The sequence below is a fragment of the Camellia sinensis genome, unplaced genomic scaffold (assembly GCF_055761805.1).
Source record: "Camellia sinensis isolate YWXY unplaced genomic scaffold, ASM5576180v1 Unanchor1, whole genome shotgun sequence".
NCBI lineage: Eukaryota > Viridiplantae > Streptophyta > Magnoliopsida > Ericales > Theaceae > Camellia > Camellia sinensis.
The window spans coordinates 27,571,919-27,716,097 of record NW_028128987.1 but is presented as its reverse complement, the minus strand read 5'-3'; the positions used below and the strand labels follow the sequence as shown (position 1 = coordinate 27,716,097).

The window sequence follows — 144,179 nt, the reverse complement described above, 5'->3', positions numbered from 1 at the left end:
AATGTGAAAAGAAGGTAGAGAAGACTAGAATGAAGCACAACAAAACAGGTACATTAGCAGCTAAAAAAAGCCAAGAAACCAAAAGGCACAAGCTAAAACAGATACGAATCTTTGAAGGTAAAAGGGTTTTGAAAACCCTAAAAAAGTACCGATTCAAGCTTGGATGAGCTGTGAAGGACCAAGGGTGAAGAAAAAGAAAAAGAGTTCGATCTAGGAATTACAAAATGATGAGAGCTCAGTACTTGAAGTACCAGAAAGCAAGAACACGAATGAATAGAGTCCTAATCCTAAATGGAGTGAATATGTGTATGGAAGAGAGAGAGACGGGGGGGAATCTGAACATACCTGAGATTTTTTCCAGACCGAAGAGAAGAGAAGAAGCAGTCTCGTCGTCAAACCGTTGATCCATCGAACCAGTTTCGAATCGTCGAGTATTGCTGTTGTCGAACCAATCTCGCTGAACCGTTGATCACGCCACCATCGATCGTTCCCCTTCGAAATCTCATGCCGCTGGAACACCAGTCTCCCTTTCGAACCCCCCTTCTCCCTTCTCTTCTAGGCTATTCGATTTTCAACTTTCTATCTTCTTTTTACAACCCAAATAGAAGCCAAACAGTTTGTATATATTCTGATTAAAAAAAAAATTCTAATATATTTTTGGTCATCGGCGCCACATCCTACTAGTCGATTGGTTCAATAACCCTAGCAACCAAAGAGAAGAGAAGAGAAGGGAAGAGATGAGATGATCACCCTAGCAATTGATTTGGCCTTCATCATCATCAGATAGAGAGAGATTGAAAGCCTTGTGATATTCCATTCTGAAGGCAAAATAGTTATTTTGGGAAAAAATATTGGTGCCCCAAATTTCATTTTGGCACTTTTTTTTTTTTTTTATTTATCATACAATTCACGACATGCATTGTGCGTCATGAAAAAATAATACTTTTAGTAACAGGCGATGTGTGCATCATAAAAAGTGTAATACTTTTAACGGTGGGCGTTGTGTGCATCGTGAAAAGTATTCACTTTTTACGGCTAGCATATGTGCATCATGTATAATTAATGTATTAATGGCACGACATATGCACGTTGTAGAAAGTTTTATTATTTACGGCGTACATTGCAAGCCGTAAAAAAATCATCGTTATTACCATTCACGGCCTACGCAATAGACATGCTATGGTTGGAAAAGTATTTACGATGTGCAAAAAAAGCAAGTTGTAAAAGTGAGAAACTACGGCGTGCATTTATTGTATGTCGTTGATGTGGTACCATAAAAAGTCAATTTTCTTGTAGTGCTTTATGGAGCTCATGAATCGAGTGTTCAAACACTATCTTGACGAGTTCGTCATTGTCTTCATTAACGACATTCTCATATACTCCAAGTCACCAAAGGACCATGAGCACCACTTGCAAGCAATTCTATAGACACTATGTGATCACAAATTTTATGCCAAGTTGAAGAAATGCGAATTTTGGATCACTAGGGTACACTTCCTCAGTCACGTCATTAATAAGCCCCAAAAAGTTGCAATGATCGTGGAATGGCTACAACCTACTACCGTGTCTGAGATTCGAAGCTTCTTGGATCTAGCAGACTAGTACCGATGCTACGTGCAAGATTTCTCAAAGATAGCATCACCCTTGACCCAGCTAACTCAGAATAATGCACCCTTTAAATGGACTAACAAATAGGAATATTGCTTCCAAGAGTTAAAAAATAGACTGGTGTCAGCTCCTATACTAGCACTCCCTACGGGAGTAGATGGGTTTGTAATTTATAGTGATGCCTCATACAATGGTTTGGGTTGCATTCTTATGAAAAACAAAAAAGTCATTGCATATGCCTCACATCAACTAAAGACTCACGAGAAGAACCACTCGACCCACGACCTAGAATTAGCCGCAGTAATCTTTGCCCTCAAAATTTGGCATCACTATCTCTATGGAGTAACCTGCAAGATTTACACTGATCACAAGAGTCTTAAATATCTATTTACACAGAAAAAACTAAATATGAGGCAACGACGATGGCTAGAATTTATGAAAGACTACGATATAAAGACCCATCACCATCTAGGCAAAGCTAACGTGGTAGCAGATGCGTTAAGTTGAAAGACTATCAGAAGTTTGGCATGTACCCTCGTCTCCCGCAAGATCAATGGACTGCTCACCAACATAATCGTGGAACCTACATTGATTGAAGAAATTAGAGCACGCCAATGTGAAGATAAACTTAAGAAGAAAAAATATAAGAAGCAAAGAAGTTTGCCCGATCCTGATTTCACTATAAGTAATGGGATGCTAAAATTTCAAAATCAAATTTGCGTGCCCTAATATTCCATAACTCATAACTCGAGGTTTACGGCTCACCTTGCAATACGCAGATGTATCACGATTTAAAGGAACACTACTGGTGCACAGGAATTAAAAGAGACATAGCAACCCACATCTCCAAGTGCATGCATTGTCAACATGTTAAAGCAGAGCATCAGAGACCAACAGAAACGTTGCAACCACTCTTTATTCCTGAATGGAAATGAGAGCACATTACTATGGACTTCGTGGTTGGGCTACTACAGCTAGTCTTGCAAAATGATGCAATATGGGTTATAGTAGACTGATTGACAAAGTCAGCGCATTTTCTACCAATCAATATCGCGTACTCCCTCAAGAAGTTTGCTACTTTGTACATCAAGTAAATCATTCGATTGCATGGTATCCTAGTTTCAATCATGTCTGACCGCGATCCCCGCTTCATATCTCACTTCTGGAACAAATTGCAGGAAGCTTTGGGAACAACACTAAAGCTTAGTACTGCTTATCAGCCGCAAACTGATGGACAATCTGAAAGAACAATCTAGACTTTGGAAGATATGTTACATGTCTGCGCGCTAGACCTCAAGGGTACTTGGGATGAGCACCTACCATTGGTGGAATTTGCCTATAACAACAGTTACCAAGCAAGCATTGGAATGTCACCATACAAAGCACTAGATGGAAGGAGGTGTCGATCACCTCTGTTTTGGATAGAAGTTGGAAATAGAAAGTTATTACGCCCTGAAATCGTACAAATAACAAGTGATAAAATTCAACTCATCCAACAGCGAATTCGCACTACCTAGAGTCGCCAAAAAAGCTATGTAGATACACAAAGGCAGGAATTGGAATTCCGAATAAAAGATCATGTTTTCCTCAAGATCTCACCAACAAGAGGGGTTATTTGATTTGGAAAATGAGAAAAGTTAAACCCACGTTATATCAGGCCATTCGAGATACTGGAAAGGATTGGTCATGTGGCATATCTCCTTACACTGCCACCTGAACTGTCTAATGTCCATAATGTGTTTCACATTTCGATGCTTCGACAATATGTTCGAGATCTAGAGCGTGTTATCGATTATAAGAACCTAGAAGTTCAAGAAGATCTTTCTTATGAAAAACAACCAATGCAGATTCTCGGTCGTCGTGATCAAGTTCTCCAAAATAAGACTATACCTCTTGTAAAAGTCTTATGGAGAAATCATCGAGTCGAAGAAGCTACGTGGGAAACGGAAAGTCAAATGCGGACCAAATATCCACAACTCTTCGAAAACTAAGGTACGTCAAGTTTGAGGACAAACTTCTATTTAGGAGGGGAGAAATGTGACACCCCAAATATTTAATTAACAACACGTTACTACAAAAAATTAATTAAAAAAAAATACTAACTAAGAATAATAATATAAAATATAAATAATTACGTAGCTGTACATGCTAAGGTGTAATCTAATTCAGCATTGATTTATTAAAAGTGCGATTAATATATTATTTGGGGCGAAAAGAATACAACAACGAAATTATGATAAAAGTTGGGGCCAAAAAGGAAATATGGTGAAAGGTGTGCAATTCGATGGTAACCTAAAGAAAAAGCCACCTGTTAAGCCTATTATGTAGAGGAGTGAATCAGCCAAGAGGATAATAATTAAGGGGTGAGTCACCGTGTAAAGCTCAAGTATATAAGGGAATAATCGAAGGCCAACAAAACAAAATAAAACAAAAAAAAAACAAAAAAAAAACAAAAATTCACAAGAAGAAGGATTAAGGAAAAAGGGCCTTGAAAAGCTAGCGTAAATAGAAAGAAAATAGTAAGAATCAAAATTAAAGTGAGTTATATTATATCTTGAGTTACCATAATATATTTTACATATGTTTTGAGTTACCATAATTTATTTTATATAAGTTTTGTTCTATAACTTATATTTAGATTTCAAGTATGTTAATTATTTTTCTGAACTCCATTTGCTTAAATGACAACCCATGGATATGATTATTTAAATTTTAGAAATTATTTGACAATGATTATATAAATATTTATTTTTGGTAAGTACCACCATGGAAGTCCCATGCTTTGGGGAACTTAAATAACCATTAACCTCTGAGTGGCCATTTTGTGGCCTTCTGTTTATCATGGATCCATTAACCTCTATTCTAATTGTCACTCAAGTGACCTCTGTTCAGTTATATTCTATACCATGGTTATGGTTATTTACCTACATAATTTCTGGATTTTAGTCTTTGTCACTTACATAATTTGTTTATTTAAATTAAGTTATGTTTAATGTTTTAGTTAAATAACTATCCATAATTATTTTACGCCCCTATGCCCTTAGCATAATATCTCTCACTCTGCTATGTGCTTATATCTATTACCCCTTTCAGGTGATGAAATATAAGGAAGGATTATGACCTCGTGTAGTGAACCAGCACCGAACTTGTTGCTGACATCTTTATTTTATTTTTCCTTTTCTTACCTTTTCTTCGTTTTATTGTCTGTCACCGAATAATAAAATAATAAAAGCCAATGGATGAATTTCCTTTTTATTTAAATAGTAGGGTAGTTAATGAAGTTAATTATCTATTTAATTATTTTCTTACTTTTATTTCACTTCCACTTGCGTCACTTAATTGGTTCAATTAGAATTAATAAATAGAGATTCCAGCCTTAAGCATCCGGTGGTTGGGTCATAACAGGTATCCCCGTGCTAATTTTTTTTTTTTAATTAAAATCAATGTATTAGGATTCTTTTGGGTTGTAATTATTTATTTATTTTTTGGATGTATTTTTCCATAGCCATGTAAGAGGAAGTTGTCACCAATACATTTCAAGGCTACCTTAACATGTTGCACCATATTACCAACAAGGCTTCAAGTGGAGCCTACGCACAAAATTGTATGGCTCATTTTTGGACTCACATATATTATGCATGATTTGATGATATGGAAACAGGAGATGGTTTTTCCTCTTACACGATTTTATTCAAAATTAATTGGGTGCCATATTTTAGCTCACATAGGAGGAGATGATTATGAGCTTAGCGAAATTTGCGATCTCTCTATGTAAGTAGAAATATTGTATACCAACTGTGTTTTTTTGGGAACAAAATTTTAAAAGTGTGCTAATGTCAAACCTTGTGCAATCAATGTAGTGAAATGGCCTTTAAGAATGTTGTTACTAACCTCACCAAAGATGAAATCTAATATTTGCTTAATGAATAGGAAGTCATAGAAAAATTGACCAATCTTAAGATCTGATCTGAAGGAAGGACTAATGCCCGACATCATTGTGAGATGGAGACCCATCAAAATTGGGTCAAGGTAGCTCGATGCAAGCTCTATACTATGTTTAACAGCATGCATAATGATCTCACGGGGAAGTTTGAGACAAACTCCATTGCTCATGACATATGGAATCAACTGAATATTACCTATGGAACCACACCTGCAACTGAGTTGCATGCTCTTATTTTGAAATTTGAGCAATTTGGGCTTGAAGCAGAGCTTCTGGGGTTGCACTGCAGCACTATTCTGGTCACCCAAGCAGGGCAGCATCAGGCATTCAGGCCTAAGTGCAATGGACAAGGAAAATATGGTGTTATAACCGGTAACCTTGGTCCTAAGAGAGGTAATGTAAGAAAGCACTGTTGAGGCAAGCACGTTGGAAATAAAAACAAGACCAAAGTCAAGTGCTATAATTGTGGGAAGGGAGGTTACTTTGCTCAGGAATGCCTTGATGCAAAAAAGGTAGGCCTTCTACTTAACTCTTTAAATACTTGTGTTTTTTCACATGTATGTGTTGTTAATTCGCTCTATTGTTGGATTGTAGAACTCAGAAGCAACCTACCACATAGTCAAAGAAAGAGTTGAGTTCGTGGATTACAAAAAGATACATGTAGGCAAGCAGTACGTTACTTTGGGTAATGGAACTTGAGGGGATGTCCTTGGAGTTAGTTCTTATCAGCTCAAGACGCGTTCAGGGCGCACTTTACTCCTCCATGATGTGCTTTATGCATTGTGTCTAATGTAATTTTTTTATCAATTATTACTTTGCTAGGTTTTGGTTTTAGTGGTAGCCAGCTGGATTCCTACTTGAATAAGGGCTTGTCTGGCAAAGGTTTTCTTTCCAATGGTTTATTTATGCTAGATTTGGATTTTTTTTTCTCGTATTCTTATGTGTCTTGTGATAAAGATACATTAAAATTTTGTTAATTGGCATGCTAGACTTGGTCACATAGGAATAGATAGAATGACTAGACTAGCTAAAGAAAGTCTATTAGGGTATCTTGCTAATGTAAGTCTTCTGTGTGTGAGCCTTGTTTGGCAAGAAAGGCCTGTAGGAAACCTTTTGGAAAGGCATCTAGGACTTTATATCCTCTAGAGTTAGTCCACTCTGACATTTGCTAACCTATAAATGTAAAGGCACACTATGGCATTTCTTATTTTCATACATTTGTTGATGACTATTCACAGTTTAATTATGTCTATTTGATCTCACATCTCTTTGAGACATTGGATTGCTTTGAGCACTTTATTGTACTGGTTGAGAATTAGATAGATAGGAAATTGAGCATCCTTCAAACAGATTGAGGGCGTGAATATTTATCACATCAGTTTCAGGGACTTGTGAGGAAAAAGGGATACGCAAGCAGTTAACGATTCCAGGCACTTTGCAATAAAATGCTGTAGTGGAGAGACAAAATTGCATTTCACTTGAAATGGTTAGATCGATAATGGCGCAAGTCAACCTCCCTATATCTTTTTGAGGGGATGCTCTTATAGTTACTGCCTACGTCCTTAACCGTGTGCATTCAAAGTCAATTCCAACGACTCCATATGAATTATGGAAAGGCGCAAAACCTGATTTGGAGCATTTGTGGCCTTGGAGTTGTGCGGGTTTTGTTCATAGTACTTCTCATACGCATGGGAAGTTAGGCCTTAAAGCAAATAAACAAGTGTTTGTTAGACACTCAGAATGCTCAAAGGGTTATGTAAAAGTATAGTGAACATTCTTATAATGGAATGACTGAAAGTGTGTCACGAAATATCAATTTAATCAATAGTGAATTTCCTAGTATTGGTGAAGTAAAGAAAGATCTTACACTATTCGAGTTGCAGGATTCTGAGGAAATCACACCATCTCGAGACTCATCCTGAAATTGCCAAAGATAGTGGAAGTGATTTACTTTCTAGTGGAAGTGTTTCACTAGAAAATGACTCAATAAGGATCTCAGTTACGTAGAGGTATACATGGAATCATTCCTCATTATCTTATGAGATTGAGGAGAAATATTTCATGTATGCTCCATTGGATCTTGATGAGCCTGTTTCCTACAAGGAAGCATTAGTTTCACCGAATGCTAGTGAGTGGATGGCTGCTATGAAGGATTAAATAAGTTCTATGGCTTGGAACCAAAGTTAGGAGTTGATTGACTTTCCACCTGGACGCAAGACCATTAGCAACAAGTGGGTCTTAAAAAGTTAAGCGCTAGGCTAATGGGCCAAAAGTCCGTCTCATGGCGAAGGGCTATACCCAAAGAGAGGGTATAGACATTCTCTCCGGTGGTGAGATTTGTCGTCATTCTCCTAAATTCTACCTATTGTCGCACATTTAGATTTGGAACTTTTCCAAATGGATGTTATAACTGCATTTCTCAATGGAGAACTGGACAAAGAGATCTATAGGGATCAACTAGTAGGCTTTGAGGTCAATGGACAAGAGCACAAAGCATGCCGTCTCAAATGCTCCATTTATGGCTTAAAGTAATCATCTAGATAATGGTATTTTAGATTCTGTACGGGGAGGAGATATCCGTCGCTGTCCGTACTCCTTTCGTCCAAGCTCTAAGTCTATCCGATCAACTTGAAAACACAACGGTAGTGAGCTACCCGACAGTGTGTCGCCGGAAAACCCCTCCAACGGTCTAGTTAGCACACACTCAGAGAGAGGGAGAGAGAGGGGTTGAATGAATGTTTAGGTTTCTCTCACCAAATGATGTTCCATCCAGAGCATGGGGGGCGCAATCATGATTATATACTTTCTGCGCTCACCTCTGCATCTATTCGCTTATTGACACATGGAGCTGCTCTCCTATCTATCAGCGCAGATTCAGCTAAACACCACCTAATCAAACCGCCAGTCGGCATTGGCGGGAATGGGCAGCCCGGCGGAATTATCTCGGCCTCCTTCGACCAAGCTACTTAACAAGCCCAACAGTGCCACTCGCCGAGCTCCATCACAACCGAGCTCAGTAGCATTCCAGTACGGCCGAGCTCCAGACAGGTTAGGCCGGTCCGAGGGAGACCGATCTCAACGAGCAAACAACGCGAACCAGGTTAGCAAAGAAGTTATCCCGGCCAAATCGCACCTAGGCTTTAATCGAGCGCACTGCATGCACCTGGATTATCCCAGCCTAGTTCGGCCCAAACATGCTCGGACCAATTTTAGCCCGGTCATTACCACGGCCCAAAGCCAGATTATGAAATCTCCCTCACAATTGCCCCTTAATTTTGTCTGTATTTGCGTGACCGGAATTATATTACAAGGCCAGGCTAGATTTTTTGCTCGGTGGTTTACTTTGCTCGGTCTAGAAACCTCAAAGTTGGCAAACAAAGTCAGCTCGTCAACTCGCTTCTTGCCAAGTAAAATCAGCTCAGCAACTTCTTGAGCGAGCAAAATCAACTTGGCAAGGACCTTCAAAGTTAGCGAGGAAAGCCAGCTCAGCAACTTGATTCTTGGCGAGCAAGATCAGCTCGGCAAAGAACACCAGGTCAGCGAGATGACTTTCTTCTTGACGAGCAAGATTAGCTCGGCAAGGAACTCCAAGGTCGGCGAGCAAGGTCAGCTCGGCGACTTTCTTCTTGGCGAGCAAGATTAGCTCGGCAAGAAACTCCAAGGTCGGCGAGTAAGTTCCGCTCCGCGACTTACTTCTAGGCGAGCAAGATCAGCTCGCCAAGGAACTCCAAGGTCGGCAGGTAAGGTCTGTTCCGCGACTTGCTTCTTGGCGAGCAAGATCAGCTCGGCAATGAACTCCAAGGTCGGCGCCCAAGGTCTACTCTGCGACTTGCTTCTTGGCGAGCGAGATCTGGTTGGCAAGGAACTCCATGGTCGAGGAGCAAGGTCCGCTCAGCGTCTTACTTCTTAGCGAGCAAAATCAGCTCGGCAAGGAACTCAAAGGTCGGCGAGCAAGGTCAGCTCGGTGACTTGCTTCTTGGAGAACAAGATCAACTCAGCAAGGAACTCAAAGGTCGGCGAGCAAGGTCAGCTCGGCGACTTTCTTCTTGGCGAGCAAGATCTGCTCGACAAGGAACTCCACGGTTGCGAGCAAGGTCCGCTCGGCGACTTGCTTCTTGGCGAGCAAGATCAGCTCAGCAAGGAACTCCATGGTCCACGAGCAAGGTCAGCTCGACGACTTTCTTCTTGGCGAGCAAGATCAGCTCGGCAAGGAACTTCAAGGTCATGAACAAGGTCTGCTCGGCGACTTGCTTCTTGGTGAGCAAGATAAGCTCGGCAAGGAACTCTAAGGTTGGCGAGCAAGGTCAGCTCGGCGACCAAGATCAGCTTGGCAATGAGCTCCAAGGTCAATGAGCAAGGTCAGCTCGGTGACTTACTTCTTGGCGAGCAAGATAAGCTCGGCAAGGAACTCTAAGGTTGGCGAGCAAGGTCAGCTCGGCGACCAAGATCAGCTTGGTAAGGAACTCCAAGGTCAATGAGCAAGGTCAGCTCGGTGACTTACTTCTTGGTGAGCAAGATCAGCTCGGCAAGGAACTTAAAGGTCGGCGGGCAAGGTCCGCTCCGCGACTTGCTTCTTGGCAAACAAGATCAGCTCGACAAGGAACTCCATGGTCAACGAGCAAGGTCCGCTCAGCGACTTACTTCTTCGCGAGCAAGATCAACTCGGCAAAGAACTCTAAGGTCGGCAAGCAAGGTCAGCTTGGTGACTTTCTTCTTGGCGAGCAAGATCAACTCGGCAAGGAGCTCCAAAGTTAGCGAGCAAGGTCAGCTCGGCGACTTGCTTCTTGGTGAGCAAGATCAACTCGGCAAGGAACTCTAAGGTCGGCGAGGAAGGTCCACTCCGCAACTTGCTTCTAGGCAAGCAAGATCAGCTCGGCAAGGAACTCCAAGGTTGGCGGGCAAGGTTCGCTCCGCGACTTGCTTCTTGGCGAGCAAGATTAGCTTAGCAAGGAACTCCATGGTCGACGAGCACGGTCCACTCAGAGACTTGCTTCTTGGCGAGCAATATCATCTTGGCAAGGAACTCCAAGGTTGGCGAGCAAGGTCCGCTCCCCGACTTACTTCTTGCCGAGCAAGATTAGCTCAGCAAGGAACTCCAAGGTCGGCAAGCAAGGTCAGCTCAGTGACTTTCTTCTTGGCGAGCAAGATCAACTCGACAAGGAACTCCAAGGTTGGTAAGCAAGGTCCGCTCCCCAACTTACTTCTTGGCAAGCAAGATTAGCTCGGCAAGGAATTCTAAAGTTGATTAAAACCATTAACAAATCTCTTGCCGAGCAAAATCCACCCTGCAAGGAATTTTGATCTTTCCGTCAAAATGATTGTTAGTTGCCCCTTGGACAGCACTAAATCTGCTTGGCGAGGCAAAAATACAACAATAAGACAGTGGTCTACTTGTTTCATTATGCCAATGGCAAAAAAGGTTACAAAAATAGAACTAAAAACAAGACTTTAGATTGGCAGAGTTCGATGTTCTAAAAATGGATCGGCCATTTACATTCCACGAGTTTTATGCCACTTTTCCTCGGCCTTCTTATAAACGTCTTCCAAAAACCAAACTCTCTATATCTCTTCCATGGTGGTTTGCATTGCCATCATCTTGTCCGACTGCATGAACCTTTCGCACTACTCTCTTATTCTCTACTACCAGACTTGTCATCACAGCTGCAGCTACATCGTTTTCGACTCGGATGTGCTTATTAATGTGTTGCATGAGCAATTCCATGGTTGACGGTTGATTCATTGTGAGCAAGTCTCTCAGTCGATGCCCAACTGAAAGACCGCGCTTATACTAAGTGATTGCAAGGTTGGTCAGGCAATCAAGGATCTCGTTGAAAGTCTCCCAATACTTAGTGTTATACGCCTTCAAAGAGTCGCCTAGCTCCATCTTTACTCTCAAGATATGGTCAATTTCCTTGGGCATTTTAGCATTTGTCTTAAATCTGGTGACAAATGCCTCTGCCAACTGTTGTCACCCCTCAATGCTCTCCTCCAACAGCCTCTTAAACCATTTTAGGACCAACTCGCCCAAACTCCATGGAAAAACAAGGCACATGAGCGCATCATTTCGTCTGCGCCCAGCCATAACCTGCCAAAAGTGGCTTACATGCATATATGGATCAGTTTTTCAGTCGTGAAGCATGAACTTTGGTTGACGGAACCCGAGGGGGAAGCGATGTGTTCTCGATCTCAACGGAAAAAGGGGTGGCACTCAACCTTGCCAACTCTCTGTCTAGTGGCCCGCGTGCCGCCAAGCGTGGTTGTGGCACGGCGATCTTTTCATTGGCTCACCCTCTAAGGACTAGTTGCTGCAGTGCAAGCACCCTCTGAGCCTCCTGTCGGCAAGCGCGCTCCTCCAACACATCCCTTAAGTCTTTCGAATGGTCGGAGCGAGAATACCTCAACGCCATCGTCGGGCGTGAGAGATGGTAACTGCTATCCTGCGTGCGAGATATCGTCATCAGTGCTACGTAGTCTCCAACTCTAAAGTATCTCATGACGGAGAGTGAAGGGGTGCGATGTCTATTAAGACTACCGGAATGACGAGAATGGGCGTGCTTACTGTGGTTTCCCACTCTAGCAATGCCCTTTCCCTTCATCTGGCGTCTCATGGCCTCCATCTCCATCGCCATTTTCTTGATGATGGTATCTTGGTCTCTCAGTTTGTCTTCCAAGTGTTGAGTGTGTGAATCTCACCGTCGGCGACGTTCTTTTGGAATGACAGAGCGCCCAAAACTCCTTGCGCGCTTGTCTCGCGTATCCCTGGGAAGTCCTTGTGCGGAGGTCTCCAAATCAGCCATCGTCGGAATGGCGGATAGGCCATCTCTGAGACAAATGGACTCTGGCGTGATGCCGTCGATGGTGAGTAACGGAATGTTGTTGTGGTTCGCCATAAAAAATGACCGGAGAAGCTTGGAGGACAAGGTTTTGTCTGTCGATTTCCCACAGACGGCGCCAATTGTACAGGGAGGAGATATTCATCGCTGTCCGTACTCCTTTCGTCCAAGCTTCGAGTTTATCCGATCAACTTGAAAACACAACGGCGGTGAGGTACCCGGCAGTGTGTCGCCGGAAAACCCCTCCGATGGTGTAGTTAGCACACACTCAGAAAGAGAGAGAGAGAGGGGTTGAATGAATGTTTAGGTTTCTCTCACCAAATGATGTTCCATCAAGAGCATGGGGGGCGCAGACATGCTTATATACTTTTTGCGCTCACCTCTGCATCCATTCGCTTATTGATACGTGGAGCTGCTCTCCTATCTGTCAGCGCAAATTCAACTAAACACCACCTAATCAAACCGCCAGTTGGCATTGGCGGGAATGGGTAGCCCGGCGGAATTATCTCGGCCTCCTTCGACCGAGCTACTTAACGAGCCCAACAGTGCCACTCGCCGAGCTCCATCACAACCGAGCTCAGTAGCATTCCAGTACGGCCGAGCTCCAGACAAGTTAGGCCAGTCCGAGGGAGACCGATCTCAACGAGCAAACAATGCGAACCAGGCTAGCAGAGAAGTTATCCCGGCCAAATCGAACCTGGGCTTTAACCGAGCACACTGCACCTGGATTGTCCCAGCCTAGCTCAGCCCAAACATGCTCGGACCAATTTTAGCCCGGTCATTACCACGGCCCAAAGCCAGATTATGAAATCTCTCTCACAGATTCCATAAAAACTATCGTTTTGACTGGGTTTGAGATGATGGAGGAAGACCATTGTATCGTTGTATGTTGACCACATATTATTAGCTGGAAATGACATAGAGATGATTATCGTCATTCAAAAGTGGTTGTCCTCTACTCTTGAAATGAAGGACATGGTAGAGGCAAAATTATGTGCTCGAAGTTAAGATCCTAAAAGATCGCTCTAAAAGACTTCTTTGTTTGTCTCAAGAGACTTACATTAAGAGGATCTTAGAATGGTTTCGGATGCACTATTCCAAACCCATTGACAATCCAATTAAGAAGAGGCGTAATTTGAGCATTGACTCTTACCTTAAGAATAGATGAGGAAAAGAAACAAATGGCAAAGGTTCCCTATAAGAGTGCAGTTGGTAGTCTAATGTACGCTATGATGTGTACTTGACCAAACATATGCTTTGCAATAGGAGTGGTCAGTCGTTACTAGAGTAACTCAGGACATGTTCACTGACAAGCAGTGAAGAGGATTTTTTTGCCATCTCTGTCCACGATGAAGTAAGAGTACGTTGCTTCTTTAGCAATCGTACTAGAGGCTGTTTGGTCAAGGAGATTCCTATAACGCCTTCAAATCACGATTGTTGCAGATGAAGCCATTATGATCCATATTGGTAGTATGAAAGCTTTGTCATATTCTAGGAATTCAAAGTGTCCTCGTAAGACCAAGCACATCAACATTCATTTCACTTTATTCGAGGTGTGATTGCACGAGGGGAGGTAATTGTATAACATATCTCTACTAGTAGAATGGTGGTTGATCTACTACTAGAGACACTTTCCAAACTCATATTAGGATTTTAGGACTTCTTAGGATTTGATATATCTTGGATACCTCATTGACTTTATTAGATATTTTTATGAGTATCTTATGCATAATTATTTCTTCATGGGGTTTTATAGCGTAATTGATACTATTAGCACACATTGTATATGACGTCACCAGGCTTAGATCCGCCTTCTCACACTGGTGATCACCCTAGAGCTTGTAGAGCAAGCGAGATGAGACATTAATTATCTTGGCGCTTAGAGAGCGAGCGAGGTAAATTTTTTGTAACTTGAGAAGCGAACAAAACTGATTTATTATTAGATGTCGCCTTAGCGTTGGCTAAGATGATACTTTAAAAAGTCGAACATGAACTTATCCACAGCTTTATGAAGCCTGAATATAGTCAAATGTGAGATCTTAAATAGACTCATGATGAGCGAATATGCTAATAGAAACTCAGTTAGGCACTTGTATAGCGACTAGACTAAGATTCATATGGCATTAGAGAGTGACAGACCCAATTTAGTCAGAGCTTCGCTGTAGCATACATATCATACTATATGTGCTGCCGTCAACCACTTATGGAAGTAGCTAGATGGATCCGTACTCTAGCAGTATGTAAGCCCTATTAGGCCAATAATAGGCCTAGTCTATATCCTTGAACCGGGAATTATGTCATGAAGTGATGACTTGATGATGATACTTTAGAATGTCATCCAAGGGTCGTGATAAATACAATCCAAAGGACCATGTCCAGGAAAACGGTCAAGTTTGAGTGAATTGACATGAGTGGCTAGGGAAGATTGTTAGAAATCATACCCTTGTATTGTAGTTCATTGCCAAGGCGATTGTGTTGGATTCGAGATCACGATATAATCATGAGTATAGATACAGTGTTAAGGTCAAGCCTGTTTATGAGTTATGATTCGCAAGGGGTTTTAAAATGTTTGAACTGGTGTGATTCAATAAATCTGCGGTGTAGACAAGATATTTCGAGTAATGTGTTATGTTAGTTTATGGTGGCTTAATATAGCACTCCTACATTTATACCTTTTCATCAGGTCGTACGGTCTATGTTTTCGAATTAAGAGTGGACTGAATGAGAGATTGAGAAATGACGGTTGTAAATGTAACCAATGATGTGGATGAGTAGGAGAAATATTAGAAATTGGGTCGGATTTGACCTGATCCATTACCCATGGAGCGTCCACATAGGTTGTGGATAATTCACATGATTTAATAAATAAAATAATTAGAAAATTATCTTTTGGAGGTAGTTAAGTTGTTGTAGAAGACTACAGCACGACTCCTATCTATAGTGATTTATCATATATATCAAATATTTGGGATACGTATTCTGATATGTAAGTTTACCTGAAAATCTCCAGCAGAAAAAACTCTATCTGTTTTTTCCTCCTAGGTCACCATTCTAGAATCTAGGGATTTGGGTTGTGGATATAATATTAAGAAACTCTGGTTGCTTCTTAATAACAAAGGGTTTTCCATATGAGGCTCATAATTTAAACATTCGATCCAAACCATTTTCGCTTCAGGTAATATGATTACTCGTATATTTTCCTTCAATATCTAATTATCAAATCCATGAATTCTCTTGAAAATGCCATTAGTATTATGGTATATACAATCAATACTAATCTCCAGGACCTGAGTAGACAATCATGCACACAACAAATCTAGGACAAAGAAGTAAAAGAATAGAAAATCAAACTCACCAAAACAACATGAGATTTATGTGGTTCACCCAAATCACAATCTACACCATGAAATCACTACAGATTTACTAAGATTAATATGAAATATGTTACAAGAGTCTCTTACACTCAATCTTACAAACTCTCTCTCTCTCTCTCTCTCTCTCTCTCTATGTGTGTGTGTGCAATTGTAACACCTCCAAATCATCAAACCCAACATAATAAATATATTTCATAATCATTCTCCAATTTCAATCTTTTATAATATTAACATGCGGAAGCGATACTTTATCTCAATCATGTCAATAGTCATTATCATAGTAAATCTCCACTTTCAATTGTATTTCATACTAATGTTCCATTGTGAGATTACAAAACATGAATTACATGCAAGTACACATTCACAATCCTTGAGACTTGAATCTATTGCACATAATGAAACAACTATAACTGATATCATATACATATGTGCCCTAAAGGTTTACAATTCTTTCAAGGGCCTTGCCCTATTACAATAAGAAAAGATTTCAAATCTGAATACATTTAAGCCCTTGGTTGTACAAAAAGGAAACCAAAATGAGATCTATGCTCCAAAATCCTTCATGCCCTCATATTAGCAGAGGCATGCCGTCAACTACTGAAAATGGTTTCCACATAAGGATGAGCATAAAGCCCAACAAAGGTAATCTTAATGAAGTGCATTAGTCTTAATAATATTATGATTATGAAATGCAATGACGTGCTATGCTCAAAATATAGGTTTTCTTTCCAAACATCTTGCCTTGCACTTTTCAGAAATCATAAGCCAATCAATGAGTTTTCAATCCAATAAAAACATAGGGTAATAAATATGAATCTGTAAATCCCTAGGTACGTGTCTGCAAGTAGGTTTTAAAACACTACCAAAACCACTTTATCGGCTCCTAACCGAAAGGAAATTGGGACCTGCTCCATACATGTTTTAGGACTTTCACCATAGATCTCAAGCTAAATTAATTCTCAAAACAAACTACACCCCCTAATCGGATTTACCATGATATTTACCCATTTTCTCAACATTTTTTAATTATTCTCAATATTCTCAAAAGTTCTCAAAGAACCAAATCACAATACATTTCTAAATATGCATACGTTTGCAAATGTTTTAATTTTCCTAATCCTCATACAATTTCTACAACAAGTTAATGCAATTCTCCGCTGATTGCCAAAACAATTATCTCTATCTCAATATTCCACTATAGGCAATATATAGAGTATAATTCAACATTTCCAAAATAGAACATGATTTTCCAAAAATCTCATCATTTCTAAAATATAATCAATATACATAATTCTCTAAGAATTTAATGAATTTTATCAACACAATTACATTCTTAATCTCTACACTTCCTAGGGTTTTAGAAAAATTGGGGATTTTCTTCTCAAAACACAGCTTTTTGAATTTCATAGTCATAGTTCAATTACAAGGAAAAAAAATTTAAAAGTTTGATAAAAATTTGAGAGTTTCCCCTAATTTGTGCATTAATACTAATATAATCATAAACCCTAATTTCCAAACACTTCCAACTATCCAAAATAGCACATAATAAAGCTAATTACATATACAATGTCAAGAAAACCCCTACCTCAAGATTTAGAAAGAAAATGAGGAAAAACCCCAAATGTCAAACTTGTCAAAATTTCGATCGCTCCGACCAACTCGATGCCCTCAACATGCTCGTCAATTCGGTCCAACGAGTCAAAATATTAACGGATTTGATTAGATGATGAGATTTGTTAGTGTTGGTGGAAGTTTTGGAGAGAAGAAAAAGAAAATGGAGAGTTTAGTGAGAGAAAGAGAGAGAGAGAGAGAGAGAGAGAGTCAAGAGACGAGAAAAATTAAGGAAAGATCAACCAAAAGGGAAAGAAGCACGAAAATAAAGGCAGAAACACGAAAGGTCACACGTGCAGAGCCTCTAGTCACACGTGTAGAGGTCCCTTGCTGCATGTGCAATACTCTCCCATCACATGTACGGTTTATTGTAGTGTGTTCCAAGATGAAACTCTACTGTCAGTACACGTGTAGCCCCCAAACCCAAAAAGTCACTTTGGGCCTGCACCAAACCACACGTGCAGTCCCACTTGCTGCACGTACAGGATTGCCCTGGTGGTCAAGATTTATTCCTAGGCATTCCCACACTCTCTTGCTCCGTCCTTAAGCCAGAAACTCAAAAAATTCTAGCTCGAAAACGTTAGAGACTGTTAGGTATGGTCAGAATCACTATCTCTACAACATTACATGACACTCAAGACTTCAAAAGCAAAATGACAAGTCCAAACACACAAGTTCAAGTCGAGTCAACGACCAAGGACATCACAACGCCATAAGAAATTTCGTTCCGAAATTGAAATAATGCAAAAAATAGTATAATGAAAGTAATGATGAGTAAACAAAATCAAGTGTGTGAAAATAAACCATGTTCCTCCGAATAAGTTTGGTGTTTGGACTGGACTTTGGCCTCCTGTTCCCCAGTGGCCTCCTCTATCCCGTGGTGCCTCCATAACAACTTCACCAAAGGGATAGTTTTGCCTCTCAATACTTGTTCCTAAGTGTCCAAAATCTGAACCAGCCACTCCTCATATGAAGCATCTCCATCTACCTCTAAATCAGACCAATCTAGCACATATGAATGATCGGGCTCATCCTTACAAAGTAGAGATATGTGAAATACCTCATGAACCCCGAAAAGTTAAGGTATTAAGGCCAAACGGTAAACTACCTCTCCAATTTGCTCTATGATTAGGGGTGTGCATAATACCGCCGAAACCGCCGAAACCGCCAAAACCGCACCGAACCGCACCGCCAAGGCAAATTCGTTATTATTTGTCAATCGAACCGCCGGTTTTTGGTAAGAAAAATGGCAAATTTTAGTGACACTTTTATCAATCCGCCGGTTTCTATTTTTCTTCCAAACCGCACCGACCCGCACCGCTATTAAATCATGTTTTATAGGATTCTAAAAATTCTTTTTTATTTAAGTTTGCTTATTGTTCTATACCTTAGAATATAGTATTACATTACTGCTCGAGGGGAATTTTATGTATTGTATTTGATCATTGTAGCTTCCACAGATGCTTGTAATGAACTGATGGCATAGTCGTTGATATTATCATGTTGTTGCTACACTTGCTGCATCAGAAGAAAGCTTCGCAAGATACTTAACATCACGATATCTCTCGTCTTTTTTTTACTCTTTGATTTAAGTTTTGTAATTTGAATTATATTTTTTATAAACCGCCAATCCGCCCGAACCGCCAAGGCAAATCCGCCATTATTTGCCAACCGAACCGCCGGTTTTTTATAAGAAAAATGGCAAATTCTAGTGACACTTTTATCAATCCGCCACCCGCCATACGGTTTCTATTTTTCTCTCAAACCGCACCGACCCGCACCGCGCACACCCCTATCTATGATATCAAAAGGACCAATAAATCTTGGAGAAAGCTTTCCACTCCGTCCAAACCTCATCAAACCCTGCCTCAGTGAGATAATAAGAAACACATGATCACCGACCTCAAAAGATAGAGGTATCCTCCTTTGGTCGGCATAGCTCTTTTGAAGACTTTACGTTGTAGCCAATTTCTGTCAAATAAGTGCAACCTTCTTGGTCGTCTCTCGAACCAACACTAGACCCAATATAGACATATCCCCTACTTCGGCCCAACATACTGGTGATCTACAAGGTCAGCCATACAAGACCTCAAAAGGAACCCAATGCTAGCTTAAAAGCTATTATTGTAAGCAAACTCGACTAATGGTAGATGTCTCTCCCACGAACCCATGAAATCAAGGACACATGCCTATAACATGTCCTCTGGGATTTGAATAGTACACTCAGATTGTCTGTCGGTTTGAGGGTGATATAAGTGGTGCTAAAAGTCAACTTTGTTCCCAAACTTTCTTGTAGGCTCTGCCACAACTGAGCCGTGAAATGCAGATCTATAACGCCCTGTATTTTAGAACCCGATTAACATTACCATATCCATCATTATTATCCATTTTCATGAAGAAATCTACGAAAGCTGCAATCATTAATTTGAATAAATAGTAAAAGCCTACTTTCGATACATATTACATGAAAAAAATAGGTGAACCCTCAATACAAACAATGGTATTCCACCTACAATTAAAATGGCCTCGTGGCCGAAAGTAAGGGAGCTTCCTAACTCAAAGAAATTCTCCATAAAAAGATTTAACAACGTGGGATAAACATATAGTCCAATAGAGATCCCAATAATTCTAATTAATATGGTCCTACACATGCATATGATCATGAATGCTCCACATAATACGTATATCGATAAATGTTCTCTTTCTCGTCATCCAAAATATGGATATACATAAGTATATTTTTCCTCAAAAGCCATTCATTTACATTTTAAAAGGTTCAAATCTCAAAACTCCAATTTCATCCTTAATAACTTAAAAGATTTCATCAGTTTCGAATGTTTGAAAACCATCTCAATAATTATTCTCAAAATCTACTAAAGTAGGTCAACTAAACAGCTGAACAACCATACTACCATTCGATAACTACGATGCCACGTAATTTACCAATGACTCCCAATAGACAAATCAAAACAGATAACCCACTAAAATCTCAACGACTATTACCAATTCATAATACTCTTAAAGACATCCCCTACATTTTCTAGCCATAAACACAAGGGTAATTGGGCACCCATTACAACACATACATAAATTTAAACAAGACATGAGATTCACATAATACAATTCAGCTTTGTCAAGCCACTACCATCCACTTTAACTGACGCTAGCTAGAAGGAACTTGGAACCCATCATTAAAAATGCAAACCACTTTACTAGGCGCTAGCTGGAGGGAACTTGGGACCCATCATTTGAAGCACAAGCCACTTTACCAAGCGCTAGCTAGTGGAAACTTGGGACCTGTTATTAGAAGCGCAATCTACTTTACCAGGTGCTAACCAAAAGGAACTTGGAACCTCTATATAGCACTTTCATCTCATAACACAACATGAACCATACCATTTCCACTTTACTTATCAATCAACAAAGCACATAACACATAAAGTTTCAATTCACCTAATTCCATAGTCATTTTACAAAAAGCAATGCAATCTTCCACCGATTGTCAAAACAGATATCTCTAATAATACATTTAGGTATAAACGATTTAAAATGGTAGAAAACTCTACCGACAACACATTACTCATATTGCTCCCACATCAACTATAATTCTTATAACTTTTAAGATATCCAAGCTTCACAATTTCATCTTTATATTCTCATTTTCATTCCCATTAATATGATCCAACACTAAACCTATTTTATTCTACCAACAACAATTATCTTTATTAAAGTAATCAAATTCATTTGCCTAAATCATTGACATTTCATTAGATTACAACTTTTAATTCAAATTTTTCCAAAGACATACCATTTCTTTTATTTCACAAAATTCATGTTTAATGTCTAATGATTTCGAGAGTTTTAGTACATTTAACTTCAATTACATGCATGTAGATTCAATTTTCCAACTTTATCAACCAATCTCTAATTTTCTCAAAATCACGTAATTAGAATATTATTAGGGGTTTTTTTATGTATAATTAGGAATTTTACGTATTAAGATTCCCATATACTCTAATATCTTGCAAAATCACTACACATGCTGAAATACTTAAGAAATACCAATCACAACACAATTCTTAACTTCTACAACTCATGTTTTGAAAATCTCTACCAAATCTCCAAAAAATTATATAATGAAATAACCACATATTTGTTTGTAAGAAGTAAATTAAGAAAAATTAAACAAATCCCTACCTCTTGAAGAGAATAGGAGAACCAAGAATAAAACCCCCAAATTTGGACTCACCATAAATTGATCTTTACCAGTCAAGACGTAGTCCTCAACATGTTTGTCATTTTGGCCTTAAGAACTAGTATCAAAATCTTTGTTGATCTTGGTGCACTGAAGAAAATGCAAAGTTTGGGGTATGTTTTAGAGAGAAAGGGGAGAGAAATGAGTTTAGAGAGAGAGAGTAGAGAAAAGTGAGAAAAATGAAGAAGGAGATCAGATTTGAGGGAGCTATGCACAAAATTTGAGGCAAAAACATGCCTTCCTGCACGTGTAGAGCCTCTAGCCGCATGTACGGCACCCCTCCCCACACGTGCAGTCCACCCCAGTGAAAAACTTCAGATGCCGCTTTCCCTTACCGCACATGCGGCCCCAACTTGCCACACGTGTAGTCCCTATCCTAGATACCTCCAAAATACACTGCCTCAATCCACACGTGCAGGTCCTTTTGACAACACGTACAGGACTGCCCTGCTTCTCCAAGGTTCGCCGTGACATTCCCGCACTTCCCCATTTCGTCTTTATTCCCGAAAATTGAAAACTCTGACTTGGTAATATGTAAAGGAGGTTAAGCAAGTTCAATCTCACATATGCTAACATGTTACCCAACACTCAAGTCTCTAAAAGCAACACAAATAGTTCGAGTAAACTAGATCAAGTCGCATGGGTGTAAGACCTGGGACATCACAGGATCCTTATCTGAAACAATGGTCACTGGAACCCCGTGGAGTTGAACTATGTCTCTAATGTACAACTCAGCTAAATAATTAAGGCACCTGTGTGCATAGGAATGGAGTGTGTAGATTTGGTTAAACGAATCGACAACTACCCAAATGGTATCATTACCCTGTTGAGTTCTAGGAAGCCCCACAACGAAGTCCATAGTGACATGTTCCCATATCCACTCAGCTATAGGCAACGGTTGCAACAATCCCGCCGGCTTTTGGTGTTCAACCTTCACTTGTTGACAAGTTAGGCACCTCGACATAAACAACGCTACATTCCTCTTCATACCCTTCCACCAAAACTGACAGCTAAGGTAGTGATATATCTTTGTGCCTCTTGAATACACCGCAAGGCAAGAATGGTGAAACTCCTAGAGTACTTCCTCTCTACAAGACTCCAGCACAAACAAACGGTTTAGATACCTCATACTGAGATCGAAATGGATGCTTAAACCCTTATCCTCTTTCCAATTGAAGATTCTCTTTTGGATGGTCTTCACTTCTTGGTTATGTTGGTGTGCTTCTAAGACTTTGCTAATCAATATTGGTTGTTTGATTACGATGAACAGAATGGAACACTCACTAGACTCGCCAAGATGTAAGTCAAACTTGCCGATATCCTCCAACATTTCCCATTCTCGAACGACAATATTCGTGACACTGCTTACAAACTTCTTACTCAAGGCATCGGCCACTACATTGGCCTTTCCCAGGTAGTAATGTAATTCGAAATCTTAATCCTCCATAAACTCCATCTACCTTGTGAAAATAAGCATTTCAAACTCTTCTGATCAAAGAACACAAGATGTCTCACTGTACAAATAATATCTTCGAATCTTGAGTGCAAAAAAAATGCCACAAACTCTAAGTCATGGGTGGGCTATTATTTCTTGTGAGTTTTCAATTGACGCAAGCCATAAGCCACAACATTCCCTTCTTGCATTAACACATAACCTAACCCATCCTGAAGCGTATCACAATACATGTTATAGCACAAGCCTCTCACCAGAATAATCAAAACTGGTGCAATGGTCAACCTCGTCTTAAGCTCTTGAAGGGATCTCTCACAAGTCTCACCCCATACAAATTTAATCCACTCCCTTGTCAATCTAGTCAATGACAAAGCTAGCCTAGAGAAATCTTTCACAAAATGTTGATAATACTTGACTAACCCCAAGAAACTTCAAATCTCAAATGCATTCTTAGGTTGTTCCCAATCTTGCACGACATCTATTTTAAAGGAATCAACTGTTACTCATTTTCCCGACACAACATTTCGAAAGACAAAACTCACACTTCTCATACTTGGCATATAATTAAGCAATTCAAGCACTATCTGTAAGTGTTCCCCGTGTTCTAATTCAAAATGTGAGTAGATCAAAATGTTGTCCATGAAGACGACTACAAACCGATCTAAGAATACTCAAAAGACTTGATTCATCAGATCCATGAAAGAAACCAATGTGTTGGTCAACCCAAATGGCATGACTAGAAACTCATAATGACTATAACGAGTGCGAAAGGCCATTTTCTGTACTTCCTCTTCCTTCACTTGCAATTATTGATACCCCAATCTCAAGTATATCTTCAAAAAGCAACAAGATCCCTTAAGTTGATCAAACAAATCATCTATCATGGGCAACAGGTATTTATTCTTAACAGTGACTCGATTCGACTTATGGTAGTCAATGCACAATCGCAATGAACCATCCTTCTTCTTTGCAAAGAAAGTCGGTGCTCCCCAAGGCAATCTGCTAGGGTGAATTAAACCCTTATCTAGCAACTCCTGAAGTTATACCTTCAACTCACACAACTCGACAAGCGCAAATCTATACAGTGCCATGGAAACTGGTGTCGTGTCTGGCACTAAATCAATACAAAACTTGATCTCTCGATGTGGTGGTAACTTAGTAAGGTCTTTCAAAAAGACGTCTAGATACTCACAAACTACTCTCAACAAAGCACTTTGAACCATGTTACTCTTGTCAACTAAGGAAATGGAAAAAAGAAAGCTAAGCTCTCATCAACCCTTAAGGTCATATAATGAAGGAATAGAAGTATCACCTTGGTCACACAGAAAGTCAAAACAATCCCCGGTTGGAGTACATACTGACACCCTCCTACAATGGCAATCTATCATCGTCTAATAATTAGTCAACCAATCCATACCTAAGATGACATCGAAGCTACTCATGTCTAAAATGATGAAATCAAAGAAGAGTCGACGATCCATGACCTCAATCTCGCATGAGTGGCATACTTGCCCTAATACTACTCTACCTCCGATCGGTAATTCAACCAACAACGGAGACTCTAACTAAGTAACCTCCAACCCCAAAGCAGATGCAGATGATATAAAAGAATGTGATGCACCCATGTCAATCAATACACTGGCCAAAGAATTGAATACAAGGAAGTTGCCTCTCACAACTGAAGGCCCTGGCAACTGATCTGGCATGATAACAGCGTACACATGCCCATGTGGCATCTGGTCAACCTACTCACCCCTCAGAGCGTAGGCCTACTGTACATAATGTGCTAAAGTGGCCCCTTGATGGCCCTTGAGGCCTAGACAGAATGGGTTGGTTGATAGCTCTGAGTTTGCCTCGAGCCAGATGTGCTAGATGCATCCCCTAATTATGGGGAAAAACCTCCTCATATACCCCAACTACCCATACTGAAAACATATAGGTGTCTATCCCTTACTCTATGACTGACTCTGAGAATGAGTCGGTGGTGGTGGTGGTGGTGGTGGCGGTTGCCCTCCCCTCTGTGGGCAAACTGCAAACTTGTGGCCCCGGTGACCACACTAAAAACACGTCATCCCACTCTGAATGTTCCTCCTTGAACTCGTACTCGATAGTGGAAAAGTGGATATAGTCTGATATAGTTGGGATTGATACGAGGTGGAGCCCCTCTGCCTCTTACTACCCTGGGAATTACCCTGCAACCCTTATCCCCCTCTACTTAGAGCCCTTCAAATGCTCCTCTTCCTCCTGAAGAGAGATCTCAACATATGTAGCAGCCTCAACAAAGCGATTGTAGTTCCAAATCATGTTGCCAATCACTTTCGTCCTAATCCTCGTTCTGAGCCTCATTTAGAAAATCTAAAAGTTAATGTTAATATTCACATTTTTCAAAAAAAAAAAAAAATATTCATATTTTCAAACATGCATATTTTGCTTATTCATTAAAAGTGTGAATATTCACACTTCAAAAAAAAAAAAAAATCATATTAGAATTTAAATATTCACATATTTCATTCTATAAAATTACAAAAATATTCAATAAAAAAATTTTGAACTTGCAATTTTTACATTTCGAAGATGCAAAAATCACTTACAAAAAAAATCTTTAAAAAATAATGAGAGAAGAAATAACTATTTTAAGAATTTAAATTTACTATGAATTTTTTTTTTTTTTTTTACATTTCAAATATGTGAAATTTCGCATTACTAGAAATTTAAATTTAAAAAATTTTCAATTCAAAAACTATGTGAAATTTTAAAAATATGTCTAAAAATGTGAAATTGTAAAAGTTACATTTTCAAATTCAAAATAATGTGAAGTTTTTATATCTATTTTTCATTTTTAATAATTTTATTTTCAATTAAGACCTCATTTGACAGATCTCGTCAACTAATTTTCAAAAATATAAATTTTATCAAAAACATGTGTACATTGAAAGTTATAGAATTTTAAAATTTGAAACATAAAAAATAATAGTTACCATATAAGTATATTGACTATTTGTCTAGAGTTGTGCTTCAACATAAATAAAGGTAAAAATGTCTACACTTTTGAAAAATGAACTTAATCTTACAAACAACTTGGGAGGTTCTAAATGCACCCCAAAAGTTTGATTGGGCACTCCATTTCTTTCAACACCCCAACCCCTAGTTTTGAATTTTGACATTTTTATGTTAAACACCCACAAACACTTTAATTGATTTCAATTTTACCCCCAAACCCACCTGATGTGATCACCGTCATCGGCAAAGCCTTCTTTGCCACCGGATGAAACTACCCCCATCAGTTGTCTGGCGACCCTTTCCTTCGTCTAACGTAGTCCGTTGGCCCCCCCATCTTCTCCTCTTCTTCTTCTTCTTATTTTGAAACCCTAGATCTGAAAATCTGGGGTTTCGGAAGGATAAAAAGAAGAAGAATGGAGTGAGAGAGGAGGTTCGCAACGAGAAAAGGTTGTGGCAAGGGAGGAGGTAGCAGAAAAGCAACTAAGGAGGCGTAGCAGCAATGGTGATGGTGATGGTGCTGGTGATGGTAATGGCGATGGCGGTAGCGGTAGCGGTGACGAGTAAGGTGAATGAGAAGAAAAGAATGGGCTGAAAGGCGAAGAGGTCGTGGCAAGGAAGGAGGTCGCAGAGAAAAAAAGGAGACAGTGCGGCAACGATAATTGTAGCGGCGATGGGTAGGGTGTGAAGAAGAAGAAGAAGAAGACAAATGAGCGAGTTGTAGGAGTCGCTGTTGGTGATGATAGGGAAGGTCTGGTAGTATTGCCAGAGGACAAGAAAAGACTAGGGCATGGTGGTAGAGGCGGCCGGAGCTTGGTGGTTGGTCGGAGTTAGTGTCTGGCAAGAGGTATGATTTTGGTTATTTTGGTCATTTTGTTAAGGGACAAAATTGTATTAAAATTATTTTGCAAAAATGGGTTGTCCAACCAAACTCTTGGGGTGCATTTAGAGCCTCCCAAACAACTTATATGATATGGCTTTATTGATTAAGAGAAAAAAAATTAGGGTAATTCTATTTCCACACACTAATTCCTCTCAATACACACACTTAATAAATACCTTCTTTAGTACGCATATCAAACCCTAAAGCTATGTTTGGTTTCAATTTTTGAATCAGTTTTTAAAATAAAAAAATTTAAAAATATTTTTAAAATTTTGGCCCCCACAAAGATAAAACTATATGAAAATAATGAGCTTTTTTATTAATTATTATTGTCTTTATTAAATTTTTTTTTTTTTTTTTTTTTTTTTTTGGAAAACATGTTCTAAAACCAAACTAATCAAAAAAAAAAAAAAAAAAAAAGTCTAATGTTTCTTCCATTCACCCACTCTTCATTTGTTGTTGTTGCCACCACTTTCAACTCTCCATCGCCGCCGCCGCCGCCACCACTCCCAGCTCACCTCTTGCCATTCTAGACCTCTACAGTAAACCTTGAAAGTAGGTGATTCGTAGCGAAGGCTTGTGTGAGTGTATGGCTCATAGAGGGAAAAAAGTGGCGAGAGGGGGATGGAAGAGAAGAGAGGTGGCACTAGTGATGAAGAATGGTTGTGGACTACAACAAAAAGTACATTTTATAGCATTCATTTATAGCATTTTTAAAAAAAATGTTATAAAATAAAAGGCATTAATAGCATTTAGTAATAAGGGTCATGCTACGTCGCTCGAAACCGAGCGACCCCTAATCCCCTGAAATTTTTTTTTTTTTCAGAAGCAGGGGAAGGAGGAGGAGGAGGAGGTGGAACTGGAGGGGGCCATCAAAATGGAAGGAGGCGGAGGCGGGGCTGGGCAGAGGCTGCGACGGCGGGGCGGCTGGGCAGACGATCGGGGCTGGGCAGACGACCGGGGTTGGGCAGATGACCAACGGCGGCGACAGGCTGGGCTCTCTTCTCTCTCTCTCTCTCTCTTCCCCTCTTCTTCTCTCTTTCTCTCTCTCTCCCTCCTGCGTTTAAGAGTCGAAATGGAAGAAGAAGAAGAAGAAAAGAAAAAAAAAAAATGGCCAAAACGACGTCGTTTTGGCCATTAGGGGGATTCGGGGGGAAGAATTTCGGGGGACAAATCATTATCCTAGTAATAAAATGGTGTAAACAATTATCTGATCGTACCATTTTATTTTTTATAACTTTTTTTTTAATTATTTTTATACTTTTGATAGCAATTAAAAACCAATGTAATATATAAATTAATTTGGAAGCATATTGTAGATTTTATGGCGTAAAATAAATGCTAAGAAAGCCTTCTAAAAAAATTTACTTTAAATGTGCCCGCCTTTTTTTTGGGTCCGATTTTCAGCCTCATGATTTCCCTCTCCTTGTTTCTTTGCCCTATGCTTCTTCGTTCCTCTGTATTGTTTAAGGTTTCTGCTATAGGGTTTGTTAAGAGCAATTCCTCAATCAAGATAATTATTGTTCAAAAAAAGTCAAGGTAATTCTCTTCCGCTGCCTCTTTGTTCAGATTTGTAAAACACTAACCTGTTTTGTGTAATAGATTAAAATTTTTGGATCAACATGGGTATGGTTTTTATATATCTAACACAAAAGGATACAAACAAACTAAATTGTATAGATCTTACGAAATAGATACAAACAGATCACCTACTCTTGATCGGTTATTTTTTTTACTCTTTGTATTTATTAATCATTGTCTTTTCTTCCTATGTTATTATTTGGGTTTTGTGATTTTGATTTTGAAGTTTTCTTTTTGCTGAATATTTTAATGGATAGATTAGTACTGGATGGGATATTGATTGCTTGGGAGAAAAAAATCTTGAAAGTGTTTTGGGTCCCAACACGAACGATGGGAAAGTTGCCTTGCATAATTACTTTAATACACAATCAATAGCCTTCATCTTGAAATTTTTTTTGGCGGTCTTGCAACAATTTTATATGGTGCTTTAACTTAATTTTTTGAATAAATTGTCAATTAGTGGGAAGTGAGATAAATATTTACGGGGAATCTTTGTAGGGTGTTTTTATTTAATTATTATACAGAAAGAGTTGCATCTTCATATAGTTGTAAATATTTTTATTAATTAAAATAGTGAAATCCATCACTTTTGTGTTATTTTTTGAAGAAGACAAGAAAAATATTATGAGATGAATGATATGAAATATTGTTTCAAGATTGCCAAATAACCTCTTATTTTTATTTTTTGCCTTTTATTTTGTTGTGACATGTGTCTTGTTTGTTGACCATCATGGTTTTTACACTTCTGGCCTATTTTCAATACCTATCTTGTAAATTGTGATTTCTAGTTCTATGGCATCTTAGTCTTATTTTTTTAATCAGGAGCTAAATTAATTCTATATTCAGCCCACTTCAATTAATTATATTAGCTGATTTTTGTATATATTTTGCAATCTATTTGTGTGGTCTTCTCAAGTGATGTACATCTCGGCGGACACGCAAATATATATAAGAAATGATGGCATGTCGTCATGAAAAATGCCCCATAGGAGTAATTACATATGTAAGATTGAATGTTTTGCTCATGATATTTTTATTGGTTTACAATTGCAAGGGGTTGCCTGCAAGTTTTTTAATTTTGACTCCTTTTGTTGCTTTTTTCTTTTTTTTTTTCTCCAGTTACCTTGTTGTCATGGAAAGAAACATTTATCAGAACAAATTCTTGCAGATAATCCAAGGTATATACATGCTTCTAAAATTAGTTTGTCCTACTAATAATAACAATAGTTTTTTTTTTCCTTGTAATTTTTCATTTGGTTTGTTATTGTCATGTTGTACGATGTTGATTGTATTATATGGTGAGTCCACCTAGAAGTTTGATGTGTCTTTACCTTGAATGTGATCTTGAAACTTATTTCTCTAAATATATTGTTTAAATTTGTTTATTGACTAGGAATTTTATTTTCATTTTGCAGTTATTGCCTTTGGAAAGTACAGGGACTAAACTCATCACAAAAGCAAGCTTGAAGGATAGGAAATTTGTAATTAAAGAAGTGGATATTTGAATAACTAGTTTATTTTTATTTGTACATGGCTATGTTTTGTCCATTAGCATCCTTTGGTAACTTAATTTTTGTGTTTTATTAAGTCAACATATGACAAGTTTGTGTAATTATTTCAATCCTTTTAATGAATTTTGTGTAATTATTTTCAACATTGATGTTGAATGAAAATATGAAATTTTATTTTATAAAAAAAAATTACAATGATAGCGAGTAAAAAACTATTGCATGATGGTATTAACATCATGTATGACAACATCCGCAAATTATGAAAGAATTTGTAGCATGATAAAACTACTATTGTTATAATTCAATAGCATTATTAGAATGCTACGGTATTCTTTTGATAGCGTTCACATATAGCACTTAATAAATGCTATTGAAAATTATGGACTTTTAATAACATGGGCTAATATAGCATTCCAACAAATGCTATTATTTACTTTTGATAGTATTTTTTGCACGCTATAAAAAGTGATATTTGTTGTGTTTTAAAATTAGGGTCTGTGTAGAAGAAGATAAGGGCATAGTATTGTTATTAGGACAATTTTTTTATAAGCAAAACAACACACACAGATATTGGGATAACCCTGTTCTGTGTTATACTGATAATCCATAATTATGTTTGTGATTATGTGCTTAATGTGAAATTGAATGCTAATTATGTGATTATGTGTAGTTTTGAATTCACATCTATCCACCATAGGAAAATTTGTTCTGTATTCTAGCATAAATTGAAATTAAAGGTTGTGGAGGCGACAAAAACCAAAATTGATCATACCATTGCGATTAGCACAATTTTTAGAGCCTACGGTAAAATTTGATTAAAATTTGATTCGGATCAAAATAATTAGATTAAACTAATTAAATTAAGCCTAATCAATTAGCACTAAACCTTAATTAGCAATTTTGATTAGGCCAACATATAAATATGTTCTAATGTGCTTAAGCTCATGAGGTGAGCTCAAAAATTTTGAAATATACACTCTAAAGAGAGTAAACTCAACACTTAGAGAAAGAGAGAGAGAGGAAAGAGAATTGTGAAGGAATTGAACGAGATTTGAAAAATTGAACTAGAATACACTTGAATTCAAGCCTTAGGTATGATTTTCAACCTTAATCCTTGTAAATAAAACATGTAGAAGTTGAATTCATCTAGTTCTTGAGTTCATTTGCATGTAATTGTACAATGGAAGCATGAATCACTTTGAATTAGAAGAATTGAGTTGAATTATGTACATGCATGCATGAATCACCAATTTGAGATTGAATTTCATGGAGTTTTTCACATGCATGAAGCTACATTTGACATTTTTGAAGATGTTTCATAGTTTCACCACTTTTCATCTCATGCATGAGGGTTTTGAAAAGATTTAAAAAGAAAATAGTGCAATTCAAATCATGCATTGTTTCAACCTCATGATTTAAGCTTGATTTTGGAATTTGGTCCATGATTTCAAGTAGTTGGTTTCAAATTGAAAGTGTTTTCATGTTATACAACTTTTTTCCATGTTTTTGGTATCAACTTGAAAGCTTTGAGCCTTTGGAAACATGTTTTGAATTTCAAACACAGTTCTAGAAATTCTAGAATTCGACTAGTTTGCTCAAGCGCAAGAAGTGACGCTCGAGCATAAAAATTTAGCTCCCAAAAGTTTTACAAACAATTGCATGAAGGCTCGAGCGGGAAAAGTTACGCTTGAGCGAACCTTGTTTTGAACTGCTCTTGGCTCGAGTGACCAGTTCTTGCGCTTGAGCCTAAAATTCAAGCAACTAGTACTTTTGCAGACCACTCGAGTCACCAAAGTTGTGCTCGAGCAGAGTGCCCTGTTTTAGGAACTTTTAAAAAGTTATTTTATGTTCCAATTGTCATTCTCTTTCATTTCTGAGCATTCTTAGGCACACATTAGAGCATCCTGAATGAATTAAGGATACAAAAGAAGCCTAAGAGAATTAAGCAAATGAAAAAATGGATTGAATTGTATTATGACTCAATGTGTTGTGAATTATGTGGGGTCAAGTGCAAGGATGAATCAAGCACCGGAACACTATGAGTAATATCTTAGTAAAGATATTTTTGTGTATGCATTATTTTCTAACTGTTACCTATGTGGTAAGTTTCTAAACTTCTGAATTGGTACTATGAATGAGTATTTCATCTGTTTGATTCGTAATGAAATATGCAAAGTGATTGATGTATGAATATGAAATGAGCCCAAGGTCGTTCGATTTATTGACAAGGATACGGATTGGGCCTGAGGCCGTTTTGTATGACTGTTAAATGGACCAAAGGTTGTTTTGAATAAGAGATTGATTGGACCTAAGGTCGTTTTGAATACGAATAGGAATATGAACATGATCATGGATCCGAATGTGCGCACGATTGTGAATATGAAATGTTGGACCTAAGGTCGTTTTGCATATAATGGACCCAAGGTTGTTTTGCACGTAATGGACCCAAGGTTGTTTTGTACATATGAATTGGACCCAAGGTCATTTTGAATATAAGGTCATTTTGTATATAGATATGATACATAGATTTTGATTTAATGAATCTCATTCATGAACTACTTTACTATGATATTATTCACTGGGCGTTAGCTCGTTCTTTATTTATATGTATGTAGGTGAGCAAAGGAATGTCCCGCCCCAGCCTTAGTGAAAGTATGTAAGAGTATCCAATTTTTCGAAGTCAACTAAGGTCGCCTTATGCAAGAGGCCTTACTTTTGTTTTGTTTTTCCTTTTGTTCTTTTATGGTCATATGTGACCAAGTTTGTGTATAACCTTGGTTTTTGTTAAGACTGGGTTTAGAATGATCCTGGATATATGTATTTACATACTCTGAATGTTGTATGGTGTGAATTATAGCATAAATGAGAAAAGTTTTTGCTATGCCATGTATGCATAGCTCATTGGACAATCTTTACAAGTTCTGTTTCCGCATGTTTGGCCCCTTATTATTAACTATGACTTGATTTCTGTCTGTGGCAGTAGGTAATCTCACGATTACCGACCGGTTATGATCCTAATCCATAGGGGCGGGTTCAGGTCATGACAGATATATATTGATCAATAACAATCATAGTTGTTTACATTCTAAGCTAGTTTATGCGCGGGATAAATTACAAATCGATCAAATTTATATATAATAAGTAACCTAAAATATTTAGTCATGTTAGAATAGTATAGAGAGAGAAAATAATATGTATTGTATATGATCAATCAATCAATACAATAAGAGAAGCCTGTATATATAGGCCAAGAAAACCTAGGTGTACAAGAAACCTAGATGTATAAGAATGCAAGAATCCTAAGTATAATAGGAATAGATAACAGCTAACACCCCCTCAAGCTCAAGGTGGTAAGGAAGATATCAACTTAAGCTTGGCGAGGAGAAAAAAGAAGCATCCTGGAAAATGAGCTTTGGTGAAGAGGTCGGATGTCTGACCAGCAGAGGTAACAAAGAGAAGACGAACAGTACCCCTAGTAACATGCTAGCGTATGAAGTGGCAATCTATCTCAATATACTTGATGCGATCATGGAAGACATCGTTATATGCAATCTGAATAGCACTCTGGTTGTCACAATAAAGATTGGTAGTAATAGAATGAGAAACTCCTATATCAGAAATAAGCCAACGAAGCCACACAAGCTCCTGAGTAGTCTTAGTAAGAGCACGATACTCAACCTCGGTACTAGAATGAGTAACAAGAGTTTGTTTCTTGCTATGCTAAGCAATGAGAGAGGTGCCCAAGAAGAAGCAGAACCTAGTAGTGGAACGACGGTCAGTAGGATCCCCTTCCCAATCTACATCAGAAAAGGCATTGAGCTGTAGAGAATACTAGGCGAAGTAGTGAAGACCATGAAACAGAGTTCTTTTAAGATAGTGTAAAATGCAAATCAGAGTATCATAGTGTGGAGAGCGGGAGGCAGTCATGAATTGACTGACAATGTGAACAGCATAAGCAATAGCTGGATGAGTAAGCATGAGATAGACAAGACTGCTAACTAGCTGACAATATAGAGTGGCATCAAACGATAGAGAACCTTCAAGAGGTGTAAGACGAGTCTAAAGATCAACGGAGTAGTGGCAGTCTTGCAATCAGTAAGGCCAGTACGAGCTAAGAGATCAGAAGTATAATTGGCCTGGGTAAGAAAGTAACTAGATGAATCTTGAGAAATTTCCATGCCAAGGAAGTAGCTAAGCAAACCCAAATCTTTCATCTCAAACTGGTGACGGAGAAACTGTTGGAGACTAGAAATACCCACGGGGTCATCTCTACTGATAATCATATCATCCACATAGAGGAGAAGGAGAATAGTACCACGCTCCATCTTACATATAAACGAGGTAGAATCATGGGCACTAGAGGAAAAACCAAAGTCATGAATAGTAGAGCTGAACTTGGCAAACTAGGCACACGAAGCTTGTTTCAAACCATACAAAACATGACGAAGTTTGTAGACTTTGTTTGATGGAATATAAAAACCAGGAGGAGGTTGTATATAAACTTCCTCAATGAGTTCACCTTTGAAGAATGCATTCTTGACATCCATCTGATAAAGACTCCAGTGGCGAGTAGCAGCCACTGCAAGTAAGCAACGAATGGAAGTAAGACGAGCAATAGGAGCAAATGTTTCTTCATAGTCAATGTCATACTCTTGAGTAAACCCTCGGACAACAAGACAAGCTTTGTAATGCTCAATGGAATCGTCAGAATGAGTTTTGATCTTGTAAACCCATTTGCAACTAACAGTACACTTGCCAAGAGGAAGATCAACCACATCCTAGGTATGAGTTTTATCAAAAGCCTGCAGTTCATCAATCTTAGCTTGTTGCCAAAGAGGATTAGAACAAGCTTCTTGATAGGAAATAGGTTCATGAGAAGAAAAGGCAGTGGAACCAACAATATAATTATGGAGAAGAATAGAAGGTTGCCTTACCTGTGTAGAATAACACTCTAGTGGAGGAGGAACCTCAATGGGAGAAGGTGTAGGGCCATCAGCAGACACAGGATCCTCAGGATGGACAATAGGCGTAGGCGGTTGTGGAATCATGGAGTCAGAATTTGCATCAAAGTCATCAGAAAACAGGTCTATAGAGAGATCATTAAAGATCAGTGAGTGGATAGACTGTGGTAGATGAAACTTGGAAAGATTTGAGAACATTTTGTGTTCCCAGAAGACCACATGACGGGAAATATGAAGTCGCTTGGAGATAGGATCCCAACAACGATACCCTTTATGTTCTATACCATACCCTAGAAAATAACAAAGACGAGAGCGAGGTTCTAGCTTATTGTGTTCATGAGACTGAAGTAGAACAAAATAAGCAGAAACAAAAACTTTAAGAGTGGTGTAGTCAGGAGGAGAACCATACAAGCGCTTATAAGGAGAATTATTAGCTATGACAAGTGTAAGTACACGATTTATGGTGTGGATGGCAATAAGGGCTGATCCTCCCCAAAACTGTTCAGGAGAAGAAGATGATATGAGAAGAGCCCGAGTAGTGTCTAGAAAATGACGGTGCTTCCTTTCGGCTCGTCCATTTTGTTGGGACGTGCCTGCACAAGATCGATGAGATAGTGTACCATTAGCCAAAAGAAAAGAAAGAAATTCAGAATCCAAGTACTCTTTAGCATTATCAGAACAAAAGATTTTAATAGTATGAGAAAACCGAGTGCGGACCATGACAGAGAAATCATAATAAATCTGTTTAAGTTCATATTGATTTTTAAGAAGAAAAAACCAAGTATAACGAGAAAAATCAACAAAAATCACAAAATATCTTAACCCTCCCATGGTTGGTGTGGAGGAAGGTCCCCAAATATCTGAATGCACAAGATCAAAAGGAGCAGTAGACATAAAAGTACTATTATTAAAATATAATGTAGGTTGTTTAGCAATTTGACAAGATAAATAATCGACATCTTCAATATGGACACGACCTAGCTGACCACCAGAAACTAAAGTTTTCAAACAACTAAAAAAGACATGTTTTAAGCGACAATGCCAAAGGTGAAAAAAAGACATGGCAGAAATAGATGCAGCAGAGGAAGTAATAGAAGTAGCAGTAGATGATGTGTGCGGAGCAGCAGTAGATGATTTGTGGAGAATGCAAAGATGGGTAAGCTTGAACAGACGTCTATGCTTACGGCCTATCCCAAGGATCTATCTCGTCAGAGGGTCCTACACCGTACAACCATTAGCAGAAAAGGTAACAGTTAGACCAAGTTCAGATAACTAACCAACAGAGATAAGGTTCAATTAAAGAGCAGGAATGTCATAAGCATCAGAAACAGACACAGTAGAAGTAGAAATTTGACCAATGTGACGAACAGTTATATGAGAACCATCAGCAATGTGTATGATAGGGACAGAAGATGATGATGATATAGAAGAAAACATAGTAGAGTCAGAAGTCATATGATTATAACATGCGGAATCAAAATGCCATGTTGCATTACCTAAAGTCACTGAAAGAGCAATAGAGTGAGAAGTACCGAATTTGGCAAGCACCTGTTGGATGATGGACTCAACATCATCCATAGAAAAGGAAGGAGTAGTGGAATCAGTGGAGTGGTGAGTAGAAGAACCCTTAGAGGCAACAGCACCAGAGCGAGAACCTTGGCCAGATTTGGACTGATACCCAGAACCAGAAGACCCTTTCCTAGATGAAGTATTGGAGAGAGCTCGAGGACAATTGTATTGGAGATGACAGGGAGTAGTCTTGTAGCAAGTAAAGCATTCGCGAACCTGGCGCTGAACAAAAGAATGAGTGGCTGACAAGCCACGGTTGTGACAATATTGGCATGAATTAGCTGGCGGTGAAGATTAGGAACTCTGTGATAATGGCGTAGCAAGAACAGGATCCATATTCTGAGATTTGAGAGTCCTAAAACGAGTCTCCTCTAATAATAGTTCAATAATGGCTTACTCTAAAGTGGGCGAGGGCAAACGATGGAGCAATAAGATCCATAAGGAACTGTAATAGACGCTAATGATTCCGATAAGTAATAAACAGATGTACATCCTCAGAATATGCCCATGTAGGCTCAGAAAGAGCTAGTTGGTCCCAAACAGACGACATCTGGGATAAGAATTCATTGATAAACTGACCGGGTGCCTGGCACATATGATAAAGAGTCTGTAACAGTTGATATTGATGAGCATGGCCAGTGGTCTGATAACGGTCCCTCAAGAAATCACAAATTGCTTTGACAGGGGAAGCAATTTGATCATCATCTTGGAACTGGCCAAACTAGAGATGAATGAAGGGAACTGAGGTAGCCCGCAACCATGTGATAATTTGATAATTCTTACTTTTCCATTCGTCAAGACGGTCATCGAATGCAGAATCAGTCTCATCCTCCTTTTGGTTAGATTTGGGAAGAGCACCAGTAATGATCCGCCAAAGTCGTTTCCCTTTGGTGAAGCTAGAGAGAGCTTGGGCCCAACTAATGTAATTTGACCCATTAAGTATAACAGAAATAGAGTGGATGTGCTTGGTACGATCCATAAGGAGAAAACAAGAGAAGATTGCTAAAACGGAAATCACCAATAGATTCAGAAGACTGAAAAACCTTGGGGACAGGTATGGCTGACGTCAACACTATGGCTGTGATGACATCAGCAGTTGAGTCAGGGGAGTAGGGTTGACATCAGCGGTTAAGTAAGGCTGACGTTAGCGGCTAAGGCAATACACAGCTAAGGAAGCCGATTGCAGCGGCACACGACTAAGGGAAGCCAGACAGAAGTCTATGGGCGGCACGTGGCTAAGGAAAGTCGGGCAAAAGCCGATGGCTCAGCAGTTAAGGAGGAAGTCGATGGCAGCACATGGCTGAGGCGGAAGCAGAGTGGAAGCCAAGAGCTAATTAGCTGAGAATGGAGCCGAGACGGTACGTACATGTGCATGCTGAAAGTGACAATAACAAAAACTGATGTGCTGAGTGTTTGGGGGCGCGTGAGAGAACATGAGGCATCCGATGGAGGTGATTTTGGTGGCGTTGGCTTCATCTTGAAGAGACGAAGAGGCTAGTATAGACCAAACGTGGAAATAGTGATGGACTAGATACGCAAAAACCAGCGGGGGACATAAATAATCTGCTAGAAAAAGAGAGAAAAAAAAAACAAGTGATGAAGTAGAAGAAAAAGAGGCTAGGAGAGAATCCTAGACTCTAATACCATGTAAGAATAGTAGAGAGAGAAAATAATATGTATTGTATATAATCAATCAATCAATACAATAGGAGAAGCCTGTATATATAGACTAAGAAACCTAGATGTACAAGAAACCTACGTGTATAAGAATACAAGAATCCTAACTATAATAGGAATAGATAACAGCTAACAAGCCATACTTCGGATATCTGAAATTAAACATAGTGCAGACCACTCCGCTTTAGTAGTGCCTTGCAAAACATTCACCAAAGGTTGACAATCAAGGAAGACGAAGAGGCAATTTCCACATTTGTCTCTTGCCCACAAATGAGCTTCCAAATAGGCTTTAGTTGTAGCTACGAATAGAGAGGGCAAATGACACTGACTTGCTCCTTGCCCAATTTGGTTTTGATCTTCATCATAGCACACCCAAGCACTTCCAACAGAACCACTTTGCGCATTCCATGAACCATCCACCAGCACCACCCAGACCTACAAGTGCTCATCATTGGTAACATAATTAATTAGTTCACAAAAAGGATAATCACATAAGTTTCCATTTGCTGTCAGTGTGGTTTAATTTATCTAATTTGAATCCTTGTGCTATGGTCATTTTGCTAGAATCAAAGGAGGCACAGTTTCGATGTCTCCATATAGCCCACAGCAAGGCAATTAATTGTAGTATAGCCTCCTCATCTTGCACAGCACTAATCCAAAATTCAAGCCAAGATACAAACCCCATTAGTCTACCGCAAGTAAAATCCAGACATAGTGAAGAACCCTTCAAATGCTTTGACCATCAGGGCATTCAAAAAACAAATGTTCTAAAGTTTCTTCACCCTAGCCACAATGCGCACACCTCCCATCTATATTAATCTCCCTTTTCCACAAATTCCATTTAACTGGAAGGATATTGTGAAAATATTTCCACAAAAGCATTGACCATTTTGGTGGGATCTTGAGATGCCAAAGCCATTTCCACAAGGGGTTAAGGGTTGATGAATGGGAATTACTACTACAATTTTGGAGCCCCAAAGCCTGCAAATAGCCACACTTAACCGTATACTCACTGCTATGATTACGTTCCCAAATTAATTTGTCTACAGAACTATACATGAGATTTTCACCTCATACAGCGCCTCGTTCAATTCTTTCGAAATCATTGGATCCTTTTCCTCGTTCAAGAATCTCCTCCTTTCTTCCACTCCGTCCCAACAGGACCTATTTAATCACGTTTTCATGTTCCAATTGAACACTTTCCATTTTTAATTTTGATTCTTCTCAAAGGAGAAGATTATTCTCTCTACCAAACGTATGTAGCTCCAATCACGATCTTATAATAAGAACAAGAGATTGAATTTGTTCATTTGGAATCTAGGATCTTTTACTTCATTTTTATAACACAAGGCCTCATCGGAATTTGTTAACAGAAATTTCATTAAATATGTGAACTGAGCGAAATTAATGTGTGGAAATAGAATTATTCAAAAAAATCTATTGGAATAAAAGTGCACCAAATAAGGTTTATGGGTAAAAAAAAGGAAAAAGAAGAAGAAGAAACATCCAAAAAGACGGTTTTTATTTACAAATATAATATTGCCACACCATTGTTTTAGAATTTTTATAAACAAGGTTTAAAAGGTAATTTAAGGCAGAACTTATGAGAAAATTTAGTGAGCTTCTATTTGCACACACCCATTCCTCTTTGTGCACATCCTTCTCAATACACACACTTAAAAAATTAATCATAAGTTATTTTCTCACTCCACACACCTCTTATTTCACATCTACACTCAAATGCAAATCATGCACACACCCTCAGAGAACACACACAAACCCCTCAAACCCGACTCTCACACACACACCCATCTTTCATACTCTACTGTTCGTCCCCAAAAGCTTCATTCATCCATTGAAGACGTCTTATTGAAGCATTGGCATTAAAGAGCATTGAACAACATCACTTCAATCATTGAAGAAAATCTTCACATTTGGAGAACTGAGGTTAGTTTACTTATATTAATCATCATTTCTATTTCATTTGTAATGTAGGGTTTGTTTTTACCATTTTTGAAACGAACGCATAGCCCACCATAATTGAGCACTTTGTTCCTCATTCGAAACTAGTTTTCCGAAAATAAAATATTTGTTCGGAAATAGAAGTCCGAAAATTAACATTTTATTTGACATTAGAATTCCAAATGTTTTTATTTATTTTGACATTCTACTTCTGAATTTCTTTAATTCATTCGGCATTCAACTTCCAAAAGTAATTTATTTTTTCGTTTTTCAACTTCTGAATAGTAAAGATATTGGCAATTTTCAACTCCCAAACGGTATTTTTTTTTTCTTCTCTTTTGTATATTCTTTTTACAATTGTATGCTCATTAAATAAAATATATTACTTTTGCAAATAATATGGATTCTGAACGTGAATAACGTGTCCCACCTATTGCTTCAAATAGAAGACGTAATGAATTGTGGGATGTTGAGCATGAACGAGGACGAGGGCGTGGGCGAGGACGAGGTTGGGATCGTGGTTGAGGTTGTGATCCAGTTCCAGTAGAATATGATATCCCCAAGCTAGTCACAGTCAAAGTCGTAACCAAAGCCGAAGATTAGTTGAGGTGATATGCCTAACATTGTCATGGAGGATGCCCCTTTACCCAATTCTCCTACTGTCCAAGAAGAGGACCTTACTCATGCTTTTCTAGGTGGACCGACTGATCCATCAATACTGCGGAGTTTCAATAGTCATGTCTCTGCAGCTATTTGGCATTATAAAGAAAAATTTGCTATTTGAAACTGCAAATTTAGTATGAAATTTACGAATTTGAAATATAAAATGGAAAAAAAAAAAAAAACTTTTACTTCATTCAGAAGTACAACCTCAAAAAATGTTGATGTTCGAATGTAGTTGTTCGAATTATTTTTAATGGTTCGGAAGTTGCATATCGAAAATTTGAAATTAGTTCGGAAGACAACTTTCGAAAATAACTAATTATTTTGGTAGTAGACTATAAATTGATATATTTCGACCCTGGTTTTCCGAAAGACGCTAAAAAAAAAATTACGATTTTTACATAGCAAAACTCACCTTTCCTTGGCTATTTTTCTCATAAACAGCCATCTACTTCTGAAAATCTGAATTTTGAAAAGGGAAATCTTCCATAACAATGATGAATAAGGATGGGGTTTAGTGTGTAAACTAATAAAAAGTTAAGAATCAAGAATGAGGGTGTTTAGTGTGTAAACTAATAAAAAGCTAAGAATCAAGAATGAGGGTGTTTAGTGTGCAAACTAATGAATAAAAGCTAACAACAAAGGGTTTGAAAAGATGAGGATGGAGTGTGAAGGTTTAGGAAACTGTATAAGGAAGAATGGAGTATGTGACCAAGGACTGTGGAGCTTCAACGTGTAGTCTGAGATGTGAATGTGCATTGAGAACTTGTGTTTATTTAAATAGTGCGCAGATGTCCATAATATTAATTTTACTTAGAGATAAAATTGTAATAAAAATAAGTATTATTAAATATGTGTACAGAAAAAAATGAGTGTGTACAAATAGAAGCTACCGAAAATTTATGCATTAAATTATTTACACGCGTTTATAACTTTTAAATAACTTGGAGGCCCAGAGAGAACAACGATATTGACGAATGTTCAAAAGATTCTCTACATGACAAAGATTTGAAACATATTGCCATACTGGTCATAAAAATAAATAAAAATAAAAGCTATGAGGAAAATGAATTGAGTTTTTCAGCCACGTATTCCTCATAACGTTTTCACTTATATAATATCATAAAATTTTTGTGTGCATAATTTACTAGTGTATGTATATATATATATTTAGAGATTTTTTTTTTTCAACTAACTCGTTCTAAGTTTGTAGAAGAATAAGAATATAGTGCTGTTATTAGTACCCCATGAATTATTTTAGATCCCTCAATTTTTAGCTCTTTTTTTATTACAATAATAACCTCAAATAAAATTACTGAAAAGGATATCATCAATTTTGAGACACCTCATCTCACAATTAAACTCATACACCACTACATTATTTCGGCGCTAACGGTAGCAACTATTTGATTACCTACACTTTTCCAGCAATGATAATAAGTGGAAGTTTTTTCGCAACCACAACTCCATGAGATGAGCGGAGTACAACAATAAAAGTTTAAAGGAAGTTCAGAGGAAGTTCATAACTTTAATGGTGTTTTTAACTCAGAGGAGATTGGCCTTGTAAAGGTAAGTTTTTTTAAAAAAATGGAAAAAATAATAAAATCAGTTCATCATTTTTCGGAACTGAACTCTCAAACATATGACCGAAATTTAGAAACACGGGCCCGAATATTGTTTATTTGTTCGGGAACTGGTAACCGAACATTTATTATTTGTTTGGAAACCGGTAACTGAACATTAATCACCGAAGAAAAAGATGAGGCAACAGAGAGAGAGAGAGAGAGCAGAGATCGTAATCACACTTGGCTCTTCTTCTTCTTCTTCTTCTTCATGGGTTTTGTTAGAGTTTTTGGAAGAAAGGTTTTTTTGGAGTGTGGAGGGGTGTGCATTCAGTTGAATAGGTGGAATATTTTTACAAAGATAATTTTAGTATTATTTGGAAGGGAAATTTTTTTTTAAAGATTTCAAAATTTATAAGTGAGAGTCCAAAGAAATGAAAAGTTTAAAAGAATAGATGGGATGTTAATAGCACCACTCATAAGAATAACAATCTTTTAATGCTAGTCTAGATTCTCTAAGAGTGCACTGGCCCAAAATACCCCTATCAATAGAGAAAATTATTATTGTAAAGTCCTATTTAAGAAATGTATAAAACATTAAATCCAGTAAATATTTTTTATTAATGAAAGGTTAACGATTTGTCTAATAATTTTTTGTTTATTTTGAAAGATATTTTACTTTCAATTTTATCCCTTAATTTATCTATTGATTTTTTTATCATCTATTTAAATTTATATCTACCTGTTCAAATTATATTCTATTTATTCAAATTTATTTTTCTATATGTTTAAATTTATTTTCTATCTGTTCATTTTTTTAACTGTTCATTTTTTTCTCAACCTATCAGTTTAATTTTTGAACAAATATGTCTAATAGAAATTAAGCAGCAAAACAAATTTACAAAACAAAGGCCTCTGGATGCTAAATCACTTTAGAAATTCACCATTCGTGGCAGTCAAATGGATCAAGTAGTGTGATGATTTTCTACATTGAAATATGGAATTGAATCACCATAATCAAAAGTTTTCAAACAGTTTACTTCACAAACTAATCATTATAATCATTGAATCAACAACAAACAATCAAACAACACTATATAACAACCAAATTGTCCACAATCGTCTTCATCAATTTAGGCAGGGAAAAGTCCCATAGTTCCGCATGGTGCCATCGAGCGAAGCGGTCAAACGAAAACACAAGATTTTACTTGCAGGTGTCAAATCTCCGACGACACAACTCGAATGCCGATTCTTGAGAAATCATGAAATCAACGCAGAAGATTTTCGATCTCCGATCTTCGATCAGTTTTTACAAACACAAACGCGAACTCTATGTGTATGTATATGTGTTTAGCCCTGGGGGTGTATAGGGTTTGGGGCGAGGAACGAGATGGGGGCGAGAGTCGCCTCTTAAAGGCGAAGAGATCTGCGCGACGAAAATAGCGTCGCATTGCCGGAGTCCGACGCTGGAGGGAACCAGCTCACCGACGAAGGGACCTAGGGCGGAGACGAGGAGTTGGTCGACTGGATCGCTTCCGCTAGATACGAATGTCACCTCCGCTGGTTTCCAAGATCTCCTTTCCGATCTCAGATCTTGATCTAATCTCCTTTCCGCCGACGATCTTGCCGTCTTTGACCACCCAGACGATGACGCCGGCAGCGTTGCCTGACCAACCATGCCATCGGAGACGAAGCGGGTCTCATGTTGGTTGGGGGAGAGAAAGAGAGACAGAGATAGACCTGGTAGAGAGAGAGAGAGAGCAGACAGAAAAAGAGGAAACATAAAGAGAGAGACAGGGACAGAGATACTGTTTATATCTAAGGATAGTTTAGACATTTTGTATTAGCATGTCTTTATACACTATATTTGGAAAATTCTATTTACACCCAACTCATTTTCTTAGTACTTACCATTTATTTCTTTTTTTTAGAGCACTGTTATTAGCACTTACTTTTTTTCTTTGGAGCCCCTATTTTTTTTTATTTTTTTTAATTCCAATTTTGTCCAAACATAAAGTTACATTTTTACCCTTCTTCCTAACATTCTAACCCTAATTTTCCTAACCCTAACCCTAATTTCTCAAACCCTAACTCACCAACCTTTTCACCACCATCTCCACCGGCGACCACCACTGCCACTGCCACTGCCGCCGGTGGCCTCTCCTTCTATCTCCGGCGAGGTCTTTGAGCTGATGGAGTGTTCGTGATCTGCGAACCAAAAAAGCTCTGAAGTGGGTTTAGATGGTAGAGGCAGTAACATCGCGGAGAGAATTAGAAGCAAAATTAGCAGAGTATTGGCGACAGAGAGAGGATTCGAGGGGGGCAATGCGGCGAAGAAGAGAGGACACAATGGATTGGGTCTGTGTCTGGGTCTGCTGGTGAAGTTGAAACTCTTCTTGGTATTTGCGTTGGTGGGTCGGCAGTGGTGGTTGGTGGAGAAAGGTTTCGTAAGGAGGGTGGAGATAAGGAGAGTGGAATTGGGACTGTAGAGGAGGGTGGTGGTGGTAGTGAAGGAGGCATACAACAAGTGGAATAGTGGCAGTAACAACAGGTGGTGGCAATTAGTAGTGGGTGGTAGCAATGAGAAGCCATTTGAGGGGGAATCTTGGAAAAATAATGAGGGGTTTTTTAGAGGGGTTACGTTTTAGGGCTTTGATTTGAGTTGTGGAGATGAATGGTAAAGTAAAGAAAAGAAAGAAGAAGAAGAAGAGTGTGGGTTGCCGGAGTTAAGGCAGTGGTGCCAGAGGTGGTGGTTGAGAATGAGGCTAGGGTTTAGGTTTGGATTTGAGGATAGGGATATAGTTGGTATTAAGGTGGGGGTTCAAAGAAAAAATGGTAGGAGCTCATTTTGTTGGGTGGGGGTCCAAAGAATTGGGTGGTCCAAAGTAAAGATGTAGGTGCTAATAGCAGCACTCTTTTTTTATTATAATTTTATCCCTCAATTAAATTACCTTTTTAGACATACACGCCACATTCAATCATCACCACTATCCATCTCCGACAACTCTGGTTCCAATTCCAACTCTAACTTCGGCAACTGTACTCTCCAACCTCAATCTTCTTCAACTTCTTCTCTCAGCCTCCATCGCTGATCCCCCTCATCTCTTCTTCTTCTTCTTCTTCTTCTTCTTCTTCTTCTTCTTCTTCTTCTTCTACAATTCGCACCGCACCCCCCACTGCTACTATAACTCGTGATGTCCCTCCCCGCAATCGCTAACTACAACTTGCATCTCTTCCCCCGTCATCCATCTTCGGCCCATTGTCTATTTTCATCTTCTTCTTCATCATCTAGATTAGAAAAACCCTAGAGTGCTCTCTCTCTCTCTCTCTCTGCGATAGAGGAAGTTAGGATGCAAAAGGGTTGTGTCGCGATGGAGAGATAGATCACGATGGCGAGGGTAAGGATGGGGTTGTTCATGATGGCAATGGGGGAGCGAGGTTGTTCGTGATGACAAGATAAGGGCATACGACGATGGATGGATGAGAGACAGAACTAGGAGAGGCGCGACTGGATTGGAGAGAGGGGTTGGTGCTGGCTACGACGGCGAGGGCTTGGGAGAAAGGGTTAATGGCACTAGTAGGAGGGTAGGGAGTCCATAGAAGGGGAAAAAGGACGGCTGCCAGCGGACGACAGTGGTTGTTATAGTGGTTAGGATTGGGGTTTTGCTAAAGAAAGAAAGGGTAGTTTGGTATTATTTGAAAAAATTGTGGTGTATATTAAGCCAAAATCAAAACTTTTAATTTGAGTGTGGTGTGAACTAAACAAAAAGAAAGTCATGGTGTGTGCTACGATAATTAGTGGTATGTAAATAGAATTACCCAATATATTTTAGAAGTATTGCTAGTAGCACTCTATAAATTATTTTGGACTTTTCAATTTTTAATTTTTTTTATTATAATAATAACATCAAATAAAATTATTGAAAATGACATCATTAATTTTAGGACACCTTATCTCACACTTAAACCTATACACCTACTATATCATGAATTAGGGTTTATGAGAGTACCCACCTCCATCACCACTCAACCATCTTTCCCAAATCTCACCTTCAAAACCTATCCACCCTTAAAACCATGAAAATCTTTTGGCAGCAATATTCCTGTAGTAACAGTGGCAACCATTTGACTACCTACACTTCTCCGACAATGGCAATATTCAGGTCCGAACATAGAAATTTCTTAACACATTAAATGACCAAAATTGTTAACGCTTGCCGAAGTTTTTATTTTTTCAAGTTTGGGAATACAGGCCCGAATATTATTTATTTGTTCGGAATTCTCGAACAAATAAGTAATGTTTGAGAATACAGGTCCGAACATGGAAATTTCATAACACCTTAAATGGTCAAAATTTTTAACATTTGCAGAAGTTATCGAAAGTAACCCAAATCCATTATTAAGTTCAAAAGTTATTCCTTCATCATGTAGTTTTGATAATATTGTTGCGTAATTCTCTGCTGAACTCATAATTTATAATATCTACCAACAAAACTAATTATTATAATTTTTTTCCTACGAGAGAAGAAATTATTATAAGAAAACTAAAAAATTATGTATATATATATATATAGAGAGAGAGAGAGAGAAAGAGAGAGAGAGCATACTAACTGTGACAATAGTAGATGAGGACAACAGAGACAATAATCACATTGGCTCCTCTTCTTGGTGGGTTTTGTTAGGATTTTTTGGAAAAGGGGTTTGTTTGGGATGGGATGTGGAGGGTGTACATTCAATGGGTGGAATGTTTTCACAAGGATAATTTTAATATTATTTGGGGAGGAAAATATTGAGGGTTCAAAATTTATAAGTAGAGACCCAAAAAAATAGAGAATCTAAAATAATTCATGAGAGGCTAATAACACCAATCATATTTTAGAGTGTTGACTTTTGAACGTAAGAAACTTAAATTAGTATTTATAATCCGAGTGTCTCGATCAATAACGTTTTTCACTTTTTAAGCGACTTGAAACTATAAAATTTATTAAATTTTTATTTATAATTCTATTTTTTGTCAAATTTATATTTTTATAATCATCTCATTAATATCTATCATATAAGATACATGAACAACGTAAAATTTAAAAATAAAAATAATAATAATGAAATTTCATTGGGAAAGTCAGTCAAAACGTAGTAAAATTTTATTGACTTTTGCATAGTGAAAATTTTAGTGACCAAATTCAAAGAAATTTCTATTAAAAAGTAAAAAATTATAAATTTCAAAATCAATTACAAAAATTAAGGCATCGTTTAATAAGTCTCTCAAAATATAATTCTACTCATTGATTTGAGTGTGTTGTTTGTTTTGAGCTTTCAAATCATAACTCTATACCCATTTTTCAAAACTCAATTCAAAACATAATCATCTTTTCAAAACTCATAACCAAACACATAATTCAAAACTCTTTTCAAAACTCAATTCAAATCAATATTTTAATTTTTTAAATATTTTAAATATTTAAATATTTTAAAAATATTTTAATTTTGTTAAGATTTTAAATATTTTAATATTTAAATATGTTACGATTTTTTAATTTTTTTAATTTTTTAATTTCAAAATATTACTATTTTAATTTTTTAAATTTTAAAATATTTTATAAAAATAAATTCAAACTCTATTTTATAAAAATATTTTTAAATATTTTAGTTTTTTTTATTATGCATTTGGTTACGATTTGAGTGTAGAGTTGTGAAAGTAGTACGGAATTTCGAATTATATGATTGGTTATGAGTTTTAAAAATAATTTCTTAATTGAGTTTTGTTTTATATGTTTGGTTACGATTTGAGTGTAGAGTTATTTTTAAATTTAAAATATTAACATTTTAAATTATTTAAACTTTTTGAATATTTAAATTATTTAAATTATTTAAATTTTTACGATTTAAATTTTTTGAATATTTATTTTGAAAAAAAATTATTTCGTTCGTAGTATTTTCAATTAAAAAATTGATTAATGTTATTTTCTGTTAATAATAATTTTTTTAATTGAATTTTAAAAAGAGTTTGGTTATGAGTGTTGATCAGAATTTTTAATAGTGTGAAAGTAGTGTGTTTTGTTATGAGTTATAATAATTTGAATTAAGTTTTGAAAACTCTTTCCAAAACTCATAACCAAACAAATTTTCTTACTTCACATGTCAAATCAACTTTCAAAACTCAATTTCACACTCAATTCAAAACTCAATTCAACACTCTATTCAAAAATCATAACCAAACAAATTTTCTACACTCAAATCATAATCCCACAACTCACAAACTCAAAATGCAACTCATACTCTCAAATCATATTTACAAAACTCTACCAAACGCAACCTAAGTCCCTAATTTCAAATTTATATATACAAAATTCAAATTGAGTGTTCTAAAATGATGAAATTTATGTACAATTTTAGTTACTATCTAAGTGAAATTTCACTAAGACAGTGAACTTTTATTGTATGATATAAAGAGAATAAAGAAAAATAAAAGAGAGCTAACAAAGAGAAAAAAGAGAAGAATAAGGGAAAAACAAAAGAGAGAAACACATACAGATCAAAGGAGATTGTGCAAGAAACTTCATTGTCACAAATAAACTTGATAGAGATATGAATAGAATGATAGTTAAAGAATGGTGGCGGTGGCAAACAATGGCGATGGCGGTAGCAGATGATGACTATGATTGATAATAAAGATAGCAGATGATGACGGTAGTGGACAGTGACAATAGCAATAGTAGACACTGCTATGATTAATCATAATAATGGTAATGGTGGTGGCAATTGTGAATCTGAAACATGTCAAAAAGAGGGAGAGAACAGAACGTAAACAGAGTATCGTGAAAGAGAAGAAGTTCTTGAAAAGAAGGTATAGGATTGCAAGGTTATTATTGTCTTTTAAAGTAAAATATTTCTTTATTCTTCTAGAGTTTGAAATTATAGAAATTTTAACTACCAAACAAATTGTTGTTGTACTTAAAATCTTAAACAAACTTGTAAAAGCATCTCCAATGGAGCTGCCAAAGCTATAATTTGGCAAGAGTGACAAAAAAAGGATCTCCAATGGTTTGCTATTCTTCTTGCCAAAGATAGCAAATGCCATTTATGTTCTCAAATTTGACAAGTTGAATGGTAGGTGCCAAACATGCCACGTCATCAAATATCAACAGATTTTTAACTCCAAATTCAGTTGAAAAAACAAAATCCATTCACTAGAAAAACCTCCCAAATTTGATTTCATTCACTAGTTCCACAAATTTCATAAACAAATAGAATCACAAATTCGATTTCATAGGATCCTGTAATTTCGAAAACAGAATTGGACATCCGTTGCAGAAACAGAATTCAATTTCACAATGATCATTCAAGAACTAGTTCCATAAATTTCACAAATAGCAGAATCAATTTAGAACAAATCACAAATTTCATAATCAATTTAGAATAAATGAAACACAAATTTTAGTTGAGAACAAATCAATCCAAATTTCACAAATTTATATAAATTTCATAAACGAATTTAGAGGATAAATACTAGGATTCTAGCATGATTGATGAACTTGTTCTTCATCTCAACCTCCATCGACCTCTAGGGCTTCTTCTTCATCGACTTGTATCGCTCGTTCCTAGACCAATCGAGCTCCATCGAAGTCCAAACAGTGGTGTTCGGTCAAACACTGAAGTTCCATTGAACTCGAAGATCGGTGATCGGTGATCAACACTGGTGGTGGTGATGCAAATCACAAAGAAAGAGAGAGAGAGACACACACACATACACACACACACAGGCAGAGAGATAGAGAAAAGACTGGTTTTGGCGATCGCGTCTAGTGGCTGTGATGATCAAAATGAAGATAGAGAGAGGGGTTTCTGATAAAGATTGTGAGAAAAGGGGGTCGTGACTGTTATGGATGAAGATGGAACACCAGAGAGAGAGAGAGAGAGATGCTCTCATCTCAGCTGATTGGTTTGATGAGAGCAAGAGAGAAAGGAAGTTTTCTCTTGAGGTAAGCACGGATCATTCTAGAGAATAAATCTCAACCATTGGATTGTTGTTTAATCAACGGCTGAGATCTTGTTCATTAATATTTTTTTTTACAAAAAGTTTGAAAAATGTCACAAAAGATAAAAAAAATAAATAATAAAAAAATTACTAAAATATCTATATCCAAACAACACCTGGAAAAGTGAAAGAAAAAGTTGGTTAAGGTATGCCAAAATGGCATGTAACCATTAAAACACCATTGCTATAATTTGGTAATTACTACTGTTCATGGCCAAATTATAGCAATGGCAAATGCTATTATAGCATTAGCATTTGCCATTGGAGAAGCTCCAAATGAATGCCACCCTAATTTCCCTTTTTTTAAAAAAAAAAAAAATTGATTTATTGAACCTTCTCTCTAATTCTATGTTTAAATCGTGAATTTATCATAAACAGGGAAATAATTTAATTTAATTTCTCACTTCATTTTTGTTTTTATCTTTCCTCATTCTCCCTCCACAAATCCAATAATCAAATCTTAGTTCCGGAATGCACAAACCAATTTGTTTCATTTTAGCAATAGGAGGAAGAGGGTAGTGATCAAGCTATAAGCTCTAATCTAAAAATTCTCTCTTTCTTGACAAATAATTAATAAGGACCAAGTCCAAGACCCCTTCCACAACACAAAATGATGAAATAGTAATATATAACCAATCTAGAATATGCGTAAAGTGCAAATAATCATTCAATCCTATCTCTCGCTCACTCTCACTCACTTACACAGTAAGAAATGAATTCTCAAGGTGCCTACAAATAATAAAACCCACCAGCCAATCTGTTCCTTGGTACAGGACAGCAATTCTCTGGTATTCATTTCTTTTCTTTTTTTTTTTCCTTGCATACATTATTAGTTGGATGATGGAGACAGACAACTCGAACAATTTTTAAGACAGTATTTACGAAACTAATTAGAAGAAAAATTGCATAAATTTATTCCTTCTTCGGTGCGGTTTATCATTTTATAATACAAATTAATAACATGGAAAGAAAAGATACTAGAACAATATAATACATATAAATTCAGAAGAAATCCAAATAAGATGTAAAAGTCTCAACTCGACCAAATTCACAGCCAAATTCATGGGTGTTCAAACTCCAAAAATTGCATTATAGTAAGAAAAATGACAGTCCTAGAGTACAGGGAAAAGGAATGCTAATTTTCGTGACAGACATACTACTATCATCTTTCTAAGTTCGATTGAAAAAAAAAAAAAAAAAAAAAAAGCCACAATGATGAACAACATGAAAATCAGAATTTGTTCAAGTTCACTACTTGTAAGAGCTTCCAAGTGGTTTCAGAGCAGCAACCATACAAAAAGGAAAAAGTGCTTTCAAGCCTCAACTCACCTTTTCTCTTTCGGTTTCCATTGGAAAGCCTAACTTCACAATTCGTGAAGAATCTTATATAAAATATATTAAGCAAGCTCCAAACAAAAATGTGTAAGCAAGGCAACTTCAAATGCTGATTGCTCTTTCTCACTTAAACCTGCAAGAATGCTGCCTTTCAACCATTCTACCCAGAGGGTAAAGGAATACATCTACATACATATATATACAGAAGTATATGTACGTATATGCGAGAAACCAATTCAAGGAACCACCATACCTTGAAGCGATCCCACGTAAACCTATCCGGAGGGTTTAAAGTTCATCATGACCCTGTGGTTGCTCCTTGTTCATCGAGACTAGTTTATCTTGTAGTTCCTGTCACAAGTTCAACAAAATACCCAAATACCATGGAAGTTCCGGAGCAGGAGAGTATGGATTGAAACTTAAACTGAATACAAATAAGTACCTTAAGTTTTTCTTCTACACAAAGAACTGGGGTAGATAGCAATGCTACATATCTGCCATGACAACAGAACATTCAGATGCTAGTGCATGGACTGCATGCATGCATGAGAGAGAGAGAGAGAGAGAGAGAGAGAGAGAGAGAGAGAGAGATTTACTCGCAACGGCTTGGTTCATCCACATCAGTTGCCTCATTCTTCAACCCACATCTTAACTTGACCTGTATAGTTAGTAAATAAGTTGATTATTCTTTTCCCTATTACATTATACAAATTAGACAAATTCCAGTAAATAAACACAAGACCATGGCGATGAGTTGTCTAAAGAGAAAGAAAACAGACAATGACCACAATATCAGCACACAACCAAATCAAATTGACCATTCGAATGGCATCCTATGGATGTGGGTCGACTACATCTCTGCTAATTGAAACAGAACTTTTTAAAGATTAGTTTCACCACATCATACTAAACCAATGCATCACCAAGCCAAATAAGATGATGGTCAGTACATACCTTTAAACTTCTATCGGGTCCATTCCAGCATTTATCCCCACTTGAAAATAGCATGACTTTGTATGAGTCCTCAAATTTTTCCCAATCCCTATATTCAGGTAATGGAGAGAGAACATAATAAACAGCAAGCTAATATAAATGAAAAAAATGTGATGTTGGTGGCTACAAGGAAAAACATAAAATGAGCATAACCGGTACATGTATCCTTAAATATTTCCATAAATAAAATGTGCATAGTATCAGTGTAACCATTAAGGTTGGCAGTCACTCAAGTGACAGTCAACTAACAAGGTAAAAGAGAAGGATTGTATAACCATTAGGATGGGAAGAAGCATCAGTCTTAGGGGTCGTTTGGCAAGTGGCTATTATTTTATCCAAAAAGTTTTCAACTTGTACAAAAAAGTCACAGATTCCTTCACATTCACTCTACAAATTCAAAGATTCCTTCCCATTCACGCTACTTTTTGCCCATTTTTCCATAAAAAGTCAAAAAATCCTTCCCAAACATATTGGTTTTTTTTCATCTCATATTTTAGCCAAAAAGCCAATAAAAAAGCTACTTTCCAAACGAGCCTAAATTAGATATTCCCATATGATAGTCAACTAGTTTGCTTCATCCTCATTATCTGATGTTTCCAGCATACAAAAACAATAATATACAGATGACTGCTTAGACAAGCAAGGGTCTCCTCAAGTTCATTCTCGACCTGGATCTCCCAAATGGTGATTACCAATTTACCATCACACTCACAACATGACCAAACCAGTAATCCTACAACATCACTTGATCCACCCCTTGCAGTCCAACCCATAAGTTTTCAGTTTCCTTAACAGGGAAAGAACTCCAAAGAGTGTAAGGGGCAAAATGGATGACATAGATGCCTACCCCAAGCGAGTTGTGCTGTGCCCCTCCTCCTGGGAAGCTTGTTTGAATGGGCAAATTTTGTAAACATACCTGAAGCAATATTTGCAATTCCCATGAATATTAAATGAGAAAAAACTAATGTTTGAAAAATAGTAACCAAACATAAGAGAATAAGAAGTTTGTAACTTGTTCTGCTTGATATCAAAGCAGTTATTGTAGAATGAATAGAACTCCTTCTCTGGACCTGTAATAATGATTTTTGGGTTCAGATACAGAAGGCAAGCCAATAACAACAAACCTCTTCATTTAGAAATAAACACAGCAGCATTGATGCAAGTAACTGAATTTCACTTCAACTTACCAAAGTCATGTTTTAACTTTTTAGTCAAACTTGATATTCTTGATTGTATCTTAGACAACTTGGCACTGGCTTCATCATATTCTTTGCGTACATGAGCAGCCTCTACAGAAGCCAACACAACAGATAACCCTTTTACATGCATGCAGTCATTATTGTTTCCAATTGATAATAAACAAAATTTCTTTTGCTACCTGATACATCCACAGGAGTCTGGAACAAATTAACAGCTTGTAGAATGTTGCGCACAGTCTGTTGTATCTTCTCTAACCAAGATGGGTTACTCGCGGTTGTTATATCTGAACATGTAATATGATGATTACAAGTAACTAAAATAATAAATCGGGAAACTAAAGTTCACTGTAGATGCTACTTATCCCAAAACAAATAGATAAATAAAATTCACTGTAGCTGCAGAATGAAACATTGAGGAATGGCTTCACATTTTCATGGGAATATTGGAAGAAGCAGTTGCAAACCTGACAAGTCTAAATCATCATCTGACACAGATTTGTACGAAGAACCAAAATCGTCATGATTCTCATCTCCAAAATCTTCCACAGGATCATCTTCACCATCATCGTCATCATATCTTTGGCTGTCATCCTCAGTTTCTGAATCATATCCTCTGTACTCCTCATCATGTACATCCTTTGGTGCCTCCTCAGAGATTTCAGGTTTATCGTCTTTCACAGCATCAACTTCCCTAGTTTGCTGCCCTGTATTTTCTCCTGTCCAACGGGAAGCAACAAGACGACCCAACTCTTCCTTTGATAGTGACTCAGCATCTTCAGATGCATCATTTTCCTAAAAACACCATACAATGTAAATATCCTTCTCCTCAAATTAAGTTGAAGGCACCCATGTATGACAAGGTCAAAAATGGTTGTCAAGTAACTACATGCAATCACTTAAAATTCCAATGAAATGCCAACACTAACAGGCATCTTCCAATTTCCAAAGATGAAGAGAGATCTTTGCTCAAGGCACAAAAATACCCTGGAAGGGAATACATTTCAAGTTCTTCAAAATTATCAAAATGGAGTTTGCTCTTGGCATATAGTCGTGCAAATTTAAAAAAAATCATTTTAAATACTCAGAATCTATGAAGCACGGGTACGGGTACGATACGGGTACGTCGATATGGTAAAATTCAAAAAAAAAATAGGGTACGTGTACGGCTTGGTACGCTTGTAAAAAAATATTTATTGTTAATTTATAGTAATACAAAAATTAATTAAATAGTTTAATTTGTTAAGGTCCAACCTATAATTAACATTTAATGCCAAAAGTAAAGGCATAAATCAAAATTAAATGTCAATATATTAAATATCTTACAAACCATAGTTTAATTTTAAAATCATGTCAAACATAAAAAATAAAAATAAAAAAGAAGTATAGTGAAAGGAGTTTTATCTGTGTAGTAGAAGAAAATATTGTTTCAACTGAGGTACGGTATGCCTTGAGTATATACTAGATACATCTGGGTATGACAAAAATTAAAAAGAAAAAACTTGGGTATGTGTTTTGTATACCCGGTACGTCTGTAGAAGTACTATACGAGGTACTATACGCCGGTAAGTACCCGGTACGGGTATGGCATATTTTTCGAAGTAGCCATGCTTCATAGCTCAGAATAGAGTCAATGTTTGCCTCAGATTCCATTGAAACCCTCTTAAAATCCACGTACATAGTTTGCCTCTTAATTGAATCAATCACCAGTACATATATTTTTAGTTACAAAGTCCAATAAAATTTAACCATAGATACGGTACAGTAAATATTCTAAAATGTGATGTAGCAAGTGCAGGTTCATGGACTTAGAAATCAGTCAATGCACAATTTAATTCTCTGAAAACTAAATCCAAAAATGGTGCCCTATTTCAAATTTGTCAAAATTCAGGTAAAAATGACCAAAAATTGGAATATTTTTAAAAGAATTGGAAATATTCTGCTGCAAAATTCAGGAGGAAATGAACTTTTAATATTCTTTGTTATTTCAGCCAAAAAATTGGACCAATTCTCAAAAAAGCCAAATGAACTTCAGTCAAAAATAGTTGAAGCATAGTCGTCAAATCGGAATTCAAATCGTGAATCAAAATGGTCTTATACTGAATCGGGAATCGTAAATATTGGGTCACTTTTTCTAAATTACATAGAAAAATATATCTACACTTAGATATTAAATGTATCTAATAAATATGAAATATTTAGACTTAAATTAATGAAAATATTTTTTTAAATGATGATCATGTGGTCTAATAAGTAAAGAGTTAACACAGGTTCCCTGTACACCACTTTACCTTTTCCCTTTTAAATACTATTTTTTATTAGGGAAAATTAGTCTAAGGTCCCTCTCCCATATTTGATAATTTAAGAGATCCACAATATTATTTTATTATGTTTGAGGTCCTCCACCCCCACAATCATATATACCACACAAAAATTTCCAAATCAATCCCACCACTCTCTATCTCCCCGATCTCATCACTTCACCTCCGTCGTAGTTATCGCCTACTCCACTGTTGCTGCCAGCACCTCTCATTCAGATCAACTTCGCAGATCGCCTCTCCTCCACCAGCATCACCATTTCTCTACAATTCACAGACCACGCGAGACATTCATTGACGACGAAATGTGCATCTAAACTTTCACAGAGCAGGTCACAACTTTTGATCGATTGTCTATGGGGAGTGTTTCGTCTGAAGATGGGCCGGATCAGCAAAGTGAGCTCTGTGGAAGTTATAGCTTGAGTGCCGATGTGAGTGAGTCCGAGAGTTAATATAATGCACTTACCTTAAAAAAAAGTATGAAGTGGTGTTTGTATATAGATGTATAAATGTCTGTATGTATGTATGTATAGATTGAAGGAAACACTTGGGCCTTCTTTCCTGGAAGCAATAATAGTCTCCTCCAAAGAAAGCAAGAGTAGATTGAGAGAGAGTAAGGGCAGGGCGGTGATTGCGAGGCAGTGTGATTTTCTTGGATCCCAAACAGACAGAAAAAGGAACAATGCTCTCCAGTGAAATTTTAAATTTCTCTGCCCTCCCTGGCCTTTCATGGACTCTCCAGAGAAATTTGAAATTTCTCTGCCTTCCATATACTTCCCACTCTCCAGAGAAATTTCTCTGGGAAAAATTTCTCTGGACTGGAATTTCTCTGGATCAATATTGAGGAACCTTGACGTTATAAAAATATTAAATGTCCTTTATACTATAAAATTTTAATATCAAGAACCCTAAAAAAAAAAAAAACCCTTTTCATTAACCATTCTTAATAAATAAATAAAATAAAGAAAGACAAACTCCCAAAATTTTTTTTTTTTTTTTTTTTTGGGTCGACAACAAAAAAATTTCTTAAGGCACAAAGCCAAAACAAAACTAATACAAGGATGAGGCATCCTCTACAAAGAAAATAAAAAAACAAGAAGTAGCGATAGTCGCAAGGCACAATCACAATCACACTACATATTACACACTGACACCCAATTTGCAACAATAAAAAAAAAGTGGAATCCGTCCAAAAAGAGGATTCAGCAAAGCCCAAAAAGAAGCTAAATGTCGAACTCTTTCCCATTAAAAGTCTATATAGTTCTTTCAAAAACACATGCATTTCTCTCCAGCCAAATAACCCAAAAAGTCACAAAGACTGCACAAAGCCAAAGCACCTTGGCCCTCATTGTTCTGCCCAAAACTCTAAACTCAACTAAAAGCATCTGTGCACTAGTTTTTGGAGCCACCCAGATAACCTCCCCCAAACTAAGCAACCTTTGTGTAAAATAAATTGATGTATATTATTGATTACTTGATATAAATTACAATGATTCATGATTCCTATATATAGAAGAGTAGGTGGTAGTAGGTGGTAGGTGGAGTAGGTGAAGTGGAGGTGGTAGTGGTGTAGTGGGTTAGGTTTAGTGGAGTAGGTGAGGTGGTAGTGGTGTAGTGGGTTAGGTTTAGTGGAGTAGCTGAAGTGGAGGTGGTAGTGGTGTAGTGGGTTAGGTTTAGTGGAGTAGGTGAGGTGGTAGTGGTGTAGTGGGTGGATTTTAACAGCCCCCCGCAAACTCAAGGGGGATAGGAACTAACCAACTTGAGTTTGGAGAGAGTAACAAAACAAGAAAATACATAAAAATAAAAGAGGATAGGAGACACTGTATGGTCGTGTCAGACCGTTGTAGAAGACTGTATGGTTATGGTAGACCGATGTAGAAGACAGTTTATGGGGTCATGTCGGACCGTTGTAGCAGACAATGTTGTGACAGTTGTTGTGACAGTTTACGGAGTCTTGCTGGACCCTTGTAGAAACTAACCGGAATCAATGTCGGGACAGTTTACAGAGTCTTGTCGGACCCATGAAGGAGCTAACCGGAATCAATGTCGGGACAGTTTACAGAGTCTTGTCGGACCCATAAAGGAGCTAACCGGAATCAATGTCGGGACAGTTTACAGAGTCTTGTCGGACCCTTAAAAAGTCACACCCTTAAAAGGTGTGCCAAATCTGTAAAAAGGCGTGCCATCAAAAGACGTGCCCAATCCATAAAAAGGCGTGCCATCAAAAGGCGTGCCCAATCCATAAAAAGGCGTGCCATCAAAAGGCGTGCCTATCAAAAGGAGCGCCCATGTTGTCGGTCGAGCGCCGAGAGGCGCATGATGCGCGTGTCTGCCTCGGCTATTTAACCAAGGTTGAGGCGGAGGCTGTGCAAACCAGTCTGAAACCGCCGAAAATCCTTTGAAAAAACTCTTCCGTTTCTGAGAAAGAGATTCTGGAACACTCTGTTGCCATTCTGTAACCAACCGTTCTCTGAAACACTCAGCAACCCATAACATGGCCTCGTCTTCCCGTTCAGCTACCCAGAATATGGCCTCTTCCTCGTCTTCCCGTGGACTGCTCACCCTCTTTCCCGACCTCAACGAGTCAACAAGAGAGAGAACTGGTGCGGTGGCACTGGAACCTCAACCAAGCGCCCCGGAGTTTGCTCCGTTGAACTTTCCGATGCGGTCGGTGGAGCAAAGAATGGCAGTGCAGTCGGATGTGGAGGCCAATCAATATACTTTGAAGTCATGTGTGGAAACCATGACTGCGGTTACAAATTTGTCGAACCGGCTGCAGAGTAGGACAAATGAGGTGCAGCATTTAAACACCCAACTGGCTTTGCTCCAACGCATGTATAAGGATGCGCGAGCAGAGATAAGTGTGCTGAAAGCAGAAAATAAGGAGCTGAAGCGGAAGGCCACTGTGATGTTCCGATTTGGAGGTCCGCCATATGCTGCAGTGGAGGAGTATGGAGGAGTGAACGTGCTCGGCGGCGTAGGAAACACGGAGGCAGCACCGTCAAGGGCCGCCCAGGACGGAGGCAAGAAGAAGAGACCGGCGGCAGAGTAGATAAGAAAAAACAAATCCCGCCTGTGGATGTGTTTGTTTGTTTTGTTTTTTTTTTTTTTTTTGTGTGTAAAAGTGTAATCAGGGTTGATCCCTGAGATGAATAAAATATGGTTGGTTGGGCAAATTTGTAAAATGGGTTTGAAAAAGATTAAAAATAATGTGAAAGAAAAATAAATAAAGAAATAATAAAAATATATTTGAAATCAAAATGAAAGATGGGGAAATAAGGAAAGTGGTTTGGAGAAAATAAATAAAAATAATGGATTTTGAAATCAAACGGAGGAGAGAGAGAGGACAAGCCCATGTGAGGGAAAGAGGGGTTTAAAGAAAGTGAGGGAGTGGGTTGATTAAAAAAAAGGATTGTGGGTTTGAAAGTGGAAAGATGAGAGAGAGAGAGAGTGAATTTGCAGACGGCCCATGGTTGAAAGTTTGAAGATCATTACTCGTCAAGCAAGTCTGAGGGTGGCTGAATATGCCTTTCACTATGCTAAGGCCCATGGTAGAGAGAGAGTGTTCGTCAAGCAAGTCTGAGGGTGGCTGAATATGCCTTTCACTATGCTAAGGCCCATGGTAGAGAGAGAGTGTCTGCAATCCACAAAGCCAACATCATGCAGAAAACTGATGGTCTCTTTCTTAAGTGTTGTCGCGAAGTTGCCGAGAAGTATCCTGACATAACATATGAGGAAGTTGTTATTGACAACTGCTGTATGATGCTTGTGAAAAATCCAGCTCTTTTTGACCTTCTAGTGATGCCTAATCTGTATGGTGACATTATCGGTGACCTTTGTGCTGGGTTGATTGGAGGCTTGGGCTTAACACCAAGCTGCAATATTGGTGAGGGAGGCATTGCTCTTGCTGAGGCTGTGCATGGTTCTGCACCTGATATTGCTGGAAAGAATCTGGCAAACCCAACAGCTCTAATGTTGAGTGCTGTAACGATGCTTCGCCATCTGGAGCTGCATGATAAAGCTGATCAGATACCATGTTAAAATTGATGACAGATCTGACTTCAACCCGCATGGTTTCGAGCCATGGCTTGTTCTAGAAAGAGAAAGTATGAGAGAGGTCTTGCGAGTTGATGGAGGTCTCAAATTGGTTGAGGTCCGGCGGGCGGTCAAGGCAAAGTTGCCGCCCGCCGGAAGGCGAAGAATACCAAGAGCTTAACCTTGCTCTGATACCATGTAAAATAAATTGATGTATATTATTGATTACTTGATATAAATTACAATGATTCATGATTCCTATATATAGAAGAGTAGGTGGTAGTAGGTGGTAGGTGGAGTAGGTGAAGTGGAGGTGGTAGTGGTGTAGTGGGTTAGGTTTAGTGGAGTAGGTGAGGTGGTAGTGGTGTAGTGGGTTAGGTTTAGTGGAGTAGCTGAAGTGGAGGTGGTAGTGGTGTAGTGGGTTAGGTTTAGTGGAGTAGGTGAGGTGGTAGTGGTGTAGTGGGTGGATTTTAACACTTTGCCATAAACTCAATGTTACTAGACAATGCAAAAATAAATAGTCCAGTGATTCTCCATTCCTACAACACATGATGCACCATTGAGGATTTAGAAAATGGGAAAGTCTCCTTTTTTACAATGTACCATTTGTCAAAGTGCCTCCATGAACCAAGATCCACATGAACACCTTCACCTTAAGAGAAACACAAGCCCTCCAAATCTTCTTTTGAAAAGGAAACCAAGGTAAGTGAGGCTTACCAATGATTTTGTCAAAAAAATATTTACAAGAAAAATAACTTGATGAATGAATAGCCCAAAACTCACTTAACCTCCAAGTTTGGAACCAAAGAGACATGCTCAAGCCTTGACAACAAAAACACTAACTCCCTAGCTTCCCTATCATTCAGATTCCTAAGAAGATTAAAATTCCACGAAATTGGAGCCAAAGAATAGCAAGCCGCAATAGAACAATTATGAGACTGAGACACTATATAAATGTGGAAAAGACAAAGCAAAGGAAGAAGAATCCACCCAAATATCCTCCCAGAATTTGACAGCTTCACCATTTCCCACCCTTACAGAAAGAAAACGGGGATTAAATTGGATAAATATGAGAAATTGACTTCCAAGGAGCACATCCATTACCCCGAGAGACCACCTGTGAGTCTCTACCATTAGCATGAACCCCATACTTGCTTCTAATAACCGCATGCCATAATGAATCACACTCAATTGGGAATCTCTGTAACCACTTGCCAAGTAAGGCCATGTTCCTAGCCACAATATTACCTGTAGCCAATACACCCTTCTCCTTGGGACAAGAAACAATCTCCCAATTCACCAAATGATCCTTCTTGCCCTCATCTTTTCCTTCCCAAAGAAAATCCCTCATCAATTTTTCTAATGATCTTTCCACCTTGACTGGAACCTTAAACAAAGACAAAATAAATTGGGATACCACATAAAACTGTCTTAACGAAATCGAAATCAGATCATACCTTCATCCTTGAATAACTGAGGGCAAGTGTACCTACCCCCTCATGAAAGTATCACCCTACTCTACCCATCCAATCTTTTGCCTATCTTTTCCACAACTAGGCTCCAGGACGATTCATTTCTAGGATTACCTCCAAAAGGGAGACCCAAGTACTTGAACGGAAGTGTCGCAATACCACATCCTAGAAGCACAGCCACTCGCTGAAGCTAATTATTATCCAAACTAATAACCGCCACACTACTTTTTTCCAAATTGACCTTAAGCCCTGAGATTATTACCCCAAAAAGCCTCAATACCGAAAAAAGATTAACCATCTGTCTCATCTCTTCAGGAAAAGAAAATAGTATCATACGCGAATTGTAAATGTGCCACGCTAATCCTATCTCTACCAACATGTAACCCCTCGAACAAACCTACCTCTCTAGCCCTGTCCACCATCCTTCCAAACACGTCTGCCACCAAAATAAAAAGAAAATGAGATAAAGGATCCCTCTACCTTAAACCTCTAGAAGCCATAAAACTCTTCTTACCATTGACAATCACCAACATATTACAAGTCGCCAAACACCCCCTAATCCATGACCTCCATCTCTCTCCATAACCCTTTTTATCCAATACAAAATCCAAAAACTGCCAATCCACATGATCACAAGCTTTCTTAAAATCCACCTTAAAGACAAGAACCTCCTTTCCCAAGCTTCTATATTTCTCCACCACCTCATTTGTCACCAAAGCCACATCTAAAATCTGTCTACCTTTCACAAAAGCCCCTTGTGTTGGAGACACAGTTGCCCCCCAAGAAGTCCTTAACCTTTTTGACAAAACCTTCCCAAAATCTTGTAAAGTGACGTGACCAAACTAATGGGCCTGAAATTGCCAATTCTGACGACACACTCCTCAAGAATTAAACAGATGAATGTGGCATTTGCACACAGGTTAACCAGCCCCATCTCATGAAATTCCGTAAATACTCTTATCAAATCCCCTTTCACCACCTCCCAACAATCCTAAAAGATAGCCATTGAGAAACCATCTGACCTGGAGCTTTGTCCATTTCACAATCAAAGACCACCTCTTTAATTTCCAATTCATCAAAAGGCCTCTCCAGCCAACTTGCACTTGTTAGAGCAATAAACCCCCACTCGAGTCCTTCAATCCCTGGTCTAACCATCTCATCCTTTGAAAACAACTTTGAGTTAAAATCAAAAATCCCTTTGACCATATGATCTTCCCTTTCCTCTACTAATAATGGACTTACCTCCAATTTTTTGATAAACTTCTTCCTTTACCCCTCTACAATCTTATGAAAAAACTTTGAATTAACGTCTTAATATCCCCCTCCTTCAACCACTTCACCTTTGCCTTTTGAGCCCAAAAAATCCGCTTCCTAAAAATCAACTTTTCCAACTTCAACCTAAGCTCAATTCTCTCTCTCCTCATTGACTCAACCAGATCCCCTCGCATTTCCAACGCATCCATTTCTTCAATCCTACTCAACACCTTAAGTTTTGAAGACTCCAAGTTCCCAAAAACAAACAGTCTTTTGAAAATAAATTAATTAAAAAAAAGGGACATGCCAACTGGCATCTCCCGTACATGTCACCGCCCTGTCATTGTGTCCAACACGACTACGACAACTGCTTTGAAGTGTCAGTGCTTTATAGACGTTGCTTGATACCAAAGCTTTTGAGTCTATCATTAGTGCTTAATCTCCCTATCAACGCAACCCACACCACAAAAATAATCTTTGGTATGTGCTCTATAAACCATGTTAAGCTAGACCACTCCACTCTTGCCTTTGGTTCCTATATTTCATATGTAGCAGCCTAAGAAACATGGACATGGACACAAACACGAACATGCGACACGACAAGTATAGGCTGACAAGCCAATTTTCAAAAAATACAAGACACGATAATTTTAAATATTTTTTATATGTTATATATACGAATATATCATTCAAAGATAATAAAAAATGCAATATGATACTAATTCTTATAAATTTAACTTAGAAAATATGAGGAAGAAGAACTCCGAAAATATGAGGAAGAAGGAATATATTTCTGTTATATTCAAAACTTCTTATTTTACAAGACCAAATGACACTCCTTATATAGGAGATATTACAAACATCATTATAACCCATTATATGCCACTTACATATTATATATTGCCACTATCTACCACTATCATATTCTATACATGCCACTATCTATCACTAACACCACTATCATATTCTATACATGCCACTATCTACCACCAACACCACTATCATATTATATACATGCCACTATCTTATTATATGCATTAACACAAATTTCCAGCACTCCCCCTCAAGCTGGTTTGAAGATATCTTCCATAGCCAGCTTGCTAGTCAGCTTATCAAATTGCTTCTTGTGTAGTCCCTTTGTTAGCACATCAGCTAATTGTTCACCTGTTGGAAGGTAGGTCATACAGATTATGCCAGCATTGATTTTCTCCTTGATGAAATGCTTATCCACTTCTATATGTTTTGTGCGATCATGTAGAACTGGATTATGAGCTATAGATATAGCTGCTTTGTTGTCACAATAGACCTTCATAGGTGTCGGGTGAGAAAGCTTTAATTCTTCAAGAATTCTTTTAATCCACATTACTTCACAAATTCCATGGGCAACAGCTCTGAACTCTGCTTCTGCACTACTTCTAGCTACCACATTCTGTTTTTTACTCCGCCATGTAACTAGGTTCCCACCTACAAAGGAGCAGTATCCGGATGTTGATCTCCTGTCTGTAACACTTCCTGCCCAGTCTGCATCTGTGTATACTTCAACTTGAAGATGTCCATGTTTCTTGAACAGTAAGCCTCTCCCTGGAGTTCCTTTCAAATATCTTAAGATCTTATAAACGACCTCAAAGTGCTCTGCCCCTGGTGAGTGCATGAACTGACTTACCATGCTGGCTGCAAAGGCAATATCAGGCCGCGTATGAGACAAGTAAATCAATTTCCCGACAAGTCGCTGATATTGTTCCCTCTCTTTGACTTCTTCAGCCTTAGCAGCTTGTAACTTCAAGTTAGGCTCGATCGGAGTCTCCACCATCTTACAACCAAGCATACCTGTTTCTCCAAGGAGATCAAGAACATATTTTCTCTGATTAACGAATATACCTTCCTTGGATCTTGCAAATTCCATTCCGAGGAAATACTTGAGGGCTCCCAGATCCTTAATGTGAAATTCTTTTGCGAGTTTCTCTTTGAGGGCTGCTAACTCTGCTTCATCATTACCAGTTAAAATGATGTCATCAACATAAACAATCAAAATTGCAATTTTACTATTTTTTGAATGTTTATAAAATATTGTGTGATCTGCTTGACTCTGCGAGAAGCCACAACTGATAACTGCCTTCCCAAAGCGTTCAAACCACGCTCTTGGTGATTGTTTGAGTCCGTATAATGACTTGTTCAATCTGCATACTCTGTCGCTTCCAAGTCTCTGCTCAAATCCCGGCGGTAGGCTCATGAACACCTCCTCTTCAAGATCACCATTGAGAAATGCATTTTTAATGTCAAGTTGATGTAGAGGCCAATCTGAATTTACTGCAAGAGATAACAGTACTCTGATGGAATTTATTTTAGCAACAGGAGCAAACGTCTCCTGATAGTCGATCCCATAAGTTTGAGTGAAGCCTTTAGCCACCAGTCTCGCCTTGTATCTCTCAACGCTTCCATCTGCGTTACATTTTATCGTAAACACCCATTTACACCCAACTGTTTTCTTGTCTTTGGGTAGATCAACTATCTCCCAAGTACCACTTCTCCTTAAAGCATTCATCTCCTCCATGACTGCTAATTTCCAATTCGGATCATCCAATGCTTCCTGTATATTCCTTGGAACAAACAAGTGTGAAATCCTAGATGTGAAAGCTCTATGGTTTTTAGACAGTCTTTGATAGGAGAGGTAATTTGCAATAGGATGTTTAATGCAATTTCGGACACCTTTCCTAATTGCTATAGGAACATCAAGGTCGGAAATAGAAGGAATAGGATTACCTAAAATTTCGATGCCAGAACTCGGGTGGACATTCGGGTCATTAGGATGGACATTCGGGTCATTATTCCTCAGATGAAATCGCTTCCTAGTATAAACCTGAAGCTCAGGATTTAGATCATTTTGTAGTACTTCTCCCCCTAAACAAGAATCTTCTTGACTAGGCACCATAGAACTTGGTTCTCCTAAGTGATCATTATCAGACGGATGTGGTTTTTGTGTAGGATAAATGACATTGGGGAGCGGGATAGAAATATCCCAAAAACGGTCTTCTACTCCACTTCTCTCCCCCTGAAGAGAAGTGTTGGGGAAATAGGATTTTGTTTCCACAAATGACACATCCATACTCACATGAAATTTCTTGGTTTGAGGATCGAAACACTTATACCCCTTTTTGTTTGAGGAATAACCCAAAAAAACACATTTTATAGCACGGGGGTCAAGTTTTGAACGAAATTGACTGGGAACATGAACATAGGCAGTACATCCAAAAACTTTGGCGGGTAAATCAGAAAACAACCTCGTGTCAGGAAAAAAAGTTTTGAGACAATCGAAAGGTGTTTTGTATGTTAACACCTTTGTAGGCATCCTGTTTATCAAATAAGAGGCTGTTAAAATTGCTTCACCCCATAAATATTTAGGAACATGCATGTAAAACATTATAGCTCGTGCTACTTCAAGTAGATGTTTATTTTTTCGTTCTGCAATGCCATTTTGTTGAGGGGTATCCCGACATGTAGATTGATGAAAAATTCCCTTTTTTTCCAAAAACTCACCCAACTGCTCATTGAAATATTCTGCTCCATTATCAGAATGTAAAATACCAATTTTTGTTTGAAATTGGTTTTCAATCATATTGTAAAAATTTGTGAATAAATTTTTCACGTCAGATTTTTTATTCATCAAATAAATCCAACATAAGCGGGTATGGTCATCAATAAATGTAACAAACCATCTTTTACCAGAAAGAGTAGTGATTTTAGAAGGGCCCCAAACATCACTATGAATCAAATAAAAAGGTTTGGAAGCCTGGTAAGGTTTTGGCAAATAAGTAGAGCGATGAAATTTTGCAAAAATGCAACTTTCACAATGAAAAGAAGAACAATCAATCCCTTTAAATAATTCTGGAAATAAATGTTTCAGATAAAGAAAACTAGGATGTCCTAGCCTATAGTGCCATAGCATTATTTTTTCTCGAACAGAGATTGAACTAGTACTATTAAAGCTCTGAGCTTTTTTATTACTAACAGGTACTTCATCAAAGTAGTAAAGACCTTCAAGCATCCTAGCACGCCCAATCATCATCCCCGAGTTCTGGTCCTGAAATTCACAATGGGATTCAAAAAATGTAACACGACAATTAGAATCCTTAGATAGTTTACTGACAGACAAAAGGTTACAGGCTAAGTTGGGGACGTGAAGAACAGCATTGAGATTAATTTTCTCAGTTAGTTTAATAAATCCTTTTCCTGCAATAGGTGAAAAACTACCATCGGCTATTCTGATTTTGTCATGACCAGAACAAGGGAAATAGGTGCTAAATAAATGGGAAAAACTAGTCATGTGATCGGAGGCACCGGAATCTATGATCCACGGAGAGAAGTTTAGGCAAGAGAAGGCTTTAGGATTTCTACCTGTTTGTGCCAACAAAACACTAGGAGTACCGGATGAGGAGTTGGATTTTATCAGCTTTAAGAGTTGATCAATCTGCTTTTTGTTGAAGGGACCTGAATCGGCTTCATTAGCGATAGGAAAGCCACGATTCTTCTCTCCTTGTTTGCTGCTTTTCCAGTTGACAGGTTTGCCATGGATCTTCCAACACGTTTCGCGTGTATGGCGAGGCTTGTTGCAAAAATCACACCAGACCCGTGGCTTATCATCAAACCTGCGCTGGTAATTTGCAGCCTTGTTGGCCGCAACATCGCTAATTAAAGCAGAAATTTCAATTGATTCACCAGTACCTTTTTTCTTAAGCATGACGCTCCTTCGGCTCTCTTCCCTTCTGACTTCGGCAAATACTTCGCCAATGGATGGGAGAGGAGGTCTGCCAATAATTCTTCCTCGCACTTCATCGAACTCAATGTTGAGGCCGGCAAGAAACTTGTAAATACGGCTGTCTTCCACAGTTTTCTTGTGGTGGTTGCAGTCGTCAACCGATTTCCATTCGTATGTGTTGAAGATGTCAAGATCCTGCCACAACCTTTTCAACAAATTGAAATATTTGGTGACGGAATCATCTCCTTGACGAATCTCTCCCAACTTCAAAGTTAATTCGAAAACTTGAGATTGATTTCCTAGGTCAGAATACATCTGACTAACATTATCCCACAATTCTTGTGCAGTAGGATAGCACATGTAATTAGAGCTTATATCCTCCTCCATAGAATTGACCAACCATGTCATAACCATGGAGTTTTCAGCGTCCCAACTGTCGAACAGCGGATCATTAACAGCAGGAGCCTTCTTGTCACCAGTGATGTAACCGATCTTTCCTTGCCCACGGATATACATCCGGACAGATTGTGACCAGCGGAGAAAATTATCACCATTTAGGCGGATGGTGGTGATTTGGACAGAGTGAGAGTTGGACGTTTTCACCGGAATGGCAGCGGCAGGGGTTGAAGTGGTTTCGGACGTGACTTCCGACATGGCTATGACGGTTTTAGGGCTGCTGTGTTTTTTGTTGCTCTGATACCAACTTAGAAAATATGAGGAAGAAGAACTCCGAAAATATGAGGAAGAAGGAATATATTTCTGTTATATTCAAAACTTCTTATTTTACAAGACCAAATGACACTCCTTATATAGGAGATATTACAAACATCATTATAACCCATTATATGCCACTTACATATTATATATTGCCACTATCTACCACTATCATATTCTATACATGCCACTATCTATCACCAACACCACTATCATATTCTATACATGCCACTATCTACCACCAACACCACTATCATATTATATACATGCCACTATCTTATTATATGCATTAACACAAATTTCCAGCAATTTATATGATTTTTATTTTATTATTGTATCTTAAGTTGTTTTGTTTAAACTTACAATTAGTTTCACCTATGTCTAATGGATAGACATGTGTGTCTTCCAAGTGTCCAAAGAATCTCCGAGTCTTTAAAAAAAATTATAAAACTGGACACGTTTTGAAGAGTGTCAGACTCATGTTGGCGAAGTGTCCAAAGAGTGTCGGTGTCCGACACGGACACGGACACGGACACAACATGGATACGCCACCTTCTTAGAAGTGTCCGTACTTCTCACTGGATATTCTCCCCTAGGGCTGAGAGTATAAATGGTGTGTGGTTTCCTGGAGCACTTATATTGTACTACTGTGCTGGTGCTGTGATGTTTGCAGTTAGGGCACTGTGCTGCTACTGAGGTGGACTTGCTCTTCTCTTGCATTGGAGTTGTGCTGCTGGGTGCTGAGCAACCTGCTGGTTTTGTCATTCACGAAACCTGTGATTCTATTTTCGATGCTTTTGGTTTTGCAGTTGAACTGACATAATTGTATAAAATTAGCATGTTTTGTGCAGATGGCCCTCATCTTCTTTCTTTCTCTAGTAGATGATTCCCATCCTGGTATTGGCCTTATGGTATGCCCCTTTATTTTGTAAATCACATCTATTCTTTTATATATGTACTCATAACTTATTTTTTAGAGGGTAAAAACACTAAAATTAGTTCTATGATTGGGTATTATTATTAGATTTAGACTAGGTTATTTAATAACCCAATAGCACTTAAAACTTAATGTGTGTTTTCTTCAAGGCACTCACGTCATCATTGGTGCGGATGATGTTTTGGTTGGAAATGGGATTCAAATGCCCTATTTTCGGTCTCTTCCTTCTTTAAGTCCTTGAAAGGGGGAGGAGTTGTGGATTTCCCTTGGAAGGGAATTTGGAGGAACAGAGCACCGCTTAAGGTGGCATTTTTTATGGCATGGAGGCAAGGGAAGCTATCTTGACAACAGACAAACTGAGATGTAGAGGCAAATTTGTGTTGCAGTGGTGCTTCCTGTGTAAAGGATGGAGGAGAGTGCTAATCACCTTCTCCTGCATTGTTCAGTAGTTAGGGAGGTATAAAGCATGGTGTTCTCGATATTTGGTGCGGAATGGGTAATGCCTTGCTCGGTCCAGGATTTGCTTGCCTCTTCAAGTGGTGGTTGACCGAGAGGTAAATGTTGGGATAGAAAGAAGATTGTCAAGGATGGCAGGATATGGCTAACTTGCTTGATGAGGTGTTGTTTGTGCAAAAGAAAATTAGAAGTGTAACCAATGAAAAAAGCTGAGATATACAGGGGAGGTGTTCATTCTGTAGGCGGTACCAAGTCCCAGAACAGGGGCAAATAGAGAAGGCTTCTATGTTGATCTGTCGAAGCCAATTTTGGTAGATTTTAAAGCAATGACTAAAAGTGTAGGTTTGACTGCCAAAAGCAGGACCTGCTGACTAAGGTGTTCCAGAAAGAGAATCATCACTGTGAAGTTGAGTGGCAAATGAAAGACTTCCGCTTTCTTCCCAGCTTTTTCTTTCTTCCCTTATAATCTAATTCCCAATTTAATAAGAGAGATAGTTTCAACAAGGGTGTGGAGAAAAGCAAATTAACTAGTGTACAAAATGACAACTATATTAATTCTCAAATTGTGCAGTTAATCACTTCTAATCCTAACAGCAAATCAAGAACCACAACTCCAATTTGTTTCATGAGTCTCAACAATTTAGTCTGTAATTGTATGAGTATGTTATCTTAGCAACTTCATTTTCAAAAAAATAAAATAAATGACAGTCAAGATTTTTCATCTACTTGAAATCTATTTGACACATTATAAATAGTCCAACGTTATTGAAAAAGTAAAGAAGAGGTTCAGCAATAAGGTCTACAATTGCATTAGCACCAATTGCAGGTGCATTCTGATCCAAGTATTACCACGACCTGCCTACAACCCAGATGCAATATGAGGCCCGATTGCAAGCATTACATGAGGTGTACTGAAGCCATTACCTTGAGCAGAATGCAATTATCACCCTGGTATTAAACAGCCTTGGGTCCCAAAACCAAGCTCATCAATAATATCTCCAAAAGTCCAAAGTTGGCTTTCTAGTTTCGATCTATGGTTAGAAGATCACTCACAAGGTGAGATGTTTCTCTTTCTGAGATACATCACGGCCTATTTTAATCAACAAAGTGCAAAGTAGTTCATGAAGTTGGAAAACTGAGGTAAGAACAAAACTGAATTGAATTGAGGTTAAAATGCAATAAACAGCATGAAGCTTGATAGAGAATTTAAAGGAGAATTTAAACTGTGTCATTGCCTGTCAATTTGGGCATCTTCTTTACCTCATTTTAAAGGGGTCCCATTCTTTTTCACTTCTAAAGATTGGAAAGTTGTTTGTGATGTATAAGGCTTTGGTGGGTTTTTTGTTTTGATGTAATGGTCGTTTGTTCTTGGAAAGGATACGTTGTCTGCTCTTTGTTGTTTGGTTTTTTTTTTTTGCTTCCTTATCAATAAAACTTCTTCCGTTGCCGATCAAAAAAAAAAAAGCTTGATAGAGAATTAGTTTCATGGTATGTTCAGGTAGTACCTTGCTTACGACACCAGGATCAGATTCATACGCAACTGGAGACTCTTCCTCTTCCTTTGCTTCACCCTATAAGATGGAAACATGGATCAAACATGTCAATATCTTATGTGTAAGCTATGACACATAACCTCTTCCAAAAAACTATGTTTGCAGAAGGAGAGGTCCTCATTCACCTCTTGTACTTCATTCTTTGGAAGTCCTTCATTTCCAGAATTATCACTATGTGCAATTTCATCTATGATGTCATTGGGGTGTTCTCTCGCATCCTGTCATAATTCTGTGAAATGTGAGAACCCAAAAAAGGGAAAAGAAAAATACTCACAATAAAAAAAATTAAAAATAAATAAATAAATATTGACCATAATGATTTAGCCATCACAAGTAATGTAAGCATGTAAAGGCATTTAGATAAATCCCAAACACAAGACGAAATTAATAACAATAATAATGACAATGAGTAAGATTGCATTAATATCACAAGAATATTCTTGCTCCTTGAATATCACATCATCAATGTATCATCATCAAAATTATCAATAGTACATGAAAATTACTCAGGGTTCTTAGAATAGTACAATTCAGGATTTAGTTCATATGATTTGATACAAGTTTCAAACAAACAATTTGAATCGTACTGTTGAATCGAAAATTGAGTGAATCACACAATTCACTATGATTCAGTTATGATTTGTTTTTGTTTGCATAAGACATAAAATGACATCGCTTTCACCTCTTTATGAAGAAATGAAAAGGAGATCAATTAGTAATATCAATATACATGGTTTTATATGTGTGTATATATAATTTAGTTATATTGATATTTATTTTATTTTAAAAACTCTCTGTATTTTTATATGTATCTACATATACAAAATAATATATTATATTAAATAAAGTGAATCTTACAATTCACTAGTCAATATAACTCACAATTCACTATTTTAGCAAAATGATTCACAATTCTATTTGTGATTTAATAACAGTGCTTACACTACATTTGTTTTGGTGAAAATTATTTTTAGTATTTTTTGGTATTTGGTACAATGAAAAATGAAAAAAAAAAAAAAAAAAAAATGGTCGACAAAAATGAGTTGATTTAGGAAAAAAATGTTTTCTGCTCTTTTAAGCTGGAAAATATTTTCGTAACCAGTCTTATCAATGGTGCCATGACCACTACTCCTATTGTCGCTACCCTACCACCACCCGCCGCTGCTGCCACTACCACCACTAGAGTTGTGCAAAAACTGCACAATCTGCCTAAACAACCCAAAATGCGTAGGATGTAACGGCTGGTGGTTCAGGTTGAGCAAGTAAAGCCAGTTTTAGTGGTGGGTAAATTGTAGGCAGTTCAAAATACTTTTACCTGCTATGCTTATAAACGTTTTGTAGTAACCTTGTGCACCCTACCACACAATAATTTCTTCAAAAGTAGCCTTGTGCTCTCTCCATCACCGGCTGACTACTCTGCCAGGAACGATCTTCTTCAGGTAATATCAGTATCTCACTTCTCTCCCCATCACCAGAATCCCTCCACCACCAAACTCCCTCCATCATAGTCGGACTCCGTCCATCACGTCCCCTTCACTGTCTTCCCTTGTTGCCCCGCATGCACTCCCCCCTTCATTGTCTTCCCCTACTCCTCTCAGCCCCTCACCTCCCCTTTCCCTTGCTTTCCCCTCCATCACCAGCAACCCCGTCCCCTTCATGGACTCACTTCTCCACTCTTCGCCCATCACAAAATTAAATGTTCTAATTTGAGCATTATGGTTAGATTCAAAAACTTTAGAATATGAACATCATTTTTGCAGGTACTATATCAGTCTATGAAGCACGGACACGGACACGCGACACGACACGGACACGCCGACACGCAAATTTTCAAAAAATGGGGGACACGACACGCTGGGGACACGTTCAATATATATAATTAATTTTATTTATTATATGTCATAAAATTATTAAAAAATAATTAAAAAAACATTGAAATAACATAAAATTGCATTCCATCAATACATAACATGTCATTTGAAGCTACCAACCATCATTTGCTAATTTAGTTACATACTTCCACAATGGTTTGTTCTCATCAAAATAATCATCAGGCATATCATTAGAACTACCACCCGCAGTAGCCATTGTTTCAGAATTACAAATTTGTTCCTATAATAAAATTAATAAACACACATTATTATTAAAATTAACAAAACTAATAAAATATATATATATAGATATTAACAAAACTAATAAAATATATATATATATATATTCTGAAAAAAGAAATATTAACAAAAATAATTAATAAATATATATATATTCTGAAATAAATACATATTCTGAAAAAAGGCTTATTAACAAAACTAATTAATAAATATATATATATATATATATTCTGAAATAACTTATTAACAAAACTAATTAATAAATATATATATATATATTCTGAAATAATAGAAAAAAAAAAAAAAAAGAAGACCGAAGTCGAAGACGAAGGACGAAGACCAGAAGAAGACTCAGAGAGAGAGAGAGAGAGGAGACCTCGACAGACACAGAGAGAGAGAAACATCGACTGGCGAAGACCAGAAGAAGAAGGAAGAAGACCGAAGCTGAGGAAGGAAGAAGAAGGTGTACCTTACGAGCGACGAGCGATGACGAGCGACAGACGAGCGACCAGGTTGTCTTTCTCCTCTGTTATCTGCCTTCTCTCTTTCTCTTTTTGTTCTCTACTAACCTCTTAGATCGATTTAGGGCTTTTGCTTTAAGGCAAACAGAATTTTTTTTGCTTTTTTACAGATTGACCCCAAAAATATTTTGTAAATTCTGAAATTGACCCTAAAAATGTTTTGTAAATTATGAAATTGGCCCCGTGCGTGTCCGAAAGTGTCCATAACGTGTCCTGGACGTGTCCGGCTTTAGAAAAAAAAAAAAAAAAAAAAAAATTGGACACTCTCTAGTGCGTGTCGGACACGTGTCCACCGCGTGTCCGACGCGTGTCCGTGTCCAACACGTGTTCGACACTGGTACGGAGCCCTCGGAGAGGTGTCCGTGCTTCATAGATATCAGTAACTGTGATTCTGTGAGTAAGATGGGACTAATTTTGTGTTTTGTGACTAATGTATTAGTATTAGTTTTAAATGTTCTGATTTGTATTTTGTAACAGATTTTTGAACTATTCAAAAACCTTACTATAGAATCATTATTTTTTAAGGTACTATTATTAGTATATGACTTCAAGGGTGACCATTGGTTCAATGGTAATCCTTTGCCTAATAATCTTGAGGTTATGAGTTCAATTCTCGGGGCAATCACTTTGTGTACTATGTCAAATGTTAGATGTGTACCTAATCTCTCCCCTCTCAAACACACATTAATGTGTACTATTTGGGCTTTTTTTTTGTTAGTATACGACTTTGTGAGCAAAATGGGACTAATTTTGTATTACCTGCCCGACTTTGCAAGTTGAAAACACTGAGATTTCCAACCAACCTGCTGATTTTTTATGGTGGCAAATCAGCTGCAGTTGGCAAATTAGCTAATCCGCCATCAACGGTTCAGTTGCCTTTTTAACATTAAACAACACAGAACTGCCCTGTGAACACCCTAACCACCACCACCACCACTACCTTATTTTTTTTGATAAATAAATATTCAGGTTTTATTAGAAAGTATCAAGGTGATACAAAGAATACAAAAATTGAGCCCTGAAAAGTCCAAAAACTAAACAATCAAATCATCCACAAAATCTACAGATAACTATGCAACACCAAAAGAAGCCTATTCTCTCGAACCAAGGTACAGAATGAGATACCCCCGGAAAGTCCATCTATTACGTTCTGATGAGAAGGTCCAATCAAGAACAAGAGAAAGAGAATGTAGAAAGAGAATTTAGAGAGATCTCAATCAATCAATGTTATTAATCAAAAATTCGTTAGAAAGTGGTTGTGCCTCTTCTAGATATAGGCTACAATTCCCTCCATTAACTATCACATGCTATGCACATGATATCCTACATCACGTTCCAACTAAATCAACCACATTAAATACTGAGCCGCAAGCAACCACGCATTTCGACATCATTTCCCAACCCTCACCTCCCTCCAACTCATGAGCACCTCCACAATCATACCCGACTGAACCCAAACAGCCCACCAATAATCAACCAAAGCTGAGACGCAACCGGACAATGGATAAGCAAATGACTTTGCATCTCTGTAACACATACAGCACCAATTAACCAAAATGTGACAGCGCCGAATCAAATTATCAATAGTCAAGATACGTCCTAAATCCATTGTCCGCACGAAGAAAGCAACTTTGGAAGGAAACCCCATCACCCAAACACTCTTCCAAGGAAACAAAACCACTGACCTTCCCCCAAGCTCATGATAGTACGAAGGCACCACCACCTTGTTGCCACCAACACCACTGTTGCTGTTGTCACAAACACCACCCTACCACTAGCTTCACCATCGCAGCCACTACCACCGTACGACTACAACCACCACATCCCCACCACTCACCACTCCACCACCATCACCACCACCATTGCCACAAACCACTAGGACATTATTTTTAGAGTCAACCAAGCATAAAAAACCATTTTCCCAGAAAAATGTTTTTCATTCAAACAAACGGAGCATAAATTTACATAAACTATTTGATACAATATAATGAAGTCTATTCTCATTTCGGGGCAAGTTTTGGCAGAAGGGGGAATGACAAGATTAGATTTTACTTCATAAATCTCAAAAAAACCATAGCACCATTTTAATTCAAAACTAGCTTAACAACCATATTGTAAAATTCACAACATCAATCTTATCTCTAACAATTATCAATAACATTCCCTCAAAATTTTAATTTTTTAAAAAGAAAAATATAGTTATTCTATACAAAAATTAAAAACAATGTGCCTAATTATATCAAGGATAATTAATAATGGGTCATCAAGTAGAGGCTCACAATTATAGTACCCTAATAAACAGAGGTTTTTTGCGATTATTACAGAATCAAGTGGGGATGATAATGTATTCCATCAACAATAGGAAAAGTAAAAGTCTCTGTTTCGGTTGGTCAAGAGGCTAAGGGAGGGGTAGTTGACATTGGTTCTAATAGGCTTAGTTTAACCTTGTTAAAGATGGATGAATCCTCCCAAGGAGACGAGCAATATGTAATAAAAAAGAATAAAATAAATAAAAAGAAAGAAAGAAAAAGATTTGATACCTTCCAAGGAGACAAGCAATATGTAAAAAAACGATTTGCTATAACGTAGTTTAAGATGCACTTTCTACTGCAGCAAGGTATTCTTTTATGTGAGATTAAATAGTTATGACTAGAATTACTGCCATGATTGGCAGCCACTCCGATCTTGTTTATTCGGCAATGTTAAGGATGGACTCCAATGTTCTTAGGGGTTTATCATTTAGTGGGCACCTATGGAGGAGAGAATTTTGGGTGGACTTGGCAAGTATAGTGAGTAGCTAGTGTTTCCATGGTATACTTTTGTTTCATTTCTATGGGAACGAGGAAGCATTTGTTGGGCTGCTCTACCTTCATGTAGCGCATCTGGAGATGTGATTATTAGGGATGAGAGTAGTATTTGGAAATGAAGTTAATGGGAATTTTCAGTCGGTTAAATTGAAGAATTGTGACAACGACGAGTGAAGTTAAAAGGGGTTTATGGTCAGAAAACTCAATGAGGAAAGATTCACAAGAAATCTGAGAGATTTTGATGACTTCAAAGAGTATGATTTGATTAATCCTCCTTGGTCAAATGCCAGGTTTAGCTGGTGAAATCTCCAGGAAAGTTTGGTATGTAATAGGTCGGATAGTTTTTTTATCTTCTTATTGTCTACACAAATACGTATAGATGCACACATACATATTTATACGTCGGGCTGCACTTCAGGCACCAAAATTAACCAAGAACCAGTCTAACCTGATCCGAAGAAGAGTCCTCCAGTAGCCCAGTGTTATCAGGATTTGTACTTTCTTCAGGATTTACTTGGCTGGAAGTTTCTTCCACAGCTTTGCTTTTCTCCCCTTTTGCTTCCTCAGCTGCTTTCTTTTCCTTCTCTTCTTTTTCTTTCTGCAATCGTTCTTTCTCCTCTGCTTTTTCTATCTGTTCCTTACGCTCTACAAGGATGAAACAAAAGGTCAATGATATGAAAGCAAGCCTCATATTATTTCAATAATAATAATAAAAGAAGATAAAAACTAAGTCATCAACCACTTGCTCGACCATTCATTTACTTTGAAAATGGATTAAGAAATTACTTGTTTGTTGGATTTTGCAAAAATGAGCGGTAAATCGGACGTCTAATTAGTTTTGGGTTTCAGCCTTACTCCAAGTCTTATTTGGTCCATCTTTAATTGAAAGCTCCAAACAACTACATAATTCCTAAAAGCAATGAGCAAAAAATTAATGTAGGGGCAGTAGGGCTGCAGTTGAGGTCTATATCTAAGGCTGAATTATATCCAGATTTGGTGGCCAAAGCTCCATAAAAATCTAAGGGTGTTAGAGTTTGTATGGGAAAACTTATCAGGCTCCATAAAATCTAAGGCTGAGTTTGGTCCATCTTTAAAGCCCTACTAGGGCAAGAAAAGGGCAAGTTTGCAGCACTGATAACGGGCTGTGACCAGTAGCAAGAACTAAGTTTGGTATATTTGGGGTAGGGGTGTTCAAAAAATCTGAATAGCCCGCGAACCCGGTCCGACTCCGTCCAACCTGACTATGATACAGGCAGTTTCGCCCAATAGCCCGGTCGGCTGCGGGTGTAAATTTTAAATTTTTGTGATTTTTGGTCAGATGTCAAGCTTAACATTAACGGATCTGCCTAAACCGACCCGACCGAATTATATATATATATACACACAATTTTATTGTTATGTTAGATTTACTTGTCTAGGGAAATTAACCAAGCCAAGACCTACTCTCTTTGTCTTCGAAAATTACACAAACTGCATAGACTTTTATTTTCCCAAGAGAGAACTTGCCTCTTCCCAATCGAAGATTTGACCTGTCACTTTAACCCTCTTGTCACCTCAATTCTGATGCCTTCTCCCCTCTCTCTCCTCTCTTTCTCTCAAACCTCTCATCTCCTCTTCTCTCTCACCTACCCACCATCTCATCTCCCCCTCCCTCTCTCTCTCCTTTCAGAAACAAATCCATCTCTTACTCTCCATCTCTGCTTCTCTATCTTCTCCCTAACCTCTTTCTATAGATGATGTGGCAACGGTGCTAGCAACGATGAGCGATGGCAGTGGTGGTGGTTGCGGCTGCAATGAGCAATGGCAGGGGCGGTGGTGACAATCAATGATTGCGATCCCTCTCTCGCTTTTTCCATATTCTGTCCTTAACTCTCGTTCTAATTGTAAGAAATATATGTATATGTTTATATGGGTATCAAGTTTGTTATTTTGAAATTTTAATTCCATTTTTCATACTATTTTCTTCACTCCTATCAGATTTTCGAAATCAACCAAACCAAATTCTTTGATTCGGTCGATTTTGAACTCTAGTTCGGTCGATGATGGGTGACTGATTCTCTAACTTGAAGGTGTAACCGAGCCATGAACGCCCTAATTTTGGGCACTACCGACGAAGGGGAAAAAGGAGAATGTATTACAATTGTTTAATAAAGTTTATCAGTGGGAAACTAAGAGTATTCAGATCCACATCTGGGCTTCAAAGGCTTAAAAGTGAAGGGAAAAAAAAATATGAAGCCACACTAATGATTAGAATTGTATCACTCTCTCCCACAAAAGCTTCAAATGCTTCACCAATTTTTTTAAAACATGTTTTGTATTGAATAGAAAGCATTGCGTAGTTACATACCAAATTTCAAGCCTACAATGAGACTTAACTCCCTATTTAGACACTGAGGGATCTGCCTTCTAAAACTCTACTTAGTACAACCAAAAATAATACCATTTTCTCCTCTTCGGAGGAAAAATCTGGACAATTTGCTTTCTATACTGAGAATGTTTAACATGTTTTCAGGACTAGAAATTAGGACTTGAATAAAAGCAACAGTCAGTATTAATTTCCAGCATGATAGTTTAGTAAGGTTGGATTTAAGGTTGTTTCAATGAGTCGTTGCCTTCAAAGTATTTAGGGTTTCCTACAGGGGTAAACATAGAACTGACTCCTCTTGAGGTCCAACTACTGAGAAGATTGGTAAAAGACTGGAGGGCTAGAAGACGGCATTGATTTCTAGGGGAGGGAGCTATACGTTAATTGAGTTAGTTTTGTCAAGTTTTCCAATTTATTATCGGTCAGTGTTTGAGATCCCGGTGCGGGTGGTAAATAAGATTGAGAAGATCTATGAAGCACGGATACTTCAAATAGCGTGACATATCTATATCATATCCGTATCGGATACCGATACTCCTTGGATACTCACAGATATTTCTTAATTAATTTTTCATTAATTTTGGAGCATTGGATACTTAATTTTCAAGTATTGGATACTCCAAGTCACGTATTACTTGTTTTACAAAATTAGAATTGTAGCAAGGATACTTAATTTTCGAGTATTGGATACTCCAAGTCACATATTACTTGTTTTACGAAATTAGAATTGTAGCATTTCTTGCATAGTATTATAATATAATATAATTACAAAGACAAATATAAGAATATTTTCTAATACTTTTAGTTCTTTGATATGAAGAACATAGTGAGTTAAATAATAGAATTCGTCAAATTGATGTATCCTAATTGTTTCATGCATGTCCCCAATAAATACACAGAAAGTAAGGATTAACAAGAAAATATAATAATATTAAACAAATAAGAAAGTAAACTTGAATACAACATTTTTTACAAATGCCAAAAGGAAAAGCACAGGGATAAGTTGTGGATTATTTTATTATTGTCATATAAACATATTAGACTTGATATTGAAATGAAATATTTGCAAGACCATTGAAAATTTAAAAGGTAAACAAACTACTAGCTTAAATTAATAGCTAATTCTTAAATATTAGCATTTTGAATTATAAAATTACATTGTGGTTTTTCAACATTCTTTAGCATGTGTAACTCATTACTAATAATTTTTAAAAATATATTTTTCACAAATGTATCCTAGTCATACCCATATCCTATTTTTTTAAGTTTTGTCGTATCGTCATATCCGTATCCGTATCCATGTTTCCTAGGAGAAGATGATTAGGGATTCTGGTGAACGGGAAAATTTGAACTTCTATTTAATTGTATAAGAGGCCCTGAGTCGTTAATTAATTCCTATTAGTTCCTGTTTAATTAAAAATAACTACGCAAGTTAGTTAATCGGTATGCATGAACGACTTTCCGTTTAGACTTGAGATTGGAGAGATAGACTCTCTAAGACAGGTAGACAACTTTTTTGCGTTAAGAACATTAATATCTAATATTTTATTATTAATCTAGATTAAGATTATTTAATTATGTATTGGGGCTTATCAAATTGCATAATTGCATAGAAGGGCTTGGAGATTTGAATTTGGGGGCTAGAAAACAATTTTTCAAAACTCCACCTACCACAATAAAATGCAGAATTTTCAGCAAATGACACTCTCTCTCATCACATGTTGGACTTTCCTCTTTGGGAGGCTACATTCTCTTAAGCATTCTTACACATTGTTTTAACCATGTGTCTTTAACTAATGAGGTAATTTCTACCCTAATAGTTGTGCTAGCTGCATTTATACAAGTTTAAGTGTTATATGATCATGGTGATTAGTTGGAAGAATAAAATGGATGATTGGGATTGCTTGATGTTAGTCTTGGGCAATATAGACCCTTGGATTAATCTTTGCTCAAAACCTAATTGAGGAAGATATGATACAAGGCCTTGGTAATCTTTTTAGAGAAGGGAAAACATAACAAGAACACTCACAACCATCAGCCCCCTAAATCGTGGGTCACCCCCTCCCTGATGCAGGATGATTAGGGACAGCCACAACAGTGGGTTTGGGGGCTGATTTAATTGGATTTTATGGCTAAAATTGCAATAAAAATAGAGTGAATTACACTAATAATCCTTATAGTTTGGGACTTGTGCCACTTTGGTCCCTGACTTTTCAATTGTGACACATTTGACCCTGAATTTTGAATTTTGTTCCAAATAAAGACAATTGAAGATATCATTAGATTTTTCAAGGATAAAATCGTCAATTTGATAAAATATAAACTAATTTGACCAAAATAAATGTCAAACAAATATTTTTGAATTTTTAAAAATTATTTCTACCCACTAAAAATAAAATTATGTAAAATTGATAAATCTTTTAAACATTTATTTATTTATTTTACCAAATTAATTTTTATTATGTGTTTGTATGATGATCATGTAAAATTAATTTTAAAAAATTAATCATGTAATTTTTATTAATTTTTATCAATTTTACATAATTTTATCATTGGTGGATAAAAATAATTTTTAAAAAATTAAAAATATTTTTTTGACGCTTATTTTTGTCAAATTAGTTTATTTTTTATTAAATTGACAATTTTGCCCTTAAAATTAAACAATGGTATCTTCAATTGTCCTTATTTGGAACAAGATTCAAAATTTAGGATCAAATGTGTCATAATTGAAAAGTCAGGAATCAAAATGACACAAGCCCCAAACTATAGGGACTATCTGTGTAATTTGCCCATAAAAATATGGCGGACAAGTAGGGTTTGTTTACGGTAATCAATGAGTAAGAGTTTAAGCATGAAAAGATAAGATTTTGGCACTGTTTAGAGGCTGTGAACAGTATCCATGAACAGTGTTTTGGCTGTTAAAATGTGCAGAAAATACAAGAGGGGAAGAAGGAGAAAAAGAAGATAGATCTAGGAATCACTCCTAGAATTCCTTAGGCATAGGGTTAGGATTGCATCACACAAACCCAAAGAGGCTTCAAAGCTCTCAAAATTCTTTAAAATATCAACTCTATTGAATTAAAAGCATTACATGACTTTTTATAGACTTTAGAGACTTCCTAAATCAACTAGAACCAAAAAATGAAACTATCGCAATACCAATTTAAGATCGAATAAGAAACATAAATAAAAACTAATTAAATAACTTGACACATAAGACAAACTATGGGCGACCCTTACGACCCATGTTAACAAATATAAAATTACCAAAATACCTCTAAGCTTAAAATCCTAGAAAACATAAATATAATTATAAAATAAGAGACTAATAATACTAGAAACATAATTATAGAAGATTTCTATCAGCTTTTCTATGAAATCATGCCGATGTTCAAATATCATCTCTTCTTTAAATTTAGTCTTCCTTGAGCTTCTTATACTCTTCATCACTCCCTCTCCCTTATTTGAATTTTTGACCTAAAGCTCCGTTGTTGGAGCTTGTTGAGCTTGCCTTAATCTTCCTCCATAAGATCTAAGGCATGGTTTGTGTGATAGTGAGCTTGGAGGGTTCCTTAAGAGTGTCTTTGAGAGCTTGGAAGTGAGATCTTGAAGCCATTGTTGGGCTTATAATTAACAATTTAATCCAAAGACAATAAATCTACATTACTTCTTGTCTTTGTAAATGTCATGAGGAGTCCACTGCAGATTTGCTTATTCATTGTGATTTGGCTAAAAACCTGTGGAGTTTGGTTTTGGCTTTATTTGGGATGGACTGGTGTTTCACGTAGACGTGGCGGACATTATATTTGGTTGGTGGCTATGAAGTATGGATATCCCAAAAAAGGCCCCATATCATACGAGTATCGGATATGTATTGGATATGGATGCGCGTCCTATACAACGGGATAAGCATCGGACACAGCAAATATCTGATTTATTTTTTTATTTTTTCTAATTTCGAATACGGGAGGTAGGGCTACAAACAAGCCGAGCCGAGCTAAGCTTTGAGTGTTCGGGCTTGTTTATTAAGAATTAGTCGAGAGCTAGAGCTCAAGTTGAGCTTAAATAATCAAGCTCGAGCTTAGCTCGTCAAATATTTGATAAACTCGAGCTCGCTAAATTACATAAACGAGCCGAGATCAAGCTCGAACTCGAGCTTGGAAAAAAAATTAAACTTATATTAATTAACTTATTAAGATAAAAAATAGAAAATTATGAGCAAAATATACGAGAATACTTATATTAATAATAGATTTTATCAATCAAACATATAAATTTACACAAACACCAAACACAAATAAAAAAATAAAATAAATTATTAAAAAAAAATTGATATGTTATTAAAAGTAAATATTAATTTATTTTCTTTGTTATCAAGCCGAGCTTGGGACTACTCGAGCTCGGATCGATTAATAAACGATCCTAAAAATCGAACTCAAGCTCATTCATTTAATAAATGAGACAAGCTTAAACGAGCTTTAAACGATCCGAGTTTGAGTTGTTCATGAATAGCTCGGTTTGTTTGCAGCCTCAACGAGAGGAATACGCCCAATACATATCCAATTTATTTTTTTCCTATATTTTTTCTTATTATTTTATTTTTTATATTTTAATACACTAAATAAGTATCCAAATTTTTTTTTTATTTTATATTTTAATTTTTCAAAAGTCAATGCTTCCTCCCTCTTTCTCCCACTCTCTCCACCTATTTATATGTCTCTCTTCAAATTCTATAGGGCTAGCATTGTCATTGATTTATTCCCCCTATCATAGACCAATTTTTGCTTTGTTAACCTTTCTACGAGGGTTACTCGTGTTAATTTGGAGGGGAAAAAAACCATTGTTCACATTGTTTCTATTTTTTAATTTGTTTCTATTCTTTTTTTATTTTGGATATTATACTTGGGATAATTGTTATCGTTGCTTAATTTTGTTTTCTTTATTGTTGTTCTTAAAATCTCCTTAAATATTTGGTTCAATCCTTTGTTATTGTTTGTTGTTAATTTTTTGTCAGTTTGCCTAGCAGTTAATTGATTGCTCTTTGATGGAAGATGAATATAAAAATTAAAATTCTTTTTATGATATTAAGAAATTTAATATTAGAAATTTTAGAAATATACTCTTGCATTGGTTTTTTTATATATACATACTACATTACTAAAAATTATAAAAATCATTTTATTTTACAAATGTATCCTCGTTGTACCCGTACCCTATCTTTTTAAGTTTTGTTGTATTGTCGTATCCTTATCGTATCATATCTACATCCTATATTTGTATCTATATACGTGCTTCGTAGGTTAGTGGAGAGGCAAGGTGGAGAAGCAAAGGCAGGCTTCGTAGGTAGCCCATTGTGCTTGATGTGTCTTATATGGAGGCATAACAGCAAAACCTTCCAAGAATGGCCTTTATGTAAACTTAAGAACACTTCTTCAGCTACTTTGTGTAGTTGGTTAGTGGGAGACATTATATTGTCGAACCTGGATGAATTTGTGGATTTTTGGGATTCCTCTCATTTTCATAATATCATAGCTTACCTTATGTATTTCGGTCAAAGCCCTTTTGGTGCCTCTTTTAATCAAATGCACTATTACTCATCAAATATTTGTGTATATATATAAGTAATTTAGTTAGTGTTAGATGTGTTTTAGATTGGTTTACTCAGTAAGAGTATTTTGGTCGTGTATTGTAATGCTAGTAATATAATGCAAGCTACCATGCATGGTTTCAATATTGGAAACTCTAACCTTCATTTCCATTTCTCTGTTCTGTCATTCTTTTCTTTCTAACTTTAATACATATTGACAATTCAACTTGGTATCAAAGTGAACCAAATTTATTCTTCACGGATTCAAATTAGAGGAAAATATTTGGAGCAATGTTTTGAAAACCGGACCGGTGCGCAGCGAACTAGGAAAGGGACCAGATGGACAGGTCACCGGTTCAACCGTCGGGTCAAAGTGGTCGAACCGTGACGTCATAATTAATATTATATAATTATAAATTATAAATAAATAAAAATACATATATAAATACTCTAATAAAAATAAAAATTGATGCATAGTATTTATTAATAATATTTAATAAAGTCATAATTGATAAGAAAAAGTCACTTGTTTTAAAGAAATTAATTTTTTTTGACATTCCCTCCAAACAAATTAATTGAATGCTAGATTTAATTTTGGAGGGAAATGAAATTTTCAACTCTCCCTCCAATCAATACGATTCAAATAATTTGATTGAATCCCACAGAATTTTGTAGGTTCTCTTCGAAAAATCTTTTCCTATAAACAGCAATAGACTTCCATATCTCCTCAAGCTTCAATGAGACTCCTCCTCATGAGAGGAGACTCTTGAAGTAAGATTTTAATCAAAATTTTGAAATATATTTATATATATATATAATATAAGAAAGAAAGAAAGAAAGAAAAGAAAAGAAGAAAAATAAAAAAATAATAATAATAAAAGGTTTTCCAACTGACAGGTCAATTCAAAACCGGTACCAGGTCACTAGTTTTCTCGGTTCTACCGGTTTTGACAATCTAGGCCAGTTTTCAAACTAGTCCGGTTTTGAGGGTTCCTCCGGACCGGAACCAGGCCTGGGTCCCAGTTCAACTGGCCCGACCGGCTAGTCCGGTCCGGGTTTTAAATCATTGATTTGGAGACTGCTAGACTAAATTGGGAGGCTGAATCAAGGCTGATGTTATCATCAGATTCCTGACATCATGCTGACATTGTCATCCAAAAAAAAAAAAAAACTCATTCCAATTCCTCTTTAAACTATGATTCGTGTGGTGACTATTCTGAAATTGTTTGAGGCCATCTAGTAAGGTTTTCGATTTTACCTATTTTCAGATTTAGTCTGGCTTTGATTTATCTGAAATCAATGGACCATACCTCTTCCACAAGTGCCCATATAGGGGTCAAATACATATTCTCGGTTGTTGCGCTCCTCATTGGGACAGACTTCTCTGCCTAGTTCTTCCACCACCTCTTTGGTTTCTACTAGTGGAAACCATAATAGTTCACATGGTGGTTATCTTGATAGTGGTAGCAATACTTATGCTTATCGTGGTGGAGGCGGGTAGATTTCATGGTTGGAATGGCAGTAGCTGAGTTGGTGGTTTTTGTGGTGGTACTTCTCATGGGGGAGATCGTACTAGTGGTTGAGGTGACATGAAATGTGATTATTGTGCTACCCTTAACCACACTGAACCTTTTTGTTAGGTCGAGTATGATAAGACTGATCATGAGCATGCAGTGGCAAACAATACCCAGCCACAACCACAGCCCCATCACGTGATACACATCTTTTGGTTCTGATTCTTGTGACACCCTTACTACTCATATGAGTGAGCTTGTTCAGACATTGTCGATTGCTCTTCCCTCATCTTCCACCACTACCTTAGCCCATTCAAGTAATGTCACATGTGTAGCTAGTTCAGTTCCATCCTTGGTTCTTGATTCCAAAGTCAACTCCCATATGTCTGGTACATCCTCTCTCTTCTCTGAGTTAATTCTTGTTATTAGCAAATGGGTCCTCTTGACCAATCCTTGGTAAAGTTGTTCTCCGTCCCACTACTTCTTCTGTCTTTACCCTCTAGTCTTTACATGCCTATTTTTTTTTTTTTTTTTCAATTTACTTTTTGCTATTCAATTAACTAGGGACTTAAGTGTTCCATCACCTTTACTCCTACTTGTTTCTTTCAGGACCTCCAAACCCATAAGAGGATTGGTTCAGGGCATGAGAAGGATGGCATGTATTACTTGGGCATTGATAGTTATGTTTCTCTCGCTTCGCCTGCATTGAGCTCTACTATCTCTCCACTTTAGTAGAATTTCAGTTTGGGTCATCTGTGTTTGGCAAAACTCAAGCTTGTGGTTCCTGCATTGAATCGTGTGTCTAATTTATAGTGTCAACTACGCAAGCATCTTAGTAGCTCCTTTCCTACTAGTAGTTTTAGTCATCAATCTGAATCCTTTGATATTGTTCACATGGATATTTGGGGTCCAGTTCATTCTGCGAGTGTGACTAGTTTTTCATTTTTATTATCTTTGTGGATGATTATACTTGTATAACATGATTTTTTTTCATGAAAAAACAGCTATTAATCACTTGATGTTATTTCAAGATTTTATAATGAGATTGTTCCTCAATTTGGCATATTAAGATTTTTCATTCTGATAACGCTCTCGAGCATACTCAGTTTGTCATTTATTTCTTTTGTGCTACTTGTGGTATCATACATCAAACCACTTGCACCATACTTCTTAGCAAAATGGAGTAGCTGAGCGGAAACACCGTTTGTTGGATGTTGCTTGTACTCTGTTATTTAATATGCAGGTACCCAAACAGGTTTGGAGTGATGCAATCCTTACTTCATGTTACCTTATCAATCGTATGCCATCTGCAATTTTGCAGCATCAATCACCTTTTCACTTTTATATCCTCATAAATTTTTTGTTTCTCTTACTCCCGTGTTTGGTTGTGTTACCTTTGCTCATATTCTTGATCTAGGTCATGATAAGCTCTCCCCTTGAGCTTGTGTGTTTTTCTAGGATATTCCCGTACCCAGAAAGGGCATTGTTATTATGATCCTTAGTCCAAGAAGTATTATGTAAGTGCCGTAGTTACCTTTTTTAAATCCACACAATTCTTTTTTTCCTCTGGTTACTATTTAATCCACACAATTCTTTAGTACTCAAGTTACTTTAGTCCAGGAAGTATTTTCTAGGACCAAACACATTCCTTTTTTGTTGTTGTGAGGGGGAGCCTACCTTACTGATGCCATTGGAATCCTTTTTCGCTCCTCTCAAGCGCGTGTCCGATTCTTCACTTGATTTTCCCTTACAGGTTTATCTACGTTCCCATGGCCGCAAGATGGTTCCTTATGTTCTCGCTAGTCGTTCTTGGCCCTTATACCAACTTGATATTAAAATTGCCCTTCTTCGTAGTGATCTTTAAGAAGAGGTATATATAGCACAACCATCGGGCAATGTTATTCCTAGTAGTAAGCATCTTGCATGTATCGTATAAAGCATTATGAGCATGTTTGGCACGAAAGAATGGAATGAAGTGTGAATGGAATGAAAGTGAGAATGGAATACAAAGTGGAAGAGAATGGAACGGAATGTCTATTCCCATTCCATTGTTTGGCTTCCAATACGGAATGACGTAGGAATAGAATGATAATTGTCATTCTCATGTTTGGTTATGCCTGTTAAACTAATGGAATGAAATAAGTTTTCATTTGTTTATTTATTTATTTATTCTAATAAGCTAGTAACAAATAAGTTAAAATTTCATATAGATCATAATAGTGTTAATAATTATGGAAGTGATTGTGTGAGTTGTGGTAGTAGTGGTGGTGATAGCAGTGGTAGAAGGACGGTGGTGGTGGTGGTGGTGGTGGTGGTGGTGGTGGTGGTGGTGGTGGTGGCGGCGGCGGCAAGTCGCTATGGCATTGGTCGTGTTGTAGTAATTGTGACGACGGTGGTGCTGGTGGCGGATGGTGATAGTAGAGTGGTGGTTCTCTCAATGGCGGTGGTGGGGTGATTTTTGTGAAAGTGGTGATATTGGTGGTAAGGTAGTTGTTGTGGTGGCGGAAGCACTGGTGGTGGTGCTAGGGGTGATAGTAAGTGGTTCTAGTAATGGAGGCAGTGGTGGTTTGGTGGTGTGGTGGTTGTGGAGGTGGCGGTGGTGGTGATGACCATAGTTGTCAAATCGAGATTCGTATCGTGAATCGAAATGGTCTTGTACCGAATCGCGAAATCGAATCGAATCGTGAATCGTAAAGATTCAGTCACTTTTTCTAAATTACTTAAAAATATATATCTACACATTTAGATGTTAAATATATCTTATGAATATAAAATATTTAAACTTAAATCAATGAAAATGTTATTTTGAATAATAATCACGTAATTTAATAGGTAAGAAGTTAACAAAAGTTCCTATGTAAGATCACCATATTACATTTTTCCTTTTTTAGATATTTCTTATCAACCATTCTTAATAAAGATGTAATATCATCATCCTGCCTTTTTTCTTTTTTAAATATTTCTTATCAGCCATTCTTAATAAAGATAGTAACCAAATAGACAAATTATCAATTTCCAAAGTAACAATAATTAACAACAATGTTGATATTTGGACAATAAGCATATATACTTTTCTAAGTAACACTGAGCAAATAATAAGAAAGAATTATTTAGAATCTTTTATTTTAAAGCCTAAAACATTTTAAAAAGTATAACTAACCGCACACATGTAATATTCAATTTAATAAAATAGTAATAGATAATTTATAGTGTAACTTTAATCTTAAACATCTTTATAAGATATATTATGATTTTTTAAAAGAAAAAAAATGAGAAGAAAGGTTAAAAATATATTGGGTCTGATTGAATTTGATTGGATCCTATTGAAAACTCTATGATCGCTAAAATAATAATAAATCATGTATATATGTTGATTATTTTGGTATTAAACGCTATTAAAAGTTGTATTATGCCATTTTCACTAAAAAGATGGAGAAAAAAAGAGTCGAAAATATGTCGGACACAATAATTTCAAAAGTTGCATGAATCGTAAAAAGTGAATCGAATCGTGAATCGATTGTAAATCGTGCGATTCACTAGAGATTCACTTCCAAAATAAATTCACCAATAGATTCGTATCGATTTTGCAAAAATTGCGAACCGAATCGTGAATCGAATCGTGAATCGTAAGATTCTGATAACAGAGGTGATGACAATGAAGATAGTAGGGTAGTGTGGTGGTAGTGATAATGTGGTGGCAGTGATGTGGTAGTTGTGGTAGCGATGATTGTAGTTATGGCTGTTGTGGTGGTGGTGGTGGTGGTGGTGGTGGTGATAATGTGGTTGTTGTGGTGGCAGTAGTGGTGGTAGTAGTGGAAGGGAGTGGTAGCAAAAAGGAATAATTGGGGTATGCTAATTGATAATGTTTTATGGTGATTCTATGATGTAATGGAATGGCTATTCCTTAGGTTAGAGGAAGGAATAAGCATTCTCACATTTTATTGGAGTAGCCATTCCATTGCAATGAAAATTCCTCCTTGGATAATTTGTACGAAACAAAGGAAAGGGAATGCAAAGCTACAATGGGCATTTCATTCCAGCCCCTTTGCATCGTACCAAACTACTCTATATAATCTTAGGCAATCTCCTCATGTTTGGTTTGATCGATTCAGTGCAATTTTTGAATACGGCTTTCATCGCTCTACATTTGATACTAGGTCTGCATTCATCAGTCCCAAACTAAAACCATTGTATTGACTGTCTACATACCAAACTACTGTATATAATCTTAGGCAATCTCCTCATGCTTGGTTTGATCGATTCAGTACAATTTTTGAATACAGCTTTCATCGCTCTATATTTGATCACTAGGTCTTCATTCATCAGTCCCAAACTAAAACCATTGTATTGACTGTCTACGTGAATGATATCATTATTTCAGGTGATAATTCTCATGGCATTGATATCTCAAGAAGCACTTGGGTAAACATTTTCATACTAAAGATTTGGGTCTTCTGCGCTACATTCTTAAGATTGAGGTTGCTCATTCATCCAAGGGTATTTCTTTGTCTCAACAGAAATAAGTGGTCAGACTCTTGTCTGATACTAATCTTTTGGGTGTTCATTATGCGGATACTACCATGAATTCTACTATTTAGACAGTGATACAGATCCCCTCCAGCATGTAGGTCATTATCACCAACTGATTGGGAAATTGATCTATCTTCTTGTTACTCTTCCTGACATTACATATGTTGTTGGTTCGTTAGTCAACATATGCATGCTCCTCGTCACCCCCGCTTTGAGGTTGTTTGTCAACGTTGTGTGCTACCTACAGAGTGTGCCTGGGCATGACTTACTATATGGTCCTCTCCTTCCTTGTATGCTACCAGATTTAGTGATGCTAATTGGGCTGGTAGCCAACTGACCAACGCTCCACTACTAGATATTGTACATTTGTTGGAGTCAATCTTATTACTTGGCATAGCAAGAAGTGAAGTTTTATTGCTCCCTGTGCTGGAGCCAAGTATCATGCCATAGCGCCTACTACTTTTGAGGTGTTATATATTTGTTCTCTTCAAGATTTTGGTATTTGCGTCACGATGCCTATGGAAATGTGCTATGATAATCAGGCAGCTATCTTCATAACTAATAATCCAGTTTTTCATGAGTGTACCAAACATATATTGAGGTTGATTGTCACTTTATTCGGGACTTACTCATGTGTAAGCAAATTGTTACACCTTATCTCCGCTCCTATGATCAACTTGGCGATATCTTTACAAAGCCCTTGCCTTGCTCTTCTTTCCAGTGTCTTTGTTTCAAGTTGGGCATGTTTGATTTTTATGCTCCAGCTTGAAATGGAGTGTGTGTGTTTTAGATTGGTATAGTCAATGAGGGTATTTTGTTCATTGTGTATTGTAATCATAGTAATATAATGCAAGTTACGGTGTAGGGTTTCAGTATTGGAAGCACTGACCTTCTTTTCTATCTCTCAGTTTTCTCATTTTTTCACTTCCTAACTTTAATACATATTGACAATTCAACTGTCAGTAACCCTCACATCCTTGTAGGACATAACAAATTATTGATGTTAACCCATATCTGCGTAAATATAAGGGACATGAATCAAGAAATGGCTAAACCAATGGGTGCATTATTAATGGTGAATTCCATATAATTATGGTCAAGCGCCACCAATGTTGTAGTGGCTGCCAACTACATAAATTTATTGTCACACATACAGTTATTCTTCAGTCATCAATTATGTATTATGTTAAACTTATGTAAATATCACCAAATTTGGAGTAAGTAATGCATATTGGAAAACAAAAGTTTGAGGGATCACCAATTACTAGATTTACATAGTTGGTGGCAATAACAATAATAATTATATTCAGCGAAAAAAGAGAGCCACATATAAGGATAGGGAACTAAATTAACAAAAGCATACCCTTAAGCTGTTGAACAAGCCCTTTAAGTATTTTCTCCTCACTTGTTAGCTTCGACAATTCTGCCTCGTCTTTAGCTACAGCTAGTTTTGCTTGTTCAACTTCCTGCTTTCGCAATGTTACTCCTTCTTGATAAGTTGCAATCTTTTTCTTCAATTTATCTCTAGCAACTTTTCCAGCCTCCCAACATGTATTTGAGCACTTCACTTTACCATCGTACTCATCACTACCATCACAGCAATCTGCTCACCGAGGCATGTCAAAAATCAAAATAGTAAGTACTGCTAAAATTTACATTGCAATAATAAAGATATTTGCATGTGTAAAGTTTATTCAAAGGATGCCAAAATTTGTTTTAACAAAAGCATAATGCAGGGTGTTCTCACCATTGACAATCTCATTAAAGAATAAAGTTCTCGTAAATTGAAGTGTTGTATGCATAAGGATGTGAAAGAATCAGTGGATAGATCAACTACTTAATGTAAGTTTGATGGTGAGATGTTGAACGCCGTGTCATGTTGATTATATTTGGAGTGTGTTGGGTATTCCCTACACCTGTTTGGAAATTGTGTCATTGCTTAAAAGGACTTAAGATGGGTAACAGGAGAAACAAAAAAGTGCGTTCAGCAATAGAATTCTGTCTTATATAGTATTTATAGGTGGAAAGAAAATAGGCAGTCCTTTGAAAATCTTTAAAGGGGTAGTTTAAGCATATATATCCACTGTAGCTAATGCAAATATACTGAACCTCGCAAGAGAGGATTCATGTTCTCACCTAAGCTACAAACAAATTTCAAAATTTTCTAATACATCTCAATCAAAAATTCTCATCAAGTTAGCAATTTTATTCTCTAATCAAAAATTCTCATCAACCAAATAAACAGAGTTGAACACCGACTTCTTTCTGTTTGCAGAAGTACCAACCAAATGATTAATTACAGCGTAAATAGAAGCTTCCATGCACCATTTTTGCAAATGTCAGTTGAGGACCATGCTTGTGTAGGTGATCTTGCTGAGTTGTAAGCTGAATGACAGTTGTGAGAAAGAGGTCCTCTGATGCTGTTTGCTGTCTTGACTGACTGGAGTATACAGTGCCATACTTTTATCTTGTTGCTAATTCATCCTCGTTGTTTTTTGAACTTGGGTATGCCCGTTGCATGGTGTACATTTTATGACCTTTATAAAATTCTCTTAATTTAAAAAATAAAAAATAATAATATTAAAAATCAACTGCTTCAATTCAATTTATGCATCTACATCTCGACGGCAACAAAAGTCTGCTTGATGCAGTGATTGTAGTCTTAGCCCCCTTTTTATGATGAGAAACCCCACCAACAGCAGTTTCAACCCACCCCTGGACGCTGAACCCCGGATACCGGCAACCACCTGTTAGCCACAGGTATCAGGCAAGTAAGGGCGTACTAATGGGAGTAGACTATAAGACTTCTGGGTTCATAAGACTTCTGGGTTCATGTTAGTCCAATGACAATCTGCAACCGCTAGGCTACCCTGGTGGGTTGCAGTCTTAAGTCTTTCCCAAAGACTCCACGTACGACACAAAAAGTGCAGCTCACCTGGCTGCCCTTGTTTCTCACACAAAACATTCCCAAGTAACATATGTGTTCCCAACTGAAGCAACCTGCTAAACCCCAAAAACGGGTGAAAGAAGTCACACCATAGACCTCTAACAACAGTTGAATGCAACACAAGATGATTCAGGTTAAGCATTGTTGTAAATACTGCATCTATTATGAAGCGCTTCACCTCTTCTCACTAGGTTGTCCACTATCAAAGTTATCACAAACGTAGCTGTGACTAAAACAGAGAAAAGGTGGGAGGGAAAAAAGAGGAGGCAACCTTAGGGCATGTCCCTCTGGATACACTTCCAACAAAAGTTGAGACTTACAATTAGGGACATAAACAAGCCAAGTAGTGGGTTACTCAATGTCAGCTTGAAAAATTAATAAACTCAAAATTGAAGCTCATTTAGCTTGGTTTTTTATACAATCTTAGGGTGCTCACGAGCTTATTAAACCAAGTCCAAGCCAAGCTGAATAAACCACCAAGCTCCAAAGTATGATCAAACTTAGCCATTTGTTTTACAAGTTGAACTTGAGCAAGCCTCTAACTAGCCATGCTCAAGTAGCTTAGTTCATCTTAAGCCCAATTTATTACTCTAACACCATTTAAAGTTGACCTTTTAATAATTGATTTACATTAGAAACTTTTTAAGAAACCAACTTTGTTTAACAGTGGATAAAAAACAAAAAAAAACTCTCGATTGATAATAATACTTTCCAAAAAAACTCTTTAATATTACTAATTAGAATGTATATATACATATGTTTTTGCCTACATTGTATAGATATATAAATAATTATAAATAAATGAGGAAGGAAATAAGCAATTTTTATAGCTTAAACAGATAGTAATTTTTATATCTTATAATATAATACATATTTTTTGTGAAATATTTCATCACATTCAGAAATATATTTCTTGTGAGTCAGCCTTTTCAAATGAAAATCGTACAGAAACAGTGGACATTAGTATTGCTTCTGTTTTAATATTTCTTTTCTTTTCTTTTTTTTCTTTTTTCTTCTTCTTCTTCTTTTTTTTTTTTTTTTTTTTTGATAAACCATTCTACAGATACCTTCTCAAACCCAAAACTATGTAGAAATGGCCCTTCAGAAAAGAAAAGAAAAAACACTATCCAAACATAAAAAAAGAAAAGAAAAATCTTATGAGATTCCAAAATTTTGAGTCCATAAGAAAATGCAAATGATTCTGAAATTGGTTTCATATTTTCATATAAAAAAAAATATTAAAAAAAAATCGAAGGAAAAAACTGAAAACCAAATTGCTACTAAACATGCCCTTGATACTTAGTAATCCTATTAGTTACTAAATTCACAATATTATTAAAGTTAGTGACAACCATAATGTGATCTGATCTCACATCTTATTTACCAATCCAGAATTCCTACACCTCGAGACATCCTTCCCAGGCAAACAGACACAGCATGATACAACAATTCAAAGATTTCACTCACTAATGCCAACTAAACTAAGCCATAACCCACAACTTCCATAAAAGCTCAAGTTATCCCCAATAAATACTCCCCATCTATAGAAATGCCAAATAGGTCTTAGAATGCCGACTTTAAGGCAAGACTTGGTTGACCGAATTAGTAGATGAAGGGGGTAAAGTGACATGGAGCAATAGTTGATGGGAGTAAAGTGTAATTCGCACTAATCTTAAGCCAAAATGTTTTAATTTTCAAGGTTATGGGCATCATGCTCGAGACTGCCCTCTCCTAAAATTAATGTGTATATTAAGTCAGTTGTTGCAGTATAAAATGAAAAAACGTTCAGAGATAAAAGAATCCAAGATTATGAGGATTTTTGTGCAAGTTGTTCATCCTGTCGACCACGAGTCCATTGATGATCTCTTTGATAATGTGATTGGCATCATTCGACCTTTGTTAGCCTCCAGTAAACAAGACTAAGGGAACTTGAAAAGCTACAATGAAGGGGGAAAGAATTCATAAGAGGGTAAATACTGTGATCAAGTGTGCTCTCTAGATAGGGATTGATACTAGGAATTGCACTAATGATGTATCTTAAGAATTTGTGAAGAAACTGAGTTTGAAAGTTGAGCCACACCCTTGGCCTTATCACGAGGCATGGATTACTAATACCAATTAAAATCAATAAGCACTACCTCATGACACTCAACATTGGCCAACTCAAAGAGATCGGAATGTGTGATGCTCTGCCTCTTAAGCTCTGTCATATTCTCATCAGCCACACATGGATTTGGGATCATCATGTTACACATGCTGGACATGTAAACACTTTTTTTTTTTTAATTGATGACTGTGAAATACAGCTTTACTTGTGTCACTGATTCCAAAGTCATTAAATTGAAGAAGAATTATTTGTTGATTAGGCATGTTCCTCATTCAAATGAGATTCTTGGTGTGCACCAAAATCAAGTTCTTTTCAGTGGGGGAAAATTGATGTTGCAATCCTTCATTGGTTAAAGGCGAATTGTCTACTTTGGAAGTCTCAGGTGAAGCCTATGGGCACATTGCATGGAAAGAAAACTTTTTGGTCCAATAATGTAATTTACAAAATTATTAGTTAGGATATTTTGTTTATGTTTCCAAATATTACTCGGGTTTAGTTTCCAATTATTATGTTTCCAAATAATGGCCTTAGGCCTATAAATATTAGGTTTTGCATTGCATTATTCAGATTTTGATTAATAATATTGTAAGTGTTTACGGTTGTTGGCTCATGAATGTTTTTTCTCACTCTTTCCCTACTGACTACTGAGAACAAAGTTTAGTTGAAACATATAAATAATTTGAGGGCAAAGTGACAATCCTTTGGAAGAGTAGATGAAATCACCAAAAATGTTTAAACTAAGCTAACATGCATATAAAAAATACGAGAAAAGGTTTAATACTTTAGACTAGAGGGTTTCCACAAACAACACGCACGATCATGCATTGAGAGAAACGTTAAAGAGAGTTCATGAGAGGTTAGAGTAAGAAGGATGAAAATATATATACACAATAAAAAATAAAAAAATAAAAAAACAGAAGGGCCTTAACTTCTTTTTAACAACCTTTGATTAACTTCCTATTTATTTGCTCCTTTAAAGTGGGTCTTATTATTCTTTCTGTTTTACAACTTACAAGGTGGGGACAAGACAATTTATACGCTTCTATACTGGAGACCTAGATAAAGACTAAAAGGCCTATACGATTAAAGCTTGCAACATTAATGTGCTTAAGAAAAAAAAGAAAAACGAAAGCAACAAGCTATGACATTTTAGAGGATGTTTAACACATAAAGCATCATGATAAACAAGTTAAAAGTGAATAGACCAATGCAAAATCAAAGAATGGATTATATTGAAAATAACTTATGCTAATACCACATTAAAAAGTCAGACTCACACTCGAAAAAATATTTTGTATATTGGAGATATTTATTACAAGGAAACAATGAAACCAAATCAAACTAAGGCTTGTGTCCAAATTAGGTGAGGTTGTCTACATAAATCATTTTTTGCCATTCAACTCTATCAAAGGCTCTATGCTTAATTAATTTAAGTAAATCCATATACTTTTTCACTATTGCATCCCATATCAGCTTAGGCCTTCCCCTCCCCCTACCACTTCCGTTAATGGTGATCATATCACTCTTCCTTACCGTTGCATAAATAAGTATTCGTTATACGTGAACGTATTCTCTCTTAACTAACCTTCAATAAGTGCTACTCCTACCATTTCACAAATTTATTATCTTTTCTAGTTTTACCGCACATCCATCTAAGCATTCTCATCTCAAGTACACTCCTTACTTTATACACATGTTTCTTTATTGCCCAACATTTTGTTCCATAAAGCATCACTGGTAATGCAATCCACAAGAAGAGCCCAAAAAAAAAAAAAAAAAAAAAGCAAAGTTAAAGAAGTGGCAATAATTGAAAATTGTCATTGTTTTGAGCTACTAGTTTTGTTGTAGTCCTATTATAGTCTCATTGGTGATTTGGGAGTAAAAAGGATTTCTTACCACAAATACCATCATTGACTCTAGAAGAAAATATAAAAAATGGAGCATAGCCTGCATTGTGACAATAGAATTTTCCATTGGGGCATGCTGATGTTCCTGAAAACCCACAACAATAATTTGTCAAACCACCAAACAAAGATAATGCATAGGACATATATTTTGAAGCCTAACAACCAGAGAAAGCAGCAACCCAATAAAATAAAAAAACAAAAGAGGCACCACCAGAACACGTAACATAAAAAATAATTAATATATATATATATATACATATATCCAATTTTAAGTCATATTTTGTGAAGACCACATACTTGTTTTCTTGTGATGAAAGTGCAATTAAAGACAACATAGGCTAGCACAGCTAATTTTGCAGCAAAATAACAATACAGAAGGTAAAGGGGAATAAGCAGTAGATATATCGAAGTAAAAAAGAAAAATGAGGGAGAAAGGGTAGACCAGGCTCGTCAGTGCCATCGAGGCAGTCGCAGAAGTCGTCATTGAGCTGAGATTTGCTAAATTTCTTGGATCCATCCCTGCATTTGATACTGATAGTGCCCGATGACGACGAGGATGATGAAAATGTCTTATAATATAATTCATCTGTTGTCATCCATTATCCATGATGTTTAACAAAAATCAAAATCAAAATCAACATCATAGACATATATGTCCTCTCATAATGCGTAGTACATATATGTATATATGCATAATATGAAAATGAAAATGAAAATGAAAATGAAAATGAAAAGAAAACCTTGGGGAGCAATTCCAAGTAGGTCTCTGGAGGGAACAGAAGCCGATCTACCAATAAAAAAAGCCACCCATAACATAATAATAAACCATAGCCAGGAAAAGGAGGAGAAGGACGAGGTTTTCATCTTCTGCAAAACCCTTTACAATCAAATCCAACTACCCTCTTCTCTTTTTATTTACTACTTTTTGTTTTAACTCTTGATTTGTCCCTCTAAACCACACCACCTACCTACGTAATTCGTAAGCCCAAATCCAAATCCACCTCCAACTCCAACTCCAAATCAAACTATAATGTATAAGCCGATTAGATCTGATTAGATTAGATGCCTATGCGGAGTTTGGAAACAAGAACCTAACTTATGAAGATGAAGATAGAGGAGAGGAGCTATTGACCGATCGCACTTCTCAGCGGCACGTCTCAAGTGCTAACTGCGACCTCTGTTTGATCACAGGGATGAGGGCACAAAAGAAAATTTTAAAAAATAAATTTTATCACAGGGATGAGGGCACAAAAGAAATTTTAAAAAATAAATTAATAAAATGAAAAAAAATAACTAAAAAAATAGACACGACACAAGTATAAACCTCGTGAGTCATAATTAAAAAAAAATTAATCATAATTACGACTAAGATCCGTACTCCTTTTAAAAGGGCTATATTAAAATTTCCTATAAAATGATTGTGTCCCATGAAGGCTGGGTGCCAAGAAAAGAAAATGAGAAATAATAAATTGTGTTTTTATTTCAACCAGTCACAACAACATTTATTCACACATGATTGAATTTTTTTTATTATATTTTGATGAATAATGTTTTTTTTTTTTTAATCAAGAATGAGTAATGTTAGTACTATGAAATATATACAATCAATTAGTATGGGTGTTACTTTGGATCATACACGCCAAAATTGATTTTTTTTTTTTTTTTTTTTAACAGTCGTCATAATCTCAACAATATCCTTTGGAACTCCATCCATGTAACCTTTCTCTGGCAACCTCTACCCCTAGTCCCTTCTCCTTTATGGCAACCTTCCTCTAGCCCTCATTACCCTTTGACAATCTCTCTTCACTATTACCCCTTCCGATACCCTCATCTTTTAGGGACCTGCCTTTTACAGTGTGATGTCCCAGGTCATAAACCAGATTTGTAACCACTTGTTTCTGTGTCCCAGGTCATAAACCAGATTTGTAACCACTTGTTTCTGTGAATGACATTTGTTTGGGATTGATTTAGTTGAGATTGTTGTTGTTCTCATGCATTGCATTCAATCATTTTTGTTTCGGGTGTTAGATTAAAAAACTGGGACTTAGAATTGCTCCAAACTAAAAACCTACCTAGACATTGGCCGCACAAGTGGCCGAAGAACAACTCAGCCTTGAATTTTGAACATGTCTCTCTATCAACTGACCCTCTCCATTTTCTTGATCATTTCAAACCCTCTCTAATCTTTTTCTCTCTTTTTCTCTTATCTCTCTCTATCGAAATTCACCAACACTCACGAACCTCTTCATCTAACAAAATCAATAGAGTTTTAGACCTTACCAATTTGACAGGCATCTCAAGGGCTACGTTTTGAATGGTGGAGATCGTTTTCTAGTACCATCGAATTTTGGGTTTTTCTCTCTTTTCCTATTCTAAGCTTGACGTAGGGGTTTTCTTGAAGTTGTGTGTTATCTAGCTTCGTTATGTGTTATTTTTGTACTTAGAGTGATTTGGAAACCTAGGGTTTATTTAACTTGATATTAATGCATATAATGAGGGGAAATTCTTGTGAGTTCAAAAATCTTGAAATTTGATTGTTCATGGTTGTTATGTATGTTTGAAATTGGAGAAATTACTTTTGAAATGAGAAATTTCCAGTTTTTCCAAAACCCTGGAATTTGCGAAATTAAGGAATCAATTGTTTATCGAGGAAAACTCTTGAAAATTGTGAGAAATTACAAGCATTGATTACATTTGTGAAATGTTGAGGTTATGAGATAATGTACTCATTTTGGAATTGTTGAAAAAGTATTGAGTTATAGCAATCAGTGGAGGATTGCGTTGATGCATTGTAGAATTTCATGTGAATTAGGGAAATTTGAAACAATTGCAAAGACATGCATATCATTGACATTCATGTGCTCGTGTTTTAAATGTCACATTTACCTTTGAGAAATGCATTGAGATTACTTTTGTTGAGAATAAATTGTTATTTTGAGAAATGGGATAAATACCTTGGTGAATCCGATTAGAAGGTGTAGTTCAATTGAAAATTAAGTTAGCTTTAGGTCCATGGTGAAAGTCCAAAAACACACATGGAGTAGGTCCCAATTTCCTTCCGGTTCAAAGCCGATAAAGTGGTTTTGGTAGTGCTCAATGAGACTACTTGCACACATTAGCCTAAAGATTACCATAGTCGTATTTATCGCCCAACTTTTTATCAAAACGAATGATTGTTTGATTATAAATCCGAACAAGTGCATGGCATGAAATTTCAAAATGAAAAAAAACTTATGTTTTTGGGCACGGCATTCTCGTATGCATTCACCTCATGATGTTATTAAATTTCATGTACTTCATTAAGATTATATCTACCGAGCGTCATTGCTTATCCCATCATGGACAATTTCAGGTGTTAACGGTGTGCCTCCACCAAAGTGAAGACTTGTAGGATTTTGGAGCTTAGGGCTCGTTTACTTGCTTTCATTTTTGTATAGCCATTGGGCTTTTATGTTTTGGGATTTAAATTTCATTTTTGATGTAGCCTGGCTAAGCCTTGAAACTTTTAGCCTTTAAGGCATTTCCCTTGTATTTAAACTTCTTTCTATCTTTTATAATTACATGCTATAGATTCAAGCTCGTAGAGTTGTGAATTTATTAATGCATGTGGTGTAATTGGAACAACTGAATGAAATACAAGGATTGAGGATTTATTATTATATGAATTGTGGGTCAATGTTCACTATTAGTTATTGATTTCAAATGAGTAATTGATAATTGGAATCGAATAATGAAAATGAGATATATATGTATTCAGTCGGGTTTCGTTATTTTGAGGGCGTTATAACTTAGTATAAGAGCTTACCATGTTTGAATATCTTAGGCTCACATGATGTGGTTCTTACCATAATGGGTTCATTTCGCTAACTATAAGTGTTATATGCTTTTTGTGCTATATGATAACACATTATGTGACTAAGTGGGTATGGCATTAAAATTCTAGGATGTTAATTGCATCTACGAAATTTATAGAAGTCTTATTAGAAGAGCACTTGATCAATACTTATTATAATAGAAACTCTTGGAACATTTGTGGGATAATTACTATCTTGGAAGAGACTATATGTGATTACATGACTAAGTGCTTATATAGAGTGCAATTCCGTTCTATTTATTATTCTAGGACGTGTGAAACTTTATTACGAGCACATGTATTAGTGTGCTAAATTCATTTGTGTTTGTCTTTAATTACGATGTCGGAACAATGACATGTAGTACAAGTGGTAAGAGTGGTAGGCCTCGTCGGGGTGGCCAAGAGATAACTGTTCAGGATGAGGTTCTAGTGCAAGACGAAGGGTTTGGCTAAGCTAATGTGGCCGAACAAGTGAGTCAAGCTGAAGTGCCGAGGCAAATGGGCCAAGGTGCTATAGGTGCTTTAGCCCAAGAAATAATGGGTATTTTGAGGGAGTCAATGGGCATCTTAAGGGCAAAGAATCAAGTCCGAGAGAATGTGGCCAAGTGAGATCATCATTTCTTACTAGGGAATTCTTCTGGTCAAAACTGGTGAAGTTTTATGGAGAACTGGATCCAGTAAAGGTGGATGAGTGGCTCAAAGAGATAGTGAAGACCTTTGAGATGCCTTGCATCAATGATGATAAGTTGAGGGTAACCTTGGAAGCTTTTCAACTCAATGGAGATGCAAGCTAGTGGTGGAAGTATGCCAAGGTCTGGATTAGGGTATCTTGGGAATCATTCACTGCCGCTTTCCAAGACAAATACTTACCTCCCACTATTAGGGAAAGACTAAGGCAACAATTTGAAAGACTCAAACAATTGAGCACACCTTTGGCCGAGTCCAAAACAGTCTTTACTAGTTTGTCCTAGGTTTGCTCTAGAGTTAGTAGTGACGAAAGAACATCATTGCATAGAATTCGAAAAGCAGTTGAGAATCGAGATTAGGTTTAAGGTCTCTGGTTCTATGATTCAAGAATATGACCTCTTGGTTGAGTCAACAGCCTATGTCGAGATCACAGTTGAAGAGGAGGAACGCTTGAGGAGCTCCAAACCAAGAGGACAAGAGTCGCAAGGCAATTTCCAAAATAGCAAAAGGCAGATAAGTTTTACCTTATACCAATTCCAGCCACTACAAACTAGATCTACTTTCCCGGTATCAAGTACTAGCTTAGGGAGGAACACCTAGAGTGGGATTACTTGTTTTAAGTGTGGCCAATTAGGCCCAAGTGTAACGCCCCCAAAATGATACAATAAAGATAACTCACATGCAGAATAAATATGAGAAATAACATACTTTTATTTATCAGAATTCACTGTCTAACAACTAGTTAAATGCCATGTAGACTGACATCGTTCCAAGTAATTGCTTGGTTACACAAATTGAGTCTCGCTCATTACATCTTAAGCCCTTGGCTTTACAAATAACAAACATACACACACAAGGCATAATTAAGAAGCTCTTGCTTCCCGAAAGTCCATCCATGCTATTGCCTTGGAGAAAACATCTCACCTGCACCTGAAAATGGTTTTCCCATATAGGAGCCAACAGCCCAGTAGAGATAATCTAACACAATATATGAGGTTTAGCAAAGGTATAAATACTACGTGCATAAACAATACTGATACTAAAACATCCACAAGGCCTGCATATTCATATGCCACTAAGACCTAACCTCGTTCCATTTTCCTTCAATTCATTTCCAGTTCATACATGCTACTCAATTCATGAGTTAAATTCATTATCTTTCAACAACCAAAATGAGACTACAACTCAATGGTTTTTCAATTATGCACAACACACATAAACACTTCAAACCTGCCATTTTACGGGTATTTCGTCCGAAGGAATCGGCACCCATTTATATATAAATTTTCAGGTCTTTCACCCAGGACACTCTGACCAGCTCGCTTTAAATGGAGTCCATCTCCTTTCTCTTCCTAAACAAATATACATATGCAATGTATTTATAAACAAAATCACATATGTAGTACATCCCCTTTCTCCTCCTAATAAACATACATATACAATGTATTTATAGCATGGTCATATTTAATGACACCAACAATGGGTTAGCATTAAATCGCATAATCCTCATGTAATTTCTTCACAATCATAGCTATTCTCCGCCGAAAGCCCAATGCAATTATTTATAAAGAGATGTTCAATATCAAAATAAATAGTTTATTCAAAACTTCCATAGGTAAGATAATACATATCCAATATCACCATTTATAGCCACAACCTTCCAATTTCAAATTTTCAATGTTAATCCCACTTATTTATGCAAAATAATGATTTAATCAAATTAGGGTAAAATCCCCCCTTTTACCAAATATCAACCCAAACACCAAAAATAACTATTCTGGCACAATACAACCTTATATCCAAACCTCAAACCCATTTATGCCACTTTCATCAAAAACCCTTATTTTCCATATAACACCCAAATCTTACATTCGTCCAAACCACAACCCAATCTCATTATCTATACACAATAGCAAATAACTAAGCTAAAAACCATATTAGAGTGTAAAAAATCCCTACCTCAATAAAGGAAGACGAGCAAAGCAAGGTTGAACTCCAAAAATGACGAAACCCACTTTTACTTAGATCAATACGAAGCTCTTGAAGCCCTCTACCTTATTCTCAAAGACACTAGGGTCAAGAATTCAATGGGTTTAGATGAAATCTTAGAGAGAATACCTAACCAAAAAAAAATCTGAGAGAGAAGGTGAGTTTCTAGAGAGAGAAGCTTAAGATCTAGAAATTTGGAGACTTTTAGAGAGAGAGAGAAAGCAGAAAATGATCTGAAATGTCACTTTCACAATCTGTTATAACATGGTCCACTCGAGCGTGGAAAGCCCCGTTCGAGTGTAAGACACAGACTCCCGCTCGAGCGTGAAATACGCTCTTCCAGTATTTTTACAGACACAGTCCCCGCTCGAGAGCCTGAATTCCCGTTCGATCATGGAGCGAAATTTATGAAGCCCGCTCGAGCGCAAGAGCCAAATTCTGGGCAACAAAGGCTTGGAAAAACAAGCAACCAACCTGTTCCAAACACACAACTACAACCCAATAACCAACATTAAAGGGAAGACAAGGAAAACAAGAATGAACTACCGTCCAAACCATACAAACCCAAGTCCGGAACACCACAAGAGACGGGTCAAAACCAGGGTCGCTATAACCTCCCCCCTTAAAGAATTTCGTCCCCAAAATTACAAATCATGTTTCAAAACCATGTTTTAGCCGGAAAATGCATGAGACCCCCAGTGGGGGTACTGGGGGTCTCTTCCTATTGGCCCAAAACCTGTGTTTTTTTTTTTTTTTTTTTTTTTTTGATTTCAGCCATTACCAGCCTCCCACGTGGAGGTGGGGGTTGCTGGGGGTCTCCCCTGCTGGGGGTCTCCAGCAGGGCCCTGTTTTAGCCAATTTCCAAAATGATTACCAACAACATATACGATGCTTCCGAGAGTGATACAACTCCCACAATATTCCACATTCTCAAAACATATACAATGTTTATATTGAATCCATGTTCTTCCCAAACAATTATAACATATACAATGTTTTTACAAGTTAAAACATAAACAATGCTTGTACTTCTCATTAACAAAATTAATTCTCAATACATACTTATGCATCAATAAACAAATCCGAATATTTCTCTCGGATTTCTAATTCACGTTCCCAAGTCACTTCCTCGACTCCGTGATGTTTCTACAATACTTTTACCAAAGGAATTTGTCTTGTCTCGCAAGACTTGGTCCTGTCTATCCAAGACTCTTACCGGTCCCTCCTCATACGAGGCATCCTCATCTATCTCTACGTCGGTCCAGTCCAATATGTGCGATGGATCTGGCTCATATTTCCGAAGTATACAAATATGAAACACGTCATGAACCTCAGAAATCTGTGACGGTAACGCTAAACAATAAGTATAACGATCCCGGTTGTCCCTTCACTGTTATGTTGTATTCCGAACTCAGTTCCGTGGAGTTGGTAGTTGTATCTATCTTGTTGTCATCCTTTAATTCCATTTGTTCGAGTTTTAGGATGTATTGGGCAGAGTTGTTACAGGTTGGTTGGGCTTTGGTTTCAATTCTTTATTGCCCAGTTTTTAGGAGGTCCGCTCGAGCGGGTCTTCTTGCGCTCGAGCGGAGATTGCACGCTCCTAGTATTTTGGTGCTCTGCAGAACTTCTACAAGCATGTTTTTCACGCTCGAGCGGGTTTCTTTACGCTCGAGCGGGTTTCTTTACGCTCGAGCGGTGGCGCTCGAGCGGGTACTCTGGCGCTCGAGCGGGTAGTACTTTTTGGTGTAAGTTCTGGGAGGGAGAAATCTACACTCGAGCGGACTGGTTTTCGCACTCGAGCGGATGTGCTTTACTCTTCTGTCTTGGCGCTCGAGCGGGCCTTTTTGCGCTCGAGCGTACCTAGTTTTTTGTTCTTGACGCTCGAGCGTTGTGTTCTCCGCTCGAGCGGGAATGTCGTATATCAGTTGGCAGCTGGGCATTTTAAAATCACTTTTTACTTTCTCTCTCTCTCTCTCTTACTTTCTAAAATGACATTTTGAGAGTTCCTTTCTCTAGAAACTCCCTTCTCTTTAGGGTTTGATCTAGTTAGAGTGTTTCCTTTTCCTTCGGCCTTTGTAAAAGTTGGGTTGATCGTCGAGGGCTATCCATTGATCCAAAAATATTGAGTTTTGGAGCACGTTGAGTTTCTTCATCTTCTTTCCTTGAGCTCCGAATTTGAGGTAGGGATTCCTACTCACTCTTATGAGTTTTAACCTAGATTTTGAGCTTATTGTTTAAATGGTTGATTTTGGGACTTAGGGTTTCAAAATGTGTTAAAGAGGGTTTTGTGATTTTGGGCTCATAATATGTATTTTGGGTTTCAAAATGATGATATTGTTGTTGGTTATTGATATTTAGACCATTTGGTCAATATTTGGAAATCGGGTAGAAAACCCTAATTTTGGAAAAATTGTGACTTTATGGAATTGAGTTGGAAGTAATGAAATTGGTGCATTATATGGTTGAATAGTGGAGTTAGATTTATTAATCGCTCACTTTTGAAAACATTGATGTTTTATCTGTTAGAGCTTTTATTATCTGTTTAGAAATAATTGCTTGGGCTATTGGTGGAGAGTAGTTTTGATTGTTGCAGTCAATGCATGATGATTAGGCAAACTAAAACTAATCAATTGGATATTTCATAGAGTATGACGGTTGATAGAATACATTAACGTTATGTATTGATTGATTGTGCATATGACCGTTGTGTATATACGTTGTGTGTGTGGGAAGAGATAGGGGATGTACTCCACGGTTTAGGGGAAGATAAAGGATGGACCTCTAAACCGAATGTTGTTTGGGAGGAGATAGGGGATGGACTCCATTGATACAGCTCATATGCTTGTCAGATAATGTGTTGATATAGCTCATATGCTTATCTTGGGAAGTGTTGATATAACTCATATGCTTATCATTGGAAGTGTTGATATAGCTAATATGCATATCTGTTGAAATATGGATACAGCTTGTATGCTTATCTGTTGAGATGTTGATACAACTAGTATGTTTATCTATTGTAAAATGGGAAATGTTTAATATGAGTCATTGTCTCATATAAGTGGTTGGCTAGGTTCTAAGCCGTTGATTTAAATTGTGAAATTGATAAGAAATGGAAGTTGAAATGAAACATGAACATAGTGGTCATGAAATGGAAATGGGTTATGAATTGGTTTATGGAAATTGAACATTTATCAATTGCTAAGGTCTTAGTTATTGCTCATACTGTGTTTAGCATGTCTCTACTTGGCGTTGGCTCACCCTTTATGGGACATTATTTTCAGGTACAGGTAGTATGCCACCTCCAAGGACATAGCTTGGATGATGATGAGAGTTGAAGACTCTTTTTGTTTATTTTGTTTGTATTACATGTACATCAAGCCAAGGGCTGTTTTGTATAGAGTTAGTACACTTCTTTTGTGTAACCAGGTGTTGACTTGGAAAACTGTAAGCCCATAGGGCATTTGCTTTTGTTGTTAACATGTAATACAGTTGTAAGAACTACTCTGATGAATAGAAATGGTTGGTTTCTTTTATATCAATGCATGTCTAAAGTGATGAGTTTTATGTATATTTTTAAGGGCGTTACAATAAGCAACCTCCCCAATCCATTCAAAGATCGCAAAAGGGCTAATAAACCGATGGGACAACTTATCACTCTTCCCAAACCTCATCAAACCCCGTCTAGGTGATATCTTCAAAAAGACATGATCTCCCACCTCAAAAGACAAAGGCCTCCTCCTAGGGTTGGCATAACTTTTTTGGCGATTCTGAGTCGTAGCTAACCTCTTACGGATAAGTACTACTTTTGTCGTCGTTTCCCGAACCAACTCTGGACCTAACAAAGGTGCATCACCCACCTCGGCCCAATACACAGGGGATCTACATGGTCGACCATACAAGGCCTCAAATGGTGCCATACCAATGCTTGATTGGAAACTATTATTGTAGGCAAACTCCACTAAGGGTAAATGTCCCTCCCACGAACCCGTGAAGTCAAGGACACAGCCTCGAAGCATATTCTCAAGGATTTGAATAGTACGTTCGGATAGCCCGTCAGTCTGGGGATGATACGCAGTACTAAAGTTAATTTAGTGCCCAAGGCACTCTGCAAACTCTACCACAACTGAGCAGTGAAATGTGAATCTCTATCCGAAACAATCGTCAGAGGGACCCTGTGCAACCTCACTATGTCCCTAATGTACAAATCGGCAAGATAATCTACCAAGTCACTCACACGTATGGGAATAAAATTTGCTGACTTAGTCAAACGGTCAACTACCACCCAAATGGCATCATTACCCCGTTGAGTCCTCGGAAGACCCACAACAAAATCATCATGATATGTTCCCACTTCCACTCAGTTATAAGCAAGGGTTGCAATAAACCCATCGGACTCTGATGCTCGTCCTTCACTTGTTGACAAGTAAGGCACTTTGATACGAACATAGCCACATCCTTTTTTATACCTCTCCACAAAAACTGGTAGCTAAGATCATGATACATCTTTGTGTCTCTCGGATGCACAGCAAGGCGCGAATAGTGAAACTCTCGGAATACTTTCTCTCGGCAAGACTCCGGTACAAACAAGCGATCACGGTATCTCACACTCAGGTCGGGATACACAGTCAAACCTTTTTCTACCTTCCCATTGGAGATCTTCTCTCAGAAGGATTCTACTTCAAGGTCATCCCTCTATGCTTCTAACACTCAGTTCACAAGTGTAGGTTGTGCAACTACTAAAAACAAAGCTGCAAACTCAACAGACTTGCCCAGATGCAAGTCAAACTCATTAAGAGTACCCAACATTACCCATTCTCGGATGGCGATAGAAGCTACATTGCTAATAGGCTTTCTACTCAAAGCATTGGCCACAACGTTGGCCTTACCCGGATAATAATGCAATTCAAAGTCGTAATCCTCTATGAATTCCATCCACCTCCTTTGTCTCAAATTCAAGTCTTTCTGTGTAAACAGGCACTTTAGACTCTTCTGATCAGAGAACACCTCAAATTTCTCACCATACAAATAATGCCTCCAAATTTTCAAGGCAAATATCACCGCTGCTAACTCTAAGTCATGAATAGAGTAATTCCTCTCATGTATTTTCAACTGTCATGAGCCATAGGCTACTACTTTACCCTCTCGCATCAATACGTAACCTAAACCTTCCCGTGAAGCATCACAATATACTGAACAACTCAAACCCCTCTCCGGTATAATCAATACCAGAGCGGTGGTAAGTCTAATCTTAAGCTCTTGGAAAGACTTCTCACAAGTCTCACTCCACACGAATTTGATTTCTTTTCTCGTCAGCTTAGTCAAAGGTGAAGCTAACTTAGAGAAATCCTTCACAAATCTACGGTAATACCCGGCCAACCTGTAGACACCCCATTTTTGACCGTCCTCAAGACTTGGGCGTCACCGTTTGAACACTCGATAATCATCCTTGTTTGTGTTCATCTTGAGTTCCCGGAGGTCTCGGCTGCGCTCCTTGCCTCAGGATCTCTCGACTCGACTGTTTTGTGTTTGGTTTTTGCACCAAACACTTGTGTTTTGCCTTTGAGGGGCAGGGAATGGCTTGATGGCCATCCCCACACATCACCGGCCATGTCTTGAGGCCACTGGCTGTGTTTTGTTGCCATCAGCCAAATGTTTGGCCGGTCGGCACTCTGTTTGGTCGGCCGGCCACTGATTTTGGTCAATCGGCCACTTTTTCTGGCCGAGCCTTTTTCTTGAAAGGGTTTGAACCTTTTGAACCCCTGTTTTAGTTTCTTGAGGAAGCTTGAACCCTTGGTTCTAGCTTCTTGAGGAAGCTTGAACCTTTTGGACCCTTGGTTCTAGCTTCTTGGGGAAGTTTGAACCTTTTGAACCTTTGTTCTAGCTTCTCCAAGAAGCTTGAACCCTTTGCTCCAAGCTTTTCCAAGAAGCTTGAACCCTTCTAAGCTTCCAAGAGAAGTTTGCACCTTTTGCACCTTTTCCTCAAGCTTCTAAAAGAAGCTTGACCCCTTTGCCTAGCTTCTCCAAGAAGCTTAGCCCTTTTGCTCCAAGCTTCTAAGAGAAGCTTGACCCCCTTAACCCTTTTGCTTAGCTTCCCTTAGAAACTTCAAGCCTTCATCTTCTCTATAAATAGAGGGCCTCTCCTCCTATTTCAAGGGTTAGAAAATCTGATATATATCATATATATATATCACTCTCTCTCTATATCTCCCTCTCTCTCTACATTTGTGTAGGTTAGAGGGTGCAAAAGGGTCTAGTTCTTGGCCATTTGAACTACACCTCCTAGCACAACACCTCCATCATCAATCTAAGGAGCTTGGAGGCCATTTTTAGAGGCTAAGGGACTGTTTTTTTGGACCAAGAGGCTGCTGTCCCCTTTTGGCTACAAAGGTAACTCATTTTTCCTCTTTATTTCCCTTTTTTGCACACACTTTTAGCCTGTCTTTCTTGCTGATTTGAGCTTTGTGTATAACATAAAAAAGTTCTATTTTTTTGTGTTTAAGTTACTTCATTAAGGTCACTTTTGTGTTTGAGCTTGTTTACCCCCTCTTAGGCCTTGTTTGGCCCCATTTTTGTGTGTTTTTGGTGAGCTCCGGGACCACCTTGTTTGGGCCTCCTCACCACTGAAATCTTGAGGGATTTCAGTGGTGAGGATGGTGTCTTAAGGTCCTAAGAAGGAGAGGGCCACCCCTCTCTTTGTTGTCTTCAAAAACGTGCCATTTTAGCCTCATGTGTGAGCACCATTTTTAAGTTCATGTTGGCCATGTCTTAAGTGCTATTTGTGCTTATTTTGACATGATATAGCACTGTTTTTACTTGGTTTAGACACACCATGCTTAGCTTGTATACATGTCTTGTAATGCCATGATTTGCCTTAACATGTGCCTAGCATTTAGACTACCATGCTCATGTGTTTTGGCTTAGCTTTGTAAAGCTTTATGCTTGTTTTAGCATACTAAGGGACTGTTTTTGGTCATTTGAGTCATCCATGCTTTGCTTTGTATAGCTGCCATGCAAACTCTCTTGTATCCCTTGAGCATTGACCCCTCTAGCATGCCATCCTTGCATCATTTCAGTGGTTTGGAACCACTTGTCATGTTATTTCAGTCCTTGTGGCATGCCTATATGCTTGCATTTGATATCCCTTTAATGTGTTAAAAAGTTGTTGTCTTATGCTCCTTGTTTGGGCCCTTGTGCATGCTTCCATACTTAAGCCATTTAGGTACCATTTAGGTGGGTTTTAAGGCTCATTTTAGCATGTCACATCTCTGTTTTCAGTCACTTAATTCATGCCATGTGTTGTTGCACTAAGTGTAGTTCAATGCTTCTTTGGTGAGCCTTAGGCTTTAGATCATTTGTTGTATGCTATGCTTGTCTTGTTTGCTTGTTTTGGCACCATCATTAACATGATTTTCAAAGCTTACATTGCATGCCATATGCCCATGTTGTTCCTCTTTTAAGTGTGCTTAAAAGTTGTCTCTATGTGCCTAAGTGTTGGACCTTGCATGCATACCTATTTGTATGTGTTTTGGCTTCCATTCTTGAGCATGTTGGCCACTGTTTTGGACCTAGTAGAGAGCTGTCCAAATTAGTTTAAGACCATCCCTTTGGCATGTTGTTGCATGCTATACATGTTTGTATTTTTAGGTACTTAGCCTATTAACATGTTGCATGTTTAAGTGTCATTGCATTTGGCATGCTTCTTGTGTTAAGTTGCTTTGCATATTTACATGTGTTATGCCTTTCATGTTGTTGCATTTCATGTTGTTGCATGTGTGTCATTAACATTTATGTCATATGCCTTGCATGCTTACTTGTTTAGTTCATATGCCTATTGCACATGGTTTTGTTGTTTGCATGATCATGTTGCACACTTAGCTCACATGCCTAGGTTGCATTACATTGGCATGCATGCTTTGCCTCTTGAATTGAGTATGATAGAGGTTGAGTTTATTGTTTGTTTGTGTACATTATATTTGACATTAAAATGCACAACTTGGTTTCTTGGGCCATCACGGATTGAAATACGCGATTGGTAGTCCGAGAATCGAGTACCATACCCCTTTGAGTCATAAACGTGATAAGGGGTGTGTTGGTGCACACATTTGCTTGAAATGCATTGCCATGCCTTGTTTTGCCCTCTGCTGCTGTCAAAACAGGTTCTGCAGGAAGAATTGGCCGGTCGACTACATACAGTGCCGACCGACCATGTATTGCTGGCCGAGAGTCACACCAGTGACCGATGACCACATCCCCTGAGCCGGTGATCATTTACCTTGGCTGGTAGCACTCCATAGTGTGCAGAGAGCATGCCTTGGGACTTGTGTAGTCTTCAGAGGTGCCAAACAGTGAAAACAGAGGCAACATGTGTCATGGCAATGGATTTCCGAGCGAAGCCAATCCAAGCATGCATTCATCCCTCTTCTCGAGGCTGTTTTACTGCTTTAGTAGCTTAGTTAATTTGTTTAATTAATTAAGGATTTGTAATATTTAATTAGCTAGAGTAGTTCATTACTTATTCCGCTTGTATTATTCTTTTTGTCCCTCCAAACGAGGGCGAATTTGTAATAAGTGTGGGTGCGTGTGTGCATGTCTTCCAACCTCCACTTCTTTCTCCTTTTTACTTACCTACTTTTGATGGTTAGTATTAGGTCATATTTAAATTAACATACCTTATGCTATGCATGCGTACATTAATACATTTGTCTTGCATGCACCGGGCTCGGCGCATCATACTAACTGCAGTGTATTTCAATTCCAAGTTGAATACGTGTTAGTTGTAGCATCATCATATGCCATCCATAGATTAGCCGAGCCTATTGTAGCTGCATCTTGCATGTGTTGCATTAGCCATCTTAACATGAACTAGGATCATACATATGATTACTAACTAGTTTCTGTTTTGGCTTGGAGTACTCGGTACGCATTTATGTTTTAGCATCCTTGCATGCGTGTGAGTGTTGCCATGACAGCATGCTTACCATGAGGCTACTTGTTTATGTGATATAACTGCTTGAATGCCTGTGGGTGGAGGTTGAATTACCTAAATTGGAATAATGCATTAAAACTGTGAGTTTTAAGCCCACTAGATAGTGGCAAAACCATCTTTTCTAAAGCCCACTTGAGGGTGGCAAAACCTGCATTTTAGCCTACTTGCGAATAGCAAACCATTTTCAAAACAAACATGCAATGTTTTGTTCCAATTTAAGCGATTTAGTCTATACTTATTTGCTGTGCGCATAACATAGTAATTCTAGGCTAATAACCGGAATAAGAACACATAATGCTTTCAAAACAAGATATCATGGTTAGTAGAGGCCGATCTTTGATCGGGCGAGCGGGGGTGCTCATAGCTGACCTTCCCCAATCGTACCCAAGTTCCCAAGCTGAGGCAACTTTGGTGATGATGGACACGTGGCCTTAGGCAAACGAGTTAGGGTTTCCTAAATTCCTCCAAAATAAAATATTTAGGTGGCGACTCTGTATCTGACAAAGCAGTCCATGTTTGGCACTTCTTTTCTAAAAATCTGTTTTCTCAAAATGATTTGCCGGATTTGGACTCTTTGGTTCAGATTAAGAACCGACAACAAATCGAGTCTGAATGTAGAGTGAGGCCCTCCCGAGGCGCGTCTACACAACCCCAAGCAACTACGAATCTCGAAAGCATTCTTAGGTTGTGCCTAATCTTTCACTGCCTCTATCTTGGATAAATCTACAGTCACCCCTTCCCCGGATACCACATGGCCTAAGAACTTAACTTCCCTCAGCTAGAATTCACATTTTTCAAACTTAACATACAGTTTGTGGGCTTTAAGTAACTCAAGTACTACTCGCAAATGTTCCCCGTGTTCCTCCTCATAAGGTGAATAAATTAGAATATCATCCACAAAAACAACCACAAAACAATCTAAGAGCTCCCGGAAGATTCGATTCATTAAATCTATAAACATCGCTGGTGCATTGGTTAGCCCAAAAGGCATCACAAGAAACTCATAATGGCCATACTGCGTACGGAATGCCATCTTCAGGATATCTTCCTCATTTACTCTCAACTGGTGATAACCCGATCTTAAGTCTATCTTAGAGAAACAACAAGATCCTTTCAACTGATCAAACAGATCATCTATACAAGGCATTGGATATTTATTCTTAACAGTAACCCGGTTCAACTTTTGATAATCAATACAAAGTCGCAATGCTCCATCTTTCTTTTTAGCAAAGAGAGTTGGTGCTCCCCAAGGCGAAGTACTAGGGCGAATAAAGCCCTTATCTAGCAATTCTTGGAGTTGAATCTTCAATTCGCTCAATTCAGCTGGCGTAAATCTGTATGGGGCCATAGAAATCGATGCCGTACCAGGCACTAAATCAATAGAGAACTCAATCTCTCGGTAAGGTGGTAAACTAGTAAGATCCTCAGGAAAAACATCTGAATATTCGCACACCACTCTTGGCAACTCAATCCGGACTTTATCACACTTACTACTCATAAAGCTAGCAAGAAGACAACTCAGTTCATTCCGCCCATGCGGATCATACACCGATGATAAAACTCTATCCACATGGTCACCCGAGAAATAAAAGCGATCACCGCTCAAGGTACATACAGTAACCTTCTGACGGTAACAATCTATAACAGCCCGATATGACGATAACCAGTCCATACCCAATATGACATCAAAATTAAGCATGTCAAGCAATACGAATGTAAAAGGTAATCAACAACCAGTAACCTCGATGTCACAACCTCAACATCCCTATTTCAAAATAACCTCATCACCAATAGGTGACTCTACACAAATAAAAGATGCTAACTGTGCCAACTCCAAACCCAAAACCGATGCAAATGTGAAAGAAATAAAAGAATGGAATGCACTCGTATCAATCAACACATTAGCAACTGAATTGCAAAATAAAAAGGTACCTCTAACTACAAAAGGAGAAGGTACTAGATCTCGCGCTGTAACCATGTACATATGCCCAATAAGTCTTTGCTCAACCTGCTCACCTCTAGGAGCATAAGCCTGATGCAATGACTAAGCTGAAGAAGCTCCCTGATTGGCCCTTGAGGCCTGTGCTGACTGTCCTGGCTGGTGACTCTGTGTCTGTCTTGAACCAAACACACCAGATGCACCACCTAACTATGGGCAAAACCTCTTCAGGTGCCCTACCTGCCCACACTGATAATAAGTGAGTGGCTGGCCTTTCCCTTGACTCTGGCTATGGAAATAAGCCGAAGATGATGTCGCCCGCTGCCTTCCTCCTCTCTGAGGACAAGTTGGAGACTTGTGGCCCAACTGACCACTGTAGACACCCTATTTTTGACAGACCTTAAGACTTAGACGTCACCAGTTGAGCTCTCGGTGATGTTGCATGTTGTGCTCGTTCTGAGGTTTCAAAGTCTCGACTGCGAGTTTTGCCTCCGGACTTCGGGGCTCTTTTTGTGCCTTGCCTCGGTTTGCGAACCGGGTCCTATTTTCTCTGTTTTCTCTTCTCGAAGGGAGGGAGAGGTCTCGTAGGCCATCTCTCAGTGGCCGTAGGCTACGTTTCGTGGTCGTAGGCCATTTTTTCTGTTTCGAGCCCGGTTTCTGATTTTCGGAGACGTTGGCCATGTGCCTCGGTTCGGAACCGCTTAACTACCTTTGTTTTCTCCGATTTTTGGCACACACCTTATTTCCTCCCTTTAGAGGGACACTGTGGCCCTAGAGACCACCTTCGTGGTCATACGCCACTTCCGGTGCCTAACAGCTTGTTTTCGGGGCCCCGAACCGCGCGTTTTAGCCTCCGAATCTTCATTTTGCATCCGTTTTGGTCCATTTTTGGTAGAGACCTTATTTTCAATGTTAGGGAGGTGGTAGGATGGTGGCTGGCCACCTCTTCCCCTGAAAAGCTAGTTTTCTCATTTTCTCTCTCCAAAAGCCGATTTTTCTAACAGAAAGTTGGTTTTTCTCACTTTTGAGCCATATTTTCTAGCTTTTCATACCACCATTGTGTTGTGCTCATCTGAGAGGCCACCAATATGGGTAGGTCGGCCAGAAATTCATCTTGACCCTTTTGAACCTTGCTTAAAAGCTAGTTTTTCTCTCTCTTGGGTCACTTTTTCTAGTTTTTCTCTACACAGCTGTATTCTACTTATCTGGGAGGCCACCTTTCTGGGTAGGCCGACCAGCAATTTTTGTTGACCCTTTTGACCCCTAGTCGGCCGACCAGGGGGGGTGGCCGGCCAGCCACTTGAACTGGCCGGTCTGCTTCTTGCTTTTTACTTTTTCTGAGTGTAATCCAGCTGTGCCAACTAGAGGCCATTTGGTGCATCCTCCATACACGTGTATGGAGGATACTTGGAGCCTTTTTGGATATTTTGGAGCCTCTCCTCTATAAAGGAGAGGCTTGGCTTCATATCAAAGGGTTGAACAAAATTGCTTAAGGCTCATAACCTCCCTTCTCCATTGTCACTACTCAAAGCTCCAAAACCCTAACTTTCTTGGTCCATTTGCACTACAACCCTTAGCACCACATCTCCATCATCCATTCTAACACCTTGGAAGTCATTTGCAGAGGTAGAAAGCTCATCAACTTGGTCCAAAAGCTGCTGGAGGTCGGCTCTTCAAGGGTAAGTGCCTGTTTCCCTTAAACTTGCATTTTTTTACTTCATTACTTAGCTTCACTTGAAAGTATTTTTGGGCTTTGTCATAAACTAGAAAGTGTCATATTTTGAGCTCCTCTTCAACTTTGATTAAGGACACTTTGCTGTTTGAGGTTATCTACTTCCCCTTACCCTCTATCTCTCTTTTAGGGCTATTTTTGCATCATACTTTAGCCTTACTTGTGAACATTTTCGAGATTTATTATAAACTGGAAAAAGTATTTTTTTGACCTCCTATTTAAGTTTTCTTGAGGTCACTTTTCTGTTTGGAGTCATCTCCTTCCTTGCATGCTTCATTCCTTCATATTTAGGGCTATGCATTAGAGCATTTGCATTGGACTTGTTTTGGCCTCTTAGCCACTGAAATCCAGGGGATTTTCAGTGGCTTTGATGAGGTTTTGAGCTTTGAAATCATAGAGGGGTGACCCTCTCACCCCTCATTTTCTTTACTAGCATCATTGGCTTTCCAAAGAGGCTCTATTTTGCATGCATCGAAGTCACTCTTTGGGCCCAATTTTGTGGGTTTTAAGGTCTGCCTTAGGTCTGTCCAGGGCCCTTTTGATCATATTTTATGTCTATAGTGCATGTGTAGAACAATTCCATTCAAGGCCTTTTGAGAGGGCCTTTCATCCTATGCTTCCTTGACTGATTTCAGGGCCAATTTTGTGAGTTTTCGGGCTTTTATAACTCATTTCCAAAGTTGGTTTGGCCATGCTTGATGTCTATCTTGTATTTGCTTAACAACCCCTTGAATGGCCTTCCAAAGAAGCCCCTCTTTTTTGCATGCATTGGCTGCATTTCAGTGATTATTCGGGCATATTTTGGCATATTTTATTTACTGTTTTTGGCTGGTTTAGTGAGTTCTCATTTTCTTCATATACATGCCATGTAAACCATGCTTGCTAGCCAATGTTGCATGCTATTTTAGTCTATCATGTTAGCATCTTTTGGCCATGCTCTAATCTAGAAATGTGCATGTTTTAGGACTGTCTTGGCTCTGTCTTTTGACTTCATGATCAAATAATGCTTGCTTTGTATACTTGTGGTTCAATGCATGTGCTTAGTATTGAGTTTCGGGGCTTATTCTATGCATCGGGTGCCATATTTCCATGTTTCGGGATCATTTAGCATCATGTTTCAATGCTGAAGTTTACATGTTTGAATGCCATCTTTCATCCATTACCATGCTTTGGTAGAGTGGCATTTGATATCTTAGGTTCGGTCCTCGGTATGCGTGCATATGTGCACGCATTTCGGTTGTCTCATTTTCATCTAATGGCCACTAATGTGAGTGTGGCTGAGGTCCACTCATGTCGGCGTAAGTCCATTATGCATTGTGCATGCCATTTCATAGCATTGCGTCTGCTAAGTTGTATGTTAGTCGCATTGTGTATGCCATTTCATAGCATTGCGTATGCTAGGTTGTATGTTAGCCGCATTGTGTATGCCATCTCATTTGCATTATGTTTGGGATAGAAGTTAACCCAAGCACGGGAAACAAGAGACGTTTCGTACTCCAAGTGACGGAACGTGTCTCAATTTCCCGTCGCCGACACTCCGGATTACCCATGATAGAGTTTAGGTCTTGTTGTGTTTTCATGTGCATTCATTTCATATTGAGTCGTGCAATTCGACTCCTCGGCCGTCATGCATCGATATGCGTGATTGGTGGCATGAGGATCGAGGACAACACTCCCTGAAGAGTAGTCATGCATACATATGTGAAAATACTTTGCCATGCCCCTTTGTTGCTTTCTGTTGCAGCAAATCAGAAATCAGTAGCTTTCTAAAGCCTTGCACAACATTCCGGCATTAATTGCAAACAGAGGCGAATCGGGGCATCGCAATGGATTTCCGCGCCAGGTAATTCAAGCATGCATCATTCCACCATTCGGAACAGAGCTGAGACAGTCCATAGGCTTACATGCTAGTTTATCGCTTTCCTAGTTAATTTGTTAATTAATTAGGGTTTTGTAATATTTAATTATTCATTCCGGACTGTAATTATTTATTCGGACTGTATTATTCTTTTGGACCCTCCGAGCGAGGGCAATGTTGTAATAAGTGTGCATGAGTGTGATGTATGTCTTCCAACCCCACGTCTTTCTCCCTTTTATTTACCAACTTATGATGGTTAGATTAGGGCATGTTTCAATTAGCATACAGTATGATAGCATGTTTGCATTCATTCATCTGTCTTGCATGCACCGGGCTCGGGGCATTATAGTAACTACATTTGTATTTCAATTCCAAATTGAATACGTGTTAGCTGTAGCATCATCACATGCCATCTTTAGAATAGCCGAGCCTATCTTAGTTGCATTTTGCATGTGTTGCATTAGGCATTTCTGTATAGTTAGGATCATGCATGGATTTCTAACATAGTTTCTGTTTTGGCTTGGAGTACTCGGTAAGTACTTATGCTTTAGCATCCTTGCATGTGTGTGAGTGACTGCCATATATTTGTATGTTGTGCGCATCACATAGTAAATCTAGGCTAATAACCAGAATAAGAACGCATAATGTTTTCAAAACTAGATATCATGGTTAGTAGAGGCCAATCTTTGATCGGGCGAGCGGGGGTGCTCACGAAGTGACCTTCCCCAATCGTACCCAAGTTCCCGAGCCCAGGCAACTTTGGTGATGACAGACATGTGGCCTTAACGAGTCAGGGTTTGCTAAATTTCCCAAAACAAAATATTTAGGTGGCGACTCTGTATCTGGCAAAGCAGTCCATGTTTGGCTCTTCTTTCAAAAAAATCTGTTTTAAAAAATGATTTGCCAGATTTTGGACTCTTTGATGATTTTATCGGTCTTGCATTGCACTCTGCGAGATTAGATACAAGACCGTAACATTGAGTCCTGAACTGTAGTGAGCCCAATGAACAACACGGGAATTCCCTCCCGGGCGTTCGGGGACGTCTACAACCACACTTAAAGCAAGTCAAATTTCCCTGGCCACCCCTCCAAGAACCCGAACTCGGTACTGGAAAAGTGGACCTCGATTGAAACCCTTGGGACTACTGAGAGTTAGAACCCGCCTGCCTCTTACTGTCCCCTTGACTATTCTGACTCCTCCTGGAGCCCCTCATTTCCTCATCTTCTTGCATAACAATCTTGAGATGGGCTGCTGCCTCCACAAGGCGCCTAAATCTCTAAGCATGGACCTGGCCACTCGAAGCTTGAGTCCGGTCCTCAACCGCTTCTCAAATTCCAAACAATGGCGCTCCTCAGTCGCCACCAACTCCAGTGCGAACCTAGACAAGCTAGTAAAGGTTGCCTCAAATTCAGCCACAAATGTACTCAACTACACCAATTTAGAGAATTGATCTCTCAACCTCTCCCTAACTGTAGGAGGTAGAAACTTATCTTGGAAAGCATTGACAAAGGCCTCCCAAGTCATCTCAATGCGTCCACGTGCGTATTTCCACCACTGACCCGCATCTCCCTTTAGCTGGAACGATGCCACGGTCACCCTTAAATGATCATCCTCGATGCTAAGCATCTCGAATGTTTTCAACAACTGCTCTAGCCATTCATCTGCTTTTAATAGCTCCTTAGGATCACCCAAAAACTCATCCGGATTCGACCAGAAAAACTCTCTGTTTAAAAAAGATGGCCCTACTTTAGTTACTTAGGCTTAGACTTGATCCTCAACTCGGAGAATGTCCATAGACTCCCTAAATACTCCGGCTATTTCGCGGGCTAAGGCGCCTATGGCTTGTTGATTAACCGGTTCGGTCACATTGGCTTGACCAACTCCTTCTTCTTGTGCTGGAATATCATCCGGTAAAGGCACCTTATGCCTCCTAGGCCTACTACGCCTATTACTACCACGTCCATGTCCTTACATTCTAATAAAGGTAACAACAGGATTAGCACATTTATAAAGCATGCCAAATTGAACTCACTCGTGGCCTAATACATTGGACAACAATAAATCATTCCATGTATGCACATAGTCACATAAACACATACGAATTTTATTCCCAAATAATGACTGTCCCGCAGCGTTACTAGAGTTCCAATTAGAATTAACAGTGATCAAGTGCTCTTCCAATAGGACTTCCAGAAAACCGTAGACTCAATCAACATCTTAGGAACCAAATCCTATACTCATAAAAACATATAAGCATGTTATCACATAAGCATACAATACATGCTAACATCTCAATCAAGCGAGACAAACCTATTGTGGTACTAACCACTTCACACGTATCCAAAGTATTCAAATCCGGTACGCTCTGATACCAAGTTGCAACGCCTCCAAAATAATACAATAAAGATAACTCATATGCAGAATAAATATGAGAAATAACATACTTTTATTTATCAGAATTCACTGTCTAACAACCAGTTAAATGCCATGTAGGCTTACATCGTTCCAAGTCATTGCTTGGTTACACAAATTGAGTCTCGCTCATTACATCTTAAGCCCTTAGCTTTACGAATAACAAACATACACACACAAGGCATAATTAAAAAGCTCTTGCTTCCTGAAAGTCCATCCACGCTATTGCCTTGGAGGAAACATCTCACCTGCACCTGAAAATGGTTTTCCCATATAGGGTGAGCCAACAACCCAGTAGAGATAATCTAACACAATATATGAGGTTTAGCAAAGGTATAAATACTACGTTCATAAACAATACCGATACTAAAACATCCACAAGGCCTGCATATTCATATGCCACTAAGACCTAACCTCGTTCCATTTTCCTTCAATTCATTTCCAGTTCATACATGCAACTTAATTTATGAGTTAAATTCATTATCTTTCAACAACTAAAATGAGACTACAACTTAATGGTTTTCCAATTATGCACAACACACATAAACACTTCAAACCTGTCATTTTACGGATATTTCGTCCGAAGGAATCGGCACCCATTTATATATAAATTTTCGGGTTTTTCACCTAGAACACTCCGACCAACTTGCTTTAAATGGAGTCTATCCCCTTTCTCCTCCCAAACAAATATACATATGCAATGTATTTATAAACAAAATCACATATGGAGTACATCCCCTTCTTCCTCCCAATAAACATACATATACAATGTATTTATAACATGGTCATATTTAATGACACCAACAATGGATTAGCATTAAATTGCCTAATCCTCATGTAATTTCTACACAATCAGAGCTATCCTCCACCGAGAGCCCAATGCAATTATTTCTAAAGAGATGTTCAATATCAAAATAAATAGTTTATTCAAAACTTCCATAGGTAAGATAATACATATCCAATATCACCATTTATAGCCACAACCTTCCAATTTCAAATTTTCAATGTTAATCCCACTTATTTATGCAAAATAATGATTTAATCAAATTAGGGCAAAATCCCCCCCTTTTACCAAATATCAACCCAAACACCAAAAATAACTATTCTGGCACAATACAACCTTATATCCAAACCTCAAACCCATTTATGCCACTTTCATCAAAAACCCCTATTTTCCGTATAACACCCAAATCTTACATTTGTCCAAATCACAACCCAATCTCATTATCTATACACAATAGCAAATAACTAAGCTAAAAACCATATTAGAGTGTAAAAAATCCCTACCTCAATAAAGGAAGACGAGCAAAGCAAGGTTGAACTCCAAAAATGACGAAACCCACTTTTACTTGGATCAATACGAAGCTCTTGAAGCCCTCTACCCTATTCTCAAAGACACTAGGGTCAAGAATTCAATGGGTTTAGATGAAATCTTAGAGAGAATGTGAGTTTCTAGAGAGAGAAGCTCAATATCTGGAAATTTGGAGACTTTTAGAGAGAGAGAGAAAGTAGAAAATGATCTGAAATGTCACTTTCACGATCTGTTATAACATGGTCAGCTCGAGCGTGGAAAGCCTCGCTCAAGCGTAAGACACAGACTCCCACTCGAGCATGAAACCCTGCGCTCAAGCGTGAAATACGCTCTTCCAGTATTTTTACAGACACAGTCCCCGCTCGAGCGCCCGAATTCCCGTTCGAGCGTAGAGCCAAATTTATGAAGCCCGCTCGAGCGCAAGAATGGCCGCTTGAGTGGAAGAGCCAAATTCTGGGCAACAAAAGCTTGGAAAAACAAGCAACCAACTTGTTCCAAACACAGAACTACAACCCAATAACCAACATTAAGGGGAAGACAAGGAAAACAAGACATGAACTACCATCCAAACCATACAAACCTGAGTCCGGAACACCACAAGAGACGGGTTAAAACTAGGGTCGCTATAACAAATCTCCAACTTACCCACAGAGAGGAGGGAGGCAACAACCACCACTACTACCAACTTGTTCTTAAAGTCTATCCCAGGTAGGGGATAGTCGTCTACATGCTATTAGTGTGGGCAGTTGAGGTATTGGAAGAAAGCATGCCTGCAGTTGGGGGGTACATCCAGCGTATCAGGTTCGAAGTAGACTTTGAGCCATTAATCGACTAATTTCATTCAGGCATCTAGGGCCATTCAAATAGCCATTTTGGCTCGGTCAACATAACAGGCCTATGCTTCGAGGGGTGAGCAGGTAGAACAAAGGCCAGTTGGCACGTATGTATGCGGTTACCATGCCAGATCAGTCATCAGGACCTTCAGTAATGAGAGGTAATTTTCTGGCGTTCAATTCATTAGCAAGTGTGTTGATTGGTATAATATGTCGCATTCATTTATATCTTATACTTCTGCATCTGTTTTGGGGTTAGAGGTTGATCAATTAGAGTCTTCATTGTTGGTTAAGTCACAGGTTAGAGGTAGAGTGGTATTGGGGCAAGTGTGTCGCTCTTGTGAGATTAAGGTCTCAAATCATTGACTCTATTTTGATTTCATCATCTTAGACATGCGTACTTTCGATGTCATTTTAGGTATGGATTGGTTGACTAATTTCTAGGCCACGATAGATTACTAGCGTAGAAGAATGTTAATGTGTACACCAGTTGGGGATTTTTTTACTTCATGTAAGATCGAGGCAATAGTTCCATCTCGCCGTTACATGACCTTAAGGGTTGATGAGTTCATTTCTTCTATCACTTTAGCCGATGAGGGTAGTACGGTTTGGGGTGACTTACGGAGAGTAGTTCGCGAGTGTTCAGATGTTTTTCTAGAAGACTTTATCGAGTTACCACCACGCTGAGAGATTGAGTTCTCCATTGCCTTAGTGCCAGGCACGACACTGGTTTCCATGGCACTGTATAGACTTGTGCCCACCGAATTGGGTGAATTTAAGGCGCAAAGACACTTGAATAACAAAGATAGCAAGATAATAGAATAATGAGTCACTCCCTGACTCAACTACTATGATAGAAAAAGTATGGTCAAACAAAACAAAAACTCCCCATTAAGTATGGGTTTCCAAGCCACAAGGTTAAGTGGGTGTTGTCATGAATGCTTCTGTGACCCATAAGAACTCATTGGGTTCTACATGACCAAAATTTAAACGAGCGGGTTCCACTCGCATACACAAACACATTACTCATGCCTCAATAATATACAAACACAAAACTGTGGAACCTTATTCTTTGAATCAGATTGTCTTTATCAAAACTGTATGTCAATATAATTTCTATTTTATATATATATATATATATATATATCTTATTTGGGAATTGAACTACGTTTTCAGAATTGTATTTACTATTAATGTTTCTACTCACTAAGTTATCAGTTGATTTAGTTGTTTAACATTTTCAGGTGAAAGGATGACTTAGAGTTGGACTCATAGCTCGGCAGAGACTCTGTGTCACAACCCAAACCCGCCCCTATAGGTTGAGCATCGTAACAGGCCATTAATCCTTGGACTACCGAAGGCCTCTGAACAGATTAACAAGATTAAGGGGCTAGCAGAAACAAATACATAAATATAATTGTCCAATGAGCTGTGCTGACTCATATGAAACAGAATATTTAAAAACTTTATATACATAACCGATAGTCAACCATACATTATACCCACACACATTACAATATTTTAAGTACAGCCAACAACATCAAATCAAGTCTTATAAAAACAGAAACCACAGAACTTAAACACGGGACGCTTCGGGATGCCAAGACCCAGCAACCCTTTCCCGGATGCTATCACGCAGCCTACCCTCAAACTCTGAACAACACAATTCCTCCGTCTCCACCAATTCCGGGGCAAACCTTGACAGATTAGCAAACCATGCCTCAAACTGCACCAAGGGAGTAGTACCTTGGCGTAACTCCACAAACTGTTTCCGCAACTCTTCCCGAGCGGAAGGAGGGAAATCACAACTTTCTCGTCTAGGCATCCTAGTGGAAGTAACAAAGGTATTAGTACAACAACAAAGGTGTCGAAACTATTTCACTAGCATCCTAACACGATGGACAGGTGTATTTCATTCCACGTAAGCACATAAAAACTTAAGCACTTACGAATTTAATTTCCGGATAATGATAGTCCCGAGGCGTCACTAGAGTTCCGGTTTGAAACAGCATTGATCAGGTGCCTTTCCAACAGGACTGCCAGAAACCCAAGGATCCAATCAACATCCAAGAAACTACATTCCATACCCACATAGTCACATAAACATGTTATCGCATAAGCACATAACATTACATCTAAGTCTCTAACAAGCGAGACAAACCCATTGTGGTACTAATCACTTCCCACGTACCCAAAGTATTCGAACCCGGTACGCTCTGATACCAAGTTGTAACGCCTTAAAAAAAAATACAACAAACCCACCTATATTGAAATGTATTGATATACAAAAGACCAACATTCTTCTATTCATCAAAATAGTTCTTACAACGGTATTACATGTTATTAACAAAGCAAATGCCCTACGGGCTTACAGCTTTCCAAGTCAACACTTGGTTACAGGAAAATAGAGTGCTAACTCAAATACATATTAAGCCCTTGGCCTGAATTACATGTAATACATCAAGAAAGTAGACAACAAAAATGTCTGTCCGCCTCTAGCCTCCCAAGCTATGTCCTTGGAGGTGGCATACTACCTGTACCTGAAATGATGTTCCCATATAGGGTGAGCCACAGCCCAGTAGAAATACACTAAACCAATTATAAACAATGACTAAAATAATAGCATTCAACAGATGGTCCACACTTATATTCCCACTTATACCGTGTTACAGTTTCACGACAATCATGTCCAAGTTACATTTCACTTTCCGTTTCTTATCCAATTCTCAATTCATACCATAGTTCAGAACCCAGCCAAACAACTTATATGAGACAATAACTCATCTTTAACATTTTTCCATTACTAGCTATATCAATACTTCAACAGATAAACGCACAAGCTGCATCCACACTTCAAAGGATAAGCATATGAGTTATATCAACACTTCGAAAGATAAGCATAAAAGCTATATCAACATTTCAACAGATAAGCATATGAGCTATATCAACACTTCAAAGATAAGCATATGAGCTATATCAACATTTCAAAAGATAAGCATATGAGCTATATCAATTTCCGGTTTAGAGGTCCAGCCCCTTTCTTCCAATAAACCGTTTGGTTTAGAGGTCCAACCCCTTTCTTCCAATAAACCGTTTGCACAAACAACAAATATATATACTCATCGGTAGTATACATAATCAATCAATACATAAAGTTAATGTATTCTTTCAACCGTCATACTCTATGACACAGCCAATTGATTAGTTTTAGTTTGTCTAATCATCATGCATTGTCTACAACAATCAAGACTATCCCCCACCGATAGCCCAAAGCAGTTATTTCTATACAGAAAATAAATGCAACAATGGATATATAATCAACATTCCAACTCGGTGAGTGATAAATAATCAAACTACACCCCTTTTTTCCAAGTGTAACAGCGCCCGCGTGGGCCTCGTGCTACAGTTCGGACTCAATTTGTGTCACGGTTCTTAATCTGAACCAAAGAGTCCAAATCTGGCAAATCGTTTTGAGAAACAGATTTTTTGAAAAGAAGTGCCAAACATGGACTGCTTTGCCAGATACAGAGTCGCCACCTAAATATTTTAAAATGGGGGAATTTAGGAAACCCTGACTCGGTGCCGAAGGCCACATGTCCGTCATCACCGGAGTTGTCTCGGCTCGGGAGCTTAGGTACGATCGGGGAAGGTCAGCTATGAGCACCCCCTTTCGTCCGGTCCGAAGACCGGCCTCTACTAACCGTGATATTCTGTTTTGAAAACGTTTATGTGTTCTTATTCCATTTATTAGCCTAGAATTACTATGTTATGCGCACAGCAAACAAGTATAGACTAAATCGCCCAAATTGGAACAAAACATTTCATGTTTGTTTTGAAAATGGTTTGCTACTCGCAAGTAGGCTAAAATGCAGATTTTGCCACCCTCAAGTGGGCTTTTAGAGAAGATGATTTTGCCATTATCTAGTGGGCTTAAAACTCACAGTTTTAATGCATTATTCCAATTTAGGTAATTCAACCTCCATCCACAGGCATTCAAGCAGTTTATAACACATAAGCATCTAGCCACATGTTAAGCATACTGTCATGGCAACATTCACACTCATGCGATATGCTAAAGCGGAAATACTTACATAGTACTCCATGCCAAAACAAAGAACTTGTTAGCAAACATGCATGATCCAAGTCCATGTTAAAAATGGCTAATGTAACACATGCAAAGATGCAATCTAAACAGGCTCGGCTAACCCTAAAATGGCATATGAAATGCTACAGGTAACATGTATTCAATTTGGAATTGAAAAGTACAATGTAGTTTGTATGATGTACCGAGCCCGGTGCATGTCAACAAATGCATGAATGCACACATGCATAGCATAAGGTATGCTAAAATAAATGTGCCCTAATCTACCATCATAAGCAGGTAAATAAAAGGGAAGAAAGAAGTGGAGGTTGGAAGACATGCACACCACGCACACACACTTATTACAGACACGCCCTCACTCGGAGGGACCAAAATAATAATACAAATTAATTAACTACGCAAGCTAATTAAATATTACAAATTGCTTAATTAATTAACAAATTAACTAAACTAAAGAAAAACAGTAAACCGCCTCGGGGCGAGGGCCAGATGCAACACATGCTCGGGACTGGCTCGGAATCGCACTGCCATGCGTAGTTTGCCTCTGTTTTCCCTACTCTGCTCTTCTGAAAACTGCCAAAGTCTCAGGGATGCCTCTCAGGACACTGGGGGATATCATCGGCTGACCAGAATTTCCACCGGCAGTAGCATTTAGTCACCGGCACAAAATAGATCCACCGGCCATCGATTGACTGCCGGTCGGCAATAAATTCCTACAGAACCTGCAACTCACAGCAGCAGAGGGCAAAATCTTGCATGGCAATGCAATTCAAACAATTTATGCACCAATCACATTCCTTATCATGTTAATGACTCAAAGGAGGATGTGCCCCGATTCTCGGACCACCAATCACGCATTTCCATGCATGATGGCCCAAAGAATCAAGTGTGCAACTTCAATTTCAAAATGCGTGCAAGCCAAATAAACACACAAGGGGGCCTAACCTCTATCATACTCATCTCAAGAGGCAAGGTGATGCATGCAAGATGCAATGCAACTTAGGCATACGAGCTAAGGATGCAACATGCCGATACAAGCAAACATGCAAGATGAGCATGCAAATAAGCAAAGGATGGTCTTAAACATGAATTAGGCAGCTCTAGTTAGGCCCAAAACAGTGGCCATAATATGAAAATGAAGTGCCTCGAAATGCGTGCACACGGGCACGCAAACCGAGGCAATGGCATATGCAATGCAATGGCTAAAACGGCATATAGAATGCAACATGGACTTATACTAACATGAGAGAGTCTCAGCCACACTCACATAAGAGGCCAATGAAAGAAAATGAAGTGCCTCGAAATGCGTGCACACGGGCACGCAAACTGAGGCAATGGCATATGCAATGCAATGGTATGGAAAATGACATGCAAATATGCTAATGGGATTTCAGCACTGAAATATGGGGGAAAACAGCCCCGGAATGAGGCGAAAACACATCCGATGCATGGAATAGTCCCGAAACATGGACTTTGGCACCCGAAATGGCCTATAGCTATATCAAACATGCACAACATGGATATGCAATGAATAGACAGTAGCAAGGCAGCCCCAAAATTAGCATTTTACTAGTACAACTCATGGCCAAAAAGCAAACAAAGATAGGGCAACAATGGCATACAAAAACGGCCCTAAACATGAGATTATGAAGCAACTCACAGCTGCTGTCCCCAAACATGTTAGGGTCCTTCAACAACATTGAAGAGGGGCCCAAAATATGCACATTTACAGTTCATGGCAGCCCCGAAATCAGTATACAAACATGCTAGAAATACAATGCAAAATGAGGCTCAAAAGTGGCTATAACATGAGGTATACAAAACATTCACCAAACAAGAAAATACCCTTAATAAAACATGTTCAGGAGGTCAAAATAAAGCCACTTTTAGTTCGGACCAAGGTCCAAAAACAGCAACATCAGGGGCTGCCAAGACATACAAAAAAATGGGACCAAAAAGAGGATATAAAGGGAAGTACAACATGGAAGTCACAAACAGTGTTGAGCCCTTCTTCAATGTTGAAGAAGGGCTCAAAATAAGCCTATCTACAGTTTACTACATCCCCAAAAACAGATTACACATAGGCCAAAAATAACATGCAAGATTAGGGCCTAAAGGAGAGATAAAGAAGGAAGTGCTAGCTACTATCCTCAAACAGCAAGAGGTCCTCAATCAAACATGAAGAGGACCTCAAAATATGATGATTTGAAGTTTGGGTCGGAGCCCAAAGATGTAAGCAACTATGGCTTAGATATGAAGCAAGAAAAGGCTAGAAAAGGGAAGATGAGGACTCACCCTTGAAGACCAGCAAATCAGCACCTCTTGGACCAAGTTTAGGTGCTCCTAAGCTCTGGAGAACAGCCTCAAGCTGCTGGAATGGGCGTTGGATGCCTTGTGCTATGAGTTGATGAAGAAATGGCCCAAGAACAAAGGTGTTTGATGGTTGAATGAGAGAGATATGGAGAGAGATGGAGGTTTGTATGTATGTATATCAGATATATGTGGTATATCTTAGGGGTGAGCATGGTCCGGATTGGACCGGATTGGGGTAAAATCAGGACCGATCCGTTATCTACGGTTCCTGAAAAATTGGAACCAATCCAATCCGTTTAAATCATGGAACCAATCCAAACCAATCCATTTAAATACGGATTGGATCGGTTTAGGACCACGGATTCACATAATTAAATAACAAAAATATATATATATATATATATAACACTTTAATTTTATAAAAATATAAACATAGCGATATATTAGTTCCACAATAGTAACATCTATTTCTATAATAGCGACATATTGTTCTAGAATTTAAACAACCATAAGAAAACTGGTTTCACCATAAGTATTTAAACCATTACAAATTAAAACTAAAAACTAACAAACAAAAGTAATAAAAGAAGATATTATACGGTTTTAGGTTTGAGTTTAGATTTTATATAAAATAAGAGAAGATATTATGGGGGAGGATATATAATAAAAATATATACTATATGTATACGGTCCGGATCGGTTCCAATCCGGAACCGTGGGGTTCAATCCAGAACCAATCCGTATACTACGGATTTTTAATTCTTCAATCCGGAACCGAACCGCGGATTTAAAAAACCAATCCAAACCTATCGGATTGGACTGGACTGGATCGGATTACGGATTTTACGGATTCCTTGCTCAGCCCTAGTATATCTCTGGTTTTTTGCCTCAAATCTCTAACCTAAACAAAGGAGGAGGAGAGGTGCTTATATAAGCAATGCTAAGCTTCTAAGACAAGCTTCAAAGGGGCCAAGGGGTTCAAGGGGGGTGCAAGGCTTCTAGAGGAAGCTAAAACAGCTGGCCAAGCTTCTCCAAGAAGCTTGGCCAAAAGGTTCAAGCTTCTAGAAGGTTAAGGGGTTCAAAGGCTCACAAGGTGCAAAACAAACACACATGCACGTGGGGGATCGATTCTGTGCATTCCAGCTGGCATAGCTGGAATCCACTCAATCTGCAGAATGCTCCGGAAGGTCGTCGGCTAGCAAAAATTGCCGGTCAGCAAAATAAAGTGCCGGTCGGCACAATAAATTGCCGGCCGGATAAATATAGTGCCGGTGGATGGCCGGTAAGGTCAAAAAACTGCCGATTGGTGTCCAAATTGAAGCCCCGGAAGTTAGATTTCCAATGGCGCAAACCTTACATCAAAATTCCTCCTGTGCAAAAAGTTATGCCCTTTTCCGTGGAGCCGCGCAGATTCGATCCAACCGGGATGATGCCCGACTTCAACTGATCATATCTCCCCCACCCGGACATGGCTCTAGGAGATTCTTGAGTGCAAAGTGAAGCCCCAGAAGTAAGCTTTCCGACGGTGGTGGCCCCATAGCTAAACTCCAAGTGTACAGATAGATAAGCCCGATTCAGCGAGGGCTGCTCGACTCGCTTCTACCCGGATTCATGCCGAACTTCTCCCAAACTAGTTTTCTCCTCTCATTTCCTCTTTTCTTCAACTCCAAAACCCTAAACAAAGTGTTTTGAAGGATTTGCCTCTCTTCTAGCCGAAGAAACTGATTTTTTTTTTTGCCCTGCACATCTCTCAACACCGAGCAAACCATCAGTAGTGCCCAAGTCTTAAGGGCGGTCAAAAATGAGGTGTCTACACCAAGACTTCCCAAATCAATTCCTCATTTCTCATAATTAATCATGCAAATTAATTAACCAATGTAATTAGGGTATTTTCCATAATTTACATTACGACCCTTAGGTTCCATTTTCATTAATGTCTTAACATTAATTTCACATTTTCCATGCCAAACATGCATCTAGGTTTGATATAGTTAAAACCCCAACTCTTGTAAAATTACACAAAGGCCCGAACTTCCTCAAAATTACCCAACAACTCCCAACATATCGAAATGCCAAAATTTAAAGACAAAACTCATAAAGAGGAGTAGGATATCCCTACATCGAATGATGAGACCCAACGAAGGAGATGAAGAAAATGAAAATGCTCCAAATCCCAAAATTTTCAGATTAAAAGATAGCCCTCGACGATCAACACAACTTTTGTAAAGGTTGGAGGTGAGAAAACAACTCCTACTAGATCAATCCTAAGAGAGAAGTTAGGGTTTTAGTGAGAGGAACTCTCAAAATAGCTTTATGGAAAAGTAAGAGAGAGAAAGGATGTTGAAAAGTGAACAAAAACGTCGGATCTCGGCTTTATATAAAAGTCGCCCCGCTCGAGCGTGGAAACCCCGCTCGAGCGTCACTCACAGACTCCCGCTTGAGCGTCCAAACTCCCGCTCGAGCGGCGGATGCACACTCCCAGAACTTTTACAGACATGGTCCCCGCTCGAGCGTCAGACACAAACTCCCGCTCGAGCGACTAATCCCCCGCTCGAGCGCCTACCACTACAGATGAAATACTGGATGGGTGATTTCCCCGCTCGAGCGCCAGCACCCCCGCTCGAGCGGGTAAGCAACAACAAAGGCCCGCTCGAGCGTCAAAATTGTCGCTCGAGCGGAGAGACCAAAAACTGGGCAAAGATTTTACGTTTTAAAACACAACCAACTTATTCCCAACTTGCCCAACACAACCTAAAACTCGAACACAAAGAGTAAGGGATAGAAAGAGGATAAGACAACCGCACCCTTATGGAACCGAGTCCGGATTACAGTTAAACACAAAAGGGAAAACCGGGATCGCTATAGTTCTTATTCTTTTTTATCACATTGCCTCAAACACATACACTTGCAGTCTCGGAACTTAGTGCGTTCTTTTCTCAGTGTGTTTCTAATCCATAACCTCATTACTATGGCTTAATTAAGGCTTAGGAATGCCTAAGATGCAATGAGGATGCCAAAACATGCCTTGGAACACTTAGTCAAATTTCTGAAAATAAGGTTTACGCTCGAGCGTAGCTTCTCTCACTCGAGCGGACATGCAAAATAAGGATGGTCGCTCGAGCGCATATTCCCTCGCTCGAGCGATCTGTAAAAGACGTGAAACTTCTGGGAGCTTGCAATTCACGCTCGAGCGGACTTTTGGTCGCTTGAGCGGAGTGCACGCATTCAGAGTGGTTGCTCGAGCGTGAACTTCCACGCTCGAGCGTGGATGCAAATTCTGGAATTTCTAGATTTGATCACCAAGCTCAAAACTCGAATTCAATCTTCCAAAACACATCTCTTGGGCCCCAAAACTTGAGATAACATAGTAAACTTGTAAAACATGAAGAATTTAGGATCATTTCATAAAATCATGGCCCAAGGTTTGGTCAAAAGCTCACATTTCATCTTGAAATTTAAGAAACAAAGCATGCATGTAAAATCTTTCAAACTCTTTTCTTCAAAACTCAAGAAACTATCAAGTTGAGCTCATAAGCTCCATGCATGTAAGAAATTCTCTTGCAAAACATGAACTTAAGTGATTAACATGGCAATTCTAACATGCAAGCACCAAATAACTTACTAATATAACTTAGATGCTTAAAATCAAACTTAACATGCCAAAACTCCATATATTCATGCATGCATGTGGATTTCTCTTCCAAATTCTCTTTCAAGACTTTAAAAACATGGGATTGACTTAGGGGTGTGCATAATACCGCCGAAACCGCCGAAACTGCCAAAACCGCACCGAACCGCACCGTCAAGGCAAATTCGTTATTATTTGCCAATCGAACCGCCGGTTTTTGGTAAGAAAAATGGCAAATTCTAGTGACACTTTTATCAATCCGCCGGTTTCTATTTTTCTTCCAAACCGCACTGACCCGCACCGCTATTAAATCATGTTTTATAAGATTCTAAATTTTTTTTTTTACTTAAGTTTGCTTGTTGTTCTATACCTTATAATATAGTATTAAATTACTACTCGAGGGGAATTCAAGATGTCAGTAATCCAAAAAACAGTTAGATTCCAATTCACTTTTCAATCTTTTTTTTTTTCTGGCCATGTTGCAAACTTGTATCAGCTCACTTTTCAATCTAAATACTTTTCAACAGTAAACATTTTCAATATATTGTAAACCCTGAATGATATTAATTTTATGTATTGTATTTGATCATTGTAACTTCCACAGATGTTTGTAATGAACTGATGGCATAGTCGTTGATATTATCATGTTGTTGCTACACTTGCTGCACCAGAAGAAAGCTTCGCAAGATGCTTAACATCACGGTGTCTGTCGTCTTTTTTTTACTCTTTGATTTAAGTTTTGTAATTTGAATTATATTTTTTATAAACCGCCAATCCGCCCGAACCGCCAAGGAAAATCCATCATTATTTGCCAACCGAACCGCCGGTTTTTGATAAGGAAAATGGCAAATTCTAGTGACACTTTTATCAATCCGCCACCCGTCATACGGTTTCTATTTTTCTCTCAAACCGCACCGACCCGCACCGCGCACACCCCTAGATTGACTTACAAAACTTGATGAAATATGCATGCATGTACCATTCAACCTCCATATTCAACACAATTGGTGAAATACAAAACTAACATGGTAAATTAACACCTACATAGGCATGTATGTATGAATTGTAACTCAAATCCTTATTCTAAACTCAATGTGCACATTTAAACTCATAATCTTCATGTTGATGACTTAGATTCATAAATTAGGGGTTGAATTCATACCTATAATCTTGAATTAACTAGATCCTTGCACAATGTTGATGAGTTCAAGCCAAAGCCTTCAATTCTCTTCAATTTCTACACTCTCTCTCTCTAAAGATGAACTATCTCTCTCTCTAAAATGTAGTCTCAGGATTTTCCACTCAAAGAAAATATGTGTGAGTTCAAGAATGAGTCTAAAGCCCACTTATAGTTGGAATGCTAAATAATATAACACTTAGAACATTGGTCCAACCAAACACAACTTAATTAATTGTTCTGAATCGATCTTTAATAAAATTTGCCACAGCGTTCAAAAAATTCCAAATAACACATTGATGTAATTAATTTTGGTTTCGGATGCCGATAAGGCTTTCAATTTTTCATATTAAAGCGGAATTCCAAACAGATATTTCTACAAGTAACAGATAGAAAGCCAGAATCATGCAAACTACAGAATGAACACATAATCTATTTTAATCCTCTCATTAACATCCTTAAATACGGATTAGTAGCTAACTACGGATTGGGGTTATTACACTCTGTTGCATGGACCTTTGGGACTTATTTTAGTTAGATTAATAAATTTTCTTGCATATACATTATGATTGGGTTTCATTTAAAATTACCTTTTTGTGGGGGCTGTATGTGTCCTATTTAATATATTTCTGAAGTTGGTTGTGGCTGGTTTGACCCATTTATATTTGTGACATGTCACTGGATTATGTTTTGGTTTATTTATGACTAGACTATTGTTGCATTTATTCTATATGATTATGAATTCTTATTTAGGCTTACGTGTGTCACAAGCTAAGAGCATGTGGGTCATGCTTGATCACCCTTCGGATTTGGGGTGTAATACTTATCAAATCATCCCATTCAAATGGAGTGTAACAAAGTTGTAAAGGTATGGATTAATTATTATTCAAATTCACAATTTAAGAGAAGACGATATAATCATATCTACCAATTGTTATGTATATTTGGTGAAAAGTCAAACACATGGAGTATTTTGGAACCCAAGTTCAAGATTTCATCTTTGTTGATTTTAAGGACGTATGCATGACACTTATTGGTTGGTAAGTTCAAATATTTTGTGAAAAGGACAATTCTTCACATTTTTGCCATTTATCATGTATTTTGTGCTAACAAACTTTAAAATCTTATAACTTGAGTTTTACAAATCTATTTTTAACATAGTTAATATTTGTAGATTTGTCTTCCAGAGATCTTTCAAACAAAACTAATATTGGATGAAATTTCAGAAAAAATAAAGTTAATAGACTAATTTTTTGATCAGTCAAAAGAACGAAATAACATTTTTAATTTATGAAAATAAACGCTCAAAACCATCTTCGATAATTTCAAATAAATAAATCTTGCAAAAATACATGGAATGATTTTTTTTTAAAAATCTAAAATGGTCTATCGAGCGGAAAGTTATCTCTTGAAGTTTTGATAACATAAACGATTTTTTCTCTTTGTACAGCATACCTATTTGTCCAAATTATTCATCTATCTGTCTCAATATTTGAACCTATCTATCCGAATTGTGTGTCAAGATCTTTAGCTAGCTGTCAAATTTTTTTAACCTATCCCAATATTTTTAATCAATTTGTCTAAATTATTTTAATTATCTATCCCAAAATTTTTAACCTATTTTTCTAAATTATTTTAACTTATTTGTCTAAATTATTTTAATGTATTTGTCCCCAAATTTGAACCTATCTATCTCCATATTTTTACCCTATCTATCTGTCCAAAATTTTAAAATTATATTAACTTTTTAGTCCTTATAATTTGGATAGATGGGAATCTGAATTTGGACACATAAATACATGAAATTGTACCAAAAAAATCATTTATGATGTTAAAATTTTAACATACTACTTCGCGTTCGATAATTCATTTTGGACCATTTTTTTATTCCACATATTTTTGTTGAGACCTACCAATTTGAAATTGCTAAGAGCTTACTTTTCTCAAAAACTATTGTTCTATTGTTTTGATTGGTTGAAAAATCATCGTATTCACTTTTTTTCTCTATTTAAATTTCATATTTAAAATTGATCTTATTTGAACAATTTTGAAAAAAGCAAATCCATATATATTAATTTTGTTAGAAACGGATTTGTAAAACTTAAATTATGATTTTAAAGTTTTTTAGCATTGAAAAAAAAGAAAAGACAGTAAATTTGTCTAGTAGAAAAAATATGTCGTTAACTCCGTAGGGGTTACTTAACAACTCCGCTAGTCGAAAGCCCGGATAAATGAGGAGGGTTGTGTTTTAGGTAGCTGACAGCCAACACGCAAAAAAAAGACAGCTCGGATCCATTATAACATGAAACCTAATACTCTGAATCGATTAAATACTAGACCGTTCCCCTTAAGTGATGTGTTACGCCTGCCTCCTGGTGTTTCGAAAAGTGAGCAAGGGGCGCCACGTCGATGCCTGAGTGGGTGAAAAATGGGCAATGGTTTTCACTTTTTTTTGGACGAATGCGAATAAAAAAGCTAGTCCAAGATTATAGGTTTAGGGTAGCCACATGGAATATAGGAATTTTAGCTGGTAAGACTATGGAATTGGTAGATGTCATGATTAGGAGGAGAGTTAGTATAGTTTGCGTACAAGAAACTAAGTGGACGAGTGCGAAAGCTCGAGAAATAGAGGATACTGGTTTGAAGCTATATTATAGTGGCAATGATAGACACAGAAATAAGATAGGAATAATAGTTGCCAAGGGTCTTGTAGAAAATGTAATTGCGGTCATTAGGAAAGGTGATAGGATTATGTTAGTTAAACTAGGTATTTGAGAGAATATAGTGAACGTTATTAGTGCGTACGCCCTCCTAAGTAGGATTATATGATCAGACTAAGAGAGTTTTTTGGGACCAAATGGATAAGGTATTACAAGAGATACTCGTAGGAGAGAACCTAGTTATAGGTAGTGATTTCAATGGCCATGTAGGAGTAGACAAACTATGATATGAGAGGGTGTAAGGTGGGTATGATTTTGGTAATAGAAATGAGGTTGGAGAGAGTATTTTAGATTTTGCGTTGGCGTCTGACCTAGTGGTGGCCCATATTATGTATAAGAGGAGAGAAGAGCATTTGATAACCTTCAAGAGTGGGTCAATTAAGAGCCAAATTGTCACGATCCAAACCCGCCCCTCTAGGTTTAGCATTGTAACTGGCCAATAATCCATAGATTACCGAAGGCCTCTTAAACATAAATAAAATTATTAGGGCTAGCGGAAGCAAATAATAAATATACGATGTCCATTGAGCTGTGCAGACATATATGGGACAGAAAAATTTTAAACTTTATATACATATATCATACATCACCCTTACATTATCACATTTATACAGATAATACAAAAAGGGAACTTAGCCCTAGTTACAAAATAAACAAAAACTTATTTAACCAAAACAAGAAAAAAAAAAAAAAAAACGCAAACTTTAATCACATAACCTTGACCACTTGACATATTTGGAACCTCCATAGGAGGCACATAAGTTTGCTGACAAGACAGAGTCCAGGCAGAAGCTCTAGGTTTGATCACGCGCCTGATCACTTACATACGTAAATAATACAGTGAACTGGAGCTCAGTGAATAACATTAAGGTAAATGGGTTAGTGAACAAATTCCAAGCATATCATATATGTAAAACAGATCATAACAAATCAGTCTCATATTTGAACATAATAATGGTACATCCAACAAAATATAACATATCGTCTTCCGACTAGAGTAATCGGTTCCGAACATCAATTATCAAGCGTAACACCACTTTGTCAAGTGGCTAGCGAGATCTCGTAATCACATATATGTCATGGACCCGCATTAACATGTTGTCCCCCATGACTTGGGACTTTCTTTGGATGCCATAGTAGATTCAAAAATATGACATTCGTTTACGTAAACAAAATATCATTTTAGAAATCATAACTTATCAAATAACATTTCGAATATAATTCATATGAACATATCTTTACAATAATGTTACTCACAGTGGGTTGTATCGATATAACTCTTCGAACGTCCAATCTGCACAAAGCACGTAAACATATCGAAACACAAATATTACTCCCTTTATCACATATAACTTCTCTTTTTTATTCATTTATTTGTGTCAATTGTTACTTATTAATCTCTCATGAGGCTTAAATCATGCCTAGAAATACTTGTAAAAAGATAAGAATGAAAATACAAACACAGAGTGATTTTCCAAAATGTAACAAAATAGGGTGACTGCTCGAGCAGTCATTTCACCGCTCGAGCGATCTACGATTTTCAGAACTTTTAATTTTATAAAAATGGCTTCCAAACTTATTTTCAGAACTTGGGGTGTGGTATGGCTTGATCAAAAACATGAATATACTTTGGAAAACATAATTTCATAATCATTTCTCAAGCTCTTATCAATTTAATATGGTTAAATCCAAAACTTCCATGTATGTAAAGATTTCCAAATTAAATCATAATTAAATTCTCAATTTAGTTCTTAATTTGCCCTAACTTAGATTTATATCAATTTTTCTACATAACAAACCCAAAACTTAAATTATGATCATAGATATTCCAAAATATGTTTAAATTAAATAAAACTCTTAAATTACATTACATGCATGGATTAGGGATCAAGATCAAACCAATTTTCAGGTTTCAAAACAAAATCAAAACCTCATTTAACTGCATGATTAAATTCTTTTCATGAACTCAATATTTTCAAAAAATTTTCTTTCTCTTTTTCATAGTATAAAATTGAATGGCTTAAATTCCTTCAAAATTCATGGTGCATGCAAACATAAAACTCAATTACATCAAAGTGTTCAAAATCAAACTCAATTTAATGAAATCTTACAATTATTTTCCATGTTTATTAACCTAGCTCGTGTTCTTAAATTTAGTCTTAATTTCTTCCAATTACATGATGTTGATTCCAAATTCATCTTTAATTTCAAGTGTAATACAAAGATTTTACAAAAATCAAGCATAAATTTCATACCTTAAACTTAAATTTCAACATGTTTGGTTGATTTTCGTCTATTTTACCTTCTTCTTCCTTCAATTCACAAGCCTTGAGTTCCTTCTCTCTCTCTCACTCTCGGCTCTTCTCCAGCCAAGATTAATACACTACATTCCTTTCTTTTATTCCATGTACACATACTCTAATACAACAAAATAGATGACCCTACACACTTCTTCTCAATTAACTAAATGAATAGAATTTACTTAGTTACTAATTTATGCATTAACTTAATTAAACTCCACTTAATTTTAACTAATTATAATCAACACCTGATTTAATTAATATGACCAATTCCAATTAAGTCTTAATTAATCCAAAAAAATCCCACATAACTTAATTAGTCAAATTAACTTCAATTAAGGCTCAATCAATCATAATTAAATTTATAATTCTAAATCAGATTTTTAATCAAACTCCCAAAAGGCTCCAAATATCAAATTGAACTTATTACCATCATCAATTTTGGTTTCCCAAATCTTTAAGGCCTTCCATTTCATATCAAACTCAAAATCTTCGTCAGTAAATTACATAGTCAAATTGGACACTTCATAAGTAAATTTAATTCATGATAATCTTAATTCTCAATCCTCATAGCTTAGTAACTCCAATTTGGACCCAATTGATCAAATCTTAATTTTACTAAACTGAATCGAATATTTATTTAAATTCTCATATAGTCTGATACTCAAAATTAAACTGATTCAACTCATCAATTTCATATTCTTGAGTCATTAGGCTTTCAATTTCTAATTCCAAAATAAATCCTTAATCAAATCATACACAAATCAGATCGAATAATTCCCATAAATCTCAAATTGAACCAGAATAATGAACAATTCAAATTCAAATCTCCTTAATTAATTAAATGCAAATTATTATAAGTGGTAGGGTCATCACAGTCTCTCCCCTTAGCAAGTTTAGTCCTCCAAACTTAAGATACTTGTACCGAAAATTAGTCACATAGCCTGGTCTCATTTCATTTCCTCCCTTAAGTAACTTATTTTCCATTCGATTTTCTTCACGGAAGTTGAACTTATTTCTCAATTATTTAACAATTAATAACCCAAGCAGGTGATTCGTCCTAGTCTATGTTGTCATCGAAATATATCCCGACATTAACCTTGTAACAACAAACATACAATACGGTAATACTAAAGCAATTAATCACATGACTCATACAATTTTGTTCAACTATACTCCACATATTCTCAAATAGTCAATACATCGCTAATGGTGAACACAAGTTCTTAGTCTTTCAATTCCATTGACAATAATAATCCTGACCTTATTCCTACGCGATTCATAATTAGTCATTTCCAAAAGGAAGGTCATTTATCTTTCATTAACCATGTCAAAAGGTTTCAAGTTATGTGTATAAAGAAGGTACTTGGGTCTTGGAAGATAATGCTAACACTATGTAGAACTCGATGGCCAATTGTATGAGAAGAATCTCAAAGGAAGTTCTTAGAGAGTCGAAAGGAAAAAGGACCCAACTTTAGAGAAACTTGGTGGTGGAAGGAGGAGGTCCAAGTGATAATAAAGATGAAAAAAGAGAGCTTTAAAAAGTGACAGAATGATAGAACTGAGAAAAACTTTAAGCGTTACAGATTAGCCAATAAGGAGGTCAAAAAAGTAGTGAGGGAGACTAAGTTGAAAGCCTATGATGACCTATACACTAGACTAGATAGTAAGGAGGGAGAGAAGAGAATATACAAACTTGCTAAGATAAGAGAGAGAAAAACAAGAGATTTTAATCAAGTTAAGTGCATCAAGGGTGGGGACTCTAAGGTGTTGGTGAAGGATGAAGAGATTAAGGAGAGGTGGAAGAACTATTTTGAGAAATTGTTAAATGAGTAACATGGATGTAGGTCAAAAGGGGAGGAAGTAAGCAGTAATAAGAAAAATCAGGGCTATAGGTTTTATCGTAGAATTAGGGACTTTGAAGTGGAATTTGCACTTAAGAAGATGAAGTCGAATAAAGCTTTAGGACTCGATGATATACCTATTGAATCGTGGAAATGTTTGGATGCGAAGGGGATTGTTTGGTTGACTAGGTTATTTAGCAAAATTTTGTTGACTAGGAAAATGCCAGAGGATTAAATGAAGAGTATTTTAGTGCCAATATATAAGAATAAGGAAATGTCTAGAATTGCAACAACTATAAAGGAATCAAGCTGATGTGTCATATAATGAAAGTGTGGGAGAAACTGATAGAACATTGATTGTGAGATATAATAAATGTGTCAAAGAATCTATTTGGACTTATGCCCGGTAGGTCAACAATGGAAGCGATCTATCTTTTGAGGAAAGTAATAGAGAAGTATAGAGGGAGGAAAATAGACATTCACATGGTTTTTATCGATCTTGAGAAAGTATATGATAGAGTGCCTCTGGATATAATTTGGTGGGTGTTAAAGAAAAAATGGGCGACAAAACATTGATGTGATTAAGGACATGTATGAAGATGTGGTGACCATTATTAGATTACCAGCCGGAGAGACAACTGAATTTCCAATTACTATGGGGTTACACTAAGGATCAACCTTAAATCCTTATCTTTTGCTTTAATTATGGATAAGTTGACGAGAACTATTCAGGATAATATGTCATGGTATATGCTTTCTATAGATGATATCGTGTTAGTAGATAATAATAAAGAAGGGGTTAACACTAAGTTAGAGACTTGGAGAGAAGCACTTGAATCTAAAGGATTTAGGATAAGCACAACTAAGACAAAGTATATGGAGTGTAATTTTAGTACTAGTAACAATAAAAACAGAAGAGATATGAAAATTAAGAACCAAGAACTACTTAAGAGTGAACATTTTCGTGATTTATGATTGATTATCACAACGACTGGAGAGATTGAAGCGGATATGATCCATAGAATTAAGGCGGGGTGGCTTAAGTAGAGGAGTATGTCTAGAGTACTATGCGATAAACGAGTACCCATTAGACTAAAAGGGAAATAAAATGACTATTAGACCAGCGATGTTGTATAGGACGGAATATTAGGCAACTAAAAAACTACATGTAGATAAAATGAGTGTTGCTGAGATGAGGCCATTAAGGTAGATGTGTGGCAAGACTGGAAAAGACAGAGTTAGGAATGAGTATATTCGAGGATGGGTAAGAGTAGTACTGTGAGAACCCGAATATAAAAATTAAGTAAATAATTAAATAATAATATTACAATCTCAAATATTTTTGTGGTGAATTCTAAGGTGCAAATTAAATATTATTGGAGGATGTTTTAATTAATTTTAAACTTAAAATAAATTTGTGGTGAAAGCATTTAATTTAGAGGCAAGATTTATTATAAAAATAAAAAGAGAGAGAGAGGAGGGTGTGACTTGAACTCTAGACCACAATGTTAACATATAAGACTCCTACCATTTGAGTTACATATAACTTATACATGTATTTTGTATATTTATTTATTTATTTGACCTACGTGTGCCCACTACTAGTATAAAATAAAATAAACACAAACCCTACTCTATTATTTGTTCACCACATAGGGCAACAACACAGCAGCCACGGGAGAAGGTTTGAGAGAAGGAAAAAAAAGAAGAAGATGTTGCAATCAAAGAACTTTTGGGTGTGTTGTGTTGTGTGTGATCATCAAAGGTTAGCCCTCTTAGGTTTTCTTTTCTTCTTCCTTTGTTCTATCCTTATTCTATAATTATTTTGTTCATTGATGGAGAGGTTGTAGGTTTATGTATTGTGTATATAGATATCCTATTAAGAAACTTGAGGAGCTAAATTTATGTGTAAAGATTGGGTGTAATTTTCAGTCCAAAAATTCTGTACAAAGTCACAAATTTTAAAAATCAAGAAACCATATCAAACGGATGAATTTTAATCTGAAATTTTTACAGTAGATCAATTACACATTGAATTGCATATCTGAATTTTTTCATAATTTTTGGGAGTCGAAATCCATATAAATTGAGGTATTCAAATCTGTCCAGGAAACCAGTCCAAAACAGTAAATTCGGGATTGTTGTTCTCTTTGGGTATAAATCCAAAAATTATCAAATTAGTGTCATTAGAACCGGTTACAAGTCTAGTTTCGTACGTTTTTGGCCTTGCATTGATTGCTCGTGTATATTAAGAGAACCGTCAATTTCTTTAAAGTGCTGCAGAAAACAACCTGTTTGGATATAATAAATTGTAGATAATTATTTTGATAAGAAAATCAAGTGAAACCAATTGGGTTTGAAACTTAGGATATATTAGATCATATCTGGAGGTTATTGGAATTTTTTGAATAGCGTGGAGTGGGTTTTGTAATTTTCAAAGTTAGCGAATAGATTGGGAAAACTAGTTTAAAACACTGTTTTATCTTAAAGTTATTTTTAGTTAAGTTTCGATCGGAACCTATGTCTTGGGTGATTTTAGACCTTGAAGAACATGAACTTAGGTAATATTTAAGAGTAACGGTGAGTTGGGTTGAGCCGTG

At 37.6% G+C, this 144,179-nt stretch overlaps 1 protein-coding gene and 1 long non-coding RNA gene across 2 annotated transcripts; one reads left to right on the top strand and one right to left on the bottom strand.

Annotated features, from left to right (window-relative positions):
* The first annotated feature begins 28,323 nt into the window (after nt 1-28,323).
* LOC145814243 (uncharacterized) lies at nt 28,324-30,247 on the top strand. The gene is made up of 3 exons (XR_014357587.1): nt 28,324-28,496; nt 29,658-29,716; nt 29,954-30,247. It is a non-coding gene; the product is annotated as an uncharacterized LOC145814243 (long non-coding RNA).
* Nucleotides 30,248-51,544: 21,297 nt separating this feature from the next.
* Nucleotides 51,545-99,196, bottom strand: LOC114285947 (glucosidase 2 subunit beta). The gene is made up of 17 exons (XM_028229037.2): nt 98,634-99,196; nt 98,336-98,479; nt 97,883-97,978; nt 92,296-92,535; nt 77,385-77,581; nt 71,623-71,715; nt 71,450-71,515; nt 54,473-54,800; nt 54,188-54,292; nt 53,997-54,098; nt 53,822-53,879; nt 53,657-53,725; nt 52,771-52,858; nt 52,413-52,474; nt 52,259-52,310; nt 52,070-52,167; nt 51,545-51,949 (listed from the first exon to the last, which is right to left on the bottom strand). Exons 1-16 carry the CDS (start codon nt 98,755-98,757, stop codon nt 52,105-52,107), a joined length of 1,887 nt encoding a protein of 628 aa, XP_028084838.2. The 5' UTR covers nt 98,758-99,196; the 3' UTR covers nt 51,545-51,949; nt 52,070-52,104.
* Between the last annotated feature and the right edge of the window lie 44,983 nt (nt 99,197-144,179).

What these genes read in the sequence shown, in the direction of transcription:
- LOC114285947 (XM_028229037.2), bottom strand. Translation starts at nt 98,757, where the DNA reads ATGAAAACCTCGTCCTTCTCCTCCTTTTCCTGGCTATGGTTTATTATT. An exon ending in GCTTGTTCAACAGCTTAAGG is followed by an intron (nt 77,582 to 92,295) that starts GTATGCTTTTGT and finishes TCATCCTTGTAG; the next exon opens with AGCGTAAGGAACAGATAGAA. An exon ending in GATGAACCAAGCCGTTGCGA is followed by an intron (nt 52,311 to 52,412) that starts GTAAATCTCTCT and finishes TTGTCATGGCAG; the next exon opens with ATATGTAGCATTGCTATCTA.